Source organism: Rhynchophorus ferrugineus, unplaced genomic scaffold (genome assembly GCF_030347505.1).
Source record: "Rhynchophorus ferrugineus isolate W39M unplaced genomic scaffold, kcgeb_rfMv2 rfM9, whole genome shotgun sequence".
Classification (NCBI taxonomy): domain Eukaryota; kingdom Metazoa; phylum Arthropoda; class Insecta; order Coleoptera; family Curculionidae; genus Rhynchophorus; species Rhynchophorus ferrugineus.
Window position 1 is genome coordinate 29,051,632 of NW_027472588.1, and position 144,179 is coordinate 29,195,810.

At 32.4% G+C, this 144,179-nt stretch overlaps 6 protein-coding genes across 9 annotated transcripts in view; 2 read left to right on the forward strand and 4 right to left on the reverse strand.

The window, feature by feature from the left end:
* Positions 1-1,113: 1,113 nt before the first annotated feature.
* On the reverse strand, positions 1,114-42,076 carry LOC143202612 (alpha-tocopherol transfer protein). Of its 4 annotated transcripts, none has more exons than XM_076414261.1 (7): positions 42,022-42,076; positions 23,556-23,747; positions 23,039-23,290; positions 7,763-7,956; positions 1,554-1,664; positions 1,342-1,492; positions 1,114-1,284 (listed from the first exon to the last, which is right to left on the reverse strand). In XM_076414261.1, exons 2-7 carry the CDS (start codon positions 23,734-23,736, stop codon positions 1,217-1,219), a joined length of 957 nt encoding a protein of 318 aa, XP_076270376.1. In that variant the 5' UTR covers positions 23,737-23,747; positions 42,022-42,076; the 3' UTR covers positions 1,114-1,216. The 4 variants fall into 4 exon arrangements, with proteins under 4 accessions (XP_076270376.1, XP_076270375.1, XP_076270373.1 ...); XM_076414260.1 differs by lacking the exon at positions 42,022-42,076 and adding an exon at positions 40,011-40,115; XM_076414258.1 differs by lacking the exon at positions 42,022-42,076 and adding an exon at positions 29,707-29,838.
* Positions 42,077-52,296: 10,220 nt separating this feature from the next.
* On the reverse strand, positions 52,297-66,541 carry LOC143202613 (clavesin-1). Its single transcript, XM_076414263.1, has 6 exons — positions 66,401-66,541; positions 60,416-60,640; positions 54,441-54,597; positions 54,243-54,385; positions 52,698-52,859; positions 52,297-52,636 (listed from the first exon to the last, which is right to left on the reverse strand). The coding sequence occupies exons 2-6, from the start codon at positions 60,638-60,640 to the stop codon at positions 52,454-52,456; spliced, it is 870 nt and encodes a 289-aa protein (XP_076270378.1). The 5' UTR covers positions 66,401-66,541; the 3' UTR covers positions 52,297-52,453.
* Positions 66,542-75,618: 9,077 nt separating this feature from the next.
* Tmem18 (Transmembrane protein 18) lies at positions 75,619-78,605 on the forward strand. The gene is made up of 4 exons (XM_076414264.1): positions 75,619-75,801; positions 77,198-77,315; positions 77,421-77,569; positions 77,715-78,605. Exons 1-4 carry the CDS (start codon positions 75,739-75,741, stop codon positions 77,832-77,834), a joined length of 450 nt encoding a protein of 149 aa, XP_076270379.1. The 5' UTR covers positions 75,619-75,738; the 3' UTR covers positions 77,835-78,605.
* Positions 78,606-81,108: 2,503 nt separating this feature from the next.
* On the reverse strand, positions 81,109-84,659 carry LOC143203224 (kinesin-like protein KIF11). The gene is made up of 9 exons (XM_076415369.1): positions 84,497-84,659; positions 84,132-84,414; positions 83,913-84,073; positions 82,484-83,858; positions 82,136-82,396; positions 81,943-82,080; positions 81,589-81,891; positions 81,470-81,532; positions 81,109-81,407 (listed from the first exon to the last, which is right to left on the reverse strand). Exons 1-9 carry the CDS (start codon positions 84,565-84,567, stop codon positions 81,333-81,335), a joined length of 2,730 nt encoding a protein of 909 aa, XP_076271484.1. The 5' UTR covers positions 84,568-84,659; the 3' UTR covers positions 81,109-81,332.
* Positions 84,660-85,130: 471 nt separating this feature from the next.
* mEFTs (elongation factor Ts, mitochondrial) lies at positions 85,131-86,570 on the reverse strand. The gene is made up of 5 exons (XM_076414265.1): positions 86,480-86,570; positions 86,169-86,321; positions 85,858-86,109; positions 85,652-85,805; positions 85,131-85,597 (listed from the first exon to the last, which is right to left on the reverse strand). Exons 1-5 carry the CDS (start codon positions 86,480-86,482, stop codon positions 85,227-85,229), a joined length of 933 nt encoding a protein of 310 aa, XP_076270380.1. The 5' UTR covers positions 86,483-86,570; the 3' UTR covers positions 85,131-85,226.
* Dhc36C (Dynein heavy chain at 36C) overlaps positions 86,402-144,179 on the forward strand; it is a 70,341-nt gene continuing 12,563 nt past the window's right edge. The window contains exons 1-46 of the mRNA XM_076414266.1: positions 86,402-86,450; positions 86,631-86,888; positions 87,006-87,232; positions 90,284-90,585; positions 90,645-90,948; positions 93,237-93,425; positions 93,479-93,849; positions 95,229-95,450; positions 95,509-95,715; positions 97,494-97,909; positions 100,694-100,985; positions 101,043-101,423; positions 102,889-103,138; positions 103,194-103,380; positions 103,437-103,552; positions 105,973-106,114; positions 106,166-106,302; positions 108,071-108,263; positions 109,894-110,097; positions 110,372-110,517; positions 110,583-110,831; positions 114,205-114,365; positions 115,003-115,174; positions 115,833-116,015; positions 116,068-116,421; positions 117,829-118,026; positions 118,086-118,209; positions 120,247-120,422; positions 120,490-120,641; positions 123,298-123,445; positions 125,089-125,301; positions 125,362-125,534; positions 127,672-127,981; positions 129,490-129,735; positions 132,273-132,502; positions 135,152-135,362; positions 135,468-135,665; positions 135,733-135,958; positions 136,019-136,176; positions 136,234-136,417; positions 136,481-136,709; positions 138,586-138,739; positions 139,658-139,791; positions 142,643-142,834; positions 142,905-143,073; positions 143,163-143,348. Coding sequence (XP_076270381.1) covers positions 86,657-86,888; positions 87,006-87,232; positions 90,284-90,585; positions 90,645-90,948; positions 93,237-93,425; positions 93,479-93,849; positions 95,229-95,450; positions 95,509-95,715; positions 97,494-97,909; positions 100,694-100,985; positions 101,043-101,423; positions 102,889-103,138; positions 103,194-103,380; positions 103,437-103,552; positions 105,973-106,114; positions 106,166-106,302; positions 108,071-108,263; positions 109,894-110,097; positions 110,372-110,517; positions 110,583-110,831; positions 114,205-114,365; positions 115,003-115,174; positions 115,833-116,015; positions 116,068-116,421; positions 117,829-118,026; positions 118,086-118,209; positions 120,247-120,422; positions 120,490-120,641; positions 123,298-123,445; positions 125,089-125,301; positions 125,362-125,534; positions 127,672-127,981; positions 129,490-129,735; positions 132,273-132,502; positions 135,152-135,362; positions 135,468-135,665; positions 135,733-135,958; positions 136,019-136,176; positions 136,234-136,417; positions 136,481-136,709; positions 138,586-138,739; positions 139,658-139,791; positions 142,643-142,834; positions 142,905-143,073; positions 143,163-143,348 — 9,648 coding nt within the window. The 5' untranslated portion in view covers positions 86,402-86,450; positions 86,631-86,656. The remainder of the gene's footprint in view (positions 86,451-86,630; positions 86,889-87,005; positions 87,233-90,283; positions 90,586-90,644; positions 90,949-93,236; positions 93,426-93,478; positions 93,850-95,228; positions 95,451-95,508; positions 95,716-97,493; positions 97,910-100,693; positions 100,986-101,042; positions 101,424-102,888; positions 103,139-103,193; positions 103,381-103,436; positions 103,553-105,972; positions 106,115-106,165; positions 106,303-108,070; positions 108,264-109,893; positions 110,098-110,371; positions 110,518-110,582; positions 110,832-114,204; positions 114,366-115,002; positions 115,175-115,832; positions 116,016-116,067; positions 116,422-117,828; positions 118,027-118,085; positions 118,210-120,246; positions 120,423-120,489; positions 120,642-123,297; positions 123,446-125,088; positions 125,302-125,361; positions 125,535-127,671; positions 127,982-129,489; positions 129,736-132,272; positions 132,503-135,151; positions 135,363-135,467; positions 135,666-135,732; positions 135,959-136,018; positions 136,177-136,233; positions 136,418-136,480; positions 136,710-138,585; positions 138,740-139,657; positions 139,792-142,642; positions 142,835-142,904; positions 143,074-143,162; positions 143,349-144,179) is intronic.

A 144,179-nucleotide genomic window follows, 5' to 3' on the forward strand; every position in this document is an offset into this window, starting at 1 on the left:
GTAAAAGAGTAGTCAGTGGCTTGTCCGTACCATGGCAACTAAGGTCAGTGGAGTAATATGTGAAGCGTGTGGTGCAGTGGTTCAAGGTGGAATGAGATTTTACAGTAACTAGCTAATTACAAAAGGAGGAGAGGGAATTGACTTTAGTAGACTGGTTATCGTTGCTGATTAATATTAGGATGGAGCCATCTCATATTTTCTTCATTATAGATAGTTCATCCAGGCACAAAATCTTCAATCTGATTACAAACTTCAACCGCAGTAATATTCTGGAAGAACATTGTTATTTGGTGTTACGAAGTAGTGATTGTTGCCATAAGAGGGAGATATGATTAATATCGGGATTGGAAACGACTTGAATGATTGAGAGTTTAGCATTTAATTCTCATGAGCATCCCGATTTCAAATTCGTGATTCTAAACTGATGCTTTAAATTACTTAATTAATTATTGTAAATATATTTAAATTATTGCTAAATATCTGTTAAATTACAAAATTTGTAAAATATTGTTAACAACCACAAATTTTGCTATAATTTTGAAAGTACTTTGAGATGATTATCGAATATTCTCTCTTGCTAACAAATTGATGTTTATGGTCACGAAGCAACCTTGATTGTTACCAATCCCTACAATTAGTTAATGTAAATTCGCTTATGTAATTGTTTGTATATGCCAATATTCTTGGGACACGAAATATATTTTCTGGCCATTTCTGAATACGAGTCATAAATACTTATAACAGCGTAAATACCACTCTTACCTAACTACCATGAAAAGGATTCGCTGGAATGATTTGTTATAACTTACCGAATTTCTGCTTCAACGAAGCACGGAGAGAACGATTTTCTAAGAATATATTATTAGTTTGTAAAACAAAGCGTGTGTTGATTTATTAAAAATATTTTTTATATTATTTTCTGTCTATTTTCATCAAACTATCAACTATCGAAGATTAGTGTATTATAAGTTATAAGAGGCTTGATACAATACGACAAATAGCATAGAGTGTGGGTCTTTTTATACTTACAATTGTCAAATCGTTTTCTTTGGGTTGGCAACGAACTGCTGCACAAACGACATTCATTATTGGTATAAAAAATCACACAAAAAATAAAAAAATAAATTTTATTTGTTAATGTACACGTATTAAAATCATATCAGCACTCTTTGGCGAGTCTATATTTGCTTAACGAGTCTTTTAACAATTTTAACATCTATTTAGTTTCCGAATTATTCTCGACCTTCTCCTTTATTTCATCTAAGTAACCATAGGTGTTGTATTCTAAAAATTGATATTAAATTAATGTTGCAGAAACGTACAAGCTTTCAAATATATTACTTTTAAAATCGTCTTGATAATAAAATAGCATGTCAGAAAATATCGAGCCGGGGTATTTTGGAATATCAGCTACGCCACCCAGCGTTGGTGGTAAACTTTCAGGTCCTACTTTTTCGGCTAATCCTTTTAAATCACTACCATGGAAAATTAACTAGAATGTGATTAAATGCTATCAGCATCAAAATATTGTTTGTTTCAAGATTTGTACTCACCCGTTTTTTAATATATTCTCCTAGAAAAGGTTTGAATATTTTGTAAACCATATTAAATATCATAGGCTGATTTATCACGTGGATTCCTCTTAGTCTCACTGGAGCACATTCCTAAAATTCGATCATTCTACGTAAATTAATTCGATGGTTTGATTAGGCATAAACATTGATATTTAGATAAGAGGATTGAAGCTTTTACGTACAAGGGATAGTAGGAATTATCGATATTAGAAGAACATTCATGTTAACATCGAATCAACAGTATCGATGTACGATAAACATTGATAGAAGAACATCTATATTTATAAAACATCGATAACAAAGAAAACTGTCTATTAGAGTTGCGAAATGTGTTTATTGTTATCGAAATTGCAAAAGTTAATTTAAAAAATTAAAAATTAATTCAACATTCCCAGTATTTTTGGGATCACTCTGTAAAGAAATAACTTTGAATTTTGTTCTTTAATATGTTCCGTTGCTGATACAGGAATCGGCATTTGAAAAGAAGGTTTTCTGAAGCTATGAATGTCGCTGTGCAACAGAAATTCTTAAGAGCTATTTTCTTTAAATTAGTGAATACGTGTTTACGTGACCAGACAAAAGGACTGCATCTCATTTTTATTAGTGTTTAAAATTATTTCATCTTATTTTACAACAGTCCTTTTGAAATTAATTTATAGTATTTATAGTAAAAAACTAGTGCTAAAATAACGTAAGTGAAAAATGAAGTGCGTGAAATAAACAATGTATTTATTTTATTTTTTTATCCTCTGGAAGTAAATTAAATAAAATATTAAAAATTAAAAAATGGCAAACCATAGCGATTCAACCAAATCACCTGCACACTTTGATATAAGATTAGAACAAACAGCAATAACGCAAACTCCACCATCAGAATGGACTACAGTCATTAACAAAAAACGATTGAGAAGTCCAGAAGAAGAAATCGCGAGGAAACAAACAAGAATCAGTGACTATTGGTTGCAGAAACCGATAGAGACAAAAAACAGTTTTAGCAACCTGTCGGAAGAAATTGAAGAGAACATACAACCAAGCCCTGAAAAAGTTGTTCCGAAACCACCACCAATAACAGTCTATAAGGTAGGAATAATAAAAAATATCCATGACTTATTGAAAACCATTACTACGAACTACACAATTAAAACAGTGAGCTATGAAACAATTAAAATCCAATTGTTCGAAGCAGATCACTTTAAAGTTCTTATTAAAGAATTGGATGAAAGAAATACCCAATACCATACATTCAGGCCAAAATCCGAGAGAACATTTAAATTCGTATTAAAAGGATTACATCACGGGACGGACTTTAACACCATCAAGGTAGCACTAGCTGAAAAAGGCCACGAGGTCGTAAATATTCACAATATACGACATCACACGACAAAAAAACCTCTGCCTATGTTTTATATAGACATAAAACCTAATGGAAATAATAAGGCGGTGTATGAAATCACCAAATTGGAAAATAATATTATTAAATGCGAACCACCACATATAAAAAGAATTATACCACAATGCACAAGGTGTCAAGCGCACGGGCACACAAAGACTTACTGTCGCAAATCATATAGATGCGTAAAATGTGCAGGAGAACATAAGACAGGAGATTGTACTCGTAAAGTTCGCGATGAAAAAGTGAAATGTGTTAACTGTAACGGAAATCATCCAGCGAACTACAAGGGTTGCGCAGTTCACAAGCAACTACAGCAGAAACTCTATCCTGCCTTAAGGGAAAAAAGGTATCAACAAAAACAATCCACTACTACCAATCTACCACTACCCACCAGAACAAGTCAACCAGACATAACTTATGCCCAAATAGTTGAAAATGGTTCAGCACAAAAACGAGAGACAATATCTCAACCTACTGAAACTAGCAACATCTCAAGATTAGAAAATATGATGGCCAAACTAATGGATCAAATGAGTACGATGCTTGGTCTACTCACAACCGTCGTCAGCAAACTTGCCTAATGCCTGAAACCAATAGCTACAAAATCGCCGTCTGGAATGCCAATGGGCTTCAACAACACGCCAGGGAACTAAAAATGTTCGTAAATGAACAAAATATTGACGTTATGATGGTTTCCGAAACACACTTTACGGACAAGAATTATCTGAAAGTTCCTAAATATAAGCTTTATCATACAAATCACCCTGATGATAAAGCACATGGAGGTACAGCCATAATAATTCGAGATGATATAAAGCATTTCGAAAAAGAAAAATTCCGCAAAGACTACCTGCAAGCCACCAGTATAACCATAGACGAAGCCCATGGACCATTAACAATTTCTGCGATTTATTGCCCACCCAAACATAACAACAAGGCAGAACAATTTCAAGAATTCTTCAGTACGCTAGGTAATAGATTTATAGCAGGAGGAGATTATAATGCAAAACATTTAATGTGGGGTTCAAGAATAATAACCTCAAAAGGTAGAGAACTGCTCAAAGCCATAAGGAAAGATAACTTACAACATATCTCTACTGGTGAACCAACATATTGGCCTTCAGACAGAAATAAAAAACCAGATACAATAGATTTCTGTATTACAAAAAATATTGATCCAAAAAAGTGTCAGGCAGAATCATGTTTCGACCTGTCTTCTGATCATTCACCAATAATAGTAACAATTTCTTCAAAAATTACCATCAAAGATAAACCCCCTTCTCTGTGCAATAATAATAGAACTAACTGGCCCTCATTTAGAGAAAACTTAGACCAAAATATCTCTCTAAACTTACCGTTACAAACTGAAATGGATATAGAAATAGCAGCAATAAATCTTACAAAAAATATACAGGAGGCAGCATATTCCGCGACTCCCAACAGTGAAACATTTCCAAGAAAAAATACACATATATCATGTACAATACAGAAAAAGATAGCAGAAAAAAGAAAGTTACGACGAAATTGGCAACAGCAAAGGACTGAAGAGAATAAAAGAAAATTTAATAGGGCCATAAAAGAGCTGAGAGATCTAATCCAAATTGAACAAAACCAAGGCATTCAAGAATACCTAGAAAACTTGACATCAACTGAGGCTACAGACTATTCGTTGTGGAAAGCAACAAAAAAGCTTAGGAGATCCCAGCAGCATAACCCACCTATTAAAACAAGCGAAAATAATTGGGCGAGAAGCAATAAAGAGAAGGCCGACATTTTCTCAAAACACTTAAAAAATGTTTTTAAACCTTTCCAGTCTCAGCTACATAAAGATGACGAAAATAAAATTACTAGCTTTCTAGATTCGCCATTTCAAATGCATTTACCGCACGAGAAATTAACGGTCAAAAAAGTTAAACATACAATAATGAGAGAGATTAATATTAAAAAAGCTCCTGGTTATGACTTAATTACTGGCAAAATTTTAAAAGAACTATCTGAAAAGGCTATAAAACTATTAACATATATTTTTAATGCTATGCTACGAATTAATTACTTCCCTAGTATCTGGAAAGTAGCTAAAATATTAATGATACTTAAACCAGGAAAAATACCAGAAGATGTGACCTCCTACCGACCTATAAGTTTATTACCAATAATCTCGAAAGTTTTCGAGAAATTATACATAAAAAAACTAAACTATATAATAGAAAAAAGAAAAATTATTCCAGAACATCAGTTTGGCTTTCGCAATAAGCATGGGACTATAGAACAAGTGCATAGACTTGTAAACCAAATAAACGCTGACCTAAATGCCAAAAGATATTGTTCGGCTGCTTTCCTAGACATATCTCAGGCTTTTGACAAAGTATGGCATACGGGCTTGCAGGTTAAACTAAAGAAACTTCTCCCTCATCCGGACTATCAGCTACTAAAATCGTATCTCACTGACAGACATTTTATCGTAAATCAAGGCGATGAACATACCGAATTAAATCCCATATATTCAGAAGTTCCGCAAGGTAGTGTACTGGGTCCAGTACTGTATCTTCTGTATACGGCTGATCTGCCCACCACAAAAATAACTACTGTGGCAACATATGCAGACGATACAGCAATCTTAGCATCCCATGAAGATCCAGTCACAGCATCAATAAACCTACAAACCCACCTGGAGCAAATACAATTATGGTTGAAGACATGGCGCATTAAAGCCAATGAATCAAAATCCACGCATATAACGTTTACCCTGCGTAGAAAAACATGTCCACCAGTAAATATCAATCATTGTCAACTCCCCCAAGCAGAGCATGTTAAATATCTTGGTATGCATTTAGATCGACGCCTAACCTGGAAGAAGCACATACTCTCTAAACGGAAACAACTAGGACTAAAATTATATCAAATGTATTGGCTCATTGGGCGCAAATCCAAGTTATCATTAGATAACAAGGTATTGCTGTATGAGTCTATACTCAAGCCCATTTGGACATATGGAATTCAACTATGGGGTACCGCTAGCAAATCTAATATATCCATCATTCAACGGTTCCAAAATAAGGTGTTGCGTGCCATTGTTGATGCTCCGTACTATATTTCAAATAAAGTGATACAACGCGATATTCCTCTAGAACCTATAACGAGTGTAATCCAACGTGTTTGTGTGAAGTACTTCGAAAGAGTGTCAGTGCATCCCAATGTACTCGCTAATCAGCTAAATATGCGACGTGATAGTGAAGTGCGTAGACTAAAACGTTTAACACCACATGATCTGACTACTGGACATATGTAGAGTTTAGAATAAGCATTAGAATAAGTCTAATTAATTAAGATAATATTTTGTACAGAAGATTGCTTAATGAAGTGATTTTCTACATGCCATGTATATATAATATAAACAGAAGAAATACTTATTGCCAATAGGGCAGATTGTGGACTCACGAAGAGTAATAAAAAAAAAAAAAAAAAAAAAATTTTCTTTAAATTAAGGTGTGGATAAGTGGATTCTAGCACTTTCCATAAAAGTAGGTGCCCTAAAGTAAAGTGGTCTTCTTCCACTTGTGTTTTAGAATTCTCCGTCAATTGATCATTTTTACTTTTTTCATTCATCTACATCTGAAATCAATTTTTTCATACTCATATTGGCTCTGAAACAGCCTAATGCATCTTGGAAATGTATATTCTTGAGGATCCAAGATAGTGCCAACAGCAAGGTTAGCAACATTTGGCAAGCAAGCAACATTTTCTGCTTCTAACAATCGTTTCTCCATTTCTTTAATTGCTTTATTCTTTAAATTCTCTCCAATTGTCTGTTTTGGTTGGAAACCTACCACTTTTATAGTAAATAATCTGATAAGTGGTATAACTTCACTAGATGTTACATGTTTTTCACCAAGTCACGAGTTGTTATTTCTATTGGCCGTAAAATATTATGAACTCCAGGTAAATTAAGAATAATTCGATATGTCGATGATATATACAGAGTCAACATATCGATGTTTTCCAGCTAAACATACAATATTATAAATATATATCGCAACAGTAAGAGAAAACCGACAATAAAACTATCGAAATAAAAAAAATATTTTGTACATTGAACTATTTTTGATGATTTCTTGTATTAAGTATCAATCTTAGGAGGATCAAAGAATTAGCATGTTCTGGAAAACTCTGCGTGAAAAGAACGTGTTAAGCATAATTTATTATTTCCAAAAACGCATCTGTCTGAACAATGGCTTTTCCTTTGGATGGGATAATTTATTTCGACAACAAAACAAATACTATGAGATCATCACTGTTAAAAATTCACACTGACATCCAATTAGTGAGTCACACAATATATTATTTTGTCAATGGTTTACAATTACATACCATTTTCTTATTATATGTTTGCACATTCGAAAGTTTAGATAAAAATTGGGACCATCCTGGAACCCACTTAATTAAACAAAACAGTTAATCAAAGCCGATATATGGTTTTCACCATATAACTCGGACTAAAGTTCCTCATCTAGAAACCTCAGAAATTCTACAGTAATGAAATTATAATTCTAGTAGCAAAATAGCAATCATCAAAATATGTCATTTTTTATTATATCGTTAATTAGTGTTGAAACATAAAAATATCTTCTTCCACTACTTATTAATCATCGAGTTTATGACAAACATTATTAACATTTAAATAAGAGAGAATTGTTTTTTTTAATATGATGTTTTTAATAGGGCTGTAGTAAATATTAATTGTTGTTAATAACCAGTTACTTAACATTAGTCTTGTAATAAATAATGATAATCGTACCTGTATCCAATCTATAATAAGTTTAGCTAAGGATGGCGAGAACTGGCAGGCGTGCGATATCGACAATCCCTCTGTATTTAATATAACATTTACGCCTCCTACTTGTGTTTTAGGCTCCAACATTGCTATTTCTATTGCTACCATAATCGATCTGAACATGTCCTCCAATAATACCTCTTTGGGATTCCATTTTGCTAAAACAAAGTGATTTTAAGAAACTAAAATATCCAGATAGAATCGCTTAACAAAAAATAAAATTTGTGGTATTTTCGGTTGCCTACATTTGAATGTTCAATGTTTATAAAAAATATTGTTTGTAATTGTTACGTCTGACATAAATATTCAATGATTTGAACTGGTATATTTTGATATATACTGTGATATTTAATAGATAATAGATATTTAATATATACCATAATGAGTTGGGAAACATAATTTCGTTTTTCAAAGTGAATTTATTAATATAATTTTTTTATATATTTTTTCAAGTCTCCTTCTTGCGAACGAGGTTTTATCTGGACTGGACCTACAGTTTAACGTGGTCTTAACTCCGAACTACGGTCCTCGGCATTAAGCCTACCGAATGGCGAGTGACCAACTTAGAAATCATCCCAGAAGATATCCGGTTGTACACAACCTGGATACTGGGGTGACTGGGATCATTTTCCTTGTCGGATTTTACACTCTTGCCTAGGACAATCACAAATATTAAACAATCACAAATACAAATTTACAACCATGCCCCAGAAGGGTTCGAATCCGCAACTATCGCAACAATACGTGGACCATCCTATCGCCTTTACCACTGCGCCAACCAAGCCGGCTAATATAATTTTGAAGCACTAATCAATTATATACTTGCCGTTTTTATCGCTGATCTATTGCCATTTCTCTATTAAAACTATGCTTTCGTAACTTTAGAACTATAATTTTTTATTATATTTGCAACTAGCTTTTAAAAACATTTTTTAAACAATTAAAGAGATTTACATAAGCAAGAACAAGTGGAAGTGTTCTAATTTTTTTCAATGATTTAACCACATTTGAGCAACTCACGATGAACATTTATCATGTCTGCCTACCATCAAACGTTTACTATCTACCTTCTTTGAAGTCAATACGCGACTTGTAACGATTTGTGGAGCTTTTCTAAGCATCGATTACGACTTTTTCCCCTCACTGTTACTCGTATCCCGTATGATCCACTTATCATCGTTTACAGTTACTCGTTTCAGCTCGAATTCGTTTCGTTTTGGTGGTAGGTTCACCTATTTGCTTCAAAAGTCTTCCTCGTGATATAGTTCACACTGTAAAGTCATATGACTTGCGAATTAATGAATTCGTGAAATGAATTAATAAAATTAATGAAAGGAAAATTAACCAAAGTGCTGGCAACAGACTTGCTGGAATGACTTCGAAACTTGTTCGAAGACAATGTTCGGTCTGATACCTGTAAGCTTAAGGTCATTGAAATGCTACATCTAAAGCATATTCTGCATATTTCTCTCAGGAGGCACTTCAATCATAAGCGGATTTTAACCGACTTCAAAAAAAGAGAATGTTGTATGTTCGACTGTATATTTTTATTTATGTATGTTCACCGATTTTTCCGTCAATTATGGATCCATATTCAAAATTATTTTATTATTCGAAAGAGTGCACTTTCGAGGTGGTCCCGTGGAAATCAAGTCAGGATCTAATTATAGAATCCGGAGAAATCGAGGGAAACCCTCAAATTTCAAAGGCACGCACAAAGTTTTCACATATTTTATCTCAAATAATCAGATATTTGTGTATAATGTTACTGCTAAACTCACGTGACGGAAGACCAGAAGTCGTTCAATGTAAAAGCCGTCCAGTATGCTTTTTGAGCACTAACCATATCATATGGGAAGCCGTAGAAATATTGCAGGCAACTGACTACAATCAATGGTGTAGTGGTTAGAGCGTTCAGCTCACACCCGGATGTCGCGATTCCCGGCGGAGGCAACAACTTTTTGTTGTTCTAGTTTGGTCAGCACATTTGTTAAATCACCTAGGTTAGGTAGCGGACCACGGCCAGGTTCAGACATTGTTTCTTTATTCGTAGTTTTCCTCACACCTCAAGCACCTTTACTTGGCCTTCCCATTGTACTCAATAAAACAACGTAAATTATTGAGTAGATGTCCAACATTAAAAAGAGAAAAATAAAATATTTTGAACAAAAAAAGTGAACCGCCGTATCTTGCCTAAAAGAGCCTGATTATTTTTTACTTTTTAATCAGTTTCTTATTTATTTTTTCGTTCAATCTATATATATATATATATATATATATATATATATATATATATATATATATATATATCTTGATGGACTTTTATTTATTAACTTAGTCGAGGTTCACCAATATCTGATCCGGTTCATTTTACAAAGAAGATTAGTTAATAAAAAATAACTCGAGGTTTCTTATGGCTTCTCAATATTCTTTTTTTTTAAAGCATACTACATTTGTTGCGTGAACGCTAGCCTCTTGAAGTTATCCGAAATAACTTTTAGTTGCATACTATTAGATTTCAAACGTGTTTTATAGGTTTCAATTAATATTACTACTTATTAAACGACTTTAAAGTCAGCCACTAGTAAAAATCGAAATTACTTTTTCCCCAACCTTATGCTAAAATGCTGAAAAATTATACATAATTTCTTGTTACTTCTATAGTTCACTGTAACTATAATTAAAACATGTGAGTCGACTTAGCCATAGGAGCGTAAATACCACTGTTACATAAAAAACTATCGCAATTTAAAGAACTCGATTGCGTGATTTTAAAATATATTTCAACTTATACTTACCTCGACTAACCGTACAAAATCAAATATGTTAGAATAACATGTTAAATTATTACACAAAATGTATTTTTTACTTTACAATTCAAATTTAATTTTGTCGATTTGTCATTGTTTTTGCTAAAGATGGACCTTTGTTCGTCTTATTTATAAAATCCTATAAAGGATATAACTCGCATATGAAATAACTTATTTTATTATATTTTAAATTTATTAATTTTTGATGCTTGAAGAAATTTATCTTTTTAAAATGTCTACGCAAATCTCCCTAATGAGAATAAAAACAATAATAAATATGTGTGTTTAGAAGGTAAAAAATGGTCAATAATAAATGACACAGAAGGATAACCGCTTTTGAGATATTCCTAACATATGTAACAACTTTTCAAATTTTCTATTTATAACTACTAATATTTTTTTCTGCATATCATATATTATTTAATAAAACACCAAAACTACTTCCTGCCTACAACGTATTAATAAATATTGTTTTAAATAATAATTTTATTCAATGATGTTTTCATTTAAAACACTGGTAAAATAAAATAAAATGTCCATTTTAAATATTTACTGTTTATTATAAATTAGTATCTAATCAGGATTGGAAAACAATTTTGAATTGTTTCCAAAAGATGGCGTAACTTATACCCCAAAGCATTGAATTCTTATCTAACTACATTCATATTAAAACTAAACTAAACCAAACTACTATATCCTTGGGATATATTTATTACGGGTCTGATATATAAATAATATATTTTTCAAAACTTGAGGAGACATGAGAAAGAATTAAGGGCATATTCTAGTCTAGAAATCTGAAAAAATCGATTGCTTTTTTTCATATATTCAGAGCTTAATACTGTAAGAATATACTTATAACTGAATTTTTCAAAATTTTAATTATTTTCAGAGATATATTATTTTTAATTAAATAATGCTCTGTAATTGTTATTTAATACATAATCACAACACTAAATATTCTTTAAAATGGGAAATATAAATATGTGTATCATTGCTTAAATGCATCCACGTTAGACAAAAAGCAAAACACATTAGAACCAAAATAAAACAACTATACTGGTTAGTCGAAAGATACTCTCAACTTGATCTAAAATCAAAGACGTTGATCTATAAGACAATTTGGACCTATGGGGTACAAGTATGGGGTTGCACTAAAAATTCAAATCAACTAGTCATACAACACTGTCAAAACAAGGTTCTTCGATTGATTACCAATGCCTATCGCTATGTAACCAATGAAGAACTGCACGATGACCTGGAAATCAAATGGATTTGCGAAGTTATCCAAGATTTCGCCTTGAAACACGAAAGAAGATTACTAAATCATACTAACGTGGAAGCAATACAACTGCTGGACATCGCGCAGGATATCAGGAGATTGAAGCGAACAAAACCATACGAACTTATATAAAGTATATACATTTAGTGTAAACTATAGCTATAAGTTAATTAATAAATAATTATAATTTTATAATTGAGGAATACATACTGATGTATTTTCTCGCACTCGCCTTGCTTGTTAATTAATCCAAGTACATAGGAAAAGTAGTAATAAATTAATTGTAAATTAAGATTGTACTAAGCGTATCTAATTATGTTATAAAAGATGTTATAAAAAAAATCAATTCTTAAGTAATATAATTGGTTTTATAAAATTAATACTAATAAGAAACTTATATGATGTTATACACAAGATACAATTTTCTGTTTAATTTTATCTCAATATCTCTTTAGTGATTTTTCATATAAAGTTGACGGTTAATTCAAAAATTCAATTTCAAACAAGTTATATAGAAACACGGATGCCTACTTTAAGCCAATCCCAGTCCGCTTTGGTCGAATGTTCGTGTCGTCTGATTTAGACGCAAATAATGGATGACTATATATATATATATATATATATATATATATATATATATATATATATATATATATATATATATATATATATATATATATATATATATATATATATATATATATATATATATTAAACTTTAAGAGAAATCTAGAAAAAAATATATCTTGAAAATTAATTTTGCATCAGTTATAGAGAGCCCGTTAATCAGACCGATGGTGACACATTATTTCAAGGGCTTGTGTAAAGCTCAATGTAAAAAAACGATAATTGCTCCAATATTGAAAAAAGACCTAATCAAAATTTTAAAAACTACTGGTGAATAAATCTCACATCAATTGTTGGAAAAGTGATGAAAATTATATAAATATATATAATAATGATATAATTATATAATGATATTTCAAAGAATGCACGAAAAAGCAAGCGTAAAGTAGCATAAGCGGAAAATGTGTAACAGTTTAATTGAAAAGTCCCCGGTCTGACATATAGATGGCTCCACTATAATTAAATCTAATATAATTAATCTAAAATATGTTTTTTAGTTAGCCCTAACCCTCAAAAGATACGTGTATAAATTTGACAGCTGTCGGATCATTAGTGTGTGAATTATAACATTTTGAGCGAAGCAAATTTTGTTATTTAAAAAAATAGATAAAAAGGAATTTCGCGTGTTGATAAAATACTGTTTTTTGAAGGGAAAAATATAGTTGAAGCAAAAACTTAAGATATCAACTGAACGTGTACATCATATCATTCACGAATATTTGGGTATGAGAAAACTCTGTGCAAAGTGGGTGCCAAAATGCCATAAATTTTGAGTGAAGCAACTTTTGTTCTTGTGAAAAAAATAGATAAAAAGGAATTTCGCGTGGTGATAAAATGGTGCTTTTTGAAGGGAAAAAATATAGTTGAAGCAAAATCAACCAACAAGGATTAATATGCTAAGTTTAGACATGGTGAAATGAGCACCGAAGACGGTGAACACAGTGGACATCCAAAAGAGGTTGTTACGGACGAAAACATTTTTAAAAATCCACAAAATGATTTTGAATGACCATAAAATGAAATTGAATGCAGGTTTCAAGGTTATGGGGTCTTCTATTTTGGGATGCGCATGGAATAACATTCATTGGCTACCTTGAAAAAGGAAGAACCATCAACAGCGATTATTACATGGCGATATTGAACCCTTTTAAGGACGAAATCGCCGAAATACGTCCGCATTTGAAGAAAAAGAAAGTGCTGCTTCACTAAGACAATGCACCGTGTCACAAGTCAGTGAAAACGATGGCAAAAATTCATGAATTGGGCTTCGAATTGCTCCCCCATCCACCATGTTTTCTATATCTGGCCCCCAGCGATTATTTCCTATTCTGAGATCTCATAAGAATGCTCACTGGAAAGAAATATTCGTAAAGAGAATTATGTTGAATAAAAAAAACTATTTTTTGCCAAAAAAAATGTGTTTCAATTGACCTGTTATTAGATGTAAAGGCGTGCGACATAGAGGATCACTTGGAGCAGCTTTAGATACTTCCCTAAACATTATTAAAACTCTTTCAAATAAATGCAAGCGAATTTTTTATGGTATAGTTTGCATTGTAATACCAAATGATCTAAAAATTAAAATCTACAGCTGCGGAAGACGAAGAATATTGTAATAAAAAATAAAATGCGGCTTTTTGTTACAGTTTGACATTTGCTATCTTGACGTATTTAAAATGCCGTGCTTCCCAAGATCATATAAAACATTTAAAAATTGGATTGGAAAAGGTTTGATCGATGAAGAGTAATAAGGTATAAGTAAGTTAAAAATGTTTATCAGAAAGGTCAAGTTATTCCCAACCTGCTGTTGCTATTTATCTGTAGGACCATCAGGTTATCTCTCTCTATCAAATATCTCCTAAGCAAGAGTCTAATTCGATCCCTTGTGCTTTGCGCATTTAACGTGTCTTATAATCACATAAAGCGCTTTCAGATCTTCCAGAACAAACTCATCAGGAGCATTGTCAATGTTCTTTGGATCATCAGGAATTACCAGAATATTTAAGTATTTCGTCAGATTCACAGCGAAACTGACGTTGACGATTTTTCAGTCGATATTTTCAGGAAGCATGTCTCGGATCTCAGACACTTGAAACCACTGTAACTGTGAAAACACATGTGACATTTTTCGTCGAATAGGTCAATATTAAAAGACACTTAATTCAGTTAGTTTGACACTAATATGTCTTAGTGTCGCCACTATAACCAATGTTGAAATAATACACACTTCAATAATAAAATTGATAACCCATAGTCATAGTCATATACATTTGTTTAGGTCTAAATTTAAGGATATGAACGTGGACGACACGTAATTCCGACACTTGATATGTTCCATACCGCAAACCTCATGATAGACATCCTGCATGAACAGTTTGATGATATAATTATCTTTCGAACAGGTCACGTGAATTGGCCATCAGCGCCGGGCAATTTGACGCTAGTAGTATTTTCTTGTAAAATAGTCTTTGACTATGTCTCAAACCGCAATGGATTGATGCCTTTTCATACCTTAACATAAGCCAGTTCATCGATCAAATATATATTCGATTCATTGAGTATATAACCACTCAAATCGGTCAAAATAAGAATTTCGTTAATGCCGTATACAGAGTTTGTTTCAACTCATTACAACAGTACGTAGACCTGTCCCTAAAAGAGCATAGGAACCCTCCTATAATATTTTTTTTATGTTTACCTTTATAAAACCTACGATCAGTGGGACAAGCTCCTCCAGAAATTCCTCGAAACGCTACTGTACGTGCACCTTTATTCTGAATTATAAATTTACAATACCCATGAGACAAAGGACAATACAAAAACCCAACGACCAAGGTACTCAAATAACTTAACAAGAAACTAGTTTCGTCATTAGGCAGGAAAATAACGCTCTTGTTAAAGAACTGAAAAGTGTAAACACTTGCAGTGACAGTGAAAGCGTATTCGACTCCATTTGATTGCGACAATAATTATTAAATATATTTTAATGAAAATTACACCTAAACATAGACGAACATTAAAACTCCGTATATTAGATATCTGACCGGAAAATACAGTAATTTAGGAAGAATATGTAAGTAAATGAGGCACAAATTGCATAGTAATGTTACATGAAATGAGACTAACCATCATGAAATCAAATTATTGTTGAATATTAGAGAAAGAAAGTTATTACAATTTAATTGTTTAATTTATTGCTAACCGTACGTAACACTTTAAAATAAATAAATATCAGAAAGTCTAATTTAACTAAAAAATAATATAGGGTGGGGCAAAAGTCTCGCTGCCATGATTTTCAATAAATATTGTCACCATTTCTGATCGTTCTTGTGGCGTATATTTATCCATAATAAAGTTTGGACGTCTAGTCAACAAATTAGTTAAAGCTAAACAAAATGGTAGCGGGATTTTGCCCCACCCTTTATATAAATATATTTTCATAGATTTAAGGTATTTATATCAAATATCTCATTTTAGAGATTTTTTAATATAATTACCATTCTCAAGGCTTCTAATAATTTAGAAAATCACAAAATCACTTCCAACGCATTTGCTCATGGTTATGACTATTTGCTATTGGCTATTTTATAAATAATACAGATTATATAAGAATAATGTTGGCTATATAAGAAAGGGTTTAATGCATTACAGAGAAATGTATTATATTATATTTGATTATATAACATTTGTCTTCTGATTATAAACAAAAACGTTTTGAATTAAAATAATTGAAACGCCATTACAATATATCACCAATTGTTATGTTCATATCTTAATTCATTGAATAGGTAAAAAACAAAATTGTTGATTTCATTTGGTTTTTTTTTTCGTGTATATAACATATGATTATTCTTAATTGCTACAAAACTTATGCATGCAATTATTTGTTATTATACGTAAAACATATTGTTTTCATGATACCCTGTAATATTTGGATTATTTGTGATATTGACGTAAACTTAATTTACTTCTAGTTAATTATTAAGGCGAATCTTGTAAAAACATTATTTTGTGTGTTGTGCCATTATTATCTTGTAATAGTTTCACCTAAACCAATTATTACATATAAATAATGCGCGGTTGTTTTGTTATTGTGTATTGCAAAAAAAAATGATATTAAATACGCATTAGAACCATGAACTTATCATGGAAAAATGCAAATTATTGTCACAAAATTACATTCCATATTAAGCGAATGAATGCATTTTTTAAATTAATTATGCGTGGTAATATTAGGCAATCAAAATTTCGCAATATTTTGATGAATTTATGATAGATCTCAAAACATGTTTAAGTTAATGTTATCGGTGTTTAATTTTTAGTAAAAATATAAATTATATCCTAATTATTCAGAATATTCTCCATCAGAACTTTTCCTCACCAGGATTATGAATATAATCTCACAAAAAGGTTTTCAAGTTTGGAAACATTTCTGTTGGAACAAGGGGTAGTTGAAAGGGCCAATGTCTGAGCCATGCGAGGGTAGATTAAAACTTTCTATCTATTATTTCCGAAATAGCATTGAGTTGATCACCAACATAAGGTTGAACGTTTTCATAATGAAATATTCTGATCTGGTATTTTGCTAATGCCTCTTTCAATTTCGTCCTTCGTTTGTTTTACCAGCTCCTATTATAATACATCCTTCTAATCATAATACCATGGCCAGAAACCATGCAATACAAGAACAACTTTTCCTAACAGTGAAGCAACATTTCAAGCATGTACAGTTGATTAATTTTGAATTTAATCCTTCGACTAACATTCAAACATTTGAAGGATAATTGGATAAGTGTTTGATGGAAAAATGTTTAGCGTAAGCTCCTCTTACATTTCAGAGCTTCATCCAGTAGTGCTTCAAAATCTCCATCTTTTATATTTTCATGAAGAAGCCAAACATTATCTCGATTTCATACAAAATCAGCATAATTGGAGCATTCAAAATAATATTTCCAAATAATTTAAAATAGATCGTAATTCCCAGGAATTTCCAAAAGAATATGAGAGCTCTCGAGCGAAATGAATCAGTGGAACAAAATTTGGCATTTTTAATGGATGAAAATCGTATAAAATTGTCTATATATTGCTATGAGTCTTATTTGTCAAACGTATGAAATAAACAAAGTAATCGATAACAATTTATAACCAGTGGAACTATCTGCAAATATTCTCAAATATTAGATATTGTTAAGTATTGATCATTTGACGATCAAACAACATTTATAGAAAAAAATTCGTGTAATATAACATGTCAATTCAAAAGTCCCCGGCTTACCATAGTAAAACAAATTTTTTGGCAAAATTAGTTTTTTTTATTCAATTTAATTCCCTTCAAGAGTGATTATAGCGACCCTCCAACCTTTCAATGCCATTTTTGTAGTACGATTTGTCCTTTGCTTCAACATAGTTTTGCTCAGTTTCGATCACCTCTTCATTCGACGAAAAATTATTTCCGACGAGCATTCTTTTGAGATCTGGGAACAGGAAATAGTCGCTGGAGGCCAGATCTTGATAATATGGTGGATGAGGAAGAAATTCGAAGCCCAATTCATAGAGTTTTGCCATCGTTTTCACTGACTTGTGACACGGTTCATTGTCTTGGTGAAGCGGCACTTTCTTTTTCTTCAAATGTGGCTGTTTTTCGGTGATTTCGTCCTTCAAACGGTCTAATAACGCTATGTAATAGTCTTTTTTCAAGGTAGTCAATGAAATTTATTCCGTGCTTATAACAAAATACAGACGCCATCCATAACCTTGTCAGCCGACTGTTGCGCTTTCCCACGCTTTGGAGCGGGTTCATCGTGTGCGGTCCACTCGGATGACTGTCGACTGGACTTCGGAGTGAAATGATGGAGCCATGTTTCATCCATTATTAGATATCGACGCAAAAACTCAGGTTTATTACGCTTGATCATCTTCAAACACTGCTCCGAATCATCAACTGGTCGTTGTTTTTGGTTAAAAGCGAACTCGCGTGCGGCACCCACTTTGCTTTCTCATACCCAAATATTCATGAATGATATGATGTACACGTTCAGTTGAAAGCTTTAGAGTGTCTGCTATTTCATTCAATTTCAATTTACGGTCATTCAAAATAAATTTGTTGATTTCTTTAATGTTTTCGTCGATAACATCCTCTTTTGGGCGTCCACTGCGTTCATCGTCTTCGGGGCTCATTTCACCACGTTTAAACTTAGTATATCAATCGTTGATGGTTGATTTTCCTGGGACAGTGTCCGGAAACTCGGCACCAAGCTAATCTTTTGCTTCAACTGTATTTTTTCCTTTCAAAAAGCAATATTTTATCAACACGCGAAATTCCTTTTTATCCATTTTTTTCAGAATAACAACAGTTGCTTCACTCACAACGCTATAATTCACAAACTAATGATCCGACAGCTGTTAAATTTACACACGCAACTTGTGAAGGCTAGGGGTAACTAAAAACCATGTCTCGGACCGGGAACTTTTCAAATTACCTGTTATTTAACATTAATATATTCACCAATAAATATCGCTAATCTCAATATAATAACATACAATTTTTCAACTCCTCAGATGTTTAGTAGCCTCAAAAAAGAGTCTAGAGAAAATAATACCGAAAATTAACAGTAAAAATTGCCAATAAAAAGTAAACACGCACACACAGGTTATTCGAATAAGATCAAATATGGTCGAGAACTAGAAAATCAAACGAATCTTATCTGATGCTACTTGTCCATTTGAGTAGAGTATTGAAATAGAGACTCCCATGTTATAAGCAAAAATCTAATAAGCAATTTGGGAATATGATAAAGTCACGTGCTATATGACTCAAATTAAGATCAAAAGGTCTATCGGCTTCCAACTTTCCAAAACAAATTAATAATTCTGGTAAACAAATATGTGTACAGTATTTTTTCGAAACATAGCCTTGAGTATATAAAAAATCCTTAATTAATGTACAATATATCGAAAGTTATTAGCATATCTAGATCGTATGATATAAGCGATGCATGTAGATATAACAAAGAAGACATTCATAATTGCAATAAGTTTAATGCTATAATGATTCCATGAAGTTTCTTACGACGATGATTCAATGAGCATCAATATTTATATTGATAAGGTCTGCTGTTAACATAGTGTGCTTCCGTTTGGTGAATGTCATCGAGGCTGAATTGAGTTAAATATTAATTTACAGGTCAGTTAATTACAAAAACATCTGTAATATCTTTGGATGTACAAAAGGAATACCCAAAAGCAAATAAAAACAGAATGCGAACAGAATATCAATTGTTTATATTATGTCGATAGAATAACTAATTAATAATTCATATGATAAAATGGCGACGAAATATCGTGATAATTCGCAATGAACAGAAGCGAGATATTTCATCATTATATACCGGAAACCACTAAATAATTAACATAATAGGTTACTGTTAATTAATCTGACCCAAGGAAAGAAAAATTAGAAACGAATAGTACTATTATATGATGATTTTTCTTGAGCACAATAGTTGAAGAATACTCAAAGATGAAGAACAATTACTGGATAATATTATAGCGATTTAATGAATTCCTGAATGAGTAAATTAATTTTAGAAATATAGTAAATAAAATAAAATTCACTATACGAACACGATTTATTCAATCAAAAATATTTGTTGTCTTGTCTATAAACTTTATATATATAAACTGTATGAATGTATTACGGTCTATCCAATAAAGCAGTCAATGCACGTCATTGCCATGTTTGCCGCATTATAACCTCTAATTATTATCCTTAATATTTTGAAGTATTTTTTAGACATTTGACGACAGGGCCGACCTATACCAATACAAAATCGAAGTTAATAGACCGGCTCGGTTACATATTCCGACGAATCAGACAGCATTCTGTCTCTTTTTAACTAGGGAAAACGAGAAGAAAAGGCTCCTAGTTTAAAAGGAATTTTACATTTTTACAAACTCCACTTGGCAGTATATTCGATGTCATCTATGAGATACTTTAGCTGTTTTATTGGAAGAACTTATTTTTGGAGAAATTTAAAAATATTTACTGTACAAATTAGTTCTTTGCGTATTTAAAATAACCAAAAGAGTGTTTGTTTGTAAAGTGTTTATAGATAATTTACCATCAATCAATAATATTCATCTAACATGCTTTTGAGATTCGTGAAAAAATCTCCGTTTCTTACAGTGTTGGATATATCGGACTTTACGTTAATTAAGCAGCATTAATGCAATATTTAGTTTATTTAACCGGAAAATAAGTGAAGCTAAGGCTAACACTTGCACAAGTTGTTGCTTCAACTGATCATATAGCTAGCATGAATGATACAGAGGATAGACATAATATTAAGAACATCTGACATATACACAATATTTATTTATTAATAAGATGTTGAACCACCATTTTCTTTAAATAAACTGAAATTCTTCGCAGAATAGATTCATAGAGTGTGCAAATTGTTTCCACCCGAATATTGTTCCATTCTTGTACCAAGTCATCCCCTTGTACCAATCACCCCTTTGTTAATGTTGGAGATTGAAATCAATTCCTCACCGTCAGCTCTAGAAATCCCCATAACGGTACACGTTTGTTTTGTTTTCGTCACATTTCACCGATCGCTTGTTCTAACCATCACAAAACGAAGTGACTGAAAGTGATTGAAGACTGAAATATAACATCATATAAAATAAACTGAGTAATACATACGAGTCGCATTATTTACAAGAAAGCAATGTTGCTAACTTCATCATCGATAGACAAAAAAAATTGAAAATAAATAATTGAGTTTTTGGGATTTTGGGTGATTCTTACACATAAAAATCACTTGATATGCATTATTATCTGAAACAAAGAGATGTTCAGAATCCATTTTTCATTTAAGAGCACCTGACACAGCCAAAAGGAACATGATTTTACACCTGATGATAACTTGATCTGCTACGACTGTTATATGCCACCACTCCTCAAAGAAAAAAATATTCTGTTATGACAGTTATTATCAATATAAATATTAATATCAATTCTGAATATTCATGGTGTTCGATATTATGACCGGAATAAACGACACCAATATAATAAAAGAAATTTTTTTATTATATTTTATGTTTGACTAATAGAATTATTCTTCACGACTTCATGTCAGAACAATCGTCAAATAATATTTGGAAACGCTTAAGAAGGATATTTTATTGCCCCGCAGTATTATCCGAACATTGCTCTTTCAGACTACCAATTTTTTCGACCGGTTTATTATTTTCGCGTAGCTATACATTTGGTTTATAATTTATATCACGAATTTTTTTCGATATCAAAAGCAAAAGACTGTTCTAGCTAAGATCAACAAATATACTTTAAATATTTATACAAAAAAATTATCTTAAATAAATATTATATAGAACGTATTAGGTATTTCTGTTGGTGAAAAGATATCAATGTAAACACATACCAAACAAACTAACCTAATTTTAATTTCAATAATTTTAACATTTCTCTACACAAAATAACAACTTTCCATTTATTATTATTGAGCTATTGAGTGTATAAAGACGCTAATTATGGAATGCTTAAAATTTCTTTACCACATTCATTACTTTTGTTGTTTGATTTGCGAAAATTTGCTCTTGAAACCAATCAAACACTTTAAGAAACTCGATGGTGATGCTGATGATGTTATGTCATATCTCAACTGTTGATTTTGATTTTAGCATTTTAACAGTGATGATTTTGTCGTTAAGAACTAAAAAAAAGTCCTGGAGGACCAAAAATAGTTATAAGACAATGAATTGTAACACTTATTAATTTATTTTTTGTGGTGTATTTTGACTGGCGATGTAAAATTGCCCTTTTTTATTTTAAAGTTTCCTATTTACTAACGAGGGTTTATCTGGACTGGACCTACACCTGGACCTAGGTTTAACATGGGATGCGAACCACGGTCCTCGACACTAAGCCTACAGACTGGCGAGTAACCAACTTAGAAATCAGCCCAGAAAACATCCTGTCTTACCCAACCTGATTACTAGCGTGACTGGAATCATTTTCCTTGACGTATTTTGCACTGTTACCTCACAAACGTTAAATAATCACAAACATAAATTTACGACCACGCCCCAGCAGGATTCGAACCCGCTGCTCTCGCAACAGTAGGAGGACCATCCTGTTGCTTTTACCACTGCGCCAACCAAGCCGGCGTAAAATGGATCTACTGTATGGAATATTCATGCATGAAAATTTTGCTGCGCTTATAGTAGGGTCATCAAGGTTTATTGTATCACGAGTTGCTAAAACTGAATAAAACTGTTGGTTCTGATGGCTACCTATATGAATTGAATAAACTGAACGACGTACTGTTGCAAAAAGGGCATCAATAGAGAGTAATAAATAATAGAAAAAGTTGTAGAAAATCGAAATATTTTGATTAATATATAATTTATCAATCTATTCAATAATTTTTTTAATTGAAAAAGTCATGAGAATATATTCAAGCGCCTAATATAAATTAACAAAAATATATATTCACTTACTGCCTGCATTTATTATCATTATCCTTCCCCCTGTGATGCTCCTTGTAGGCAGGAACATGAAAACTTCACTATCAAATACATGTCGCACTCCTTGAGGTGTCACATTAAATCCACCATATCTCGGATATTTCACCTTAAATTTGTAGAATCTCTTCATCATTTTAAACGCTTGTTCTGCATTGAACTTAAATGGTCTCAGGAATTTACACAAAAACTTATCGTCATCAAGCGGTAGATTCAATCCCGTTTCAGCTAAATTAGAAAAAAAAATCATTAAATCAACGTCAGCTAATCGGGCAATGTCTGTTCAATAAAACATTTCTATTGTTTAATTAAACTTAATTTAGACTGTCGTCGTTATTTAATGAAATTTACATGTGCATTTAAAACAAATATTCTAAATAATGCCAATATCCAAATTAAATAAAAAAATACTGTTTTTTAATTATTTTATTAACAGTATATTTTAGAATAAATTTATTATCTATTTTCTGACGTAAAATTAAAACTTAATCACCTTGAATGAGATTTCTAAAATTAGCTAGACCTTCTTGGACACGTTCTGGAGTTTCCAACAATTCAACTCTAGCTCTTTCTTGAAAATCAGGTGGTAAATCTTCCAGTTCAAGCCTTAATTGATATTTTCCAATGGAGGCAAAGGGGGCACCATCGCTGTTTATTTCTACAGATGGAGGCATCTTAACAAAATCTGGAAAAAATGTTGACGTTGAGTTGTTTTTATTGAAAATATGTATAAAATATAAATAAATGAATAAAATCTATATGATATTATTATTTATTATGAGTAATGTAGTCGAAGTGAAATTGATCATACTGTTCTATAATCTACCATCGTTCTGATACAATATATGATCAAACTTTTCGAAACAAATGCTCGAACTTAATACCAAATGATAAGTCTACGTAAACTAGAAGAGGATGAAACCTTTATCAAAGGACGAGAGTCAATTTGTATTATTCTTTGTACGAACGTTGTGTTTTATGAAATGTGTGATTGAATAAAATAGAGAACATTAGATAAAATAGTGAACATTGAAGGTTTGGGGATGATGTAAACGAAATATTATATATTTGCATGTATTTTTATATGATCAGAATGAATGGGTTCGACGCAACGATGAAAAGGCTGAATTATTATGAGAACATTTAGCTAACGTATTCCGACCTAATGATGTACAATTTACAATAGATATAAATCGTGTTTATCAGCCCGATGTAGCTGTAAATCTGATTTCTCTAATGGAAGTTGCCACAAAAATTTACAACAACCTCAATCTTAAAAGGGCTCCTGGAATTGATGATATTACACCTGGATTATTAAAAGAGCTAAAACGAAGAGCAGTAATTATGTTGACATATATATTCAATGCCTGTTTGAGACTGAACAATGTTCTGGAATGTCTTAAGGTTGCTCAATATTCCTGGACGTCTCTATAAGTTCTTGACCGAATATGGCATTTGGGATTAATATAAAAAATTAGCAAATTGCTGCTGCGGAATTACTCTCTACTGCTTGAATCATGTTATTACGAAAGAATATTCTAGAGTCTCGCATGTAGAGGCATTCTCGCCACTTAAACCTATTTCGGCTGAAGTTCCACCATAATTGTATCGTTTGACAGATGACCGATTCCTCAAGCAGAATCATCCAAATACCTCAGAATATATCTCGACGGTAGGTTAAACTGGAAACATCATATTGCACAAAAAGCAAAGCAAATTAGACTCAAAATCATGCTGGTAATGGTACTGGTTAGTCGGAAGATGCCCTCAACTTAAACTAAAATCAAACAAATTGGTTTACAGTCAATCATAAAGCGAATTTGGACCTATGGGGTGCAAATATGAGGCTGCTTTATGACATCAAACTATTAGCAATTCAAAGTACCCAAAACAAGTACCTCGAACACGCAAGAAATCAGAAGATCAAAGCGAAGCAAACCACACGAAATTGTTTAGTGTAATCTTAACTTTATCTTAACTAGATTAGTATTATTTTAATTTGGGAACAACAGAACAGTAGTAATAAATTAATTTGTAAATTAAGATTGCACTAAATACATTCTTTACTTAGTTGTTTGATTTGAAAAAATCTGTCGTCGAAGGCCATCGGATACTTTCGAGAATTCGTAATACACGAAACACTTAGGAATATCCCAATTTTTGCTTTTGCTTTTAACGATTGGAAAATTGCGATTTTCATGTCACTGGCAAAGAAAGTTCTAGGCCAAAAAAGAATTGTCCTTATTGGACGAAAACCCAACAGAAACTCTCAAATAATTATTAGGAAGCTAAGCAGTTTCTAGACGTTTACATATGATGAGAAATATCGGACAAAGAAAGAAAATCTCTACCATACCAATTTCAAGGGCAAAAAATAGTTTTCTGCGGCGTATTGTGACTGACGATAAAAAATGTAACCCTAATAATAACTGTAAATCAACTAAGAGTCATCCCAATTGAAATTTTCACTCTCTCAAAAAAATCATTTTTCATCAATGATCTTAATATAATATACAGAATGCTTTCCTTTTCACGTACTACTTCATTAATCTATAACTACTCTAAATTGCTATTGAACTTGAATATGAAACATGGAACTTCCATTTCATGGAAAATCACTAACTTTAAATCTATAATACAGCACAATTTATAATCTAGAAAAATTTTGAAACTAAAAATAGTTACAACTCTTGTTCTTCAAAATGCTATTCCACCACCCCAGTACGTACGGTGGCATGGTTTTGTAAGCCAACTGTCACTCCTCAAGTATTTTTTTAACATTAATAACGCTCTTGTGCCGTAAAACATATTCTATAGCTAGTAAAAAATTGAATCAAGTGTGAATCATCATAATTAGTGAAAGTTCTACCGGTTAAAGAATTTTGCAATTTTCGACATAAACAGATGGCGTAAGACACGGATTGCTTGAAAGACGTTATATCATTTCCTAATGATTCTTCATGATAAAATCAATTCAAGTTCAAAAGTTATCCCCTGGTTCTTCGGAAACATATTTGTAATTCGGTAAAGAATAATAATTTCGATATTATTTTGTTCCTCATTATATTAATATATTTAGTTTAACATTACATAACATAACATCATTTTATCATTATTGGTATTTAATGTCTAAAAAATAAGTCGTTGTCAATACGCTTGAATTGGTTTATGATCGGTGGTGCGGTGATAACAACGACGTGATAATCTATTGTGAGTTAAAAGTCCCTTCAGGAAATGAAGCCATATACAATTTTGTAATTTTCGACGTTGAGAACCTTGATAGAAAATCACCCAAGTAAATCACACGATTATTTAGCATACCCTAATAACAAAACTTGGTGATTCTTGGCCAGAATGCTACCAAGTATAATTGCTATATATGGACAAGATGCCAGCCGACGCCAGTTTTATCAAGTGGCAATACACCCACAAAAAGTTTCTGTACGAGAATTCTAGGCTAGAGGCATTACTGATTCGTACCACTTAATAAGGCGACGTTAGTGAAACCATCACAAAATAACGTAAATTGGACACCAAAAGTGGACGATTTGACCTCACTAGGCCTTTTTGTAGTATTTTCTAAAGTTCCAAGTCAATGCCAATAAAGTACAATTGTTCGACGACCCAAAAGTCAATATAATTCAGTCGATCACTTAAATTTAAATAAAAAAAAAACCTTAATGTTACTGAAAATATTACGTAAAGGGCATTCATATATTAACTTAAATATGATATCAAACATAACTAACAATAAATATTAATTGCATTAGAGATTTAACAATGGACCATTTTGCGTTAGGGCATGTTAATTCATTATTAATTTTTTGCTAACGAAATAATTATAAATGTAGTTTAAATTGTAAATGTGAAATAAATTCGAGGGATTTACCTCGAAACAAGACAACGTATTATAATATATGACTGAAAAGCAAATATATATAAACAAGCTTCATTTATCAAAAAGATGTATAAGTACTAATCAAAAGTCGAAAGATTAATAGTTGAAACCAAACAGAACCCTGAACCACGGAACATAGTTTGCAATTGTAATTAATGAGTTTGAACCAATTATTGCCTTTTAAATCGGCCACATTTCCCATTACAATGTTATTAAGATTGAGGAGAGTTATTAAGATCCTATGTTTCTAACAGAAGAGTGAAACCCCACAAAATCATTTTCCTCTATCTAGTTTCACAATTTCAATAAAAGATGATTATGCCTAAACCGCAAAATTAGATAGTTAAAAAGTTCACAAAGATAGACAAGACGGTCATTCTGACATCCTCATCATGATAAAGAGATGTAAAAAGTGAAGAACAGAATAGAAATGAAAATAATACTTGACTAATATTTTGTTAGGTTATTAAAACTATCCAATGCTAGTTGAGAATTTTATTAGGATAGTTTTAAATAATAAGAAATAGTACAAAAATGTTAAAAACATTATTAATTTTTCTTAAATATAAGCAATAGTGATATCATTTACAACAAGCAAGAGCATCCATTTAGCTGAAAAAATTTAATGATATTACGGTGGAAAACACTGAAAGGTGATTACCTTGAAAAATGCAAACATTTAGAAACGTATATATAAGAGTACTAACATCGCCATGGCAAAGAATTAGATGGACTGATTCGGCATTTACCAGCTGTGCCGGAAAGTCATTAAAGATGTTATGTTATGATATAATGTTATGATTTAACATATATATGTGATTTTGTTCTATTGACATCAAGCTTCAAAGCTATACATGTTATATTTTGCGAAATTAACACCATCATAGATTTATACCTCTTTGAACATTTTTCGTGTCTGAAAACGTACATTTGCGGAACGCATTAGTTTTCTTATTTAATAAAAAAAAGTCAAAAGAGTGAAGCGTGGTTTCGAGTATTCGGAAAGTGGTGATTTAGATGTGCAAGACAAAAAAACGTTTTGGTAGACCGAAAAAGCTTGAAGATGCGAAAGTGCAAGAATTATTTAATGAAGACCCAACCCAAACTCAACAACAATTGGCAGAAGCGTTAAATGTGGCCCAAGAGGCGCCCAAAATAAGGAAAATCCAAAATATGGGAGGATGGGTGCCAGATCAGTTGAATGACAGGTAAATGGAAAATGGAAAAATCGTCTGTGAAATGCTGCTTCAAATGTATGATCGGAAGTCATTTCTGCCCGAAGACACGGTAAAGTGGTTTAACCGAACGATAAGGCGTCGTTTCATAAAGCAAAACACTTGGATGTTACATATTATCACATAAACCGTACTCTCCAAACCATGTCCTGTCGGATTATCAACTTTTAGCATCAATGGGACACGCGCTTGCAGAGGAGCAATTCACCAATTTCAAAGAAGTTAGAAAATAGCTCGATGAATGGTTTTGCTCAAAGAAGAAACATTTTTTTGGTATGGTATCCATAAAATTCCTGAAAGTTGGGAAAGATTTATAGAATCAAATAACCAATATTTTGAATAAATTAATTTTTCCATTTTCTTGAAAATTATATAGTCTTTTTAAAAAAAAACAGTAATGACTTTCCTGGTTTAAAATCACTGTAGAATAAAAAAAGCTTTAAAAATAATTAAAAAGATTTTATATGTTGTTTCATTACAATAGATAGAACTTGGATATATCAACATGACGCCAAATCAAGATAATAAGTTAAAGAGTGGTGTAAACCTAGGCCCTCCTACAAAAAAGTTAGTATTTAAAAATCGCCCAATAAGGTGTTACCATCAGTTTCTTGGTATGTTGTAACAACCTAAATATAACGCGAAAATAGTATGCTAGATATAAACAAATTCAGGGTGTCAACAGCGACGAAAATCAACAAAAACGAAGATCTAGTAACTCAGAGATGTTGATCTCGGATATGGTTTAAGGATCCTTTGGAGCAATCACTTGCTGACCATCATTAAGTAGGGACGTTCTCAAGCATTTTTCAAGTAACACTGTCCAGTTCTGTATTTATCACTTTATATTTATTTACAATATTTTACTGATTATAAATAATAATCACATCCTCACAGAATCGTAATACCCAAAATACAAGAGGAATCTTGTTCGTAGATTACCTCTAAATGGTACATTAATAAACTCACATTATTATTATAACTCTTTGAACCAAAGATGTATGACCAGAATAAAACATCCAGCTTATATTCCTTAATATTTATTTCTTCTTATAAGTATTTTTGGTTCTTTTTACGAAAAAAAAACAAACGTCTTTGATCAAACGAAGAGCTAATTCCACAATAGAATATTTTTCAGAGAATATGGAAAAAGCACTTCAGTGATGATACATTGGAGAATCTTTAGACTAAAGGCATTAGAAAAATTGAAACATAGTAGAAAACACTGATATTTATCATAACCAATAACAAAAGCAGACACATATTCTTATCTATCTAAATATAAAAAACAAATAAACAAGTACCTGAACAACTACAATGAAAATCCTTTAATGAAGAACTTGAGCGACGCCTTGAACTAGATAAGCAAACTCGAAAACTTTCAAGGGGTTTATCCCGAATATTTCATAAACATATTTCTCGTTACGAAACAAACACTTTTAAGGAACCGGTTTTCTTTCTTCGGATACTCTCGATTTTATTGAATACCTAGTGATATGAATGAAATATACCTTTTGAGCGATATCCCGTAAAAATAAATCGACCAAGAGTTGTACGTCGTCGACTACCCGCAACTGAAATTTCTTTCACAAACGCGGACAATGGCGTTCTTTATACTACTGGCTAATGGAGATTAATTGCCATTCGTATGTGGTGGGAAATGCAGACAATCGGTGGGTTTTTATTTATGAGTGAACGAACGTCGGTCAGTGTGACGCATTGATTAGGAAGCATTGGCAGTGTATTTATTTTCATATTTGTCTCATATAAGATAGCCGCTTGTTGTTTCCTAGTTAATGTTATTTTATTTATTATATATTTTAACTTATATTTACATTAGGTGTTTGCATGTTTTCTGATAATTTTTTCCCTCTAAAAAGACATTTACTGAAAAACATTGATACAATATATGTTTACACAGATGTGTTTACCGATTACTTCAAAACAAGCATCAAAAACAATAGAATTTTTTGATCTAATCTTATTTATATTATTAAAAGAATAGTTTTAATACGCTAAGAAACGATAATATAAAATTAGAAAAATTATTTTGGTTGCCGAGCCAGCCTGTTTTATAAACATGACAAAGTGAATGTATAATCAGAAATTACGAGAGGTAACAATTATAAGAAAATCAACTTTTATTTGAATACTATAACCACAAACAGTTTTAAAATAAAAATTGTCGAAGCTTATTTCAAGATTATTTACAGTCTTATTTATTTATTTATTTATTTGTATATTAGAGACCCATCGGGCCTCCGGAACTATTTAGGCTCTATTTAGTTCTTTCAGTTATCAGCTCTATCAGTTATCAGTTAAAGTATACAATATTATTACAAGTATGTTGCAAGATGACAAGCAATATACGTAAAAGCATACAAATCCGTGAATATATGAATGCTACAGTTGCATAACCCATGACAGATGCACACTATTATATTTCGAGTAATAGCCCGGTTACGGTTAGAAAATGAATCAGCTTGTCCACGTTCTCCAGCCTAAGACACTGGTACATCGTCTTTCCCAGATTGACCAACCATCTTTGTGAGTTGTATCTTCGGCATTCGATTAGTATGTGTTTGGTTGAGGGTGAGGAACCACGTTCGACGCAAAGTGGTGAACTTCTTCCCTTAATGAGAAACTGATGGGTTAGTTTGCAGTGACCAATACTGAGACGCGAGAATAAGCTTAAGTTGCGCCTGCTGATGTTAGTGGTGAAGGCCCTGATAATACTCTTTTTTCACTTCCCATAGCTTGTTGTTTTCTGTTAGATACCATTTGAGTTGGTCTAGATGTCCAGATTCTAGTAGAGTGGTACTTTATATCTCCACTCCAGAAGAGGAAATTTTCAATAGGTGATCGCTTCCCCTTCTTGGCTAAGTAATCCACTCTTTTATTTTGATTGATCCCAGAGTGATAAGGAAGCCACATTAAGGTGATAGTTTTGCCGATCCTTTCCAAATTAGTGGTCAGTTCACGGATAAGGACTCCTAAGAGGTGGATATGGTTGGAAGCAATTCAAGGAGCTCATTGAATCGGAGGCGATAACTAATCGTTTGTCTTGACCATCTTGTACTGAGATCAGAGCCCTATACATAACAAGCCTGAGCCTGAAGTGTCCTTCCGACATCACCGATATTAATGCTGCCCCTACATAGTCATCGCTCTTGGAACCGTCCGAGAATATGAAAAGCTGTTCAGGATATTTCTCAGTTTTATATTGAATTGGGTGCTGATACTGCCAGAGTCAGATCTATCCCTTGGTAGACTCTTCATGGAGAGATTGACAGTCGCCCTGAAGTCAATCTATCCTCGGAGGTGTATATCGGTGGAAAAGCCAGCGATAAGCGACTTGCAATCTATCGCAAGAGTCCCAGCAAGAGAGTGTGTTGCTCTCTAACGGGGTTGAATTTATAGCTTGATGGAAATATATTAAATATGTATATTTGCAGTCTTATTCATGTCAATACCTCTGCTTGTCTCTCTTCATCATATAGTGACCAAAATCGAATCTGACAGGCGGTAAAGATACTTCGGAGAGAAGAACCTGAAGTAGTTAATTTAACATGCAATTTTTTCATCCAACACAAACATCAATTCACTAGGACATATCTATGCATTATGTTATGGGCTTCTCTCATGTTAATAATTAAGATATTTAATAGATGTTCAACAGATATCTCTAATCAAAATATATGCAAGCATCTAATACATAATATTTTAAAATTTTTGCTATAATTTTTAGTGTTATTATAAGTTTACTTTTTGTGTCTATTTATCATTAAAGGTGAAAACAAAGGAAACGTCACAATGTCAACTGACTAAAAACATTCTTGCTATTCTAGCCCAACGGTTCGAATTCCTCTCGGGACATGATTATTTTAAATTTATACATGTGATATTGGAAATAATAAATTCATTACTTATTAATAATTATTCATTACGTTTCGGAAGCCCTGTTAAGCAGCATTCATTGCATTGCAAGTTAAGTATTAAAACTTATATGTTCCTGCGGAATTCAATTATGGCGATATTCCACAAAAAAACAATGTAAATATAATAAAACAAGCTTTCCAGAACAAAGTATCTAGATACTTTAGGACTAAGTACTTACACCGAGACCTTCAGACTGTCACTAAGGGAATCAAGAAATTCGCAAGAAGACATGAGGAGATAGTCCCATTTCTATTTTAATATCGAACTACTAGAATTCTTAGATAACATCAGAATAGGACACTGAATCAAATAATTTGATTTTGTCTAGGGTAATGTAGTGAAGTGCATTAGTTAAAAAACAGTAGTGTTTATACTTAGGGTTGATGAGAAATCATCAGGTAACGACTAGTAATAATGTAATAAATAATTTTTCAGAAAAGTAAATTTTATTTAAAAAAAACTCCCAACTATGAATTCTTGAAAGTCCGAATGAAGTGTCAATTTTCTATGTTGGACCATGGGGTAAATCCAGATACCATCCAGAAGCTATATAAGGTGTTTTGAATTTTAACGGATGATTCAATACAGGCTTTATTGAATAACATGTCCAAATAATCAAGCTTTTTGACAATATGAGTGTTCGTTGGCAATGTTGGCGTTATTGGTCCACAATTTACAGAAAACAAGAGTAGTGTTGCCAACACCGTCAACTATGAATGCCCCGAAAAGATGATAGACGATTCCTTTTGGTCAAAATTGAGCGATATGGTTATAAACGACATGGAGTTCCAGCAGAATGGCATCAATATCTTTTACAAAACTCTTTTCATTCCACTTCGACTCTTCTTGAAAAATCTTATATATAGTTCAAAAACATTGTACCATGCCCAACCATTAATTCGCAACTAATAAATAATTATTTGAAATTAAAATTTCATAAGATGACTATCTAGTCGAGCCTATTATTAACAGGTGGTTTATTCCATCGATTTTAACGAGTAAATTGGTATGTTTTAATGTGACCTTATTTATAACCAAACCTTTCACTCTTATTTTTGTCGATATATACACTTGATTTAGAGTATCAAACAATTTTGTTATTATATTAATATTTTAACATTTAGAAAATATAGAAGAACAAAGGCACTAGAAACAAATGGTTTTATTAAAAAAAAACATAAAGGTCATAAAGGAAGATAATATCAAGAATAATTATGTAAGACGTATAATTGTTTATTCGTTTAAAGGGGCCGAGACGATGAAAAGTAATAATCAATCTCGTCTACATACGATCAGTTATATTGCACAAACTCAAATATTGCGCTATAATATTGAGCGTCTATGGGCCGCTTTAAACTTGTATGAATCTTTCTTGACTTCGTTAAAACCAAGGAATCTGTATGTTGTTTTCTTATGTCTATTGATAATTACAATTGATATTATTGATAATTTCCATAATTACAGTATAAAACCTGTAGAAGAATTTTAAAAAAGGCTTATCAATCTAAATATGTTTAACTGTATCATTTTATTTTGGAGTTGTTTTAACGTTTATTGTTGGAAGATCTTACCATTATTACTTATTACTGCACAGTTATTCGGCAACATCTGATTAGAGAGTATAACTAGCTAGTTATAAACGAAATTAATGAAGTTTGCCTTAAACTTGCTAAAATAAAATTGTATCACTGGTAAGCTGAAAACGTTTTGTCCCATCTATTATGTGACGCAGAAATGTCTCCACGTAATATTTATTCATTTTTATATTACAAAGAAGAGGTTAAATCTGATGTTGATCTTTTCTTCTAAGAACCAACATTTTTAATGTCGGTGTGTTTCATGGACATTATATTTAGAATTTGCAAGAAACGTAAAGACATAGCAGTCCGCAGATGTTTTACTATTATCAATTATTCAGAATCAAATAAAATCAAATATAATAAAAATATTGGAAAAGTTTTGAATAGGTATTATATTTTAGAAATATTATTTTTGTTATACACTTAAATATAATCTTATAGTTATTAATTAGTTATTAGTTATTAATTAATTAATTAATATAACGTGCACACAATATTTAAAAAAAGAAAATAATCATAGCAATTAATCTATAAATAGTTAGTCCCGAACATGCTCAAACAGTGTTCAGAAAAACAAATTCAGATACGTAATTAACATTCAAATTAATATATGTAGCTCTAGAAACTTGGTGCATGGTAAAAACTGAGGCGTTCTGTAGCAAAAAATGCATTCCGCTTGAGTTAATTATCTATTAACATTTTTAAATAAAAATATTTAAAGAAATAAAACCAAAGAAATTCTACCTAATCTTATAATACTACAAATTATACAAACCAAAGAAATCCTACAATTTGCTGCTCTACAACTAGAGGAATCGATCTCTTTGATGCTCAAGTTTCAAAATGAAGAAGTTTCAAATAAATTTGTTAATATTTGCTGACTATTCTTTTAATTTTTCCCGAACGGTATTCTCTAGTATCGCCATATATGAGCACCTAACTGAAAATAGAGCTTAAAAATGTTATAAGCATTATTATTTCTTATATTTTCAATAGGCATGTACAAAATTTTCATATATTTTTTATCTAAAATAATCAGATAGTTGTGTATAATGTTATTGCTGTGCTGATATGACAGAAAATCGTTTAGTGAAAAAGACATTCAGTTTGCTTTTTAAGCACTCACTATATCATATAAGACCTCGTAAAAATATTGTAGACAACTATTTCTATGGTGTAATGAATAAAGCGTTTAGCTCCCAAACGGTGGTTGCGAGTTCGATTCTCGGTAGGGACAATAACTTTTTATTGTTGTTTAGTTAAAACATTTGTCAAATCTCCGAGCCCAAACAATACAAAAATAATAATATAATTTTGTGACATATAAAAAAAATTAAATTACCAACAAAACAAATCTAAATTGATATAAATGTTTAGGTTCGGCACCGACTTCAAAGTAGTCAATTGGTAGTAGTTAAAATAATATTGTAAATAGATAAATAGCTTTATGTAAGCATTAAGCTAAATTGTGTGTATATAGTAAAATATAAAATATGTATAGTAGATAGATAGGTTAAATAAGGCATTTGTTTATTTTTATATAGTTATTATAACGATTATTAGGTACACATTTTATATTAAAGTGCTCTATAAAACATTTGTCAAATCACCTAGCCCAAACAATACAAAAATAATAATATAATTTTGTGACATATAAAAAAATTAAATTAGCAACAAAACAAATCTAAATTGATATAACTGTTTAGGTTCGGCACCGACTTCAAAGTAGTCAATTGGTAGTAGTTAAAATAATATTGTAAATAGATAAATAGCTTTATGTAAGTATTAAGCTAAATTGTGTGTATATAGTAAAATATAAATTATGTGTAGTAGATAGATAGGTTAAATAAGGTTTTTGTTTATTTTTATATAGTTATTATAACGATTATTAGGTACACATTTTATATTAAAATGCTCTATAAAACATTTGTCAAATCACCTAGCCCAAACAATACAAAAATAATAATATAATTTTGTGACATATAAAAAAAATTAAATTAGCAACAAAACAAATCTAAATTGATATAACTGTTTAGGTTCGGCACCGACTTCAAAGTAGTCAATTGGTAGTAGTTAAAATAATATTGTAAATAGATAAATAGCTTTATGTAAGTATTAAGCTAAATTGTATGTATATAGTAAAATATAAATTATGTGTAGTAGATAGATAGGTTAAATAAGGTTTTTGTTTATTTTTATATAGTTATTATAACGATTATTAGGTACACATTTTATATTAAAATGCTCTATAAAACATTTGTCAAATCACCTAGCCCAAACAATACAAAAATAATAATATAATTTTGTGACATATAAAAAAAATTAAATTAGCAACAAAACAAATCTAAATTGATATAACTGTTTAGGTTCGGCACCGACTTCAAAGTAGTCAATTGGTAGTAGTTAAAATAATATTGTAAATAGATAAATAGCTTTATGTAAGTATTAAGCTAAATTGTGTGTATATAGTAAAATATAAATTATGTGTAGTAGATAGATAGGTTAAATAAGGTTTTTGTTTATTTTTATATAGTTATTATAACGATTATTAGGTACACATTTTATATTAAAATGCTCTATAAAACATTTGTCAAATCACCTAGCCCAAACAATACAAAAATAATAATATAATTTTGTGACATATAAAAAAAATTAAATTACCAACAAAACAAATCTAAATTGATATAAATGTTTAGGTTCGGCACCGACTTCAAAGTAGTCAATTGGTAGTAGTTAAAATAATATTGTAAATAGATAAATAGCTTTATGTAAGCATTAAGCTAAATTGTGTGTATATAGTAAAATATAAAATATGTATAGTAGATAGATAGGTTAAATAAGGCATTTGTTTATTTTTATATAGTTATTATAACGATTATTAGGTACACATTTTATATTAAAGTGCTCTATAAAACATTTGTCAAATCACCTAGCCCAAACAATACAAAAATAATAATATAATTTTGTGACATATAAAAAAAATTAAATTAGCAACAAAACAAATCTAAATTGATATAACTGTTTAGGTTCGGCACCGACTTCAAAGTAGTCAATTGGTAGTAGTTAAAATAATATTGTAAATAGATAAATAGCTTTAGGTAAGTATTAAGCTAAATTGTGTGTATATAGTAAAATATAAATTATGTGTAGTAGATAGATAGGTTAAATAAGGTTTTTGTTTATTTTTATATAGTTATTATAACGATTATTAGGTACACATTTTATATTAAAATGCTCTATAAAACATTTGTCAAATCACCTAGCCCAAACAATACAAAAATAATAATATAATTTTGTGACATATAAAAAAAATTAAATTAGCAACAAAACAAATCTAAATTGATATAACTGTTTAGGTTCGGCACCGACTTCAAAGTAGTCAATTGGTAGTAATTAAAATAATATTGTAAATAGATAAACAACTTTAGGTAAGTATTAAGCTAAATTGTGTGTATATAGTAAAATATAAATTATGTGTAGTAGATAGATAGGTTAAATAAGGTTTTTGTTTATTTTTATATAGTTATTATAACGATTATCAGGTACATATTTTATATTAAAAGGCTCTCTAAAAGCTCCTTATTTATTTTTCGAATTCAGTTCAAATTTTTTGTTCAAAATATTTTATATTTAATGTTATGTCCCAATTAATTGTTAACCATAACATGCCAAGCAATTTTAGTTTTCAAATATTAGAAGAAATGTCGACATTTTGAACAATATCTGTTCTATTTGATAGATCCGATCTGATAAATTGCCTATCCTAAATATCCAGATATTCCCAAATTATGAAAATCCTAATTCCTAAAAAATCAGTCTTATTTAGTACAGTATTAATATACTGCAATAATATGTTATATACTGTTTCTACAAATTAAATAAATTATCTTTACATTAAACATAAACAATATTACAAATTATATTGAAAGACTTTGCTCGGTACTCGGTTATGGGCATGTGTATGTCTATTAATAATTAACGTGACCACTTTGATACTAACTTGTATAACTCTAGTGTCAAAATTGTAATAGTACTATTTGCTGTTGTACTGAGGTCTTTGCGACCAAATGATCAAATAATATCTTGAAACTGCCTTAATTACTAATAAAAAGAAAAAATCCTTCTTATTGGAAATAATGTTTTTATATAATATATAGATCAATTTGAATTATAAAAGTGCATTTTTGACTCTAGAGTTGAAATTATTAATCTTTAAGTTCTTAATGAAAAGTCTTAATTTTGAATAAAAATATATATTCTTTATAGACCTTCATGTTATCAAAACTAGTCAGTCGATTAATTTAATTTACTTGTTATAGATGTAATGGAAATATATTGGTTTCAATTAATTAATATAACAAAATAAGTTATTGTAGGTTTGATAGAAAATAATTGAAAAAAAAGCAACTTCAAAGCTTTTTTGTATTAAATCAAAGTTGATTAGAGACGATTTTATTTTCTTTTAATGAAGTAAGTGTGATATATGTATAATATAATAATATAGAAATAGTTTGCCATATGATAATGCTGAATGATCGTTCTGTTGAGATAATTATTTAAAAAAACTTAAAATGAATTTCAATTAATATTTTTGCAATACTGTAAAAATATATTGGTTATATATTACAGAATATTTACTATATTTTGTTACAAATTATGGGATCAAGAATGAAATGAACTTAAGCTACTAAATTATGAATGCTTGAATGAATCGCTTTTTCAACAATAAGTTTGTTAGTACTAGTACTAAAGTACAGGATGTGTTCCAAATTCCAACCCTGGTTTATTAAATTAATTATTTTTATTTTACAAAAAAAAATAATTACAGTTTCTTCCCAATATGTTAACTGAAAACATAGATATCATTATGTCAAGTCATGTGAGTTGTTGAGTTGTTAAATTTCTTTGAAAGACCGATGTAGACCCAATGTTTTATAATTATTTTGTAATCAAAATGAATAGTTTCTGAAGTAGGATTAAAGATGGTTTACATTAAAATATTTTTGGGGCCTCATCATTACATTTATTTTTGAAGAATTGGACTCTTCATAGTTAGTTAGTAGTAGTACTATAATACAGGATGTGGTCCAAATGTAGACGTAATTTATTAAATTAATTATGTTTATTTTACAAAAAAAGTACTAATCATTAAATTTTTTCTAATTTTTTAACTGAAAATATAGATATCATCATGTCAAGTAGTTGCGAAGTAGTTGTCAGTCATGCGAGCTGATGAGTTGTTAAATTTCTTTGGAATATCGATTTACCTAATGTTTTATAATTATATTCTAATCAAAATGAATAGCTTCTAAAGTAGGGCCAAACATGGTATTCATTAAAATATTTTTGGGGCCCCATGATTACATTTATTTTTCAAGAATTTAATCAATTATATTTCACATGGCTTTCATATTTTTAGTAAAAATTGCTTGTTCATGTCACCTATTATTTACCAATTAAAAGGCTTTATTGAATAAGTATTATTAGAGATATGCGACGATAGCCATATATTAGGAGAAAAAGAAATTCCTTTTTTCCCTGACCTTATTCAGATCCATTAAAATAACTTTTCTTAACTAAGTAACATAGTCGAATTTGTGGACAAAGTTGTAATAACTTGTTTAATTAGTTTTTAACTCAATAAGATATGGCGCATAAATTCACTGAAAAATAATGTCGGCATTTCAAGTTAAGTGAAATAAAATATAGTATATTTGAAATTAAGCGTTCTCCTTATCGAACAAAATGTATGACCTCATAGATTTGTTAAAATACTACTTTATATAGTTTTAATAATAGAATTTTGTACGAATAAAGTTAAAAAATCTTCTTAAATAAAGTTTTATCTGACAATGATCGTATATTCAATGTAATACCATAACAGAATCTCTAAACTACAAAATGTGTAATCAAATATTTATATTGGCTTAAAATAATATAATACGAACATGTTTTATGCACTTTCCGCGAATTTTAAATAATAATATATTTACTAAGCAATATTAACCAAGAAAAATATTAACTCTCCAGGATATTTAAATATTTTCATACACTATTATGTATTCCAGGAAATACTTCACATTACGAACAAAACACAGAGATGTTTATAAATATGGTATCACGAGGAATCATTCGGTTCAATTACACATACTTATGAACAATAAAAGTTATTATCGACGTCATATTTAATCGATACATAAAATATTTTACAATAATATTTATAGCAAAATGAATCATTTATTGTCACACATAGATCTTTCTGATATTATATATTCATAACTGTGTCTACTAATTACCTTTGAAATTAAAAACATTCGATATATCACAATATATTGGTATAAAACTTCAGCATATAAACAAAAACAAAACTCATTGAAGGCGTAGCTATGACTGGATTTGGTGGGTATATGTGTATTGGCAGTGTTGCCAAGCAAGCCTCTAAAAATATTAAAATAGCGTACCATATAGTGTACCATGTTCGCGATGTATTGTAATAATGTATATCAAAATTTTTAAGAAGAATTTTAGTTATTAATATCAGTTCCATATAAAGCACTCCTAGTTCCTAGTTGATAAACTGATTCTCTTGAATACTAATAAAAAGTAGATATACGTCTAGATCTTTCTGATATTAATCATTTTTTTATTTTATTTTTCAAATGTATATGCTTTCGATCGGTAACATTTTTGACCATGCCACCTTTTTAATTTAATAATATCTCCATTTCATTCAAATTATTTAAAATTGAAATCTACAAAAGAAATAATTCTTACAAAATTTTAAAATATATATTATCCTTTCATTATCAGATCGTATCATTCATGGATAATTTAATAGATTTTGACACACTGTTGGGCTAAAAAGAATATTTGTAAACAGTATATAACTATTTAATTATTATACCTTTTATAAACATATCAGAAATAATAGTAAATATTGGCTTAAGTTAAAATTGAAGTAATTTTAAGAAAAATGTAGTGATCTGGCAACGATGTTTGGCAAGAAAATCAATCTTACTGTTCGTTTTGAAACACGGTCCTTGGTTAAGTTATCATATTTATTACGTTTATGCAGTTTTATGCATTTATTTATCTTTTTAATTAATAATATTTTAGAATAATATCGAATTAATACAACTTGGCTACTATTAATAAATAAAAATCAAGTTATAATGGTTTAAAATAGAAAGATGTGTGCAAGTCTCCAGAAGCTTTAATTTAAACTAATCAGAGTAATTAAAATTAGTCTGATATCTAATAGCAGTACATAACAATATACTAAATATATCTCTAAAACCTATAACCAGATCTTTAAATGTGCAATTTTAATTTGGTAGATATTATTTTATTTCTGTTAAAGTAAAAAAGCTCGTAACTATTGTGTTCATTAGTTCACTATTCAAGCGTTTTTATTTAATGTTATGTCTTAATTAATTGTTAATCATAAGATTTTATTTTTCAAAAGTTTGGAAAAATTACAAAATTTTGAACAGTATCTGTTCTAGACTGCATGTCATAAATATCCAGATATTCCTAAATTCTAAAAATCCTAATTCCTATAAAAATACTCTTAACAAATAAAAATCAAGTTATAATTGTTTAAAATAGAAAGATGTGTGCAAGTTTCCAGAAGATTTAATTAAAACTAATCAGAGTAATTAAAATTAGTCTGATATCTAATTACAGTACATAACAATATACTAAATATATCTCTAAAACCTATGACCAGACCTTTAAATGAGCAATTTTGATTTGGTAGATATTATTTTATTTCTCTTAAAGTAAAAAAGCTCGTAACTATTGTGTTCATTAGTTCACTATTCAAGCGTTTTTATTTAATGTTATGTCCTAATTAATTGTTAATCATAAGATTTTATTTTTCAAAAGTTTGGAAAAATTACAAAATTTTGAACAGTATCTGTTCTAGACTGCATGTCATAAATATCCAGATATTCCTAAATTCTAAAAATCCTAATTCCTATAAAAATACTCTTAACAAATAAAAATCAAGTTATAATTGTTTAAAATAGAAAGATGTATGCAATTTTCTAGAAGTTTTAATTAAAACTAATCAGAGTAATTAAAACTAGTCTGATATGTAATTGCAGTACATAACAATATACTAAATATATCTCTAAAACCTATGACCAGACCTATTTATAATACTTCAAATAAAAAATACATATGGCATCTCTATTAATTTGGATGATTATTCGAATCTATTAAAATGTATTTAAAGAAAAACTAAATGAAAGTACAAATGAACGTGTTTTTCTAAAGTTAAAAATTCAAATAATGGCACGTTACCTGTCTTATAAAAAATCGATGTATCACTCACGGATGAAGATTTAAAAAAGAGTACGATTGTCATTCATACCTAAGCAAATAATATTTTTTTCAATCAAAATGGGCCGTTCATTGTTGCTTCAATAAAATTAATTAGAAAGTCAAATTGTCTTTGACCTAAACTCTGAAACAATGCGATGACTATATTATTTCAACAGTTTTTGCCTATAATGAGCAAATAAAAAAGCACATAAAATATTGGTATATTTCCATTTGTATCTTATATTACGGGTATTTAGCGAGCAACTGGATATCCATAAAAATTAACACATATGATCACATGATATAAACACATGATCATCGAATAAATAGGGGTAATTAGTCGCGTGATATAATACCTTCCACCTAAAGAAACGACCAAAGGGATATGCGTGGTCGTTATTCCGTCTGGACAGCTTATATTTGTAGTAAAATTACTTTTGAGTATTACCTGTGTCTTCATTTGCCAGTTTGCATTTCATAATCTTCAGAATAGCGCTATTTTATCAAAGTTACCATGAGATACAGGATTATAGCTATCCTCCAACTTTTCGATGCCATTTTTGTAGTACGATTTATCCTTTGCTTCAAAATAGGCCTCAGTTTCGGCGATCACCTTGTCATTCGACGAAAATTTCTTTCCAGTGAGCATTCTTTTGAGATCTGAGAACAGGAAATAGTCACTGGGGGCCCGATCTGGAGAATACGGTGTATGAGGAAGCAATTCAAAGCCCAATTCAGTTCCGTGCTAGCTCTCGAAGAGAACGGTCGTGTCCGGTCCGCCGAACCTACCTGCGCTTCCGAGAATTACCCGAAACTTTCCCTAAGACGGTCGACCCGTTATCACGTTTCACCAGGGCCTACGTAAAAAAAAAGCGTCTGTAAGCGCCGAAAAGGCGTTTTTACAGACAAGGCAATGGCGTCATGTACGTCAGAGCCGACGTCGCCTCCTGAACATAATCCCAGTGTTCCAAATTCAAATGGACCATCTTCAGAAGACAGCCGAGAAGTGCTCATAATAGAATTAAGAAAACAGAACGAAGACCTGCGAAAGTAGATAGCTGACATTAAAACGTTCGCAAAAGCCCAAACAGACGCCTTGAACAAACAGACGGAAAAGCTGGAAAAGAGCGAAAAAGCTTCCGAAGAGCTCAAGGATGAAATAAAAACTCTCACAGCTACGATAACACAATTCATGAAGCATCAAAAAGATGACATGGAAGTAAAGATTCCCGCTGCCATAGAAATCCAGTCCCAGACACCAGCTAAACCGGCACAACACTTAGACCAAACTGAAGACTCAGACGACGGTTTCACCTTGGTGGGAAAAAGGAAAAGAGGGCCCGTCACTCCACCTCAGGAAAGCCAGCTGCCGAAGGCCGGCAACAAGGGAAAACAGGCTCCCAAATCACAACCCAATCCGGTAGCCAAGCCAGCCACTAAATCCACCCAATCGAAAGCCAAGGCTAACGTACAGCCTTCGATTACAAAATTTGCCACCAGACCAGTGCAAAACAAGCCGACCACCAAGACGGCCCCACAGCCAGTACCGAAACAAGTTACCACAAGACCAACCCAGCCTGCGCAGGTAAGTAGCCAGGCCACTAAACAAGTCTTAACCTCCACAGCCAACCGTTTCGGCGACTGTTTCTCAAAGTCCTCCAAAGGAAAAAATTCCGCCTATAGTGCTCCCTGACAAGAAGAGGTTCATGGAGCTCATTAGAATTACTAAGGCACAATCAATAGACATTATAACCCGAAACAAAAAGGAGGGCATTTTCTTATTCGTCGCCACAAGCGACAATTACCGTAAACTCACTACCCTGCTCGAGGAAAGGAATTACCCTTACCATTCCTTCTGTCATCCGGAGGAGAGAGCATTCCGGGTAATAATAAAAAACATCCCAGAATCACTCTGCATTGACGAAGTACGTGAACTTCTCTTTGATCAAGGCTTCCATCCCAAATTTGTGCAAAGATGGAAATTAAAATCCGGGATAGAACTACCAATTGTTCAGGTAGTTGTCCCTCGCGAAGAGCGACAGATCATATTAGATCATCACAGTGAAGGTCGAGGTCCAGAGGGGAAACGGCCAGCCAGTGCAGTGTTTCAACTGCCAGCTTTTCGGCCACTCCAGCTCATATTGCCGAGCCCCCCCCACGGTGCGTCAAATGTGCCGGGCATCACGACACTAGATCCTGTACCAAAATCCCAGAAGCACCTCCAAAGTGCAGCAACTGCGGTGAAATTCATACCGCAAACTTCAGCGGTTGCAGCTGCCGTCCTACTCCAAGAAAACCAAAAATTCCGACCGAAAACAGGCCTCCACAAGGTTCTGCATGGACCAAGGTTAACCAAGGTGGCAGGAAGCTAGCCCAAAAATTAGCCAGCGCTACCCAGCCTGCTCCAACTCAAACTCCTGCTCCAACCAGTACACCGGACCTTAACTCCACAATGCAGGCGTTTACTGACCCGCAGGCTTTCCTACAAGTGATCGCCCTGGCTCACCAACTTGCTCGTCTTTTTCCAAATGTCGCCGCCTAAGCGGCAACACTTACCTGTCCCTATAACTTTCAGCAGCCTTTAACTCTTCGAAATGGCTGTTCCGAGATCTCTTATACTGATGACATGGAATGCAAATAGCTTACGCGGAAAGCAAGCGGAATTGGAGGACGTCATGACATTCTATGACGTCGACATCGTGCTCATCCAGGAAACTTTCCTGAAACCTTCGCATCGTCTCTCTTTCGAACACTTTTTTGTCTACAGAAACGATAGAACTCCGGGTCGAGGCGGTGGAACCGCCATTCTCGTCAGAAAAGGAGTCAAACACGAGCTCCTTCCATCGTTATCAGTAAACAACTTCGAAACAACCTCCATTAAAATCGATATCCAAGAACGTCCCTTCGTGATTACATCCCTGTACAGGAAATCTTCTGCATTCAACTATGCCGAATACCGATCACTCGTCGAAGGAAAATTTCCGAAAATAATATGTGGCGACTTCAACGCCCACCACCCCACCTGGGGGTGTTTCAGAGCGAATCCCGCAGGTAACGCCATCGTAGCTCTAAGTGCAGATCTGGGCTACGGTCTTACCTTGCCAGATGAACCTACCCATCACCCTAGTACAGTCTCTCAAGGCACAGCAAGAATCCTTGATTTCTTTATTCTTCAAGACGTAAATCGCGATTCCGAAGTTCGAGTCCTTGACGAACTAGACTCTGATCATCGTCCGGTCCTTCTCAAACTCGGAAACTGCGCCACCACTCAAGTCCCACTAACAAGATTCAGGAAAAAAACCGACTGGAAAAACTACCAATCTCTTCTCCTGAAATCCGATCAATTCCGAAAATTAACACACCAGAACACCTCGAGGAAGCCGTACTCAAGCTAACTCGCGATATTCAGTCTGCTCACGAATCTTCCACAATCAAAATTTCATCACAACCCCAGCCGTGGAAAAACAACCTTCCCGCTTCTCTTAAACGTGAAATTCGCATCAAAAACGGTTTATGCAGATTAGCTCGATTCACCCTCGATGCTGCAGACAAAATGGGGGCGAGCAGAGCATGCAAGAGGGTAAGGGCGGCCGTCTCGACTTGGCGAGCAATGAAATGGAACTCATTTCTCGCGGACCAAAGGCTGGATGGTCCCCCTTCCTTCTGGCGTGTCTCCAAATGCCTCGTGGGGAAGACGCACAATGTCATCCCTCCCCTGAAGTCAGCGGTTACAGGAAATTTCGCAGTCACTGACCAAGAAAAAGTCGAGCTCCTTGCAGAGACCTATGAAGCTCAAATGAAATGCCTCCCACCCGCACAGAACACTAAAGCTAAAGGCATTGACACTGTCATCAACGAATCCAACTCCGTCAAAAGACCAGTAACCCCCGCCTTTCTTCTCAACCATTTTGTGTCTCCAAAGTCTCTACAGACTATGATCGGCAAACTTCAAACCAAAAAATCTCCAGGTTTCGATGGAATATCCATTACCCAGTTAAAAAAGCTCCCGCATAAGCAGCTCGCAGAACTGGCAAACATCATTAACTCCATCATGAGACTGCAACACTTCCCGGCGTCTTGGAAACACGCACATATAGCGGTTATACCCAAGAAAGGAGCAAAATCATCTCCATCTGATTACAGGCCTATCAGCCTTCTCAGCGCCATTTCGAAGCTTGCCGAGAGGGCAATACTCTACGCTCTCAACTCTTTCACAAAGGAAAACAACATCATTCTAGATGAACAATTCGGCTTTCGCGCTCACCACTCATCCGTCCATCAAGCTTCCCGTCTGGCTGCACACATCCATCATGCTCTTGACCAACGTAAAAAGCTTGGAGCAGTTCTTCTGGACCTAACCAAAGCCTTCGACAAGGTCTGGCATGATGGATTGTTCGCAAAGTGCGTGCGGCTAAGCCTCCCAGAAGACCTAACCGCTCTCATCAAGTCCTATCTCTCGGACAGATCTTTCCAGGTCAAGATCAGGGCGTCACTTTCCAGTCGTAAACAAATCGATGCTGGCGTACCTCAAGGTTCCCCGCTGGCCCCAGCCTTATTTAATATCTTTATTTCAGATATGCCGAGAAAAGAGCATATTGACGTCGCCTTTTACGCTGACGACACTGCTTTCTTCACGGCCGCCAGGTTCGAAGTTACAATTCATGAACGTTTACAGAAGCAGCTCGATTATGCGGTCAAGTGGTTCAAATTTTGGAGGTTGCAAATCAACCCCCTGAAAACCCAGGCCATCATTTTCCACAAGAAGCGTTACGCACTGCGCGTCTCGCAACTTAAGATCGACACCGCAATAATTCCATGGCTGGATAACGTCACGTACCTAGGTCTTCACTTCGACCGGCGGTTCGGTTGGCATTCCCAAATCCAGAAAGCAATCCAAAAAGGTTCGGGGATAGCAAACCTGCTATCTTCTCTGATCTGCCCTTCTAGCAGACTTCCCATCTCCATCAAATGCTTATTTTACAAGATGTTAATTCGGTCCGTACTCCTCTACGGATCTAATGTCTACTTCAAGTTTGTTACACCCAACCAGGTCAAACGGCTTCAAGTTTTCCAAAATAAGCTCCTCAGGAGAATATTAAACGCTCCATGGTTTGTCAGAAATAATCAAATTCATAGGGAAACTGACACTCCAGAAATCAAGCACTTCATATCTCAATTATTCCACAAACAACAACTCAGCTCAAGTTTTTCTGAAAACGCGCTTGTTCGCGAGCTGGTCGACATGCTGGGAGCTTAGCACCGCGTCACCGCTAAGCTCTCCCCCTTTTCCAGGCTGAAACGACCTCATCCGTCGCTACAGTCATAACTTTTGCCCCCATACAACAGTACCCAGTTGTGTGTTAACTCAGGTTCGTGAATCAATAGAATCGCCGGGCCCTCGTGTTCAATAACGGCTGCCCGATCAGTGGGTGCCATATCCCAAATTTAATGCAGTAGCAGTAGTGATCCACAGGGGTCAACTGTGAGGCGGTTTCGGTTTAGTGTATTGGTAAGCCCAGAGGCAGTCCCACATAACCCGGTCCAACTTGTCACTCCAGGGCAAGTCTCCGCGACCAGGTATGCGTCATGCATTCCACCGCCGGTTTTTAGGCCACAAAAAAAAAGCCCAATTCATGGATTATTGAGACGGTGCATTGTCTTGGTGAAACAGCACTTTCTTTTTTTTAATGCGGCCGTTTTCGGCGATTTCGTCCTTCAAACAGCCCAATGACGCTATGTAATAGTCACTGTTCATGGTCCTTTTTCAAGGTAGTCAATGACAATTATTCCATGCGCATCCTAAAATACAGACGTCATAACCTTGCCAGTCAACTGTAGCGTTCTCTCACGCTTTGGAGCAGGTTCATTGTGTACAGTCTACTCGGTTGACTGTCGATTGGACTTCGGAGTGAAATGATGGAGCCATGTTTCATCCACTGTCATATATCGATGCAAGAACTCCACTTTACACAGAGCTTTCTAATACCCAAATATTTGTGAATAACGTTCAGTTAATATCTTTAGAGTGTCTGCTATTTCATTCAATTTCAAATTATGGTCATTCAAAATCATTTTGTGGTTTTTTTTAATGTTTTCGTCGGTAACAACTTCTTTTGGGCGTCCACTGCGTTCACCGTCTTCGGTGCTCATTTCACCACATCTAAACTTAGCATGCAATACTTGATTGGTTGATTTTCCTGAGACAGTATCCGGAAACTCGATATCAAGCCAAGTTCTTGTTTCAACTGTATTTTTCCCTTCAAAAAGTAATATTTTATCAACAGGCGAAATTCCTCTTTATTCATTTTTTTGACAATAACAAAAATTGCTTCACTCAAATTGCTATAATTCACAAACTAATGATCCGAGAGCTGTCAAATTTATACACGCATCTTTTGAAGGTTAGTGCTAACTAAAAAACATATGGATTTAATTCTAGTAGCGCCATCTATGTGTCGGGGCGGGTACTTTTCAATTAGCCTGTTATTGACAGCTGACAAATGACTGCTACCCCAACGCCACCCATTAAGCGCAGGAGTTCAAGTACTTAGGTTATAGGAGAATAAAATGACATCTACGAAAGTGAAAGTATATTAATCTTCCAGAATTTCACTAGATATTTTGTTTGTATAGGTTTCTGTAAGTTTGAGATAGTATTATTGGTAAATTGCCAATCATTTTGAATTAATTCAGTTTATTAATTTATATTTAAGTATAAATTAATAAACTGAATAAATTATATATTAATATTTAAGTTTGCGAATCCCACGGTATGTCTTATCAACATTTATGGATTTTTCATGTTCGCAACAACAAAATTTGAATATTTAAATTTTAACATCGATAGTCATCCTATAAATAGGACAGGTAGTTTAACTCATTTCCATGTACTATTTTTCACGCATTTTTGATAACCTATTTTCACGCTCTACAAATTTAAAATTTAATCACCATTGAAGAAGCTATAATATTTTTTGTCAAAATTTAATACAACAATTGATCTTTACAAATCTTGAATATATTATGTAAAGATTATAGAAATGTAGTCTTATTTAGTCGCCAGAACAAATTAATAACTCTAACGATTTAAACAAACACATTTCTTCCATTGAAGGCAATCTACTAAGTCAACTTTCTTTTTAGATACCTGATCATTTTATTTGAGAAAATATGGACAAAAATGCGAATATAAACTCGCTAATATTTCAAAGTTATATCATATAGTGTTAAGAGATGTTCAATAATATAATATAGCGTTTTATGGTTTACCAAGTTACCTAAGTCAGTTATCAAGTTAAGGTTATCCAAGATTTTAAAAGCAAAAAATGGCATTCAATATGGTGTCACAATCTCCTTGACCAAACTGATGTTTACTAATGATAGGGCTATAATCGATGATACAGACGTTAAGGTTGATGCAGTTCGCAATTCAGAGTCATATGGCTGGAAAATTAATGAAGAAAAGACCAAAATATTGGACGGGATTCTGCTAGAGAAAGTACAGAAATTCAAGTATTTGGGATCAGTAATACAGTAGGAGAAAGTGGCATCTATCGCTGAGTAATAAGCCGAATAGACTGAGCTACAGAAGTATTTGCTTTTCTAAGATCTTGCATGTGGAGGAGAATGTTACAACCAAACCTAAAATCCGCATCGTACATCCGGTAACCACACATTCGAATGAAATAGAAATTAACCATTTATATTATCATAGTAACTTTGCAGATATTAAAATTAAATTAATTCGTATATCAATCTATTATGGCGAGTCGCACAAACAATCGAAACGTTAGTTTGGCTGAAATAGTCGGTTACTTTTTGACTGTCGATTAGTTCGACTCTTTTACGACTATCGACTGTTTCGATTGTTATCAGTCAATAGTTCCCTACGCTAGTAGAAACCTATTTGTACACCTAACATTTTAAAACATGAACGAAGTGTTTTAGGAGATAGTAAGTTAATATCGATTAGGCTTTAATGCTCTAATTAAAAGTTAATGCATCGTTGTTTTAATGTAGATTAACGTTTAGATTTTTTTTCAATTTTATTTAAAATACTATTAACAGCAATAACGATCGATTGAGAACCAATGTGTTGTTTTTGTTGTTGAATTTTATATTTATGGTATATTTATGTTATGTTAAAGAAAGTCTATTGTCCTGTTAATCAATTGAAAGTAATGCTTGTAGGCCTATAATTTATTTGAAACTAAGCATTAAATTAGAAAAGGCATAATATCCTTAAACGTAAATTAAAAACTTATTTTACGTTACTAGACACCTTGAAATATATCGTATAAAGTATGTTCTTGTCATATAATGTTATTTTAACATATTTTTAATGAATAGCTAGTTGTATTATAAAGAATTTTTAAATAATATAATATAACAACACTTTTATTATAATTATTTCTATTTTTATTTTATTTTATTTCTTTTATCATAATTTAGCAAATTGATACTTGAATTTAATTTTTTTCTATTTATTTGGCTTTCATTGGTGGCATTCCTCCATATTTTACACTTTTTCATGAAAAGAGATAGGAAAAAAGGGTCGATATTTTCATTTATTAAAACAAAGTGGTATGTTGGGTCCAATGTTGTACCTCTATAGAGATAATAGTAGTCTAGGTATCTTATGAAGATCACCGAATATTCTTAATAGAAATTCCCAAAAGGCCAATGGAGAAGAAATCTACGCCGAGATTAGAAAAAAAGTATTGGCAAAAAAAAAGAATTTCGGCTTATTCTTAAATAACCGAGTATACATAATTAATTTTGCATAAAACAAAAATCGAAAACCGAAATCCAATTATGAGATACTGCTAGCAATCGCAACTAATTAATTAAAATAAAGTAATAAAATAACCAAGTAAAGTAAAAAGTGTTGGCTATCACTTCCAATGCACCTTATGTCGAAGGAAGGTGAATGAACAACGACTGAACAACTGGTGAAGTACTTTAGTAGTTTGAAGTCAGTACCGAGCCAAAAGTAATACAAAAATAATAATAAAATGTTGCGACATAAACACAAAATTAAATTACGAACAAATCAAATTTAATTTGTTGCTCGGCACCTATCTCATAGTGATCAGTTCGTAATAGTTAAAATAATATTGTACATAGTTAAATAGGTTTAGGTAGGTATTAAGCTAAATTGTGTATATAAAGTAGGAGTTAAATAAGTTTTTCGTTATTTTTATTTAGTTATTACAACGATTATTATGTACATATTTTAAAACGTATTTATTTGTGTTAAATACCTAAGTTTGATTATTTTTTATTTTTTATTAGTTTTTGTTTCATTTTTTATTATTTGCTATCAAACACTTTTAGAAACTTATAGTGATTCCGGTCCGTCATATTTCAAGTATTAGATTTAATTTCAACGATTTAAAAATAGTGGTTCAATGCACCAAGAAACGTTTGGAGAGCTAAAAGAAGGGCGCAGACAATTAATTAAAAAACTTACTGCACAAAAACCAAGCTCAAGCTTATAAAAAACTTTCAGATAAGTTAACAGTTGATGAATCGAGTTTTCTGCGGTGTATTGTGACTAACAATGGAAAGAGGATTCACTGCAACAACTCTAAGCACCAAAAGTCAAGAATTAGTCCAGAAGAATCGACATTGTTGCAAAAAATTGAGTTATAACGAGTATCTGATACAAAGTTATGCTCTTGTATGATAAAGCTCGACTACACGTTGAACTGTGAAGGATATATTGCTGCAACTCAAATGGGCCACAAAGTTCTGCCACATACAACCTTCTGATTACCACTTACTCAGATCAATGCAGTGTAGCTTGTAGGGTACATGATTTTGAAATAGCAAAGAAGTGCAAAAATGAGGCACTGAATAGATGCTAGATGAATGATTGTTGCCAAATCAACATCGGTCTTTTTAGGAGATCATCATGTTACCCAAAAGATGGGAAAGAGTTGTAAAAAATGATCAGAACGAAACATCGGAAGCAACTCTAAAATCTAATGGTCTTGCTGTAACATTGATTCAGTTAAAATAAAAAATAATTTTGAATAACAGTAACATAATTGATCCAGAAGTTGTTATTCTACGTATCGTGAAATATATTATTTCGACTTTCAACACTTTTTGTCTCATTTTCCTATTCTAATTTAGTTGGTTAATTTTGACTGTAACATCTATAGTATTTGATATAACGAATTGATCATTATTATTGATCATTATCGGAAATATACGGTACAATAAGGATAATCACAAATAATTCAAAAGTATTACTAAAAAATGTATATTAAAAATATTTGAATTAACATTACACATACATTAAACATATAACAGGTACAATATTGAATTGCCATTTAGGAGAAAAACAAGGACTGCCATGCAAAGGACACCAATACAATTTGTCTAAATAAATGTCGATTTCAATCTATTTCTTCACCAGACCGAATGAATTCAACATTCTAATATGTTCCACGTGGCTCTCGATGCATGGATACCAATCATCACCGCTGTAGTCGATGGCGGGCAGTACGCCACCATAGTCTTTGGGCAGATGACTCGGCTCCATGAACTTATGCAGGGATGACATGTCTGAACCATGAAAATGGATCTAAAATTTAAAACAACCATTTATTAAACAGAAAATGCCCAGTTGATTACAATCGACTGACCCTATTCTTTAGTTTTTCACCAATAAATGGTTTGAATATCTGCCACACCATTTTGAAGATGAAAGGTTGCTTCACCATGTGAACTTCCTTCAGTCTTAAAGGCATAGCTTCTTGGATGAAACCCAACAGCTTCATACTGAATGCTGGCGTAAGAGCCCGAACCTGCGTAAATAAATTTAAACAATTCAATATATCCATTATTAACATTTATGAATAATATCAATTATTAAAAATAGCAAATCGTATAAAAATACGTCTTTAATTTTTAGTTTAAATTTAAAGATGATTAGACACTTATGAACACTTATGAATGAGTATAATAGTTTGATAATCAAAGTGTAGATAACAAAAAGTCAGAAGTAGGAAAATTATAAATATAATACAAAATTTTCTTATTTAAATTTTTCTTCAGCAATATTAAGTGGCATTATTTTAAGTTAAAAATAGAATTTATAATGGCTAACATATAAGCTTTTAATATGTTATTTGATATAAAAACACAAAAGTTTCTTAGAAGAAGATTAAATAAATCATTATACCCATAATTGTGACAAATGAACAACAAAATTATCGTGTATCTTTTTCATAGTAGAATAAGTTGAATAGGTACACCCATTATAGACATTCTGTCGAAAATATAGTGCCCACTAGAATATTAGTAGTTGAATGGCAGTGTGTTTATTTCATCGATGAAAATGAATATCGACTAAATAGCTACAAATCAGTTGGTAACGACCACCATAATACCCTTGCTATATATCTGTGGTATAGTAGAACGAAACAAGTTCACTTCAATATATGTGAATCATTAATTGTTAATAGAAGACTGTCGTAAATTGAATAGATAATTGGTTAGATATGATGAGAGCTCGTCAAAGCATTGGAGAAGGAAGGAAAATCCTTTAAATACATTTGTAAACTGATTATGGAAAGGTAAAAGCTAAAATATTTGACTATTCTAAAATTCGGACATTGATTAAGGGATATAAACTTTAGTTCTGAAAATACAAACTATGAAAAAAATTAGAACTGAAATCTTGACTGATTCTTAAAGTGTAGCTTGAAAAAATTTTCTGTTGGTGATAAAGAAGGCACCAATCTATAAAGAAATTGTACAAAAGATGTTGGCAATATTCAAAACATTGGGCTAAGCTTAAAACATTTAAGTTACATTTTCTCCACAATGATCTGGATAGATTGATTGGAAGATAACAAGGTTGATAGGACCGTCATATGGTGACAGATTACTGCTGGCCTTTAAAAAGCGATAACATGAAGATTTTTAATAATCAGGGTCAATGTTCAAAATGATTTATAGCTTAAATTGTTGACAAAAAGGTATTCGAAACCATCCATATGACGAGCTTGCCCATACAGACCAACTCCTGGCCCCTAGTCTTGTATTTACTGAAGAACTGATCTTAGAACATAATAATGCTATTCACTTTTGATCAATATATCAAATAATTTATTGTCTTATTGATTTAAAGTACTTAATTCACTTGGAAATAGATACATTTGAACCGTTTTTTCGCGTCAAAATACCTGTTTCATTCCTAATCCATCATAGTCCATAATAACTACGACGCCTTTAATTTGAGTTTCTTCTTCTAGGAGGGCTGCCTCGTGAATTAAATAAAACATTCTGAATATTTGGTCCGTTGTCACTTTTGAAGGATCCCAATTGCCTACAAAATATACAAAATAATTTTGTTGGCATTTTTTTAGAATAATTAAATATACCTCCGCATTTCACAATTAGCACTCTTCTTCCTTTGTGATCTCTGTCTTTAAGCACATTGACTATGTTATATTCTGTAAAGGCTTGTTTTTCGTCTATTGGTAGTAAGTTATCCAATAGATCCTTGTGTTTTTGTTTGAATGCTGCTATTTGCTTCATCTGAAAAGTAAAATGTTAAAATATACTACTATATTACATTAGTTTAAAATTATATTTGCTCAAGAAGGTATTTTTAGCTTGAAAAATTATATAGAAGCTGGTATAAATGTGTTGAAAATAATTCATAGCGTTTTATAAAATGTGGCGAATGTTATGGAGCATTTCATTGTTCCACTAAGCAAGCATTTTTATAATATCTCGTCTTAAAAATGGCGGTTTAAACAACTAAGATAACCCCTCAAATATAATAATGTAAAAATGGAAAAATTATTCGCTGAGCTGATCTTAAACACTTAGTCGACTTATCAACAGTAAGCAAATATCTAAATGCCCTGAAAATGATAAAGAAGAAGAAAAATAGGATTCCTCGCGAATTGAAATCCCGATAAATGAATCGGGCGATTTTGCTTATAGTCATTTTTAAATCATCAACTCGCAAAATGCTCTTTGGGCGTCTAGTTACATATTATAAATTTCTGAATCCAAACTGCTAGTTTTGGATTATATTATTTTTCACTTCATTCATTTTGAGTAATGTTTTCTAGCAGAGAAGTAAGTCTACAAAATTACACATTCAAATTACCAAACTTTATCATAATCACTTCCGCCATTTTAGGCTATACCTATAGTTTGGCTAGACTAGCAGTTAACTCAAGTCATCAGACGTCAAAACGTCGCAATGTTTCCGCATTTAACTTTGACTTTTAGTTTATTTAACTTTTGTATATTACAACATTTTAATACAAATAAAATAATGAAACAAAAATATTTAAAAAATCATTTATTTTAACATTGTAATTCACTGCTGTTTTGGATAAACTATAGACGATTATTCTAGCATTTCTCCAGTGATTAGATCGAATTCCTATTATTTTATTGTATTCAGATTTATTCTTACCTTCTTGCTTAATTCTTTTGAGATAACTGGTGTAATATTTTCAGATTTTAAGTTATAGTACTATTACTATAGCGTAATTCGTGTTTCCTTAGTTGTAAGTATTGAATAGGCTTAAAACGAAAGCCAAATTCTAATTAAATTCAATTTAAATTGAAGTTTATTTTATTTTCTGTCGATAAAACTAGATGGAAAATTAAAAATATGGCATCGAAACAGCAAAAAACTAGCAACTGTATGCAATATATGTACGTCATCAACATCCACATAAAGACGCACATCTAAAGTAATCATCCCTCAGTCAATGTTAAGGCCAAGAAAAGTGTATTAGTAGAGTATATATAACTGTTTATTGTTTACTATCACTGTTTAAATCTAGGTGTTAAAATCTTTAGAGAACAATAAGCGTTATTATAAATATTATCCATCTAATCACCTGTATAATTTATGGTCATCTCAAGAACAGTTACCATCGAGGTTTTAAATACAACAACATTGTCACAGTCAAACGAACGATAGACAGAAAAGTTGAAATATGAATTAATATCAAAGATTGAAGGATAAGAGAAATTACAGTTGCTGTAGAAAAGGTAAATTTTTCTCCCGTAATGTTCACGTTTAAAATATTTGACTTAATAAATGTAGGTGTTTCCAGACCAGAACCGCACTGCAGGGGGTAAACATTGTGATTCCCCATTAATAAATGATTTCTCAAGATATCGAATTGCAAATGTACGAAAATCAAAAGGTAAGGTAAGGTTTTGTTCATATTGGAGAAGTATTAAGTCAGATAGAGGTGGAGAATAAGTAAACAATGCTTCAAAAAATATTTAAGTAACACATGTGTATAAAAATGGAGTACATAGCGAGATATTCTCCTGAAAGAAATTTAAGGGAAAAGTAAACACATGCACCACGAAGGAAATACAAGAAAAAATGCGTTAACCTGACAACACTGAAGACAACCAAATACTAACGAAAGGATGATTTTATTGATTGATTAAATAGCTATCAGTTAGAGTTATTCAACACTAATGATTTAGTGTAATATAAAATGGTCTTCATAAAGTAATTTTATAACATGTTTAACAAAAATCTGATCAGATCAGATTCATATCAAAAGGAAATGTACCCAATTTGAACAAAAATCAAAGAATCTGCTGTATCTAGCAATTATAAAACCTATTTTGGACTTATAGTAGTAACCGACTAGTAATCCAATACTGCCAAAACAAAGTTTTTCGATTAATTACTAATGCCAATCGTAATGAAGAACTGCACAAATACGTCGAATTCAAATTGATCTAGGAAGTTATCCAATATTTAGCCTTGAAAATAAGTTCAATAAATCGCAGCAATGTGGAAGCAACTACATTATTTCGGGGAAATCAATAAACAAAAAATTCTATAGTTACTATCATAATGTCAAGCCATTACTCATACAGTATATATAATTAATTATCTCACAAACAACCAACATCTTTATCACTAGAATACAATAAACAATAAATACTTAAACAAAAATAAAAATACTTTGTAAAATATATACATAATTTGTACCCAACACTATTGCATCAACAGAATAAACCAGAAAATATCTGAATATTTTAAGTTTAATGATTTTAAGTTTTTTGATATTATTGGAATAAGTTTAAATCTTAAACTATCAAAATATTAATCTAACTAGAATTTTAGATCGTTGGGATACAAATTTAAAAAAATTTCAAATCATTTAATTAGAAAAAAAAACTTGCCAAGGAATTGAATAGTGATGACAATCGTAATTAAATACTACATCTAATGGGCAAGCAAGAACAATCGATTCTTTATTATGCACCGTATAGTCCTTATAATCCAAATATAAATAATTATTTATTTTATTTTATGCTATCTGTAATTTTAAATACAAACAATTATATTATCTTAAACGCTAATACAGAAGTTTTCATTACCAAGCTATTATATCACATGCAAATAACACAATAAAACAAAAGTCCACGAATAATAAATCTACTGATAACCAAATGTGATAAAAAATATTTTGAGAGGACTATAAAAACGTCAATTGCTTTCACAAGGTAGGAAATATATCACATTAAAATGTTATCTCTGATAATAGGAATTCGACAATGTGTTCAATAATACATTTAATCAAATTTTTTATTTAAAAGGCATTCTGTTAATACTATTACAAGTAATAATTGTATAGTGTCCGACATGACTTACATATGGGATTTCAATAATATATTATCATTAATATTTTTCTATATGGAAGATAATGTTATGATATAGATGCTTTGAAAATAATCTCGTATTAATACCTGTAAAAATTAATTCGCATTTCATTTGATAAAAATCGTTTTTCTTTCCAATGCGAGAAAAACTGAAATCATAATTACAGTGTGCATAAAAATTCTATTCAAGGTATATGCTGAGTTTAGACATGTTATAACACCCCATTATTTAGTAAATTTGCTCTCAGAAAAGAAACAGTCTTATATTTAATAACGAAAACAGCCTAAAGATACCAAGCATGTATGTACAAGTATATTTTTGTAAAAAAAATTGTTCGAAATAGGAGACACGCTTCCTCACATTTTGTCTAAAACAACAATTATAAACTAAAACAACAACTATGTTTTTTCTTGGTGTTCATCAACACCAAGAAAAAACATGTAGATGAAGGAGAAGCACAAGAGGAAGGAATGTATATTCAAACAAAACAACAAAAGGTATAATATTAGGTTTGTTAATAGTTCCTGACCGTTATTTGGATAAAAATTGTGTAGCCACCAACAGTCTAAATACTAACATTGCTGAACAAATAAGAGTAACTACTAAATATTTGAATCTAATAGTGATTATTTGTTCAATGGCTTCAAAATTTGATTATAGGAAAAATACCTCTTGATCATCTCACATAAGTTATTTTAGAAACAAACATCTCTTTTGGAATGTATTGTTTTATAAACATTTTTTATTGCATATAATTATCATAATTAATTATCTCAAACTATAGGATTGTATAATAATAAAATATTATATAAAATAATGTACATTATTAGTTAAATAGGAAATGAAATAAAATATTACCATATTTAAAATCATATTTGCTTAAGAAAATTTATTTTTATTTCTTAAACCATTTTTATTTTCTCACTAAATATATATTATTTCTTAAATATATTGGTTTTATTTTAAACTATACATTAAGATATTAAAATTAATTGCAGAGGAGAGAAATATTATTCCAGACCATCAATTTGGCTTCCGTAATAAACACGGAACAACAGATACAAATACATAAAGTAGTCAACCAAATTAACAAAAACTTAAACTATAAAAAATATTACTCCACTGCATTTCTCGATATTTCTCAGGCCTTCGACAAGGTGTGGCACACTGGACTTCACTAACACACTGGACTAAATTATTAAATTGAAAAAGCTTTTGCCCTATACGCACTTTCAATTGCTGAAATCGTACCTCTCAGACAGATATTTTATTGTCAAACAGGATGACGAATACACTGACCTACAGCCCATATATTCGGGTGTTCCGCAGGGCAGTGTTCTCGGCCCATTGTTATATCTTATGTATCCAGCTGACCTACGGACTTACAAAGCAAATGAGACAAAATCTACCCATATAACATTCACCCTTTGTAGAAGGACATGTCCCTCAGTAAAATTGAATAATCATGAACTCCCGCAAGCAGACAGCGTTAAATATCTGAGAATACATTTTGATCGACGTCTGATTTGGAAAAAACATATAGTGACAAAACGTAAACAGCCTGGGCTTAAACTAAACCAAATGTATTGGCTGATAGGGCGTAAATCTAAATTATCATTAGATAACAAGGTTTTGCTGTATAACTCAATACTTAAGCCCATCTGGACCTATGGTATTGAACTGTGGGGTACTACTAGTAAATCTAACATAAATATCCTCCAAAGGTTCCAGAATAAAGTATTGCGAATCATCGTCGATGCCCCATATTACCCATAATGAGTGTAATTCGAAGAGCTAGTGCGAAGTACTCTGAAAGACTACTAATTCATCCTAATACACTTGCCAAACAGTTAAATGTGCGCGATGACAGTGAAGTGCGTAGGCTCAAACGCAAACTACCATACGAACTGGTTAATAGACACATAGAGTGAAATTTAATAACTTCTAGAATAAGTTAGAATAATCATTAGAATAAGTTAGGATAGGACTTTAAAATAAGTTAGAATACTATCTAGAATAAGATTTAGATTATAAGTTGTACAGCAGATCATTTACTAAAGTGATCTTCTACATGTTAGGATGGTTATATATTATATAACGAAAATCAAACAATCATACTTATTGCTCATGGACAGACTGTTGACGTTCCAACAGATTAATAAAAAAAAATATATTGTTATTGTTGTTATAATTTGTAATATATTGATTTGCTGATACAATTTACAACAAACACGAAATTAAGAAAGTGAATTTAAATTTCATTATTTAATTTTGTCAAAAAATTAGTTAAAAAGTGTAAAATAAGATACACATTACCCTAAGCTTGATGACTTTTATTGAATTAAATTTAAGAATGATATATTTGATCAACAATATTATGTATGTATATATATATATATATATATATATATAGGTATATATATATATATATATATATATATATATATATATATATATATATATGATATAACTCGATGTAATCAATTGTTTTGTAATATGAGAAATTGCATAACAATAAAATGTTGAATAACATTGCATATAAAAATTTTTTAATTATATTAATATATGCAGTAAAAATAATATTCACAATAAGTACGAAATTAGAGTTTAAAATTAATAATTTTGTCTCTTATTTACCAATACCTGTTTTTACATTTTCAACAGTCAACAATAACTTATAGTACTTACCAGGGTATGAGCGCTTTTCGCATAGAATTTAACTGGTCTCAAGTACATGATTAGTACTTCATCCGTATTCTTAAAATAAATAGTATCATCATTTTCCAACAACTTCCTCAACTCCTCCAATGCTTCTTTAACGATTTCCGGTGTCTCTCGAAGCTCCTTGGCGGCCTGTGCCTTGGTAAGCTCATTGGGTGGTGAGAGATCCAAAGTAAAAGTTTGGACCTCCATCTGAAAAAATATTATTGCGTTAGGGTTGTTTACGGATAATTATCACATCTTTATAGACATATCGACCTTTAACATTCAATTAAGATAAATTTTCGCTATACCAAAATAATAAATAAGCGAGTTGTTTGTTATTTGTTCGATAAAACAGTGAATTAAATATTGTAACTCCGTTTATCGCGAATATAGACCAAAAGGTTAAGAGAAAACTATTCCATATATTCTATTAGGTTGGTGAAAGAGAGTTTTTATTTTAGATCGCTGAATAGATTAGAACATTTGGTACATTCAAAGTTATATTCTTGTTTCGTCTGTTATACTATAAAAATGACAAGAGATGCTTGTAATTGATTAATAAGTGGAACTTACATAAAACAAATAAAATAAAAGGAGATGTAATACAATCAGGGTATATAAAGAGAAAGTTAAAGAAATAAATAGGACTAGGTAAGTATGTTATATCCTATTAAAGATTCAGATTATTATTATTTTTATTATTACACGATGGTCATACATTAAAGTAAGTAGGATTAGCCTGAAAACTCTGGATTGAAATTCGATTCAAAATGATATATTCAGTAAAAAAGAACGGGGAAGAAAGAAAGAAATTTTCCTTAATTTGGGAAGACTTATTGGAAGCAAAACCCAATGACCAATTAAGCTGTTTATATCCAGTAGTTAATCTCTATTTACTTAAAACAACTTCATCGAATACAAATATTCTTCGGTACATTTAGATATTAAGTGATCAATAAAATTTGTTATTGATTTTAATTAATTGCATAACAGAAATTTAACGTATCTAACTAATATTAAATGAAGGTTGCGCTATTTTATATATACATAATTACAGTATATCAATATTATATCCTAAAGAGGAAACAATAAATATAATGTTTGCGTAGCAACGTGAGTGGAATATCTGACCTTAGTTAGTGTATTAGGTGTATTAGCAATATCTATTGGCAAAAATAAGCATCAACATAAAGAACTATTAAACAACATTACTAACCTAATATTATTGATATTTGGCTTTGGCATTTCTCTACATAAAATAACAGTTTTTCATGGAGTATTATTGTATGTACAAACGCTAATAACGCTTGAAATTGAATGATCTAAGAAAATCTGCTGCCGAAGCCCGTCAAACATTTATAGTGATGGTGCAGAGATTTTGATATCAGTGACAAACGAACAGACCAAATATTTCGAAATCAATGAACTGTAAGACTCATTATCCGAAAACCAAGCTCAAACTCTCAACAAATGGCTCAGAGAGTTTTTGTAAAATAGCGTATTGGCGTATTGTAATTGACGATGAAAAATGGATCTACAACGACAATCTTAAATGCAGAAAATCCAACCAAAATGAAATATTCATAGCCATAAAGTCGTGCTCTACTTCGTTACGAAAATTCTGCTCATCTCTTGATCTGAAGGACTATAACGGAATACTACTAGGAAAAAGTACGAGCAAATACTTAATCTTCTAATATTCTAATTCTAATAATAATGAGGACAAACCACCAATGAATGCCCCACATAAGCGTTTTTTTTATTAGTGGGTTTATGATTTTGTAATGTCTAATAAAAAATTGATTCTGATACAAAACTAATTATAATTAACATAAAAGCCAGACTAGGTTAAGATAAAAGGAATTAAGGTTTAATAAAAAAGCAATGATAAGAACTGAATATTTTTTGTTTCACTCGCCTAGTGTTTAAAAACCTGTGCATATATTTTATCGAACATGTATATACATATATATTCATTACGTCATTTGAAATTAATAAGATAGGAAAAGAAACCGACATCAACGGTTGAAAAATGAAATACTGAATCAGCTAAGCTTCAAGACCAAAAAAAAATTGAAATTCGACTAAGAATTGATAATGTAGAAGAATGAATAACTTATTCTAGATAAAATTAAAATGAAACAATAAAGGTGAAATAAAAAAAAACTTGGTACATCTCTAAAAATCAGTTACATAAAGTGAATAATCAAAGTTTTAAATACGCTGACGATTGACGAGTGAGGTTACTCAAAGGTCAACAGTATTGCTGTTATTTGTAACGTTGTGAAAATATAAAGTACTCACAAGGAGTTAAATATTAATGCGATTTTTAAAATAGAATTGCTATCATGTTTTAAAATGGGCTCACACAAAAGTGAGATATGTGCAAACCAATTTTGATTATACCAAGGTTATAGAAAATTAGTATTTTAAAATGGCTCATCGCTAATCATGTATTATAACATATAAAATATTAAAGAATTATTCTAAAAAGTTGAAATGAAAACTTTATAACGTCTTAAATCCATGACATACCTGACTAAAACCAGAAGTTTTAAGAAATTTCAACAAATAATACTGTAAATTCTGGTACGCTATTGTAAGTGAAACAATTTTTTAAAGGTTTTTGGGTCAATTAGTTATTGTGAGATATTTGAAGGTCACCATTTTGCCTGGGTTTTGTGGACCGGACCTACTGCTTAACGTGATGCCTTTCCAGAAGACATTTGGTCTTACTAACACGATTGAAATGGCTCTATTTCAGAATTATGCACTCTTGCCTAAGTACAGTCACAATTATAGATTGTTGTTGTGGTAAAACTATGCAACGGTGGGATTCGAACCACGATGCTATCCAAGCAGTAAGAATATCATCCTGTCACACAGAGGAACGGAATTTTTATTTGGTGATCGAAATAGCACCAGCTCATTTTGAAGTCACTATCAGGTCATTAAAATGAGTGATAATGCATGGTTGAACAACCAAATATATTGAAACAATCATTACTCGAAGGGTTTTCTAACAATAACTTCAGATAACTGAAGTATCTATTGTGCGAAGCATTCTTCTCTTGTCAGAACTTAAAATTTGAAATTGAGGTGAAGTAGCATTTCTAGCTCTTTAATAACATTTCATAATAGCATTTCCAACTTTAATTATTTTACGTAACTAAAGGTTTTGTGTATCTTATAGCGCAACTTTCTGTCCGTTCGTGTCTCTTTTTGTTGTCGAATTTTGTTCTTTAAGCTTGTCACTTCAAATTTCATTCAAGCTTGAATTTATTCTGTAATAAATCGGTGTTTCTGTATATTTATTAACATATATCTAATCAGTGTAGCCTACTTTTTAGTAAATACCAACATGTTTGTATTAGAGTTTGATAAAAGTTATAGAAATATGGCTATAAATCATAAAATCGAATCCACAGAGTGTCGTCTCGACTACTACCAGTTTAAATTATTTTTATTGAAATAAATAGCAAACCTACTTATTTGTTAAAATTACATAGTAACAAATACAATTATTTATCACTGTTCAAATCATTTGAAGCAAATAAAGTGAGCTTAGAAACGCAGCAGGATATGGCAATATATCTGGTTGATTCAATATATGTTATACCTGTTTTATGGTTTTTAGTTCCTTTAACCTAATTGATTTTTGGTGACAGAACTTACAGCCTAACGTAAGCTTTGAATCACGGGCTAGCCTGTGTCAATTTTAGTACTCGAGCAGGTGAGAACGATTATTAACACTATTTGATGTCCTGAACCTATATCTGCAATCCGTGTGTCAGGATTGGTTCTGATTTTCGAATTCCCACATATTGCCAGCTAACGACGTTGCATTACACATCAACTAGAACTTGTTTTGTAACTGTGATTATCTTTTGGAACGCGTAAAAATGCAGACACAACGTTGGAAAGTCGATTCATGTTGTTTTTGTTAAGTTTGTGGATGTTATATGCTCGGTAAACGTGGAAGAATGACAAATACACTAAAATATACGTATCTACTGTACTAGGTTACTACAGTGCTGCTACAGTGTAGGTTTTGCTGTAGTAAACACTGACAAGACATGGGTACTGTTTTCATTTTCTGTATCAACTTTATGAAGACAACAAAAAAGTCATGTAGGTGATTGCTACTTTTCCTCTATAAATGTCGTCCATATATATGCACAAAATAGCATAGTATAAATATACTGAGTGGTACATTGCCAATTTGTTCAGGTACAATTACCAAGTTATTTCCAAAAGTGTCATAAACAAAAATCAAAGAAGGAATCTTTGTCCGACCTGATATTCTACAGCAGTATGGGTAACATTTCAAAGTGTGGTTCACAATACTCTCGGTAACCACAAATCATCTGATTACAAGCACGTAATCGACAATTTTTTGCAATATTACCACAAAATTTTGATTCAAACAATATTTGATTTTTTCCTGCAAAACCTGCGACGACGCGAGGAAAAATCGAAAGACGATAACAAGGGTATTGGGGCGAAGACATGATAAGCGACTACTGTTAGTCCTTAGTGTGTGAAATAGATCCCAAGCAGTAACAAATGGGCTGAAGTGCCGGGCCTAACACATAGATAGCGCTAGTTTTATTTCATTCACATTCTACTATATAAGTTTGTAAGTTGTACTCACGGTGACACTACATTTGCTATTTTCAAAGCAATGGATCAAAAACAATTTCGTGTTTTAATTTTACACTGATTCTTGATGGAAAAAATACCGTTCAAGCGAAGCAATGACCAGAAAAATATTATAAGGACTCCTTTCCATCAGAAACAACAATAAAACGTTGGTTTGCTGACTTCAAACCTGGTCGTGGAGACATGGTGATGATGACGTAGTGAACGTCCAAATGAGGTGGTAACACCAGAAAATATCAAAAAATACTACAAAACCGTTTTGAATGATCGAAAACGGAAGTTGTGTGAGTTATCTAACACCGTAAAAATATTAAAAGAACTTGTTGGTTTTATATTGCATGAGCATTTGTCTATGAGAAAGCTCTGTTCAAAATAGGTGCCTCGTTTGCTCATTGTTAAACAAAAGCAAGAACCTGTTTATGATTCTGAGCAGTATTTGACCATGTTTAAAGGTAACAACCCGGAATTTTTACGTCGATATATGACAACAGATGAAACATGAATCCATTACTTTACTCCGGAATCAATATAATCACCATCTGAGTGAACATTAACTGATGAATCTCATCCAAAGTGCCCGAAAGCACAACAATTGGCTGGAAAGATTATGGCCTTGGTATTTTGACTATCTCGAGAAGCGAAATACCATCAACAGTTAATATTATAAAGCTTTATTGGAGCGTTTGAAGGCCGAAATTGGAAAGAAACGACCGCATATGGCAAAGAAAAAATATTGTTCCATCAAGACAACGCACCGGGTCACAAGTCAATCAAAACGATGGCAAACCTACACGAAATGCTCCAACATCCACATGATTGAGTGGGTCTTGATGGAGATTACGTTGATAAATAAAGGCAATTTTGAACAAAAATAAAAACACAGTTCACTTCTAATTAATGGTCAAGAATAGTCAAATATTGAATTTGTTGAATATTTCGAAAATTATAACCAATTTTAAAAAACGGGCTGCTGATTTGGATTCAGCTTCCGAATTTATCTTTTAAACAGCTTTTGGGTTGCTCAGGTTCAATATACAGGCTCAGGTCCAGGGTTTATACTTGTTTTATTAATATATACGATTATTAATCATATGGATTAATAACTAGACGACAGTAATTATGTCATAGGCGTGTTATATAAATCAATCAACTTAATATAAATCAATATACTGTTTTATATTATAGAATAATTAACAAAAAACTTGATATATAATATATTGTAATAATTATTATTAAAAAAACTTTAAAATACTAAAAGTTTAATAATATTTCCTAACCCAATAAAAATTGTGTTCTCTTTCCTACCTTTTAACAATATCGCACTGCACCAATATACAAAATAAAAACACGGAAACACAACGACGTTGTATAGAACAGGGAGAATCAGTAATTGAACCGAATGTGGTCGAAACATCAAACTATAAAACCTTTTTTTATCTTATCCAGCTCAAGTTGATTCAAAGTTCATCATAATTGATCGAGAATAAAGAAATATTGTGTTTGTAGATAAAACCCGGCATAATCGAGGAATGACACATTGGTGCAGAGACCAGAGATAAACTCAAAGGTCAGCGCTACTTGAATTCGTTGATAACGAGATCAGAAAACCGAATTGTCAGGTAACGCTTGGTAAAATTACTGTGCATTATCACGTCCAAGCCCATGAATGTTATCTATTTCAAGAAACATATATATTTACTTGTTTAATGTTTATTTTAAAACAAAGTAGCATATTTTATTAGGTTTAATTATTAGATATCTCCATAACAAGACGCATAACATCAAATTATTAAGTACTTACACACATTTTGATATCTTTTCATTTAAAAAAACATTTATTGAAATATATTTATATATATATATATATATATATATATATATATATATATTAAAGTCTCCTTTTACCAACTATGGGTCTATCTGGACTGAACCTGCAGTTTAACGTGGGCAGAACCACAGTCCTCAGCATTAAGCCTACCGACTGGCGAGTGACCAACTTTAGAAATCATCCCAGAAGACATCCGGTCTTACCCAGCCTGGTTAGTGGTGTGACTGGAATAATTTTCCTTGTCGGATTTTACACTCTTGCCTAGGACAATCACAATGTTTTAACAATCACAAACATAAATTTACGACCATGACCCAGCAGGATTCGAACCCGCAGCTATCGCAACAGTAGGAGGACCATCCTGTCGTCTTTACCACCGGGCCACCAAGCTGGCTACACAATTTTTGTAGCGCTTGGTCTTATTATCATGCAAGCGAATGACTGCGTCTATTACTCACTATCACTGATCATTTTTTCTACAATATATCATTCAATTTGTCGGTAGGCATCTACAGTAACACTTTCATTCGATTTTAGAAGCTTGTAATGTAGTACTCCTTGATGATCCCACCATATACACAACAAGACTTCATGGCCATTCATTTTTTATTAATTACTTTTATTATTTAATTTTTTATTAATTTTTTATTTATTAATTTTTTATTAATTTAATTAATTTTTTATTTATTAATTAATTTTTTATTAAATTATTACTACTGTTCTGTTGCATTTACATTAATAGACAAGAAAAGCGAGTACAGGATTAATACATCAGTATATATTTCCAAAATTAAAATAAAACTAAACTACTTAAGTTAAAGTTAAGAATACATTTTCGCATTCGCTTCAATCTTCTGATTTCCTGCGTGTTGTTGAGTAGCTGTACTGCTTCCACGTTGCTGTTTATCAACCTTATTTCATATTTTAAGGCAAAAAATAAGGCCAATTCATAAATCCATTTGATATTGAGGTAATCGTGTAGCTCTTCGTTGGTTACGTAGCGATAAGCATTGGTAAGTAATCGTAGAACTTACTTACGAATTGGTTTGAGGTTTTAGTGTAACCCCATATTTGCACCCCATAGGTCCAAATAGACTTTATGATTGTCTAATAAACCAATATCTTTAATGTTAGGTCAAGTTGGGAGTAGGAAATTAATACATACGTACAATATGTATTTCCCAAATTAACATTACACTAAAGTACTTAAGCTGAAGTTCAGAATGCACTATACAAGTTCGTCTGTTGTTAAAATGCTAATTGTCGTGAATTTTCAGGTGGGAAAGTTGTGAAAATGTAGCGGACTATTTGAAGGGGAAATACAAAAAGTACCATATTTTTTAAGAAGAGACAAAAGAGACCTGTGATCATGAAGCGCATCTGATAGCCAAGTGGCTAATTGGGGCCATGAAGTCAATTAAAGGCGGCTTGAGATGAATGTTGTATACCAAAATTACCTCGAATTGGAAGGTGACCATAGAAATTGATTAAAATTGAAAATAACTTTTCTGGTCAAAAAGGAGAATGAAGGAGGCTAGCATACTTGGCGGAGTTTTGATAAGACAGTCTACCTGGAGTAAAGCCCACGGTAATCTAAGTACGAGAAATTGGTCCAGGGTTTTTTAACTATTGTTTTGGCCAAGATGAAACTAACCGATAAGGCGAAATCTCTCTCTCGATACTGGAATCAAATGTCGTTGATAGTGGGCCTAGTTGACTGGCTAGTCTTTTTCCTTCTTGATTTAACCAGTCGGATATCTGGAGAGGTGGTGCAGGGATTTGTTGAAGCTTCACACCGTGACTCTTTGGTGGTGGTCGTGTTTCACTCTCTATAAACTTATCTACTAACTCTCTATGTTGGCGGGGTGTTTCTTTCTGTAGTTGGAACACTTGGTTGGCGTTTTTCTGTTCTTTTTACAGAATAGGTGGTTACCGGGGTATTTCATACACTTTTATGGGGCTCGGCAGTTCCTGGAAGAGTGTCCGTACGCCAGTTGTACGTACTTGAGGCATTGTGCCGGCTACCGAGTGCCTCTTTGGGATTCAAATGTTACTTTCTGGTTCAGCATATATTGCATTTTAAATATGTGGTACTCGTTTCTAGGTACAATCATAACCTGGCTAAGTGAAATGGTGGCTCCGGTTCTTGTGTGCCATTCGGTTGGCATTCCCAAATCCAGAAAGCAATCCAAAAAGGTTCGGGGATAGCAAACCTGCTATCTTCTCTGATCTGCTCTTCTAGCAGACTTCCCATCTCCATCAAATGCTTATTTTACAAGATGTTAATTCGGTCCGTACTCCTCTACGGATCTAATGTCTACTTCAAGTTTGTTACACCCAACCAGGTCAAACGGCTTCAAGTTTTCCAAAATAAGCTCCTCAGGAGAATATTAAACGCTCCATGGTTTGTCAGAAATAATCAAATTCATAGGGAAACTGACACTCCAGAAATCAAGCACTTCATATCTCAATCATTCCACAAACAACAACTCAGCTCAAGTTCTTCTGAAAACGCGCTTGTTCGCGAGCTGGTCGACATGCTGGGAGCTTAGCACCGCGTCACCGCTAAACTCTCCCCCTTTTCCAGGCTGAAACGACCTCATCCGTCGCTACAGTCATAATTTTTGCCCCCATACAACAGTACCCAGTTGTGTGTTAACTCAGGTTCGCGAATCAATAGAATCGCCGGGCCCTCGTGCCCAATAACGGCTGCCCGATCAGCGGGTGCCATATCCCCAAATTTAATACAGTAGCAGTAGTGGTCCACAGGGGTCAACTGTGAGGCGGTTTCGGTTTAGTGTATTGGTAAGCCCAGAGGCAGTCCCACATAACCCGGTCCAACTTGTCACTCCAGGGCAAGTCTCCGCGACCAGGTATGCGTCATGCATTCCACCGCCTGGTTTTTAGGCCAGAACAAAAAAAAATCTTTTTTCCTGGAATGCTTCTCTAACTTGGTCACCCGTTATCAATTCCGGTAGACTTCTGATGACGCTCTTGAGTTGCCTCTCCTGTAAGGTTATGAAGGAGTGAAAAGGATACTTCATCTCCGACTTTATTTCTTAAGTGAGAGTGGCATTGATATCAAAGATTATCGTGTGCAAAGCTACTAAAAATGCCAGAAACATGAGTGGGAAATACATCGGCTTACAAACACGGATTAAAGATATAAATAGGTACTCAGAATTCATTCCCTATCTTGCACATTCATTAAATTTGGTTGCTAAGTACGCGGCAAAGTGCTGTACAAAAGCATTAATTTCCTCCGATTTCGTTGAAAATCTCTGTAAGTCTTTTTACACTTCTACCTATCGATGGCGTCGTTTTACAAACGCGCTTAAAGATACTACTTCAAGAATTCCTATTTTGAAAAGGTTATCGCACACTAGGTGGTCAGACCGAGCTGATGCTACGAATGCACTTTGACATTTGCAATAACGTGGCTCAAGTTAGAAACGGGAATAAAGAAAATTACGTAAAACGAAATCCTAGAATGCTTGCAAATGGCTAGTGCATCTCTGGTTTCGTCTGATCAAGATCTCAATAAGGCATACGCCTTAATAAGCAATAAGCCCTTTATGAACCATTATATGGCTACGTCCAAGTAATGCGATCTACATTTTAAGATATTGAGGCAAGAGCCGACGAGGGACGACGAGAGCGAGAGATATGACCGGCTGTGAAGAATATCAGCAACAGACTTCAAGAGCCATTTCAGCGGCTCTACTACTCTCAACGACTTGGTTACAAATCAAACATCGGGACAACGTTTTGAAATCTAGTTGTTTATTGTCATTATTGATAACTTATTGTCTGCTTTAACTAAACGTATGAAAGCATATTATAAAATTACTAATATTTTTGGAGTATTTCGACAGCTAACACTCTTATAACAGAAGTGATTTTGGAAAAAACTTCAATTATTGTTGGTGCTTACGCAGATGTTTTGAAGAACAGACTAGGCGACGAATTGGTGCAGTTCGCTGAGATGCTGAAAACAGATGTGGCTACTGTTATTGACTGCGAGAAACCCGAGACATTGTAACTGTATAAATGTATTTATAAAATTTTATTAAATATTTCTTTAGACTGGTATTTCCCAGTCGTAGAAATTGCCTTGCACATTTAATTGTCTCTCATGATCGACAACAGTAGAGAATGTTCAGTTTCACTATTAGAACGTATTAACGTTATATAAAAATGAGCTAAAGAACATGATGGGCCACAATGGGCAGTTTTGTTTTATTTAATACCCTAAACTTGAGAACCTAAAGCAAACCAAGGGCATCTTGACAGAATTTGCTACAGGCCTCGCGCTAGCTTAATCCGGCACTGGTTCGGCACAGTCAAAAAAAATGTGAAAACGAGGATTTGAAGGCATAACTTCGACGAAACCATGAATGGGGATCGCTATCGACCATAACTGACGCGTTACGACGTCGGTAAAGCCGAGTGCTACTTGAAAACGGCCAGAATACCTACAGGTACACAACAATGTTATTCTTCAGCAGGACAATACTCGACCAAATGCTACCCCACTAGCCGTATGCTTCAGATCTTGCTCCTTCTCATTACTTGTTCCGACATATGGGTCGTGATCAGTCTGAGCAGCTATGAATTGACTCCTTATAAGGATAACAAAAAAGGGTTCTTTCGAGATGAAAGCGACTATCGATAGACAATAATTCATTAACATTATAATGAAATAATATACATGGTAAAGATACTTCACAATAAAGCTTTAAATTAAATAAAAATGCTTTTAAACCTTTATAGGCTTAGAAATCAATTAAAGGAAATAATTATCACAGAAAAATTAAAGAAATTGTAGTTGAAAAAGGAAAACTACTGAAAACTAATAATAAAATAGATCACCATCAGAATAAAAATATTTTAAACAATAACACACAAAGGTAGCAAAGGAAAATATAATATATAAAAATATAATGTAAAAAAACCCGAAGCAATTTCTTGTCGTTTAAAACAAACCTTCAATTATATATGTACTTAAATTTCAAACATTCATCAATTAAATAAATACCCGACATATCGATAATTTCTTTCGACATTTATAGTAAAACCATATACGCTGTATATTTCTGTTTTTTATTTTCCAACAAAATTTAACGAAAATTACATTGTGGAATCTACTTTCAAAACGGAATAACTTCAAACTCTGTAGATGTATGACGCTACCTTTATATTTTCTATGTTCCAAGAACTGTTTCTTTTTAAACAGGCTACGGTATGGCTTAATGGTTTAAATATTATAATATATATAGGACTACAAAATCATCAACTAGGAAATATTAGTATGTCCATTAAACCACTTCAAGTTCTCTCTAGTTGTTTATCTGATCTTCAAAAAAAGATTTTTTCAATATTTTAAACTAAAATTGAGGCTGTTCTACAAATTCAAGGATATGATACATTTATATGCAGCGATAACTCAACTACATACTTATTAGTTATAAACAATAACTTAAACTATGATTAGAACTATATTAAATCAGATCACTAGGTCATGATAGTTTTTTGTTATTTGCTTTTCTATTAACTAATGTGTTTGTTCTATAAGTGCTTTAGAGCAATTCCTGATAAACATGTATTTTGTAGTGATCTTTTATTAACAATATAAGATATTTAATATAAAACTAATTGTAATAATTATCTAATATAACTATTGTTTATTATTATAACTGTATTTCAATCAAAACCTTGTCTATAAACTTCTGCTTTGTATTGGTCATATTTGAAGATGTATTAATTTTTTTTAAACTACTACGGCTGACCTACAAATTGTCTTTATAATAACTTAAATCTAGGTATATTCCCTTCTGTCCTATCTTAGTATCTGGTGTAATAATGTTTATGTATTAACACTGCTGTTTTTCTATTAAATGTAACTCACTACAGTACTCTACACAAGACTAAATGGTCTAATTCTGATTATCCAAGAGTATTATTGACATTAACATGAGAATGGAGTCTGTCAAGGATGTCTCCTTGCAGTTCTCTTAATTTCCTGGATGACTGTCGGTATCTAAAGGTCTCGGTGTAAGGAATCAGTCCTATAGTAGCTGGGTGCACCTACAATACTTCTCAGGACTTTTCTGGAAAACTTCGATCGTAGTTATGTTAGTTTTCGCGGAACATCCGCACAATTAAATTCCGTTTGATCATATAAGTTTCGACACTTGCTTACATAATAGCAGTTTCTTCCAATTAAACAATAATGTTCCTATATCCTAACTCCAGTTCTTCTTTTTTACATGTTTACACCAAGATTCATTACGAGATACCTAGCGTTGTTCCTATATGGAATTATATTATTATTTATTATTATTGGTGCTTGTGCGGTCTAATTATACGTGAACGGCATATGCGTAGATTTCCTTTCGTTAATTTTTATTTTTCAAGTTATGTATATGTTACTTACCTGTTGTACTTTTCGTATGGCTTCTTCGCTACTCCCTTGGACAGCAAGCAGTGTCATCAGCAAATGTAGCCATCGTAATATTTTCCATTTGTGGGATATTATACGTGTAGAGTAAGTAAAGAATTAGCCCCAATACACTTACTTATGGTACACCTATTTTAGCTTATTTTATTATAGAGTAGGCTTCCTTTTATTGTACTCTAAAGGTTCTTGTTGTAATGTAAGATTTCAATAGTTCAGTGTACTATTTCGATAACATTTTCTGTAGCTTATGAACAAGGCTGTTCATTTTCAGGTTTTAATTTCTTTTGGCGATTTTCCAGGTTTTGGGGGTATGATAAGTAGGTCTGTTAAAAGTGGACTGTGCAGACATGATTGTTTTAATCTGCTACCTTTTCATTTTTTAGATTTCTCAAATCGTTATTTATGGATTTGTTGTTAAATCTGTAATATTTCCCTTTTCAATCCTTTGATTATATTGTTTAAAGTATTTTTATTTACAGGCGTTCTATTTTGTTGCCATTTTTCGTAGTTTTCGTTTTTTTCCGCTACCATTTCCTTGTTTTCTTTCGGATAATTAATTCCTTTAACTCTACTCTTAATTTCTGAAGTATTACTCCAAGTAGCCCTTTGGACATGTACAACGAGTATTCCTAATGCAAAATGTAATTGTTCTGCTGTTTTAAGGGGTTCAGCTGAATTCCATTGATCAATTTTTCAGCAAATCCTTTTCAATCTGTTCTCTTATTTGCTAAAGTTGGATTTTGTTCTTTTCCTATTATATTTTCACCCGGTATCAGAATCACTGGCCTATGATCTGAACTTTGATCAAAGTTTTCTTCGGCTTTCATACAGTTGAATTATATGTTTCTATAGTTCATTCTAAATCAAATTTGTGACGTCAAAACGTCGCAATGTTACCGCTTCAACTATGGATTTTAGTTCAGTTGGGCTTTGATACACAACAAAATTCTAATCTAAATAAAATAATTGAATAAAAATGTTATAAAATATAATTTATTTCAACATTATAGTACATCTAAAAACTACAGTTAATTATACAGCCACAATAGTTTATTTGTTAGAGTTATAACCTCTTGCTATCACTATTGCTTTCAAACATTTTGCATACGCCTGACAACTGGACGACAAGCACATTTGTTTACGTGTTCAAACTAATCAGACAGCATTGTGTCTCCTTTTAACTAGAATAAAGTGAGAAGGAAAATATTGTCTGATTCTAAGACGAATTTAAAAATTGCGGCAAGCAATACATTAAACATCTTGATGACGTATGTACAAAAAAACCTTGAATAGACTATAGATACATTTTACGGGAGCCGGAACAAATAGCAGTCGAACGGAGTAAGCTCCGGACAATAGGATAAATGCATCGTACTCTCTCAAATTTTGTCGAGTCGCTAAATATGTTTATAGTACAGAGATGGAAAACAACGTTATACCGTTTTGATCAGTTCGTGTGTTTTTTTAATTGGTTGCTTCAATCCCATTGGTTGTTAACAGTAAACAGTCGAACTAATGGCAACTAAATGATTTGAGCAGCTCATGCTGATCAAGTGATGTCATAAAATTAAATAAATGGATCTACCTTGACATTTTTTAGAAAATCATCAACATTTTCAACAATTTCCAGAATAAAATTCTATCACTATCATTTATTATCGCCATAAATTCCATACATTTCTATAAATCTACGCTGCATTTCCCCTTGTTCAAAGAAGAGAAGAAAGTATAACGAAAATATCATATCATAGTATTCCTTCATTCGATAAGTACACAAAAAATACTTTAAGAACATCTATTGGAAAAAACTAAAACTTTTATCTATATAAAAAAATTTGCTCTTGCTCTAGGTAAGCAACCAGTAAAACAATTTAATTTGTGCTCACATAAAGCATATTTTCCTTTGCAATATCATAGTAATAAATACAAGATACATGACTTTTAATGACAATGAAGTAATTATAATCAAAGAAGTGGAATATGTAACGTTTACTTAAATTTAATGTTGTTAAATTTTATATCAGGATAGAAATTTGACCCAAATACCTTCGAATAAAAAATAATTGAGTGTTCATTAAGTACAATTGAAATATTTTAACTCAAATATAGAATATAACTAAACCAAATATTACAGCATCAGTAACTAATTTTAATGTAATTATGTATAATTATGCAACTTACAAAATACTGTGTTCTGTAATAATGATTGCATATATACAGAATATATTTGTAATGTGGCCTGTCAAAAGATTATAATCACTTTTAAGTAAAACATAACAAATGTGTTAAAATTTACTTTAGATTTTTGTATTTTGTTTTCTGTTTAGTTTTTGAACAAAAACATCTTAGTGTAAAATGAGCGATCCTGATTTTATCGATTTCACTAAATTTGAGGGATTTCTGTCGTTCCTGGCTAGTGTAAGTACAATTAAAATGTATTTCGTTTTAGTTTTTTGCAATCCCAGTATTGTATTTCAAAAATCAGTAAACCGGTTTGTTTCGAACATATTTTAAAATGCTAAAATAAAACGCCGAGCCGTTGGAAAAGTTTGCAAAAATAGTTGTTTGTAGCTCATAAACAAATCAAAATAGTCATATTATAAACCAAGTTATAAAAAAAACATTAAAATTAATTCAATATTAGAGCTGTTTAGTAAATGATTTTTGACCTTATAAAATTATACATTCGTTATGGTAATAACTGATTTAATCAAAAAATTAAAAAGTGTAAAGTTTAATTATCCTTTTGTTAGTACTGAAAAATAAATTTTCATATTATTTGTTAAGTATAAGCTTATTTTATTATTTTCTTAACTCGGTGGACCTTGTTTACAGATGCAGTAATAAATCAGCAATACAGTTCTAAAAATAAATATTCTGTTTTCGTCGGAAAATCTATATTGACTAGTTTATTAAATTTTCTTGAATTCAACTAACTTATTGGTGAAAATCTATTATAAAGAATATATAATAAACATATTTATATTTGACAGCTTTGTTATCATGTTCCCATGTTTAGATAGAAACAATGATACGATTTTTTTTATTTTCTATTGGTGTGGGGTGATTAAGACCAATAATCTGAAGATCATTTATATTTGTATATATATTTAATCCTTTACGACGTTGATATGACATGTAAAAATATATAAAAATATATGTTAAATTGATAAATAGTTGTTGAACTGATAGATATCAAAGATGTTCTTGTTACTAATTTTTCACTGTGTCCTTACATTTTTCTTTGCTTATAAAATGAATAACATGACTTTAATAAATACAAAACTGTCAAAGTTAATTAACATTTACCATATTGTCTCAAGGTAATTTTTAGTTTTTTTAAGGTAATGTAGTACATGGCCTTTCAAAGCCTTAAACTTAAAATAACTTAATTTATTGATATTACTATTTATTAATAAAATGAATTATCTTAGCATTATACTATTATATGTAAGAGATATACAATAATTAGTGAGTGATTAGAAATAAAATAATAGCAACAAACAGGGCCTTTTGAAGGGAAGATTGATAGAGCAAAACCAATATGTTGAATTAAGTAAAAAACGATTTATTGGAGATAAGAAAGGAAAAATACAAAATAAAGTAAAAGATCAAAGATCATGGAATGATTTTGAGCTGTGTGAGAGCAGAATAATCCAGTCCAAAGTGTTTAGAAAGGCAGTACTCTTTCGTGTCATATTAAGCTCATTATTTATTCATTTATTATATATTAAATGAATTGAAAAAAATCTTTAAAAATATTTATAATACTGATGAATTCTAATTAAAAAGTAACTAAAAATATTTTTTTCAGATCGATTGGAAGGACCCTTGGTTGATTGCCCTTTTTATTTTCCATTTTTCCATTTTTATGATGGCAATTTTGACTAGAAATTATGGCAATTTCCAAGCAGTTTTATTTTTCATTCTCTGTAAGTAGACACGCTTTGTTTTAATGCAACTAGTTCTGATTTATTATGTGTATGTTTTGTAACATTACTAATATTTAGTTTTTATATAATTGTTTATATCCACAGTATTGCTGGTGTATTTTTCTGAAAACATAAATGAGTTGGCCTCTACAAATTGGAAGATATTTTCTAGACAACAATACTTTGATAGTAATGGTCTCTTTATATCAGTGGTTTTTTCTATGCCAATATTGATCAACTGTATGCTGATGGTGGTATGTATTGGCTATTATTTATGTAATTTAAAAAATATAGCAAAAAGGTTTAGTTCTCTTTTATTGTTCAAATCATTTTAAAGGAAATATCTGAACACTAAATGCACACTGAACATTTTTTAATTAGACTTATTCTTTTTCACAGGGAAGTTGGTTGTATCAATCTACTCAACTAATGACAACTTTAAAAACAGCCCAACTGAAAGAGCGACTTAGAAAAGAAAAAAGACTGAAAGAAACTCAAGAAAAAACGAAAAATGACTAAAACTTTGAAATTTAGAAGCATTTAGAGTGATAACAAAAGACTTAAGTTACCATAATACATTTAAGGCCATTACTACTTTATAGTAAAGTGTGATACATATATCGATGCTTAAGGGACTTCTTGAAACGAATCTTGGGATTTTAGGAGATCATTTTCTTTCTGTACATATATAAGAAGTTAATAGGAATAAGGTTTTTATGATGTTAAAACTTTTTTAGGTAAATCAATTTGTGGGTCCATATTTATTTCATATTTTAAAAATTGTTTTGTATTTTTAAGATTTAATAGGTTTCTTTCAAGGTCTAATGTGGATTTAATGTCTGTAGTTTAAGTCCTATTTTATATAAAAAAAAATAAATGTTGTGCTAGAACATCTGTAAATTTACTTTTATTTTTCAAAAAAATATTCATAAAAGAACTTTGGGCTTAATTTAGAAATTATTTAAAAATATGGACCAACTTCATAGTCATATGTTAAACTTTAATATAATTAGAGCCTATTAAAATAATAATTAAAAAATGTGATTTGTAAAGGTCAGTCACAATGGTTACTTGAATTATGCTGGGTAAAGAATGAGGAAAAAGTGTCTTAACATTTGTTGAAATATTTTTAATATACAGCCTATGTGTAAAATTATAATATCCATGTTTGGTAACTAGTCAAAACAGATTTGGTAAGTCTAGTCAATATATTTTTATTTTAAATTAGCGTATTTTGTAAATATAAATCTAATAAAGACATTAAATAAACTGAAAATATTTTATTCAAAATAGTATTTTAATTATAGCCCCTGCAACTTGTAATTAGATTGTTAACAGAATTGTTAAAGTCACATTTAAGTTAATTTAAATTACACAAAACTAAATTAAATAGAAATAATATTAAGCAATAAATAATTAACTTTTATTTACAACTTTGATGAAAAATCTAGGTGTAAAAATTCGTTATTAAGGCTAATGACTTTACTGTAAGTCTACTTATTACTTGCTAACCAAGTAATAAATGGGAGTTCTCTTTCTCGAATTACAAGTGATGATAAAAAGTGGATTTGGTATACTAACTGGAAACAAAAATCTTGTGTTATTCTCAAGATTATCGACACTAAAACTCGCCAAAAAAAACTACAGTTAAGTATGTCGAAATTAACAAAGAGAGGCGTATTGCAAGCTGTTAAAACCACATGAAAACATCGTCGCCGAGGTCTAGCTATAATTTTGCATTACCATGCTCGATCACATATTGTTAAGTGATTTGAATGATACATTATTCTTGCCTGTAGATCTAGTACACAACTAAAGTACTCACCAGATATACCATCGTTTAATTATCATTTGTTTAGAACAAGATGCAAGACATGGCGTGGCTAATACTACTAATGGTTTGTGGAAAATAAAATTAAGTGATTAACCGAATGATCTCAAAGTTATTAAGGAGATTCCGGAAATATCGGTGTTAAAAATGAGTCGGGTTACGATCTAATGAATATAGTAGCATATAAATAGCTGCCGAAGAACGTACTAACGCTTGCACGCCTTTATTCTATGTTATATCTATTTAACGTTATACTGCGTCTTACCTAGACAAATGAACCAGATTCTCAAACTCGATATATGTGATTTTTACTTCAGGGTAGGATACAGTGACGAATACACAGAATTAATATATATCCCTTTGGGTATGCTACACCCAGATAATATCTTTGGGTTAATATTGTACCTGTATTATACCAATAATATTCCTTAATATAAAGGAGCTACAGGCAATAACATTAAGACAGGTACAAATAAATTACCTCCACCATTTCCGATTAAATCAAAAAAAGGCCATAATATCTACACACAAATATAAAGTATAAATTTCACTATAGAAAGACAGATTTCAGTAATAAATACCTTCAAAATATTTTCTGATATGGACTCCCCATACCTGGGCATTATAGTGGATGCCAAGAAGAGAAAGTAATGCTTAAAAGAATCGAGTAAATGTTGTATTTGTACGGTTTAACAAAATGCGGCGATTGCTTGAAGAACAATCCTAACTATCTCTAAACAACAAAAGTCCTTTAGAGTATTATCAGCACTTCTTGGTACATAACACAAGAGGATATTCACAAAATCTAAAGATACTTACAGTCAGAACCTCGAAGTGTTAACTTTGAAGCGTGTAAAGCTACATCATGTCTGAAAAAGTGCCGAGTTTTAAAATATGGTAATGTATCGCCATGATATAAATCCATCAAACGCTATTTAAGCTTGGTATTGTGACCTTACGATATGAACTAATTAAAACAAAATTACTATATTGTGGAAACTAGTAATATATGTTCCATGCCCTGTCATGTTCATGATTGTTTTAGGGTCGGCATTTGGTTCTGAGATGAAATACGTCAGTTTATCTCGAAATTTTTTAGAAATTCGATCAATTTTTTTCAACGATTGACCGGTCATTCCAATGTTTATCTATGCAGATCGACATTCATAGCAAATATTTCTTCTAAATGTAAATTCTTTTTTTATAGATCTAGGAGGCCACTCGCGGCAAGAGCTTGTTATAAGATTTTAAACCACTGTGTTGAACTCTACGGCTCTAAAATTTTCTTCAGGTCGTCACATCTTCATGGGTGAAACGACTTCAAGTATTTTAGAACAGGTTCCTTGGGCGAATCTTGAATTTTTCCCGGTTCATTAGCAAATCCCAAAAGCATCCCAAAAACACTCGCATTCCAATAGTACCGACATTTATTTCACTGACAATTAATCTGCTTTAATCAACTTTTCACTGACAATTAATCTGCAGGCACTCACAAAATGTTTCCTTCACTAACATCTATTGAGCTGCTCGTTCTTTTTATCGTAAGCATAATTAATGCCCCAGTTGGCGATTTTAGTAGGTAAGAGCCCTACATATCTTAATAACCCTCGTTTTAGATTTAATTTGTAAATGTTTTATGGCAATAAAATATTTTATTTTTTAACGTATTTTCTATTACTTTTTCCTACTTCTCTGATAACGTTTAGAGGCTATTCAAGAGTTGGCTAGTTTTTATAAATGTATGTTGCACTGTTAGATTATTTAGTAACAATAAATATTATTTGACAATAACAAAACAAATTGAAAGAACTTTATATAAAGTATATAAACTTTTAAGTTTCCTAAAAATGACAACTACCGTAAAAATTTCAGTTCAAACCCAAAGTTCATTCAAGGGTCTAGTAAGAGAAAAAGGCAGATACACCAAGTAGTGATATTACCACTTGTAATAAATGAAAAACATTTAATAAATACGTATTTATTGAACCATATATTCGAATTTTGTTCGACTGAATAGGATCCGTGAAGAACAACGACATTTTCGAAAACATATATTTTGGTCCAATGCAATTGCACACTATAAAAGCTATTATTTCAAATATATATAAAACATTAATATAAAATTACACGATAAATACAAATGTATGTTAGAGGGGATACACACTTAGAATCTTAAATTATAATAGTTAATTATGTGATTTGTTGCTGCAGTTCAATGATTCACTATGCCGGCTATGATCTTCAATTGAATTAATTGAATCCTGCAAAGTTAGCGAGTTAAGTAAGTATAATACGGTTTTTAAATGTTACTTCAATAACTTACATCCTCTAATGGTAATATGGAGTCAGTCGAAATGTTTAGGTGAAATGATTCATTCTCAACATTCTGCAAAGAAAACACCATTTAGAAACCATAATTAACAACAGAGCAATGAGACTTACTTTTGAGAATTCCTCTTTAAATCGTTTTACTAGAACGTCCCTGGGTAAAGTACCTTCGCCTACCCTTTTTGGCAAATTGAGGGCGTTTTGTTTGGGAGTGTCACCACCCCTCTTGACTGGGATAATATTCGTCATTATGTCCTGATTTATAATATTATCCATATTTTTCAATAAAGTTTCTGAAGTAGTTAAGTGAGTGTCTATTTGCTCCATTAATATATTAGAATCCCTTATTGCTTCTTCTACTTTCGTAGTGACGTCCATACTATGAGATTGTATAACATCTAAGTTATTTTTTTCAACCTAAAATAACCATTATAAGTTTGGAACAATTTTGTCTCAGTTTTAATATACCTTAACGATATGTTCTTTAATTTCTTGACAACTTGATATCAATTCAGATTCAAACTTAAGGCATCCGTCTCTATGCGAATCTAACGAAATTCGATTTTCTTTTAACTTATCAGATATAACATTCGTTGTTCTTTGTATCTGAAATATTCCGATTTGTAACTAATATATGCTTGACATGGACAAGTTGACTTACCTCACTTATACCTTGTTCAATATCAGCACGTTGCTCATCTAAGCAGTTATCGGTTTCTTTTAATACATTGGAATTGTCTACGGCGTTTATAATGAAATCGAGTTCCTGTATTCGGTTTTTTGTTATGTCTGTGAACCTTTCCAGATCTTGTAATACTTTTTCTTCATTTTGCCTTTGTTCTTTTAACCTTTTGTAGATATTAGATAATAGATCAGAAGCCGTTCTCACTTGAGAAGCATATGTATGATTATACGTTTTAAACTGGAAAAAATGGCTTTAAAAAATATTTTCTATCAGTATGTATATTAAAGATAAAATTATCATGACTAGTAATTAAATTTAATTTACCTTCGTTGAAACACTTTTACATGTCTCAGATTGAACATCCACAAAGCCTAGCATTGCATCAATTTTCTTTTGAGACTCCTCAACAGATGTATTAATACCACTAACTTTCTCAGTGATGAAATCAGTGTTTTTCGTGAATATGTTATCAATACTGGTCATGGTGTCACTTTCAAAATTTAGTTTTAAAGCTTGTACCGCATCACTTTGAGCAATTTTAATTGAATCAAGGTTTAATTTCAAGTTACTTAATGAACTAGTTGTGATATTTCTCAAAGCCTCTTCCTCATTTAATGAAGCTGCTATATTTTGACTTAAAGTATTTCCTTTTTCTTTAATTATCTTCTCATTTGTGTAATTATTATAATACTGATTTTCCAACTTTTTTTGTAAAATATCTTGATTACTAGATAATTTTTTAGTTGTTTCAAATAGCTCTTTAGCCTTCATAGATGTTTCAGTTGCTGTGTGAGCATAGTATTCTGAAACATATTGCTCTTGTTTTAAATTAACATTCATTTTACTTAGCATTGTTTTGGCCTTATCAATTATTTTATCTTTAGTTTTACAAACATTCATTACTTGGTCAAATTCCTTGATCTTCTTTTCACGAATAATTTCTAAATCTGAAACCTTTTTCTTCATCTCTTCTATGACTTCATTTTTTAAAGTTAATGTGTAATTAGTAGCCTGGATATCTGTATTCAACTGCTCCCAATTTTCTTTATCAATATAGACTCCAGTTCCTGTTCTTGCTGCTTCGAGATCTCTCTTTAATTTTTCAATTTCATGTCCCATATCCTTAATCATTTGAGTTTTGGTAACTTTCTCATTTACAGTAGGTGTATTTCTTATATCTCTTGCTCTACAAGCATATTCTAAGGTGCTTTGAGTTTCTTCGTAGGAGCTTGAAGAAGGTGATACTGTTGCTATAATACAAGTCTTTGTATTACCTCCTAAGCTGTCTTGTAAAATTCTTGTCAATTTAGAATCCCTATATGGCACATGTTTATTATTTTTTTCCGCTAAGATTTGTATTACTCTACCCAAAGTAAGAAGAGACCTATTAATATTTGCCAGCTCCTGAGCTCTTTTGTCTTTGGCACCCGATTTTGCAATGTTTTCACTACCGGCCAAGTCAACCAGATTTACTTTTCCTGTTTTTAAAACATCTTCTCCTGTTAATGTTACTTCCCTTATATGTACAGTTATAGTAAATACAGTATGAGATCTAGAACTGTGGTTATTCATCAAAGTTGAGGCAGTTTGTCTTTTATGAGTACCTTTTTGCAATAAACCATATATATCTTGACTACTGAACACTGTGATTTCATTTAGTCCTTGAATATACACTGATCCTTTTGAATCATTGAAAAGGCTAAAATAAAAACATTTAGCAAACATATTAAAATAAAATAAAATTACTACTTACTTTAGTGGAGATGGCCGTTCTTCCTCGCTGAGTAAATCTCTAACTTCCTCATTATATAACTCAAGAAAGGAAACACGTACATTAAAATCTACAGCATCCATTAAACCAATTTCATCAAAAATATTAGCTGCTGCCCTGGGAATGCAGCCAGCCAGTTCATCCTGGACACAAATTTTCATAAATTTGATGTTCATGCATATGACAAAATATACAACTTACATTTTTCCAATGTACATTCGAACTTAATGTGGGATCACCACCTGTCATTGTATGTGTCTTCCCTGTTCCTGTTTGTCCATAAGCAAAAACTGTACAATTGTATCCTTCAAGGACATCAGTAATCATTGGGGCTACTACATATGAATATACATCCATCTGGGAACTATCTGGTTGAAACACTCTATCAAAATGATATTTCTTTTCTTTTGTCTGTATTTCTTTTAAAGATACACATGACACTACTGCTCTAACTTTCTTCTCTATTTCATCTTTGCTTAAAGGCCTACAATAACATAATAAAATATATAATTTATATCAAACATTTAATTATAAATTATAAATTAATAACTAAAAATACTATTTACCTAACACGAACCACCACTTTTATATTTTGTGTGGGTGATATTCTTTTCTTCGATTGCCCAGTTAGCGACATCTTTTTCGTAAAAAAATATTTATTCAACAATTTTTTTAACTTCTATGTCTCTACTACAAATATAACTGAATTCCGTTAATTCGAATAAAACTAGTGCGCATGCTCACAAACTTCAACTGTCATAAAAAAATAAAAATATAATATCTTTGAAAATATTAATCCATTTCTAATAAGATTTTTCTATGGTACTTATGTTTATGTTTCCATATACTTATGCAAGATAATAAAAAATATTAACATCTCATAATGGTTTTTAATGATCAAAAATAATTTTAATAAAAATATTTTTTTTTTAACTCGGCCAGTATGCTACTGCCATCTATGAGACTACAGAAATACTTTAGGATAGAAGATTTACATAGAAAAAAAAGATATCTAACATAAAGTAATTTGTATCTTCAAAACAGAAATATTGTAATTATATGAAAATTTCATAACATAGTATATAAAAGAGGGACGTTATTTTGAATAAATAGCAAATAATTTATGTCATAAATTATATTATATATTATTGTAATTTTAACTGATCAAAAGTTTGGGTGTCAGATTTAAAAATACTGAAATTTATAATATACGAATAAATATATTAACATATTTAACAACAGATATTGATTATTACTGAATATAAAAAAAGTCCACTATTTATATTTTAAAAATGTTTACTGACAAGTTTCCACTAATTCCAAAGGTTGGTCACCAACAGTGTTGTGTATTTCTCCACATTCAAATCTTTGGAAATCAATAACTTCAACTTTATTTTCCTCTAAAACATCTTTAATCTTCAGACTATCATCTAACAAATATTCTTGATGAATTAAAGACAATTCTTCTTCTTTATTTTCTGAAGGTTCATCGGTGATTTTTCCTATTTGTTTAGGGGCCATACCAACTATATGCTGACATAAACCTTTACCAATTTCTTGTAAATTCTCTTCTGAATGTGAATTATCTAGAGATTTGAGTGCTACTAGTCCACCAAGTCTTCCTAAATGCACATTGCCTTTAGTATTTCCAGAAGGATGAGCATATCCTTTAAAAATTCTTAGACAATATAGGAAATTACATAAAACAATATATTACCTACCTTCTAGATAAATCCCATTATTAACTTTTAAACAAACTGCTCTTTTTAGAGTAGCATTTTCACCAACATTTCCAATCATTAAAGCCAATTTATCTGCTAATGTTGTACCATCTTCAGTTTTTAAAGATTTTAATTGATTTCCATCTAACCCAATCTGCAATTATAACAATTAATTCAGATATTTACTTAATCTGATGTAATTGTACCTTCATAATATTTTTAGTAGACTTTGGATTATTTCTGGCATAATGCATACAGACTTCAGTTGCTTCTTGAACCATCTCTTGGAACTCCTTATTTCTAGCGACAAAGTCTGTTTCGCAATTTACCTCAACTATTACACCATTATTATTATCAAATGTTACACCAATTAAGCCTTGTGTTGTTTGGCGACCTTCTAGTTTGGTTGCTTTAGACCAACCCAAAGCTTGAGCTTGTTCCCTTAACCAACCCTCAGCCTAGACATTGACAAAACAGTATAAAACTTTGGTAACTACTATCACAACAAAACTCCTACTTTAGTTAGATCATTATTGTGTATCTCCAGTGCTTTTTTACAGTTGGCAAAGGTATATCCTGTTTTCTTTCGTAATGAAGCTAGAGCTGTTTTTTCCACTGCCATTGTAGTAGCTGTTGTATGGAAATATCTGGAGAGATTACGTACTATAATCTAAAAAAAATAAATAAACTAATTAAAAGTTAAATCAATGTTGCATGGTTGTTATGGAAAACAAATTATTTATAAACGGACAGAAATCATAGCAGAATAGAAGATAGAAATTAAAAAACTGCATGAGTAGTAAGTAGTGTCTTTTTATATCTACAAACCATTTTTGTTTTTATTAGTAATTGTTAACAGATCTACACGCAAAACGGTTCGGCAAAATGTTATTACTTAACCTTACTTTGTGACGTTACGTCAATTTTATCGTTGTTAGGCAGGTTTAGCATATTAGGAATATATGAAAACATATTTCAGGTAAAATAGCAAGCTGGTAAAATAGCATGTCGGGTAAAGATGTTGAACGAGATCGGTTGTTAAAGAAAATAGCGGAAAAAAGGGCTAAACTGGAAGCACGATCTGATCTCAATATAAAAATACCTAGACTTCAATTACCTTCCGATTATAATTTTCAGGATAGGTCGATTTTCTCATTACCACCTGAAATATTAAAACCGATTTTAGCATCGGCCCATCCAAAATATCGGAAGAAACTTGCAGCTGAAAAGAAAAAAGGTAATTTGTCCAAAATACACGGAAAAATAACAATGCCTAATAGAGAGCTTTAGCACAAACGTTTCATATCCAAATAAAATATAATCTTGATACAAAATTTGATTCTTGATTTTGCAGCCGCTGAGCAAAAAAATAAACTGAAGTCATATACGGTATTGAGAAAGCAACGTGAAGAATTCAGACAGAAATTAGTTAGTTTAATAACTAATCCAGATAATGAGGTGGTGGACAATGATGACATACCTTCTGCTCAGGAGAAGGAAATGCTTAGATATTATTATTATGTTAAGCACGGGGTAGATACCGTACACGTAGCACCTTTAGACGAGAAAGTTTTAAATAGAGTACGTATTATTACTGTCATTTTAATGGTTTAATTAATTTTAACTTAGTCTGTTCTTACATCAAGCGCTATTCTTACATCAAGCGACAAAATTGTTATATATTTAATAATATAATCAAATATATCGTTTCTCAAATCAACCAATCAATCAAAATCAGCACTTTGTGATAACTAGTGTAAGTAGTGGTAAAAATGATTATGCGATTTACATATTGTATTTCATGCCATAGATAGACAATTATATATAGTCTATTTAAAATAACGATGAACTATCCTATTGCAATTTATAAATTAGTTCCAAATTAGACAATATTTTCCTTCTCATTTATTTCTAGTTAAAAAAAATATATCAATGCTATCTGGTATGACCTAAACAGCCTACAGAAGTGGGTTACTTGTTAAATGTCTGCAAAATTCTTTAAAGTATTAATGATAATAATTATAGGTTATAAACTGATAGAAGTTGTTTTGGTCGATAGAAGTCGCTTTGCTTGTTGTGATAAAATTTAAATCGCTGCTTAATATTTGTGATTAACAAAAATACTGTTACCAAATATAATTTATTTTAACATTATTGTTCTTCAAATGCATATATTATCGACGGACTTGAAACTACAATTAATTATACAGTTACAATAGTTTGTAAGTTGGGGTTGTGTTTTATTTTATGTACATTAAACTCTATCACACCACCTATGAGGTAGAGTTCTAGGTGGTTTTTTTATGTAGTAGTATTCCTTGGAGAACAACAATTTTATGTCCTAGTAATTCCTGTTTCCAGCAGGAAGAACAATATATCTGCCATGAATTATAAATAAACGTTATGACTCATAAAATCTAATCAACTGCTATTCCAACCTTTACATTTTTCAATCTATTTTTGTTGTCTTAACACTATTTTTTATTATCATCTTGCCATGAGTGACCGTTGGGTATATTGGTCCAATTCTGAAATATCAATGTCTCATCTAAATACACATATTGAAATAATAGTCTTCCTTGATTTTATTAACAGGTCAATTGAAAAGTCCCCGGCCTACCACAGTAAAACATATTTTTTGGCAAAATTAGTTTTTATTCAATTTTTTATTCAACATAATTCCCTTCAAGGGTGATAAACTGATTATAGCGACCTTCCAACTTCTCGATACCATTTTTGTAGTACTTTTGTTCCCAGCGAGCATTCTTTTGAGATTTGAGAACAGGAAATAGTCATTGGGGGCCAGATGTGGAGAATACGGTGGATGAGGAAGCAATTCAAAGCCCAATTCATGGATTTTTGCCATCGTTTTCACTGACTTATCACACGGTGCATATCTTGGTGAAGCAGCACTTTCATTTTCTTCAAATGCGGCCGTTTTTCGGCGATTTCGTCATTCAAATGGTCCAATAACGCTATGTAATAGTCGATGTTGATGGTGCTTCCTTCTTGAAGGTAGTCAATGAAAATTATTCCATGCGTATCCCAAAATACGTTTTCCCACGCTTTGGAGCGGGTTCATCGTGTGCAGTCCACTCGGATGACTGTCGATTGGACTTCGGAGTGAAATGATGGAGACATGTTTCATCCATTGTCGACGCAAAACTCAGGTTTATTAGGCTTGATTATCTTTAAACACTGCTCCGAATCATCAAATCGTCGTTGTTTTGGTCAAAAGTGAGCTCGCGTGGCACCCACTTTGCACAGAGCTTTTTCACATCCAAATATTCGTGAATGATATGATGTACACGTTCAGTTGATATCTTTAGAGTGTCTGCAATTTACGGTCATTCAAAATCATTGTGTGGATGGTTTCATCGGTAAAAACCTCTTTTAGGCATCCATTGCGTTCATCGTCTTCGGTGCTCATTTCACCATGTCTAAACTTAGTATACCAATCCTTGACGGTGATTTTCTTGGGACAGTGTCCCGAAACTCGGCGTCAAGCTAAGTTTTTGCTTCATCTGTATTTTTTCCCTTCGAAAGCAATATTTTATCAACATACGAAATTCCTTTTTATCCATTTTTTAACAATAACAAAAGTTGCTTCACTCAAAATACTCTAAATCACAAACTAATGATCCGACATCTGTCAAATTTATACATGCATCTTTTGAGGGTTAGGGCTAACTGGATTTAAATCTAGTAGCGCCATCTATGTGTTAGGCCGGGGTCAATTTTCAATTGACCTGTTATATGTTCTTAAACATTGGATTCTTGTAAATGTTTTTTAATAATGCTTCGTTTTAATTCTTTAAAATTCTGCTAAATTCTGCAAGTTCCATTAGACCTCTTGGTGGGTTATGTTTACATCATTGAAATTCTATATTACCTAACAGTGTATGATACTTTTCAGAACAACAGTTTCCTCTGAATTAATTGTAGTAGATTAGGTTTATATCGAAAAAACTACTCACTGCCTTTATACATTTCATATATCTGATTTCGGATAGAGTTAACATTAAGCTGATCTTGATTCGTCTCCTGCTTCATATGAGGACGGTTTCTTTTCGGTGAATCCAAGAGTATATAATCCAAGAATAAAATGAGGAAAATATTGTTTGATTTAAAACGAATTTACAAGTTGCAGCAGGCAATACATTAAACATCTTGATTCCGTGAGTTCCCTGTGGTTTTGAATAGACTATAGATTGAAATCAGAATTAAAATGAATGAAAACAACTCTTTTTAAATTAGCAGGGTTTGTAAATCTTATCTGCACAGCTGGTTTAAGCCTACCTGCTCTTCTTGGCTTGTTTCTTCGCGAGGTCTTTGATCTTGGGCCCATTTGTGGAGTTTTCATAAATACATTTGCTATATCTTTTGTTGAATGTTTTGTATATTTAAATAACTGTTGCCTTTTTTATGTAGAACGTGAAGCCATTGAAGCAATATTTCCCTCTTGCTCTTGATCATTTTTGTTATTATTTGGTCATTATCAAAACTATGGCGTTGTACTGTGGGCTCCCCATCAAGAAATAAAATTTTTGGAATAATCGTTTTATTACAGATGGTTTACCACGAACATTTTAATTAATGCTGTGTATTTAAATAATTTTTAATGATTTATAGGTGTTATCATTAGTGCCTCGGAAGCTAAGAGTATGGGAGGATACTCTGGCTAAAACCGTCGATGATGTTAAGGAAGATTTTATGATGGCGAATAAAAAAGCCATTATCGATTTCGTTCTGCAAGATTCCGCCTTTACCGCAGCCACCAAAGAACATGACATACCCTTTATACAAGAGAGAAAGGCTATCGGCAATAGTTACAAGCCGTGTTTCGATTATGCGAAAGCCAAAATGGAGAAGAATCTGCACGTTATTAATCCGTGCTTGGCCATTTTGCTTGACCTTTGGTACACCAAGTTTAGGTGAAGCATCTTATAATATTAATGGTTTTATTATAATTAAACAAGCGATGAATTTTAAGGAAACTTCGACTTATCGATATCGGCGAGTTGATGAGTCATCAGGGTGCGTTCGATCTCCAGGAATTCAAGTACGTGGTACAAAGAAGTATAGATCGTTGCAGAGGCGTCCTTATAGACCAGTATTATTATGCGGTGACGGATGTATTTCTGCAAGGGGCTAAAAAGAACAAGCTTCCCGACCCTTCGAAACCGAAACGTATGAAATCGTTTTATAACGCCGTGGCTACCATCATGACCAATCATCTTCAGACATTGTGCTTAAAGTCGCTTTATGACTACATTCAGTATATAATGGATATTAAGGTTAGTAACTTTCATAGTTTATTTAGTTTTTAATAATATTTGGTATTAAGTGTTTGTATGTAATTTGATCAGCTATATCTGTTGTGAATATGCGAAATGTCATTGTAAACAACTGTAGAACAACCTAACCTAACTGTTATATTCGATGGTTTTGACTAGCGTTGGTAACTATCGACCGAAAATAGTCGAAACAGTCGTTAGAATAGAGTAATAGAGAGTCAACTCAATAGGAATCTCTGGCGAAAAGTTTTGCTTTGTCCAACACCCAGATGGGGTTAAGTCGGCTATTCAAGTAATTTGATTGGCCAATTTAAATCTACGTTATAGGCATCTGTAAAAAACATCTCGTTGTGAAGACATTTGATTGGTTCTTGGAAAAAATGGATTTGATTGGACGATAAAGTTTGCCACGCAGGTGCGGCACGTGAGAGCCCTGATGTCACGTTTAGTTGATCGATAAAAATTAAATAAAAATCAATTTAATTTCTGAAATCAATTTATGAATTCAACGAATGAAATATAATCTGTAAAAATAAATATATCTATAAATTATAAATAGTATATATATAAAATCATAAACAAAGAACTTTATAACAAATCAAACTTACTTCTTCAGTCCTTTCCCTTTTCTATATTTGTTTAGTGCCATCATTTTAATCTATTTGAGATCTATTATGGGTTTACCCAAAAGTATATAGCACACCTTATTATTAGTAATATTCTATCTGGAAAATTATTCTGTAGTGTATAATTAAATGGTTTTAATTTTACAATTTTTAAAGATATTTTCAAACATTTTCAAATATTTATTTATATAGCTATATTATTGACGTGGCAATATCTCGGGATAAAATAAGAAAATTAAGTAAAGGCCAATGAGATGAAAAAAAAATTAACATACTAGCCAAGGATGTATATTCCTGAATCCATGAGCTAGATCCAAATTTAACTATCTTAGTTAAGTAGTCTTAAGCCAATATATTTATTTGGATAAGTACACTTTTTTTTCCTTTAACGAAATGAACTCTTTAAGATTTTTTCCTGCTTGGACGATACATTTTACACCAAAATTCTTCGTGTATCGAATGACGAATTATCTTAATTAAGGTTGATCCTCTCTTAATAGGCATTCAGGAGCTATTATTTTATTGGAGCTGCAACTACTGACCCAAGAAGAAAAATATATAGCCGTGTGCATAGCTTCTCTCGGAAGCCGATTCATTTCTAAAATTAAAAAAACAAATATTTGACATTTATATATATGAATAAACTTTCCGCAACTTACAATAAAATATGGTGTAACTATAATAAATTTCTTTGATACTTAGTCCAATCGGTTTGGGATTTTTCACATTATCAACAATGTTATAATGACAGCCAAATAATTCTTCGAACGAAAACGATTATGCATTTCTTTCCTATCTGTGCATTCGGGTATATAACACTTCCTAGATCGATAATTCATTTTACTTTTTGTACTACCGACTTATATATACTAATGAACTAATAATTTAATCTCTAAACGCACTATTCTGTGTCAAGATCACGGCTAGGACGATAGAGCCAGAACGTTAAAAATCAGTCGAATGAAACTAGTAGAACCAAACATTGTAACTAAGAGTACACGACTGAAACAGTCGATAGTAAATAATAATAAAATAATTCGGACCGAATATAGCGACTGAACCGAATAAACCGAACAGTCGACTGAAGCAGTCACAGGTAAAAGGTGACACAAAAATAGTGACTAAGGCAGTCGATAGTAAAAAGTAGACAATTACTAAACAGTGCATAGTCGTTTTCAGTCGATAGTTCCCAACGCTGACCTGGCATTTTTAATCAGAATAATCAAAAATATTAAGCAACGATTTGAAATTTATCAAAATAAAGTGCCAAAACAGCGCTTGACGGTTTATTATCACTGTTTTTTAAGAATTTTGCAGACATTTGACAATCGAACGACTTTTGCATGCTGATTCGGTGACATGTTCGAACTTATCAGACAGCTTGTATCTCTTTTTAACTGGATTAAAATAAGACTTCAACTTTATGGGAGATGAAACACGAGAAGTTAGTTTTCTATCATGAGAATATTTGTACTTGCATTGAATATTTGGGAAATAGCTGTTGAGGTCTGGTTCCTGGACGGAATTTTGAATGAAAAATAGTTATAGGAGTTTGATGGAGAATATTTTAAATAATGTGTTTTAGGATATTTCTTTTGTTTCTATCATAATGAACAGTTTAGTGATAGTGTTTCAATAATAGTATGATTTTTTGTATTGCAGTATTCGAATAAAGGATTCCAAATAAAGCTGGTTCAACGTGTCAACATATTATGCTTTGAACCACCGTTTAAGAACTTTAAGGATGTCCTCATTAGTAAGATTGATGCCATCGTCGATGCAGTAATGGATATTCCACGATTGGAAACGAAACTGTATTTAGACTGGGCCGAACAGGATCAGTTCTTGAAGGTATGCGAATTTATTATCTGTTTAAAATTTTGCAGCATCTGCAATATTTCTAGCCGACTATTCCCGAGGAAACCATCACCAAATACAAAATTCAAATCAGGGACCTGTTGGAGAATCAGAGAATCGGACCGGAACTGAGAGTACAGGATTTCGACGAGTACATGCCGCTGATTAACGGGGAGGCCGAAGAGGAAATAAGGAAATTCCTCTCGGAAGATCACAAACTGGAGGACTACGCCAAACAAATTTTGAGGTTCAAAGCGATCATGGACAAGGTTCCTTTGAGTTCGCAGCACGTCGTCACCATGGAAATGTACGAGATGAACCGCGGCGATTTGATCAAAGCGCTCGAAATGCAAGCGGAGAGCTTCAGGGATATGTTGATACAGCGCTGCGTTAAGACCTATCAATATATGTGCAAAACGTAAGGAATATCAGCTAGGGAATGTGTAGAATGTAAAAACGAAATCTTTTAATTTTGTTAGATAAAGAAACTAGACTAGCTAATTCCCTCTTTATCTGCTACTTCTTCGATGTGCGGTCTGATTATACGTGAACTACATATGCTCAGATGTACTTTCGTTAATTTTTATTATCCAGGTTTGGATCCAATTATTTATGTTCTCATTTACCTGTTGTAATTTTCGTGGAGCTCCTTTGCTATTGTCTGCGACAGCAAGAATCTTCCCATTCCCAGTCTCCATATAACAGGTCAGTCAGGTTTTTTTTATTTAACATAATTCCCTTCAAGGGTGATACACTAATTATAGCGACCCTCCAACTTTTCGATATCATTTTTGTAGTACGATTTGTCCTTTGCTTCAAAATTGGTCTCAGTTTTGGCGATCACCCATTCGACGAAAATTTCTTCCCAGCGAGCATTCTTTTGAGATTGTTCTGTGAACAGGAAATTGTCGTTGGGGGCCAGATCTGGATACGGCGGATGAGGAAGCGATTCGAAGCCCAATTCGTGGATTTTTGCCATCGTTTTCACTGACTGGTGACACGGTGCATTGACTCGTTCTTTTTCTGCAAATGCGGCAGTTTTTCGGCGATTTCGTCCTTCAAATGCTAATAACGCTATGTTATAGTCGCTGTTGATGGTCCTTCCTTTTTCAAAGTAGATAATGAAACTTATTCCATGCGCATACCAAAATACAGACGTCATAACCTTGCCAGCCGACTGTTGCGTTTCCCACGCTTTGGAGCGGGTTCATCGTGTGCAGTCCACTCGGATCACTGTCGATTGGACTTCGGAGTGAAATGATGGAGCCATGTTTTATCCATTGTCACATATCGACGCAAAAACTCGGGTTTATTACACTTGATCATCTTCAAACACTGCTCCGAATCATCAAATCGTCGTTGTTTTTTGGTCAAAAGTGAGCTCGCGCGTCTATTATGCCGTAACAATGTAGCGAGATCAATTTGATATTTAAAAATGTAATCGAATTCTTCATTGTATATTTAATGTCATTTCCAGAACAAAAAGGAGCTAATAAATTATCTAGCACTCATCCATAAACACAATACCACTTTCGATGAACCTGCATTACATTTTTGTCTTCTTAGATGTAGAATAGCAAAATATATCTAAAATTACCAAGAATCTCATTTTTAAATCTCACTAATATTTGACTAATATATAGACGAATGAAGTTACTCTCAATGGTTATGATTAACTTTTCAAATGTGCTACAGTATGGCTTCATTAAACAAGAATTTCGACTTAAATCCTTCTATTAGGAAAATATAAATTCCTTCTTTGCTAACCTTATTTTATTTATAGTTCTACTTTTTTAGTTTAGGTGAGGAATATCAAGGTATCTCCGATAGAGCTTTAAACATCCCCACTGACACCGAACAATTAATGAACCTAATCAAGTTTGTCAATGATGTGGAGTCAGTTATATTGTACCAGATGGAGGATAGGTTGAGGGAAGTCATGGATTATATATTATTCCTTTCGGACCACGCTATCTTCACACCGGTTGAAATGAAGCAAAATAATATAACATTCCACTGGTAATTATTAAAAAATGACCTAAGCAAAGTTTATTTTAATGCGTTACTAATTTCATAGGTATCTACACATGCCGAAGGTTATAGAAGAGCACAGACAGATGGTTGACTCTAAGATGGAAGAGTTTCAAGCTTTGCTCACCACGAAAATCCAGAAATTTGTCGAAGATCTCGATCTATACGCCAAAATGGTCGACGAACTTCAGTATAATGGTAACGTGGAAGAACTACCACGTTATCATAAGAAAGCTACAAAGTTGGATGAAAGGTACGCCCGTTATTTTTCAATGAAATACACTGTTGTAAGTTTATACACGCACGTTATTTAGATTAATTATCATCAATCCATAGAGAGTGTTTATTTTTTAAACGCCGGTTTAATTTTTTTGGTGCCGCAGGACTTTGATTATGCTTCATTAAATCTCGCCACAGTTGGCGATCGGCTGCAGCTGTTTGGCTTCGGACAATGTTAGTCTCCTATTTTTCAGATCATTTTCGAAGACATTAGTTGTTAATAATTCCGTATTTTCTTTATTAAGATTCAAGCCAAGCGGTGTTGCAGTGCGAACGTTCATGATATAGAAGTATGCTAGAAGACTCAACATCTGTACCAGAGAACATAGCTCTATCATCATCGAACATCAGATTGTTCAAAGCATTTGTAGCATCATATTGAAAGTCATGTCTGTGTTAAAATACTTTTCGCATAACATTCTTGGCGAACACCGGCTCAGATCTCAAATAAATTTGACAGATCACTTCGCACTCGGACACATTCTGAAGAATTTTGATAATTTTTAGAACATGTTCAGCTGTCAGAGCTAAACACCAAGCATAAACACTTTTTCGACAATTGATAAAATACTTCGATAATTTTTACAATGTTAACTATCTCCGTTTTTTCACTACAGGAACAATTATCACTTTCTTCCATGCTGACTGTAGTCTTTCAACCACCTCGACCGACGGTTCGGTTGGCATTGCCAAATTCAGAAAACAATCCAGAAAAATTCGGGAATAACAAACCTGCTATCTTCTGCCCTTCTAGCAGACTTCCCATCTCCATCAAATATTTATTTTACAAGATGTTAATTCGGTCCGTACTTCTCTACGGATCTAATATATTATATTATTACCATAATCATATATTTCAATTTTGTTACACCCAATCAGGTGAAACGGCTTCAAGTTTTCCAAAATAAGCTCCTCAGCAGAATCTTAACACACAAACTGACACTCCAGAAATGAAGCACTTCATGTCTTAATCATTTCACAAACAACAACTCAGCTCAAGTTCTTCTGAAAACGCTTCTTGTTCGGGAATTGGTCGACATGCTGGAACCTCTCCCTTTTCCAGGCTGAAACGACCTCATCCGTCGCTGCAGTCATAACTTTTGCCTTCATACGACAGTATCCAGTCGTTTGTTAACTCAAGTTTGCGAATCAATAGTTCACTATCCGTTATTTCGTCGGGTGCCCAATAACGGCTGCCCGATTAGCGGGTGCCATATTCATAAATTTAATGCGGTAGCAGTAGCGACCCACGGAGGTGAACTGTGAGGCGGTTTCGGTTTAGTGGATTGGTTAGCCCAGAGGCAGTCCCACATAACCCGGTCCAACTTGTCACTTCAGGGCAAGTTTCCGCGACCAGGTAGTCTTTCAAATCTCCAAAGATGTGTGGGTAGCACTTGAAATGTGAAACAATGCTTATCACTATCAATATCATTATCAATGTTTATATCTGTCAATATTACCAGTTGGTGGACTCCTGCGGTCTTACCATACTTTAATTATTTTATTGCCATTCGCAATTTATCCACTGTTCTGGATTGTGATTTGCTGGCAGTCTTGTTAGACCCTGTAGTGGGTCCTGATTGTAGAGCTGCATGAAGAACTCTCTCCGTCGCTCGAGACGCTTATCCTGCAAAAGTTCCATCTGCTTATTTTAATATTGGTGCTGTTTAATTTACTTCTACCGCTCAGTTTCCTTCTACCAATTAAGTGTTTGGTTTTTGCCCAACATCTCACATCCCTCTCATTATTTAGATTGATAACTGCCATGGAGCGCATCGATCGCTTCAACGAAGAAGAACAAGCTTTCGGTTTTGAGTTGTCTCAATACCCTCTCCGAAAACAGATCCACGAGAAGCTAGCTCCTTACAAGAAGCTGTACGACAACGCAACTGATTTCCTCAACAAGCACGAGCTGTGGATGAAATCGCGTGTGGGATCTTATGATCCAGAACAGATTGACGCGGACGTGGGTACTTATTATAGAAATATTTATAAGTTGGAGAAAGTGTTTGCGGACAAACCTGCCACCTTAAACCTGGCGACTACGGTCAGAGAAAAGGTGGAAGAATTCAAGGAACAAATGCCGATTATCCAAACACTGGGTAATCCGGGAATGAAAGAACGGCACTGGGAGAAAGTGTCCGAAATTGTTGGATTCCCCATTAAAGGTAAGTGGTTATCTACCCTTCCGATCTTTCAAAAATGATTACCCTTAGTGGTTCAACAATTTGCTGAGTGGGCAATTATGATTACTATTATATAAATTCAGGTCTGACAGATCTTGTCCTGTTTAAATATATTAAATCTGAATATCTCAATTTTTCAAAAATATATTGTAATTATTTGGATCGTTTTTATGGAAATACAAAAAAAAATTGTACCTGTCACTGGATTTCTTTTTAAAATGTTTAAATGATATCTAACGTTTCCTTTCTAAAACATCAATAAATATGTTACAGTATTGCAAGAACGACGATTGTCTTAGGTTACCTGAACAGCGTTATCTCTACATTTTCTACATATATCTCGACGCTCAAATCAGTCGTTAGACATAACATTTGCAACTTCATTAACAGTTGGTATTGTGCTTCCTACGTGTTCTCCATATGGTACTTTGTCTGGTTTAATATTAACGTAGTTGTCGTTTTGCAATCTATTGGTAATGATGTTGAAAAACTGGACTAATTGGTTATGATTTTTCAAAAACTTCCCAAAAGTCACCTCAATTTCTTTCCTCCATTTTTCTCATCACCCATTAATTAGATTTGCTAAAATTTTGGATGGTTCAGGTGGCTTGCTAAATCATGGAAGTAAAATTAACAGGAATAAAGACGAAATTTTACTAATATAACTAAACACAATGAAATAAAACTGATATTCATAATATCCCAAAATAGTGCCATATTTTTGCAATATTATTTTTGTTATTCAATATATTGCTGTAAACTAACACACACTGTATAATATAATACACAGTATATCCCAAGAAAGGGCTAAGCCTGCAAATATGTACGAGTCGGGATTAATACATTGGCGAATTAAGTTCAGTTTAGCTCAATCTGCTGAAAAAAAACAAGTTTTAATATTACAAAATAATATATCATCATAATAAATTTTCTATATATAGCAACTACCATTATTACGGCGGTTACCACGAAAATGTTACTTTGACCACCAATAAGCTAGTTAAAATCAAAAATGTTTAAAAAATGGAACTTTATCGCAGTCACCTCCCGGGTCTAATTGTGATTTTCTCAGATTCCATATGGTCAAATAGGTTTAACTATTGATTTGTACATGAATATCTTGTTATCTATGAAGTCAATATCTTCGGCTTAAGGGAGTTGACAATTATTGATATTCACTGTTCGACATGTTCATTTAGGCAGAATAAAAGTTGCATGTGTAGATTTTGATTCATTTGCTTGATTCGCCATGTTTTCAGCTAGAACTGTATTTTATTTAGATATGTTTGAATATTCTTTGGTGGTGTTGTGTTAACATTCTGCTCTTGTATCGTCTTCACATGTTTCCACAATAGTGGTTCTTTTGGTCTTCAGATCAGCTCTATATAGTATCGGATGTGGTAATCTGACTTGCGGAACTCCTGCATATATTTGATGTATTCACTGTGTTCTACGTATTGTTCTATGGTAAAATATCTATTTATGAGATAAGACTTTTGCAATTGAAAGTGAGGATAAGGGAAAATATTGAACCTGCAACACAATATGTCCAGGAATGAAGCCGAATAAAATCTTCCGGCATTTAAGTCTCGATTTATTTTAATGATCAGTCTATGAAGTCGATCTTTGGTTCTATGCTTATTAGAAAATCCAAATTGATATTCTAGAATGTTAATTCTCTTTACTTTTATATTATTAAACCTCTTTATCTATAATTTCTTAAAAACTTTGGACATTATTGTTAATAAACTTATAAGCCGGTAGTTAATAAACATATTCTGTCGTCTCCCAGGTTTTTGGAATTATGTTTATTTTAGCTACCTTCGAAGTGCTAGGGAAATAAATTATTCGTAATATTGCGTTGAATATGAGTGTTATTAATTTTACACTCTTCTTTGACAAATTTTCGCGGATATTAGATCATATTCTAGAGCTTTTTTGCAAGAAATCTCTCGCATTATTATTTGTTTAACTTCTCTGATTGTAATTTTCTCATGGGGTAAGTTCATTTGAAATCAGGAGTTTAGGAAGTTTGTAATTTTATTTTCTACATATTTAAATAGCGTAGATTAGGGAATAGGTTTAATATAGCTCAGACGGGAAGGGTTTTAATCCAATTTTAAGCTGATTAGAGGAGATATCAGCATTTTCTTTTGCTTTAACAATAATTGTTTCTAGCCCAATTATTGTCATTTATATTAGTAGGTGGGTAACAAATAATCTGTAGCCTTAGTTGGTATTATATTCCCCAAGTTTTTTTAAATTCCTTTTTTTTTGTTCGTTTTGGATCAACCCTTTCAGCTCTTTTATCGTTTTTTTTTTGTTCTTAATTGATGCCAATTCTTCTATAGCTTCTTTTCCGCAATTTTTTGGTGAATGGTAAACAATATAAAGTTTTTCTTTTAGATGTATCACTATTAGGAGTAGCGAACCATATAGCCATAGATTCCATAGATTTTCTATCATGTTTATTACTGCGTTTCTATATTACATTTCACTTTTAAAGGTAAATTTAGAGAAATTATTCCCTCTAGGTTTTGTCTAACTAGTGAAAGGGGCTTATATTTGGTGATTGTTTTTGGAAATATTGTTATTATTACTGGCGAATGATCAGACGACAGATATGCCCAACACCTTTTTGTATCAATATTTTTTTATAACACAAACATCTATAGTATCGGGTTGTTGTACATTGTATATTTTATTTAACCAAATCTCCATTCTTTGATGTTATTCGATAGTATTTGATTTAATATTTGTTTATAGTTGACGACGAACTCACCTTGGAGAAAATAATCGACTACGGCCTAAATGATTACATCGACAAATTCGAAGCCATTTCCGAAGCCGCTACCAAGGAAAACAACCTCGAAAAGAACTTGAACAAGATGATATCCGAATGGGTAGACATGGAGTTCATCGTTCTCCTTTACCGAGATACCGGAACTTACATCTTGTCTGCTGTAGACGATATCCAGGTGCAGTTGGACGATCATATTGTCAAGACTCAAACGATGAAAAATTCACCGTACATCAAACCTTTCCAAAAGGAAATTCTGTAAAATCCATACGAGTAATATGAGTTTCAATATCAATTAACCAATTTATGTTGCAGAGATTGGGAATCTAAACTACAGCTCCTGCAGGAGATTATGGACGAGTGGCTTAAAGTCCAATCCACCTGGATGTATCTGGAACCGATTTTCTCGTCGCCGGATATCCAGCAACAAATGCCGGAGGAAGGACGAAGGTTCAGTGCCGTTGACAAGATTTGGCGAGATCTCATGAAGACCGTTTACTCCGATCCAAAAGTTTTATCCGTGGTGGAAATAGATAAGATGGCCGAAAGACTGAAGAAGTGCAACAACTTATTGGAAATGATACAGCGTGGACTGAATGATTATTTGGAAAAGAAGAGGTTGTTCTTCCCAAGGTTCTTCTTCTTATCCAATGACGAGTTGCTGGAGATTTTGTCAGAAACCAAGGATCCCACAAGGTATAGTTTTCAAGTTTTATACCAACACAATTTATTACGAGTACGAATTGAAAATCGCGATTATATTAGGAACTTTAAAGCTTCACTGCATAGAAATTATTACATATTTATTTGGACCCACCGTTATCTACAATATTGGCCCATGTTTAGACTTACATCCGGTTTCTGCATCGATAATATGTGTTTTCTTTGGAGGCGATGCAATAATCGACACAATTTATTAATATTCTCAAAAGAACGAAGTAGTTGGGAGCCCATACAAAAAGATTGGTAAAATAAGGGTTCGAAAGAAGCCGATTTCAGTCTTGATTGTAATTCTTCCTCTCTTTCGCACACCTTAAAAAAGCTAAAGCTCCTGCATCTTGGCCGACTCAACATATCTAGGTTTGTATTCATATGATGGTTTATTGAGTATTTAAAGAATGGGCAAGTATTTCACAAATACTCTCCTCACCATATATTCATATTCTCGCTCTATGCGCTTCAGCTGCAGATTTTTGTAATTACAATAAAAAAAAGGCTACTTCCCACTAGTGGCGCTTATCGGGCTTAAAATTTGTCATGTTTACTCGTTTGGTTGTATATGTATTCAGTGTTTTGAAAATTCTTGTTTTTCCTGTGAATGCGCCTTTGATAAAACTGTGGTTTTCAACTTGTAAAGTAAACATCATATTTAATTTTTATATATTTTTAATTGTTTTTTAACTGTACCGTTTATTTCGGTAATAAAACAAAAACATTACTTTTTGTCGCCTTTCATTCAATTCGATTTTCTATATCTTGGTACCCATTAATTTCAAAGTTTTTTAACACTCACTTACTGCGAATGAAGTAGTACAATGATTTACCTTGGATATTTGAGGATTGGAAGAATACCGTATGGTTTGATGAATTATCGTTTGCTATATTTTCTACAAATGGCAGGATTTATGCATGAAGAGGTCCAAAAGAAGCCTACAATCCGGACTGACTACTTCCTACAGTCAACCAAAGGGTAGGTTTAGTTATGATTTGGGCGGTAATATCCTAGGATTCAGCTGGGACTCTCATTCATATCACTGGTCGCATTACTGCAAATTGTCTCTATATCCTCAGTGATAAAGTTTTCATTATTACTAGCATATTGCTGTTAAATATTACCATTTTATAAGATGGTAATGGTAATAATGGTAATTCTCACAGCCAACAAGTTTCATTCTTGGTTTGAGGGTTACCAGAACATCAAATATCTTGCCTGGCCAGCACAATCGCCAGACCTCAACATAAATTAACCCTTCTAGGGAGTTGCAGCTGAGAGTGCGAAGTAGATTTTTATTTCTAAAATCATTGAAGCAATGAGCGGATGTTTTGGTATAAAAATTGAATGAGGTAGCGTACCAATAGAAACTCTTCAGACACACCTTAATATATATTTAATATTGTTCATATTATTTTGTCTATGTAAATAAATTTAATTTACTTGCAGAGTACAACCTCATCTGAAGAAATGTTTCGAGGGCATAGCCAAACTAACATTTACCGAGGACCTGGATGTCACAGAGATGAAATCGAGTGAGGGTGAAGTGGTACCTCTTCCAGACATAATTCAGACGGCACTAGCAAGAGGGCAAGTCGAAAAATGGCTGGTAGAGCTTGAAGCTGATATGAAAAAGGCCGTTCACTTGAGGGTGGCGAAAGCAATCGAAGACTATACGAAACGTCCCAGGGAGAGCTGGGTGATTCAATTTGGATTTACCTTTATACATTCACATATTATTGATATATTTGCAGGTACTAAAATGGCCAGGTCAATGTATATTATCGGTAGGCTCCACGTTCTGGACCACTGAAGTCACCAAGGCTATTGGTGATGGAATTGCGTCGATGAAGTCATATATGACCAAATGCAATGTTCAAATAGCGAATATTGTCGACTTGGTGCGTGGCAAACTCAATACTCAGAACAGAATAACATTAGGTGAGAATATAGTTCAACAAAGATCTTTAGTAAATCATTTATGGTTGTTTTTACAGGAGCATTGGTGGTCTTGGATGTCCATCAACGTGACGTGTTGTCGGGAATTATCAATTTGGAAGTTAAAAATATTCATGACTTCAATTGGTTATGCCAGTTAAGATATTATTGGGAGGTAATTCATTTTACATAATGCTAATAATGGTATGATGCACTTTATTCCAATGAACGTAACGTAAGTTAAGACCAGAAGTGTTGTGTGAAGTTTGTAATTGCAACCAAACACAAGTAATAAGATCGGGAACTGATGTCTGCTGTGCAAGTTTGCAATAAATGAGTAAATTACAAAGTTGTTATTTGGTAACATGTAACATTTAATTTTATTAATGAGGTAGATAATTTATTTTTAACAATAATATTTATAATTTTGAATTTCAGTTTTAATTTAATTCAGTACTAATTGGTGCACAATATTTTTTGTTAACCTGTTATTAGCTAACACAGATTCGGTGGTTTTCCCATATGTCAGTATGCAATATATTGGGGTTGCCTATGGGAAAACATGAATTTTCCAAACCAAAACCACAAACTGACATTGTTTGACCTTGAGACTTATCTATAGACATGCCAGAAGCTAAACGAATGGGAAACTGTAGTCTTCTGAAGGATATCGTAGACTCTGATGGTATCATTGGAATACGAGGCAACAGGACCACTTTTCCTATAAACTTTCCTATCAAAACGGTTGCTTCTAAAATATTTCCGGTGACCCTTGTTATTACGAAACGTGTACATAATCGATGTTGATTCAAATTATGCAAAAGAATAATAAGTAAACCAATCTTCAACCGAAGATTGTGTGGTGGCATTCCGGGTATATTTAGAGATTTTAAAAATTCAATTGAAAAACTTGCATATTCATTTTCATCAATAACAGTATCAATTGATTTAAAATACATCAGATCTGGAAGTTAATTGTGTCGACATCATAATTTTTAGCTATCAAAATAGCCCGATTTCTGAGCCGAGATATCCGAGAAAATACCTTCAATTAATTAATTTTTTGCATGAACAACAGTGCAGAAGTCGATTGATTGCTAAAATTGCAATTCTTTATTACAGTTGATAGAATTTTTAATTGTTAGGAAGCGATAATATATTAGAACTAAAATTATAGAGTGGGCCATATATTGCGAATATTTTTCACTAAATCTCGACACAGTTGACCATGAGACACATGAGGAATTGGTCTTAAGCATCGTATTTGAAGAATTTTAAATTTATAGATGTGAGATTGTAAGTCTTCAACTTTCGGAAAGAGGCAGATTTTAGTCTTGATTGTAATATTTCATCTCCTCCACATGTATATATCGTTGGCATTTATAATAGCAGGCGACGTGTCAGTTTTCAATACTTTGGTCTTTATTAATTTTCAAGTTATATGGCTTTGAAGTACGAACTATATCATGAAGAATGCTAGATGCCTCAACATCTGTATCAGCGAATATAATACTATCATAAGCTAAAATCAGATCGCACAAGAAGTTTGTGGCATTATATTAAATGTCATACCTGACAAATAAGATTTTGAACTCGTACACAGCCAATGAAATAACTTTGCAGCTTGAAGAAATTTCAGGACATTCCCAAACCTTAAAAGAAGGTGGGTGGTCGCATTGCCGCTGCGGTCAGAATTAGAAAACTAGAAAAACTAGGCACGATACTCATATAAGCATATAATTGCTAAAAGGGAGTGAATCTACAAGAAAATAGAATCAAATATATATGTTATAAACAGTTATATAATATATTTTGTTCTGTTTTTCTGTGTTTTTTTGTAAAAAGAAATTTCCAGAAAACTTCATCATTGATTTAATAGTAATCGTAATCTTTACTTTGACAGGGTATGTTTAATAAGAAAAATAATGCCTTACGCAATTACTTAGGGGCAGAAAATGGCTGAGAAAGATACATTAAGACTAGCGTTGGGAACTATCGACTGAAAACAGTCGAAACAGTCGATAATCGCAAAACAGTCGAAACAGTCGATCTTCAAAAATCTAGCTACTACTATTTTCAGTCAAACACACGATTCGACTGTTTTTTTTTTAATTCGTGATGTCAGAAGAAGAGGCACAAATCCTTTCCTCTATAAAGTGTGAGAGAGAAAAGGAAATATTTTTTAACAAAAATCGAGAGACCAATTCGAAATATTACTGCAAAAAATGCTATAATATTAATATACAATATATTTTTATTTACAAGCAAACTACCAAAAAAATCATAAAACTACATATATTATATATAAATACATTTTTGTCAAGGTCGTCAAAAGTACACGACTGAAATAGTCGATAGTAAATAGTAATAAAATCAGTTGTATCGAAATTAGCGACTGAAAGTAGTTGACTGAAATAGTCACTAGTAAAAAGCACTAAAATCGGTCGAACCAAAAATAGACACTGAAAAAGTCGATAGTATAAAGTAGTCAATTACTAAACAGTCGATAGTCAATTTCAGTCCATAGTTCCCAACACTAATTAAGACCCATATTCTATGATCATTATAATAAGTTAAAGGCGCCTTCTTTTTTAGTCAAATAACATGATTACCGCCATGATTAACTCAACTCTACGATATGGCTACGAGTATTTGGGCAATACTGGAAGGCTGGTTGTTACACCTTTGACTGACAGATGCTATAGGACGTTATTTGGTGCTTTACATCTACATTTGGGTAAATAATTGGTAAAAAATTAACATTTTTAATAAGAATTTTCAATCAAAGGAGGTGCGCCAGAGGGACCAGCCGGTACTGGAAAAACAGAGACAACCAAGGATTTAGCCAAGGCTGTCGCGAAACAATGTGTGGTTTTCAATTGTTCAGATGGTTTGGATTATTTGGCTCTTGGAAAATTCTTCAAGGTAACCTCTTAATATCTCATAGCATTTCTTAGAATTGAGTTAATTTTTTAATTAATCTGTTGCTGGATTATCTGACCATTTATGATAATACGAGGATTGTTCAATACACTTTTAGCAACACAATTTTCTAAATTCTGGATTGGTAGTCAATAGCAGTAGAAGGACGATCATCCTCCTGCTGCGATATTCACGAATCCCGTCGGTACATGGTTGTAAATTTATGTTATGATTGTCTATAGGAAATAATGTAAAATCAGACAAGCAGAATTATCGCAACAACGCTGGTTAATAGGTTAGACAAGACCAGATGCCTCCTGGTAAAGCCTTTTCGTTGGTTCAGAAATCAATATGTTCTGCATCTAAGAATCTAATCTAAGATGTTAACGTGATTAAAATATATAAACGAGTACATACATGCGATATCTTAGAGGACTGTTAAAGCTTCAGCTATACCTACTATATGGTTTCATTTTTACTGTCGATTTACGAGAAAAGTTATATTTATGTAGAAAAATGAAAGAGTTTATATGATCTGTTGAAATAATGATGAAAATAATAGATATTAAACTATTAGTAATTTATAAGAGGTTTAACATTGACAAAGCTGAATGAATCGAGGAGATGACTGCATATTTGATTATTTTTTACAATTTACTGCTGTTATAATTATTAATTAAATTCACAATATGGTATAGAATGTGTCAAGGTGTCGTAAGACAGTGTTTTTAATTAATTTTGAAAAATGTATGTGAAAAATATTTTGGTAAGATGGTCTCAGAGTTTGTTTCTAGTGTTGCCGAACCATAGGATTTTGATTGATACTGAAACTATTTTGGCCTTTTTTCTTCTCAGTTCTGATGAGTGTCTGCGTCAGTATATAATTATGAATTAATCAAGAATACCTCTAATACACTACACCACAGCAAACGGTTTTTTAGGCAAATAAAGCTTTAAGGAAAGTGGATAGAAGACCGTAGTATTTTAGGATGCATACAAAATAATTTAAATCGATTACTTATAGAGAAGAAAATTACTGGAAGAAAGCAGAAAATGGTGGAAAAAACCAGGGAGTACTAGTTCGAATTATTGTAACATCTATCAAATATTCACAGGATTTGGTATCTAAGGATATATTGTTGAATTCACTTTAAAGCGTGCATATTAGACGAAGAAGATATCGAATAAACAGTCTGAAGGACCTTCCAAACTATAATTTATTATATGACTTGACAAAGCTGAATAACCTTTGGAAAAGTGTATAGTGTTAAAACATTTTATGTTATGTTAAAAAAGCAGACAAAATATACTCAAAATAATTACTTTTTCTACATTTTCTAAGGACTTATCTCATAAAATTCAAATATATCTTAAAATAAGTAATTATTTACTCTCAAGCAAACAGCAGGAGCAACAAATAAAACAAATTAACGACAAGCTAAAATTAGATTGGAATTAGTCTGAAGATAAATGAAAACAAACATGTTTTTATCGATTTAATTAGACTACCATTCTTTTGAACCAAACGACAATACCGTACAGAAAACATTAAAAGGAAATACCAAATACAAAAGGCCGTTGGACCAAATACAAAAGGCCGTTGGGTTGAAATTACAATTGACCACTTGAAATATTTACCTATCAAACTTGTAATAATATTTAGGTATTCAAGAATACTCATTAGGGCGATTGTTTATATTTAAACAGAAAACAAGAAGAATTGTCAAAGGATAATAATTGATAAAACCAATCTAGTTTTGTTTGATGATAGGGTTTAGCTTCATGTGGTGCCTGGTCCTGTTTTGACGAGTTTAATCGAATCGACTTGGAAGTGCTCTCTGTTGTCGCTCAACAGATCCTGACCATCCAGCGAGGAATCAATGCAGGAAACGAAAAATTATTCTTTGAAGGCACGGAACTGAAGCTGGATCCCACTTGCGCTGTGTTCATTACAATGAATCCAGGTAAATTATCATGTAGCAAATTAATTACCTTTTAAAATATATTAATTAGTATATGTCTGGCTAGTCTGCATCATAATTGGCTTCGAGACCTATGTTCATGCCTTTATTTAGACCATTTTCGGCTCTTATTTCATTTTAAATGCTAGATTCGTGTTTCCTCGACGTACTATATGTCTACGTATGTCTTTCATAAGTCCTTGAAAATTGTACGAACCCTCATAGAAGATCGTCTGCAGTGCCGCACACCACACAAGAAATAAAGAGATCTCTAAAAATAATTGTATCTGTTTAGTTTAGCTAAAAATAATTTACCAAAAACCCATATAATACCTATATAAATGCGAAATGCGAGAATACTAATAAAGCGGACCAGTGGAATAACCTACCAACACCAATTTGAGGTTTATCATAAACCAATAGTTGAGGAAATTAACAATCCTTCATATTCGGATATGGTGGTGGTCGACAAAACAGTGAATATTACTGGAAAATCTCAATTGACAAAGTTATTGCGCAAATTTATGAAGGCTATGATTTAAGCTTTAATTTGCAAAATAATTCAAGGATTTAAATAATATACCAGACATTCCTGGCCTTTTAAAAATTCCTTCAACGAATAGAAGCGTTAAATAATTTAAAATATTATTAATTAATAGATCCTCTATGGCTCACATCAGAAGATTGAAGCGAACCAAACCATACGGACTTGTACAGTGTATGAGTGTTAGTCCTAACTTTACCTTAGGTAGTAGTAATTTAATGTTAAATTGGGAAATACATACTCTTGAGTCTTGATTGTGTACTGATGCAAGTACAACAGAATAATAGTAATTAATTAATGTCTAAATTAGGATTGTACTAAGCATATCGAATGTAAAACGTAATTAAAAAAAAAACAATTAAGGTTATGCGCGAAAATATAAACTCTGTCACTTCCAATTCTCCAATAATACAGTTTATAATTCAGCCGTGACTATTTATCGCACACTAAATTATCCTATATTTAATTTTTAACTGACTTTTTGATGTAGACTTTCCTTTTCTTTAATTGTATCATGCCAAATAAAATGAATTATAAGTGAAGCATCATATGATTTACATGAAAATAAATGCAAATACCATCATGAGAACATCAGGAACTGCAAGTTGTCACTTAATACTAAAACAAACTTAAATGTTTCTCGCAAATTGAATAATTGAAGATCATGCATTCTATCTCCGTAACTTGTGAATTAGTTTATATTGGCTAATTGATAAAAATGCCTATTTTGAGATTCAAGTGGTGACATAAACTAGATTGTTACATATTACATGATAACCGTATTCTTTTAGAAAGATGGGAACTATTAGTGAAAATTAATCTACAATATTTTGAACAAAAATAGGTTGCTAGCTTTTCTCAGTAAATGCCCAATATAATTAGAACAGCTTCATCTAATTTGTACTCTCACTATTTACATAGATGACATCTTTCTTTTTTAAAGTATTATTAGTAGAGTTAAAGGCTTTAGTATATACTCATATCTCATATATTTCAGGGTATAATATTTCATTTTGAGATAACGCTAAATTATGTAACTGTCTCTCCTGACGATAAACATTGTTAGTAACATTGTTATTTATTTTACAGGCTATGCCGGAAGATCTGAGCTTCCTGACAATCTAAAAGCTTTGTTCCGCTCTGTTGCTATGATGGTACCCGATTATGCTCTGATATCCGAGACTGAGCTATACGCAGCTGGGTTCTTGACGGCTAGACCTCTTGCCATCAAAATTGTTGCCACCTATAGGTTATGCTCTGAACAGTTATCTTCTCAGTGCCATTATGATTATGGTAAGTGCATTTATACTCCAATACCGTATTAGTCGCGCTATATAACATTCTTCTGATCTTCTATTCTTCCATCTTCCTTCTGAAAAAACAGTAAAATCTGTTTGAACTGCTTTCAGAACATCACCAGGTTTTATATAGCTTACGCATAGCTTTTCTGGTTTCATTTTAATACCCATCCCTACTTATTGAAAATATCTATAGAGATCCAGAACGCATAAAGCAACAAATGATACTAACAACCAGTTCGCTAATAATTTCCGTCTTGTCGCTTAAGGTATGAGAGCTGTTAAATCGGTGTTACGTGCAGCTGGTACCTTAAAACTCCGATACCCCGACGAGAAAGAAGAAATACTTGTTTTACGATCGATTAAGGACGTCAATCTCGCAAAGTTTCTTCATCAGGATGTTCCGTTGTTTCAAGTAAGCGTCACTATAAAGATAATTGACACTTCTTAACATATATATAATTCTCGAATATGTTGTAGGGTATAACAGCGGATCTGTTTCCCGGAGTGGTACTACCAGAACCTGACTATATCGCCTTGAACAAGGCAGTGAATGATGTTTGTCAAGTGAGGAACGTTCAGAATGTGCCGGCATTTTTGGAAAAAGTCCAGCAGCTTTATGAGATGATTGTAGTACGACATGGTCTTATGATTGTGGGTTTGCCTTTTTCAGGGAAAACGACTTGTTACCGAGTTCTGGCTGATGCTCTTGGATTGGTAGAAGAACGAGTGAGTAGATAACATTGTTATTTAATGATTAGGATTTCATTATATTGATTTATATTAATATATTTAATTTATGATTAAAATGTCTAGAATATTAGAATTTAAAAATTTGAACATTGAATGAAAGATTGAACTGTTTATCGTAATAATATAATAATATTTAAACATAAATATCGGATTCTTTATATGTGTGTTAATGCAAAACTTGAAATATAGTCAATGAACTGATTAGAATTTTGTGAATAATTCTATTCTAAGCATTTTGCGAGGCTTAATAAAAAATAATCTGAAAGGACAAAAGGAGTATACTTTTGTAATTAATTTTTGATTTAAGATAAATTCAATCAAAAATCACAAGGCGATTTAGTGACTTAGAAGATCAACGTATGTTTCCAAACCTTCGGAAAGTGTTCATTGCACCCTTATCTCTATACTGTTGAAATTAAATATCGTAAATCAGAATCCATTTGTAGAACAGGAATAAAATAAATATCAATAGCGATTTTAATTTGTTCGGCATTAACTGTTATTGCTTGAACATTTTTTTTACAAAGACCTTTGGACTCTGTGAAGAAAGGCAAGTCATGACGTTGATTCACTGTATGCAGAATATATAGCGTTGAGCGTTCTGCTGATTTTTACCATGGAGTCTTTTAAAAATGACAAGTAGGTTTTCCTAGTGTTTTATTTCATTTCGTTTTTTTTTCGGGCATGGTCTTTGTGCTCTTCTTATTTGTCTATCGAAGTAACTATTCTGAAGTAATGTTTCCTCTACTTCATAACTTAACGGAACTACAATCAGTTCTTTACTAACCTTATCAGAAAGGTTCAGAGGAAAAAAAAACAAGGAAATAAATAGAGAAGTAGGAGAAAACATGTGAATTGTGTGGAAGGTTGTGTTAAATATATGGGGGATGGTAAGGAATTGTTCATCATGATCTGCTATATCTTGCTGTTGGAGACAATTCCGAAGCAGCCCTAGGAAAAGTACTGATTTAACAGGCGAATGACAGTATAAATAATTGGACCCAAAATTGGAAAATGAAAATTAAGGAAATTAAGTTTTTGCATGTGCGGAATGCCTAATGCAATAATATCATTTCATATAATACCAACGCTATGTATCTCGGCATAATTTGTCTATAGCAATATTTTGCTGGAAGGTACATGTAAAAAAGAAAAGGAAAGAACTAGAATTAAAATATAGAAAATGTATTGGTTAATTGGAAGAAAATTATAAATGCGAGGAGACGTGATGACAGGCTCCATTCTCATGTCAATCTCGGAGAATACAACTCTTGGATAATACCAGAATATGATACAGAATCCAAAGAATCAAACCATTTGATCTTGTGTAGTGTAGTGTAGTGAGGTGCAATTAATAGAAAAACTGCAGTGTTAATGCATAAACATTATTACACAAGAGACTAAAATAAGACCGATGGGTCCTCTTAGATATATACCTAGATTTATTTTATTGTAAAGACAAATTGTAGGTTAGTCTGCAACGACTAGTAAAGTAATTTAAATAAATAAAAATATAATCTGCTCGAAACTGAGCAAGCCACTTTTTTATTCGATTGTTTGCTTTCTATCAATTTGATTAAAACAGGTGATTAAAAATGGTAATAATTGAACAAAAGGAAAAGTGTTGCATTAGATGGGAAATGTATCTATTGGTATAATTCCATTTTTTTTTGATGGTCCATTTTATAGTCAGGGCTTTATCTTGTTTTACTGCGATTTGTTTAAGGATATGTAAAATTATCCTATTGAAGTGAAGCTGTATTCAGAAGCAGATTATGAAAATCATTGAGCTTAGTTTTTTATACAGAAATTCTACTGTTTTACCAAAAAAAAAAAAACGACAAAGGTTCCTCGATCAAAAGTATACAAATATTAAAGATTAGTCGAAATTTATTTCCATAATTTTACATTAATAAACCTAACCAAAAAGGAATTAACTTTTTTCTACAACCTGTTATATATTATATTTATATTATTTGGTTTATAAGTATAGTTTTCTTGAAATGTGTTTCCTTCAGACCAAGAAAAATTACATAGGAACAGCTTATTTCATTACAAAACGTGACATCCATTTTCCAGACGGGACGTATCCGTTATGTACGTCGCATTCTTCATTGTTTTGAGAAACAGTTAATTTTACTTTATATATACGTAACATATTATGTTGATATTTGTGGTTGTGGTATATTTCTTAATTTCATATTTCATTGTATTGTAATGCCTAGTACAAATTTTCTGAAAATATGTCTAGCAAATATGTATGTATATTTTTTCGCCAGATTGTATAATTTAATTCCCAAAAGATATTATATTCCTGGCTACCGATTGAAAATAATAGGAAAAGTCGATAGTCGAAAAACAGTCGAACTAGTCGGTAATAAAAAAACTAGCAATTGAAAATAGTAATTACTATTTCTTTCAAAGGCACACTTCGACTGTTTATTTATTCAGCGATAACAGACTGAGATGTACGAATTATTTCCTGTACTAATTTTGAGATAGGAAAGGACGGAGATAACAGATAAGTTAATTTTAAATTGTCAATGTGTAAAAAGTGATAGAACAATGATTCCAACTTTAACTTTCTCATCAACTTTCTTTGGGAAATTGATAATTGTTGTAATTTATTACCTTCAAAATAACAGTTTAATTTTGAGTGATGTAAAATTATTGTTATATTTTATATATTTGACTTGATTGTAAAGAGGAATAATGTAATGATCACTAAATTATTTTCGTATTCTCTTAATCAATTTTCACTTATTAAATCACTTATTTAACCATTGCGCCTTTTTTAAATACAATAATAATCTTATTTATTATTAACAAGGAATATTTAACTGATAGGAATATAAAGCTTGAATGAAAGAAGTTTTAACATTCAAAATGCTTGAACAAACATCGAGAGACTTAGAAAATCGAAAAAGTCAATCAAAAATTACCCATTAGTTGCCAAGTTAACATACATGCTGTCAAAATTATTTTTCTATTTATCAATCAGAATGTAGTTCTGGTTGATAAATAGAATTAGATAGATTGATATATAAATAATTAGAACGAATGTTTAAAATTTAAGTTGAGCTTTCCATGCTTCTAGTAGTTTAACTAGTATAACTAATTATAGTAGAGTAACTAAATAATATTAAATGGAAAACTGTTATTTCATGTAGATAAATATCAAAACCATCTAATTTAACAGTTAGGTTATTTAACACTTGTTCATATGTATATTTAACATATCCACCAATCCACTGATCAAAATACATGCAACCACTTAATAATTATGAAATTATAATTAATATTATATAAATACATACAAACTTACTATATATAATTACTTTGTTTCAAGGGCGAAATGGATGAACATCGCGCCATTTATACAGTTATGAATCCAAAATCGATTACTATGGGACAGTTATATGGACAATTTGATCCGACATCTCATGAATGGTCTGATGGAGTTCTAGCTGTAAGCTTTCGACAATTTGCGATGTCGACCAGTGAAGATAGGTAAATTAAACACTATTTAATACTTTATTTGGATGAATGCTACTATCATTGAAATAATCAATGAGTTTTGATGATATTAATTATCACTCTCGACGTATTATTTCGGCTGCTTTTAGAAGCATATGATAATTAATTAAATTAAATAAGTTGTGGGTGGTTTCAAAGGCATCCAGTGTTGTAAAATACATTTGCAAGCACTTAAGGAAAACATTTGTTATAGAAGTTAATTGCTATAAAGTGATTTTGCAAATTAAGAAAATTGGATCAGATCTTATAAAATCTATGAAAACCTTAGATGGAAGGCCCACTCTTATAAAATCTATGAAAACCTTAGATGGAAGGCCCACTCCACCTTCTGATTATTGTTTGTTTCAATCTATGGCGCATGGTCTGCATAACCAGCACTTCATCTCATATGAGTATACCAGAAATTGACTGGATTTTTGGATAATCTTAAAAGATGCCCCTTTATGGAGGAAGACATAGTATTGGTGCGTTGATAGATAGATGGGGAAAATTCGTGTCTAGCGATGGACAATATTTTAACTATATGAAAAAGCTTCAGTCTAATACAATAAAGGGCCAATTTTTACTCATAATATATATAAATAAATCACTTAAGTTTCATACTTTTCAGGAAATGGTTGATCTTTGATGGGCCTGTTGATGCTGTGTGGATTGAAAATATGAACACTGTCCTGGACGACAACAAGAAGTTATGCCTGATGTCTGGAGAGATAATCCAGCTATCGAACAGTACCAATTTGATATTTGAGCCCATGGACCTTGATGTTGCTTCTCCAGCTACAGTTAGTATATGCATTAAATATTTAATAAAATACATTTAGGGCTTATGCTACCTTGGAGTCTTGAAAAATTAAAATGTTTTTGATGTTATTCCTATTATTTTTGTATATTATACCACTCGATGGGTTTAAATGAAAATGTTATTACAACTGAATCAAAATTGAATGAATGTTTTAGCCAGGTTCGAGCGACTCATGACGCTTCTCAGTATTTCAACCAAGGTTATTTTTATATATTGTTGTCGTACGTGATCCATTTTTAATTGCCAATAATCATTAATTTAGAAAGGAGCTGGATTTCCTTTTATTTTACAGCGAAAGGAGCTGGATTTCCTTTTATTTTACAGCGACTCACAAGTTGGGATCCTATCTATTAATATTCACTGTTTTAATACCCAGTCTTTTGTAACTGGTTATGGTATATCTTATTTTATATTTTTGAGAATGTATACTGAATTTATACAACAAAAATGTCAAATGTCATCAAGAAATTTATATTACATTTAAAATGTTTCGTTCCCTTCAGAGTATCCCAAAAATAACTACAAGAGTTAACTACTTTTTTGTCGTTGATATTTTGCATCAGATTAGTCAATAAAAAATAGGAAAAGATCACATTATTGCGGGAAAAGGTACTAAAACTCCTTAAATTTATTTGTAGGTTTCTAGATGCGGCATGATTTACATGGAACCAAAATCAATTGGCTGGAAACCATTGTTGTCATCTTGGTTAAACACGCTTCCTCCGTTTATAAACAATGATTTCTACAAGTCCATGATCTTCAACCTATTCGTAAGATTCTGTAAACCATTGCTGTGGTTGATTAGAAAAGGCGGAGTTAGGGTACGTTATTTTATATCTCGAAATTCTCGCCAATAATTAACACGGATTTCAGGAGATAGCAACTACATCAGACCACAACTTGGTTAAAGCCGCGATGAACCTCTTCGACTGTTTCATGGACGATTTTTACGATGACAAGTATCGGGAGCAAGTGTCCGATTTGGATGTTCGAGCTCAAATCGAAGGTTCCTTCTTCTTTTCTTGCATATGGTCACTGGGAGCGACTCTGGACAACAACAGCAGGGATAAGTTCAGTTTGTTGTTCCGCGGGTTGTTGGAGAGGGAGTTTCCGCAGAAACTGATCGATCTTTTGGGAATACCGTTCGAAATAAGTAAACCTGAAAAGCCGTATATCTTTACGTTACCAGTAGGAGAAACTGTGTTTGATTACAGATTCATCAAAGAGGTAAGTCTTAATATTATTATTTGGTGTTGGGTTTATATGCTTTAAAAAAGATTATTTCATTGAATTTTTTAAAAGATTTTAAAGAGCAAATACATTGTGCATGTTTCGTGAAGTTTTACCTAACTTTTTTAAGTGCTGCTGAAAGTTCAAGTCATATTTTTAACTCATAAAATTTTCTAAGATTTTCTAAAAATTAGTTTTATCCATTTAAATTATCTGATAGTACAAATCGCCCTTTGCCTTTTAACTAATTGCCCTATTGCAGAAATGATAAAACACGTTTATAATAGTTTTTAAGTTGAAGCACATAAATATGGCCATGAAGAATCTGACGTCTCTATGAGAAGTGACGTCTTATTAAAAGATTATAAAACCAAAAGGAAAAGTTTCAGTGGTGACATATTTTGTATGAATATCATATTGTTGTTTCACGAAAGAGGCGGCATTTAATTTTGTTGATAAGTTGTAATAATACTATAAAGTAAAAGATAAAACAAATTAAGAAAATTTGTTAATGAAAATTAACGCCACTTCATGGACCACATTATCAAATTTGTGTTTGGTTATAAATTAATTAAGATTAATAAAGTTTTTCTAATATAAGCGTCTCCTGGTGTTACAATCTTTTAACTAATATTACGCCTAAAACTTAGATTAACAAATAATTTTACTTTAGTACTAAAAGTGTGATATTTTACCTTTTTATGTTTTCAATTTACCAGTTATTTTCAACTTTAAATTTTTATCATCAGCTCAATTATATTAACAAATATATTTCGGTGTTATTTTAACTATAGGAAGGGACTTTTTCAGTCATGGCTTATTATGATTGTAGATGTGATTATTTCATGTATTATCTCGTCTCTATTCAGTGATATTAATTTTGTTCCTTGAGTTCCTCCTAATTCTTTCGCCATTCTCATATGCTTTTATAGTAATAATTAATTCGCGCTCGGATCACACAAATAAACAAGAGAAATATAAATTTGAAACGAATAATCGATCATAGGTTATATGTTGATTATATGATTATATATAAAGATGTAAAAAGAGGAAACAAGAGAGATGATACAAAGCTAAGTAGTAACGACAACAAGACACTGAATGTACCATTATTCAAATGGAAAGCTAGGAAAAAAGGTTAAAGGCGAGGGGGACCTGAACAAGCTTGGGACGAAGACAACCGAGTACAAAATATGAGAAACCTCGGCAGAAGCAAAAAAGAATATTTAAATAAGCATCAAATACAAAACACGTATATCACTTAGTATTATTCCAATAATGTATATTGAAGGCATCAAATATCATTTGTCAAACATTTTCGCTGTTACGTTTTCATATTCTTTTTTGAGAGTCGAAAGATTCTACCGAGATGGCATAGATAGATTAAAAAGTGGACATTTTTAGGGTAAAGGTAAATGGAAACTTTGGTCGGATGAACTGATGAATGCACCGCCTATACCCAGAGATATTCCTGTCAATCAGATCATTGTTTCCACTGTGGAAACAGTGAGAAGCATCGCAGTTATGCAATTGTTGATACAACACCAAAAAGCAATGATGATCATCGGCCCAACAGGGACTGGAAAATCGGTTTATGTAACTGTAAGAGAACATATTGTATATTTAGTTATATATAACATTAACGATTTACTTGTTTTAAGGATTTTCTTTTAAAGAAGAACGATACATCCACATACATACCATTGTTTATTAATTTCTCTGCTCAAACTACAGCCAATCAAACTCAAAGTATCGTAATGTCTAAACTCGACAAACGCAGAAAAGGTAATTTTCACTTTTATTGTTTTTATTGTGCACTGGTTTTGGACTAAATTATTTCCCTTTACTGGTGACCTACTAGCTCAATCATTGATTTCTGTTAATAATCTGTTTCTTGTCGGATGCACCATTTATATTAGTAGTGCAATCATTTATGGATATTAATTCAACTAAGTTATGTCGAAATCAATCTCGAAATAATGCAGGTATTTGGGATTTTCAATATTCAGTAGAATCAGATAGAGTAAATTCGGATTTTTATAATAAAAAATATGTATTAACTTTTTACTCCTTGATCACCCTCAAAGTACTTACTTACAATTAAATGTGATGTAGTCGTGAATTTTTTCCCCACTATTTAAGCTCATTGGGAACTCCTCAACTTTGATATCGATCAATACCTTTTTTGCAGATAGTTTGACTATCATCATATCACCAAAGTGCTTCCCTTTTAGATTATTCTTCATTCTTCAAAACACTAGGAAGTTTGTTTTTTTATTTTATGAAGAAAACTGCTTTTGAAACTCATGATATTCTTGTACAAATTTATGGAAAACATAGAATCACTAGACTCTAGACACTACAAGACTAGAACACTAGAAACAATTTTCAGAGTTTTGTTGTCAAATAATCAAATATATTAATTTTGATGTAAAAAAAGCAGATAACCTTTGAAATACCTTCGAAATATATGAAGAAGAAGAGTTGGAATTGTTACTTGATGAAGATATAGCCTCCGGCAATTGATTGGCGATTGGTTGCCGATTAGAATGATCTCGTTTTAATATTTTATCCCACAAGTAAAGTGTTACAATCATTGGTCGCCACTATATCTACGCCAAGTACAAGAATTTTGAAGGAAGGATATTCGATGAATTTGAATGTGGAAAACGCTTTTTAGGAGGCAGAAAAATAAGTCGTTTTTGAATAGCGTTATGAAATGTGATAAAAAGTTGAATATTATTTTTGCATAGATTGCATAGACTCTCTGGTCTAAAAATTGAATAGTTTTTTTGAGTATTAAAATTTATCTGAACGATGGGGAAATTTTATAGTTTTCGATGGATAAAACAAATAATAATGGATTAGGAAAAATGTTCGTTTTTTTCATGTTTATCAAAACAAACTTATTCATGTAAATTTCAAGCACTTTTCGGTCGATTGTATTTTTGCCAGTTTTCTGGTAAAACCATAATGCTGCCACTGGAATTTCTGAGAGATCTGGTCGAAATACTGAAGCAATTTATTTTTACAAGCCTTCTTGGGAGCCAGCTTTTCGTTATTATGAGGGTTTGCAGATGCAGAGAGACCAATCGCCATTATGATGCATCAAAACTAAATATATGTGTTGTAGTGACGGAAAGCAATGGCCTTTCCCATTCTTTAATCCGGGATGTTTATTTAATCACCCATTAGTTGCTGAAAAGAAAAAGTCGTATTAATGGTTTGATTTAACAATTGGTTAGCTAGGATGAAGTTCATCTTGTTGATAAGTCTGCACTATATTTATTCTCTCCTCGGGAAAAGCAAAATATGCCCAAAATGATCTTCTACAATATCCAATTGTAAAATGCAATGAATTCTAACTAAATAAAAGAATGCTTATATATCACTGAGTAAGTGCTACTAAAAATAGTTTACTTTAAAGGCATTTATTAGGCTTGCGCTGCATTCATTCCCTTTTTTGAAGCAAAAAGCAAAATATAACCAAAATCTACGAAGTTCAATTGTAGAATACAATGATTTCTGACTAAGTAAAAGGATGCTCAATCATTGCTATTTTTGAATAAGTGCAATTAAAACTAGTTTACTTTAAAGCCATCTATTAGGGAAAAACAAAATTATTTATTACCCAACCTTACATAAATAATTAAAATTTTACTTTTACTGGCTCTTTTATACAAAATTATATATACATTCATCAAATAACCGACAAAATTATGTTATATATCACATTAAGAGTGTTAATAAAATAAAGAACTTTATATCTATAATGGATCAAAATCCGTACAGACCTTATATAATGGATTGGATTTTCTTTAGGGGTTTTCGGTCCTCCGGTAACAAAGAAATGCGTCATTTTCGTCGACGACGTGAACATGCCGCTGAAAGAAGTGTACGGCGCCCAGCCGCCTATTGAACTCATCCGACAATGGTTCGATCACGAGATGTGGTACGATCTGAAAGAGATTGTGCCGATGAAGCTGATCGATATACAAGTAAGGCGATTTATGTCGGATTACGGGGGCGCGACAGGTTAAATAACGTACCGTTATGTTTTCGTAGTTTATGGCGGCGATGTGTCCCCCTGGGGGCGGCGGTAACACGGTAACGCAGAGATTTATTCGCCATTTCAACCATCTCTGCATCGACGAGTTCCAGGAAAGCATACTCATCAATATTTTCAGTAGAATAATGCTGTGGCATTTGGATACGCGGTAAGTTATAATGTTACAATGTGTTTTGTTTCACCACGATACGATACGATAGATATATACGTTATAATATGTAAAAGGGTTTAGAAAACAAAAGCTATTAATTTACTTGAAAATATTATTTTATTTAATGGAACAATTAGATTAAAATATGTCCCAGATATTTGGAAGATGGCGGAAATTATAATGATCCCAAAACCTGGAAAGTTACCAAATAAAATAAAAGCCATTCACTGCTGCCAGTAATATCTAAAGGTTTTTGAAAAACTCCTGTTGAAAAGAATAAAACCGATCACAGAGAGAAAAAAAAATAATACCAACACACCAGTGTGGGTTTATTAACAAGCATTTAACAATTGACCAGGTCCACAGAATAACAGATTGAAAAGGTTTACGAAAGTGAAAAAGTATGCTCAGCTATATTCTTAGATGTAGCACAAGCCTTCGATAAGGTTTGGCATGAAGGCCTTGTTCATAAACTACAGAAAATGTTACCAAAACAACAAACCGAACTATTAAAATCGTACATTACAGAATGATTAGAGTCAAACAAGAAGAAGCTTACTCCACAATTAAAGAAGCTAAAGCATGTGTACGATAAGAAAGTGTGTACTGGGGCCAATGTTTTGTCTACTCTACATTTGTGATATACCATAAATGGAGAATATTACAATTGCTACATTTGCTGATGATACTGCGATTATAGTTGTTGGAGACAATAATGAAAAAGCCTCAAGGAAATTACAACAGGTAAGTGACAATATAAATAATTGGACAGAAGCTTCGAAAATAAAAATTAACGAAAGTAAATCTGTGCAACTGGAGTTCGTCTAAAATTCATCAGGCTGTACAAGCACCAATAACATTAAATAATACTATCATTCCATATAGCAACAACGCTAAATATCTCGGAATGAATCTCGATGCCAAACTTCGCTGGAAGGAACATATAAAGAGAAAAAGAAAAGAACTGGAATTGAGATATAGGAAGATGTACTGGCTAATTGGAAGAAAATCACAATTGTCAGTACATAATCAATTGCTACAATATAAGCAAATATTGACACCTATATGGACATACGGAGTTCAATTATGGGGATGTTATGAAAAGAGTAACATAAATAAAATACAAATTTTTTAGAACAAAGTCCTGAGAGGTATTGTGGGTGCACCCAAATATTATAGGACTGATTATCGACATCGAGACCTTCAGATACCGACAGTCGATCAAGAAATCAAGAGAATTGTAAAGGGGGCATGAGGAAATACTCCATTCTCATGAGAATATTAAAGTATTGCAGCTTTTGGATACCACCAGAATAGGACACAGGCTCAAAAGAATCAAGCCATCATGTATAGTGTTGTGTAGTTAGGTGCATATAATATAAAAAATACAGCAGTGATATGTATAAACATTATTTCACCAGAGACTGAGATAGGGCCGATAGTCCCTCCTAGTTATATACCTATATTAAAGTTATCATAAAGACAAATTGTTGGTTAATCCGAAACGACTAGTAACAATGTAATAATTAAATAATAATTAAAATAATGGAAAGAAGATGCGATTTGTTGAATGTCGATACATAGCGACACTAATGGTTTAGTAGAAACAGACTAACCCATATCACTCGTTCACCATTCAGGTAGTCAAAAGGCAGATGGTCGGATTGATTGTACCTTCGATCGCCAGTTAGCCTTTGAAGATCATTGAAATGGCACTGTTTCTACCCAAATTTCCATGGTACCCCTTTACGGACTAGTTTTTCAAATGGTGACTCCATATTCTGTCGTATGATCGTATCGTATCGTATCGTATGATATACATCAGAATAGAGAAAACATACCAAAAAGTAATACTTTAAAGAACAGCAACAAAAAATTAAAACATGATATATTTCAAAATTGCTGCTGTGCTCTTATGGTAAAATCGAGGAGTTAAAAAGACAGCTTAGGCATCATTAACAATATAATAAAACAAGAATGATAATCTCTTGTTTATAAAATCAAGCTCAACTTGTTGAAAAAGTTATTTCTGTTAAGGAGCCTTAAGCCAAAATATTAATTACAAGTAACTTGACCAATATACATTTGTTTTAAGTAAATGAACCCCTTCAAAATAATTAAGTTTTAAATTGATGGCACTTTCATGAACTCAACAAAAACTGTTCATGTAGTATAATTACATTTACTTTCAATGTAGTTTTAGCATTGCCTCATTTGGAAACATTTTGGATTTAGAGTGTGGGTAATTACCCACATAATGTTTATAATTTCTTCTGTTATATTGCTGTAAATAATAATATATATGAACGCAAATGCTTTATTTGAATAATTGTATACGTACCAGGTAAAAGCAATGCTAAGTCACACAAATCCTTAATCTTGGGGTGTTTCTTCCAAGGAAAACTACGTCCGGTTTTTATTTCCACACAAACACTGGATGCACAACCCTTTTGAGAATGAAGGTACATTAAAATCGAATAATAGTGATCACATTTTAGACACAAAATTAATCATAAGTTAATTGAATACGTGAAAAATGTATTAACCAACACATTAATATTAATATTTAATCTAAAACACATTAAAATTATGTAGAGTCTAACAAAATATATTGTGGTTTATTTCCATTAATGTTTCAATTTTTTTATTGTAGGGGCTTCTCGAAGGATTTTGATCCTTGCATAGAGGAAATTGTTTTGGCTACATTGGATATTTACAAAATGGCTAGAACCAACTTATTACCTACCCCAGCCAAGTCTCATTATTTATTTAATCTTCGAGATTTCTCCAGAGTTATACAGGCAAGTGATTGTAACAAGCAATTATTTAGATTATTTAGATGTACATACTGCTTCGGTTTAATGATAATTTTCTACTATTTTAATATAATCAGTTAAAACGAATAATACTAATACATCAATGATACCAAAGATAAACAAGCAACTTTTAATGTTCCTTAAATTTTGAAATTAGCTTTAATAAAATTTTAAAATAGCTTAATATCAATATATCATTAATATCACCATGTAACGAGGAAGCCTTATGAGGTTGGTTACTTTTTCACATTGTAACTACAAATAATTTTAAATAGAATTTATTCAACGGTGATTGGTGTCGAACGCAAGAGCTTTATATTACTTCAGATTGACTAGGAATTAGGCAAAAATCACTTCATGCTATTGAAAGCCCTAGAAAACAAGGTTGGTACTTTATGATGTAAGACAGAGAAGCTTTAAAAAAAAGAGTTTTCATTTTGACTCCAGCAACTGACTTAAAGGAAAACAAGAAAGGGTTCAGTATTGTGTCACAAAAGATTTTAAATTGCTCTAAAGGTATTATTTATTCCAACCGCCGTATCGACCGGATATTGTCACTTCTTTTTACCGATTTTTCTACAAATGTAGCATTTAATATTTCGTAGATTACTAACTTACCTATTAAAATTAAGCATTGACTACTAGTAATATCTTGAAAGACGAGACATTTTTCGTAGCACAAGCAAGGGACTCATATATAAATTCCATCCAATGCCACGGACACAATATACTGAACTCTTAACTCCGATATCTTAGCCTGTATGTTTAGAGTTAAACAGGAACCTTACTTATCAATAAATGAAATAAAATAAGGTATACCGCAAGGCAGTATTGTGGGCTCTGTTACTTACTACTCTACACATATAAGCAACATATTTACCATCAATAGAAAATGTTACAATGGCTACATATGCTTATAAGCCTGTGATACTTGCTATTGAAAGTAATAATGAAGAAGTAGTCAAAAAACTGCAACAAGCAAGTAATAATATGAATAAGTAAATCAAACATAGGGAATAAAAGTCAACCAGAGTAAATCAGTCTATATTGAAATCAACTACAATCAAGCTGTTTATATATCAATAAATATGAATATCACCATTATCACATACAGTAACAATGCTAAGAACCTCGAGATAAATCGTCACGCAAAACTTCTCTAAAGGACCATATCAAAATCAAAAGAACTAGAACTTGAATAAAAAAATTGTTGATTAATTATAAGAAAATTTAAATTATCCTTATAACATATTAGTTGCTGTAGAAGATAATATTAAAACAATATATGAACTTCGAATTCATTTATGGGGATATTCCGCCAGAGGTAATATTAATACGTATTTTAGAATAAAGTTCCAGAGGTAATATTAATACGTATTTTAGAATAAAGTTCTGAGAGGTACTGTGGAGATGCTATGGAAATAATATTTTTCAAAATGAAATTCGGAAATTATTATAGAGGACACTAAACAATATGTCGATGTACATACATTTTGTTATAAAATAACCGAATTTTAGTTCATACACACAGGTGGAGTGAACCAATAATACTTTCAATACCATACAGTTACTTTGTTAGAGTTTATATCAAGCTTTATGTAGTAATTTATTATTTAACATTTTGTCAGGGTGTTCTACTCTCTGTTCCTGAAGCTATGGAGGATTTAATGGCGATTAAACGACTATGGGTACATGAAGTCCTTCGCGTTTACTATGACAGACTGGTAGATGAAAACGATCGTACGTGGATAGTTGAGGCTTTGAGAACTGTTTGTAAAGATAAATTAGAGGAAGACATGAACGATATGTTCAAAAGGCTAGCTTTACCTGGAAAGCCTGTGGTAAGCTTTAGGTTTTTGTTTAGGTTTAGGTAAAATAAATTGCATAATTACGTTATGTAGATAGAAGAAACAGAGTTACGTAAACTGATATATTGTGACTTCGCGAATCCTAAAGCTGATCAACGGCATTACATCGAAGTGCAAGATTTGGAATATCTCAGATCGGTAGCAGAAGGTTATTTAAATGAATTTAATAATATGACCAAGAAACCAATGAATTTGGTATTATTCAGGTATGTAGGACTAAGAAATGTTTGCTTTCGCTTTGCGTAAATTGTGTTTTATTATTGTGTGTGTTTATTGTGATCGTAAAAAAAACTTGCTTAATATGATTTTCTTAGAACTGACGAAACGGCCGATAAAGAGTATTATGTGAGTGCTAAGCTTAAGCTATTAAGTGAGTGTAGCCTTACGCTATTATAGGCCAATAACTCTTAGTTTTTGTAATTGCTGTAATGTACTTTTTTTTGCAATATTGGTTTTTGCTATATTTCCATTAAAATTGAAAACATATTTTACAATACATACATTTTCTATATACTGAAAAAATCCATGGAGCATAAATGATATCTAGCGGAAATTATTTTAAAATGGACAAAGTTACTTTTGAAAAATAAATATTTTGTTTGTCTCTTACTTCAATATGGTAGTATGGGATATATAAAACGTGTTAACATTAACGCAGATAAATTAGATACACTTCAATTTTGTTGTTAAGGAAAAAGAACAATGTGGTAAATAAATTACAATTTATTTCTCTTTCACTTTTCTCTGTGTAAATTAATGCGTAAAGGCGAGTTTATTTATTTAAACGAATAATGTAACATATATAAAAATAAGTAAGACAGAAATAGTATAAAATCAACGTACTGTGAAGAAATTATGAAATGACTTGAAATGACTTGCTAAATCGTATGTCTAGTTTGGCTAATGCCGATTCCGTCCTTTGACCTAATTGCTGTTTATACAAACGACTAACAAAGCTCTACCATTCTCTTTGATGTGAGCTTGTTTCCTGAAATTGCGATTCCATTCTGACTGTTTCTATATTCTATTATTCTATATTCTATTCTGTTTGATATTTTACTTGATAATAGACTATTCTGTTTCTGTTCTTAATTATTGTTGTTGACTTATTCTTAACTGACGCTTGTATCTATTCTGACTGTTCTGATATTAATTCATTCTTTTTCTGCTTTGACTCCTTCTTTCATCTTAGTTTTCGACACTGATCTGTTCCGACTCATTCTGTCCGGCATACTCTTCTTAATTCTGATGTTATTTGGCTAGTTCTGATTCTCATTCTTCACTGTGAATGTACCGTGATCTTATCGGTGAAGCTCCTTCCTCGGGTTCTTGGTGATGGCTGAGAAGTCAAGTTAAAGAAGTACTTTTCCGATTCCCGATTCGTTCAGAGTTTCGTGGAGGGAAATAATGTTTTGACTAGGGGCTTCTTACGCGGAAGGAACACATGGGTTACCGATTCTTAAAAATGTTCAGAGACTCCATGATCTCGTACCTTTTTGAAATATATGTCTTTAGTCACAATAAATGGTCTTCTACCAAATCTAACACCTTTCATGCTTCTTCTAGACCCGATACCTCCACCCCTATTATCCGGAGCACTCTACAACGAGCATATGTGTATGGGTATGCTTTTTACCACTCACGTATTTTCTGTTATGCTTGATGCCTTTCATACCTCGCCCTAACTTCACCGTACATTCGATTCAATATCATATACTATATTATCTCAAGTCATAATTCTTTTCCCATTTTATAAATATTACAAAAAACAGCTAAATAGTCTAATAATTTAGACCCCTAAACTATATAAAAGAAAACATTTTTTTCTAAACTTAAAATTAAACAACATTCTCAAAAATATATAAATAGAAATATAATGGCGTCGCAATAAATTTAATTAACAGAAAAATTGACAAATCTTAACTTTTAATTAGGAGAAACACAAATCAATAAATTATACAATAGGCAAGTGCGTTAGTTAAAGACATGGCGAAAAATACGAAATTCTCTATAAAAAATACTCCTCATTATGAATAATGATGAACAATTATTAAAGAGCAGTGGTTATGCAATCACGAGCTTTATAGTATATTTTAATTTTTTAAATATTTTCACCAGCAGAATCAGTAAACTTGTTACATGTCGGAGTATATACCAGTCTTAAGTTCTGCTGTGTTGAAAAATAAATATATGACTTTAAAACATCCGAACTGCATTGTTGTTGTCAAATTTTCCTATTTGTTTTTGCTTGTGTTACTTTTCCAATATTTCCTTATATATTTGAGGAACCCCGTACTAATATATTATCCTAGACATATTTTTTTAATGTAAATCTTTTGGTAGATTTGCCATTGAACACCTCTCAAAAATATGTCGTATTCTCAAGCAACCACGGAGTCATGGACTATGTGTTGGTGTGGGTGGTTCAGGTCGTCAATCGCTCACCAGATTGGCGTCCCATATCTCGGAATATGAGCTGTTTCAAGTAGAAATTACCAGGATGTATGGCATGAACGAATGGCGGGAAGACGTTAAGGTCATATTACGAAAGGCCAGCTCTACTGATCAACATGGGGTCTTTCTGTTCTCCGACACACAGATCAAAGAGGAGGGCTTTCTGGAAGATGTCAGCAATCTGATGAATTCTGGCGAGGTAAGTACTTAATCAGGCTTAATACATCTGAAATATCGTATACATAATTATAAAACATTTGTAACTCTGAAATATTAAGTTAATTTTTTATTTCTATTTTTACATCTTTTTCAGTATAAATTAAAATTATATTTAAAATGTAAATAGTTTCACGGCATTTTTTGGTTTTTTAAAGAATAGGGGGCAAGCTATCAAAAAGCCGAAAACTGGACATGTTTCATAATAGTAGAGTTTATGATTGACATTTTCTTATTTAATTGCCAATACAAATTCCAAGAAGAAAAATTTTTTATTACCTCTTAAATGTGTAATTATTGATAAATGACTGATTGGTTTACCATCTCCTGAAGAAATGTCGTTGTCAAAAGAAAGGACCTTTTGGAGTTGATCAGTTTTTAGGACTGTTCGGTTTTTGTTTTACATGTTCACTCGATCTTCCACACTTTCTTTTTTTTAACCTTCCATATTTTATTTTTGTTTATTCCCCTTTTAAACAAATGATCTTTCACTTTATCCAATTTTTTTACTTTTTGAGGTCACTTTATTGTTATATTTTTTATCAGTTTCTCATTGCATGCCCTAACTACATTGCAGCCTTTGTTGTCTTATATTTCGCATTATATTTATCTATTCCCTTCTCAATATCCTTTTTGTTAGTATATCTTAAATTTATTTTGCTACTCTCATTGCCCCTAAACCCGATATTATTGTTATTGTGTTTCATATTATTGTTTTCTAATAATACCTTATTTATTGTATTATGAGGGGGTTTATTTGTTTTTAAAATGTATCTTTTATGTCACTGTTTCCACTTATACCATAGATATAAAAACTAATATATATTAAAATTAACTAACTTTTAGAAATTTTGCATTCAAATTCTTCCTCTTCCTTTTGTGTTTATATTTCTAGCTCTCATTATTATCGTTTTCTCCTTTGCCGGTTCTTGGTACTGGTTTTTGTCTTTCTGTTATTTATTGGCATCATATTTTTTCTGGATGTACTAACTCTCCAATAACAGGTTTTGCTGTACTTCTATTTACTGTCTTTATTGTACGTGCTATGCATATATTGATATTAATGATCAAAGACTACACCAAAGTATATATTTTGCGACGATTCCAAAGATAAAAGGTAATAGATAGATTCTTTCAAACTTAGTGTGTAGATGTTAAAGTGGACATTCCCATAAATAAAGTTCTGTGTATTTAATGGCACATCAAAGGCGTGTTTTATTACTAACTTTTGAAACGGTTGGTTGTAGCGGCGGAATGCTCGACAACGCTGGACGCTGGATGATATGCGCAAATTTGTTGATTATTCTACGACATTGCTCTGTTGCAGTTTTATTTCGCGATGGTATTCGTAGGTTACCTGAGAGATGGCGTAATAATGGATAATATTTTCTAGATTAAAATCACTGTGTCTTTACATGAAATAAGTTTGGAAAAATTAAGTCAGACACCTGATAAAATATTTCCCATTAATTTAAATTGTTTGTGGTTTAGGTGCCGAATTTATTTACCGCTGAAGAGAAAATCGAGATCTGCGAGAAGATGCGTCAGCTAGACCGACAGCGCGATAAATCGATGCAGACCGACGGTAGCCCGGCCGCTCTATTCAACTTTTTCGTGCAGATTGTCCGGGAGCAGCTGCACGTGGTCTTAACTATGAGCCCCATCGGGGACAGCTTTAGGAACAGGATCAGGAAGTTCCCGGCGTTGGTAAACTGTTGCACCATCGATTGGTTTCAGGTGAGAAGCTTAGAGTTAGTTAAGGTTGCGTAAGTATTTCAAAACAGCGTTATGGACTTACAGGCATTGGGTCCTGTAAAATTATATAAATTAGTGAAATTTTGTGAAACATGTCTGATTTTAGACTTTTTATAAACTCGTTATATCCCTTATTTATATTTGTCATGGGATAAGGATATATTGTTATATGTTATGAGGCCATGTTTATAAATAAGTTTTGAAATGTTCGGTAGTTTGAAGTTTTGTACAGATAAATTGTTACAATATACTCAAAATATAATCGTTCGAGTAGATCCAATCTTTGGTTCTTTGTAATAAATGAAGTACTGTTCGGATAGAGTAGTACTGTCATTGAGCAGAAAATGTGGTGGTTTGAAAGAGCAATATTTAATAAATAGGTTGAGTGGTATAGGACTCTCCAATTACACAATTTAATATAGAATGTTCGTAGATTTTGAAAAATCTGAAATCAAGCGTCCTTATGTTATAAGATTATTTAATCGTCCCTACTTCTATGACAAATAGTTGCCCTGTAGCAAATAGTAGAATGCTTGGCTTGTACGTGTTAATTTTAGATTATGTGCAGCAATATTACGTGCTTCTGAAAACATTCATCGTGATAATGTTATCTGCAATCTGATGAATTCAATGTAAAGCCTTGACAGGTGTGGAATTTTACATTACTTAACTAGTAACATTTTCTGTTGAACATGAGCTTGTACATCAATTATATTACATTTTCTTGAAGCCGGTTTTATTTATTTAAGCCAAATAATTTTGGATGTTTACAATGTTTGACAAAAACACAGAAATAACCTTTTGTTTAAAGGCTGACTGTTTTCATTTAATATGATAATAAATATATGATTTAGTTGGTTTTTATTTTATTGCTTAATTCTTAAAAATATTTAGAAATAGAGTTGTGGCTAAACGTGATATGTATATGATAAATATGAATATCTACCAATTTTTCTTCTGACAAATATATCTTTTCTTGTCCTTTACTTAATATTTGGTAAGATTAGGCTTGATAATAGTATATATTTTATTTTTTAAGTGATACAGTGGGACAACTCTTAAGAATAAATAATATATAATCATGACTAAAATAAAATTAAATAAAATGATATCATAAACTCTTAACAGAAGTATACTAGAATGAGGGATATATGAACTAAAGTAGAAATATGAAAAAATCTCATTATATACGTTGTGAAAACAATGGAAATTATAAGCAATTGGGGTCATATATAACGAGGAGTGAAATTGTTGTAGTAAAAGAATAGGAGATACAGCTAAATATGGGCATAGAGGAAGCCTGCAAAAAATAGAAAAATCAGAAAATTGTTAAAACTATATTTAATAAAAGCAAGGGGTCAAGGAAATTGGGTCGAACTAGAAAGAGATAAATAAAGAACGAAGAGAATATATCTATTAATAAATAGAAGATAATAAAGAGAAAGAACTCCAGAACGCAGATAATGAGATCGAAATAAGAAAGAAAAACATAAAGGCAAAAGAAGAAAAGTTACCAGGTACACTATTACCAAAAAAATAGAAAGACGACACACCGAATATAAAAAAACTAGAACAGCATTACTAGTAAAATTTTTAGCAGGCTTAGTTGGCGTAGTAGTCAAGGCGACGGGACTGTCCTGCTGTTTAGTAGTACTGTAGTCGCGGGTTGGAATCCTCCTTGGGCATGGTCGTAAATGAACGTTTGTGATTGTTTATAATTGTAACTGTTCCAAGACGAGAGTGCAAAATCCGACAAGGAAAATAACTAGGTAGCCAGTGACCAAGTTGGAGACCGGATGTCTTCTAAGATGATTGCTAAGTTGGTCACTCGCCAGCGGATAGGTTTAATACCGAGGGCCGTGGTTGGGAGCCCAATTTAAGCAGTGGGTCAAATCTGGATAAACCTTAGTTGGTAAAAAGGAGACTTTCAAATATAACAAAAAAAAGGATTAAAAAACTGCTCAAGCTGGGGAACAGAAAATTGATGAATATCTCCAAATGCGAAATAAGGGTTCCATCTGGATGAATATGATGAAACAAATATACAAAATGGGAACTGGATACATCTACAATATTCTACACGATATACTACTTACGCTCTATCAATTGTTGTCTAATAAGGTTCTGGACATTTAAATGTAATGAGCATTTCTGGACACGAAAATGAAAGAACTAATTTATAGTTATTTTTTGGCATTCAATTAGCCCAGAATTATTACAATGATTATCTGAGTTTGCTGTTGCTAATTTAATACTGATATTTTCGTTATGTTTTTGTGAAATATGAAATATTGAAATGGCATCAAACTTTAAATTTTATTCTTTACAAGTGGGTGATATTTTGGGACATAGTAGTATATAGTGTTTTAAATGACACCACCTACTGGGATCCTTTGAAATTAGCTAGCATCCAAAAAATATATTTAAACAATTTTAATCTATATGATATACAGCTGAAAACGTTTTCGATGTTATCGGGTATCTCCCACTTGTAAATTAACCATGACACGTAATTTCAGAGCTGGCCCGATGATGCTCTCCTGGCGGTGGCGAAGAAATTCCTCGGAGAAATCGAACTGACCGATCACGAGCGTGAAGTGTGCATCGACATGTGCCAAATATTCCACGTATCGACCCAGAATCTATCCGAAGAATATTTTATCAGACTGAAACGACACTACTACGTCACTCCGACCTCCTACTTGGAAATGATTAATACCTTCAAAACTTTTCTATTGAACAAACGAAAGTAAGTAAAGCCTATCGCCCTTTTATATCGTACTTGAAGCATAACTTCATTGGTAATTAATCGATAGAGCGTTATCTGTCCGATTAAGTTTGCTGCTATTAAATTAGGTCCAAATAGAAATGAATATATTAGCCATAATAAGAAGATTTATTTAAAGCTAAATTGTATAAATGTATTATTAAAGGTATCGCTATTAATAATAGGCTAGATGACAATAGAAAGAGATAACAATAGAGAGAGACAATAGAGAAATTATAAAAATACATTTATTTTAAAATTGAAAGTGGGATTGCTAAGATTTTACCAGAAGCACCGTTAAGAAGCACTACGAAACATTGACGTCACTTACCGTTCCCCAACCATCATATCTGTATTCAAACGTTTAAACTTTTTAGCGGGTTCCGATTATATTTGGATGTTATATCTCACAGTCAAAAAATTGAATTGTAATTTGTTAAGGAAAATCATCTAAATTGTCTCACAATCGATTCGTCAATGATGACTGTACTGTGTGACTGTATCTGGAATAATAATTTTAATTACTAGAAGAAAGTATTAGATCTAGAGTACTAGAACTCTTACTAATACTAGACAAACACAATATATTTCGGACATACTCACGACGAAATGTGATGAAGCACTAAAGAACATTAAGCAAACATACTATCGCCGGCTTGGTGGCGCAGTGGTAAAGGCGATGGGACGGTCCTCCTACTGCTGCGATAGCCGCGGGTTCTAATCCTGCTGGGGCATGGTCGTAAATTTATGTTTGTGTTTGTTTAAAATTTGTGAATGTCCTAGGCAAGAGTGTAAAATCCGACAAAGAAAATGATCCCAGTCACGCCAGTAAACAGGCTGGGTAAGACCGGATGTCTTCTGGGATGATTTATAAAGTTGGTCACTCGGCACTGAGTAGGCTTAATACTGAGGTCCGTGGTTCGGAAACCATGTTAAACTTTAGGCCCAATCCAGATAAACCCATAGTTGGTAAAAGGAGACTTTAAAATATAAAAAAATACTATCAGTAACACCTGGCAAGAAAATTAATAAAGACAGGTAATAACTCCAAAAAAGTATCCAATAATAGCACAATCACCACTTGAGAACTGGAGAATAGTATTATTGAAAACAAGTAAGATATATTTGCTAAGATAAATCCAAATTGTATCGATGGAAAATTTACTGAAAAATTTTATGATGATAATTTAAGGATACAATTGCAAATGAATTTGACAGTGCTACTGAAATATTCATTTTACATAGTTGATAGTAACTATAACATAAAAAAGGTTTAAATTATGTACATTTAATAATGGATGTTTGATTTTCTTAAACTTTTGGCAGCTCTATACATTGTGAAAGATGTATCCGGCATTGTATTAAATTAATTACCTTGTTATATTTGGGTAAATAAACTACGCAAATGCTAACTTTGAAGTTCATTTCAATAATAATAGTCTTACGATATTATAAGCATGTACAGCTACTTTAGTGCTTTATAAAATCTCTGTTTAGACATGCTATAACATATTTTTTTATTAGGTTTTCCTATGCATTATTAAACTAGATCTCTATACAGTTTCTTTTATTTTACTTGACGTCGGTGAGAATATTTGGGATCATACATTGTCTGTACATAACTATTGTTCGAAATGTTTGAAACTTCTGTTTCCCATAACCCAAATAACAAGCTGTAAAAACTTAATTAAATCAGATTGTTCAATCAAATATGTCACTTACCCCTAACTATTTGTTGTACAAAAAAACAGATATTTGATATTGAATCTTTGTAATATAATCATCATGGGATATGATCGACACTTGTTGAAGGCTTGAATTTAGTTAATATTTTTCTTTGTATTTTGAGAATATATAGTCGTTGAGTAGCGAACAGTAGTGAATGTTAAATGAGTTTAGTTAGGAGCCTATTCTCTTGTGTCTAGTTGGCATTCGAATCTTGTTGAAATATATACTGACTTTATACACATTTGCAGGATTAAACTAGTCACATTATGTTAAATATAATTTTCTATATTATTTGGTAACTGAAAAAAGAATAGTTTAGTAATTCATATACACAATAAAAAAACAAATGATGCCTAACTTCAAATAATATCAAGAATTAATGTTATTTATATCGATATTACCTTAATTACACTTTAGGCACAATTAAGGGCACTTAAAATATCTAGTCTGATCTCACTGCTGTGAATCAATTAACAGTGTTCAAAATATACAGGCTGGTTCCTGCCATGTAAGATTTAGTCACATTTTCGGGCCTTGGAACGAAATTACGGAACCTGTTTGGACTTTTTACCAATGTATAATTACATTAGGGCCTTCACTCTATTGATACACATTAGAATGCCTAATTATAGCACAACATTATTAAATTAGTGTATAAATTAGACCTGTACCCATGCAAAACCGTCCAGTGCGACCAAGACAGCTATATCACGTGCAGATTTGGATTGTTTTAGCGCGCATTTAAAATTACACTTTTTCAAACATTTATTTTTCTTTCAAGTCTAATTTTTTTGCTGAGATAATTTTATTTTGGGTAAAGTACATACACAGAATTGCGAAAGAGTTTTTCAAAAATAGTCAACTAGCCTATTATTAGTCTATATTTGTATTCCATTCCATTAGACAATTGCTTCTGGCTAAAGGAAGATACGAAATTGGTTTGGAGAAATTAGAAAATGCTGGAGCCGAAGTGGCTGTGATGCAGAAAGCTCTAGAAGCATTGCAGCCCCAACTCGTGGTAGCTCAATCGAAAGTCGAAGAAACCATGAAAGTTGTGGAGGCAGAATCGGCTGAAGCAGCAGAAGTCGAGAAAATTGTTATGGTTGATGAAGAGGTGATGTTTTATTTATTATGATTATCTATTAAGACATCGTCATTGTTATGTAAATTATAAATTATTTAATATGCTAGGCTAATTATAAATTATTTAATATATTAGGCTGCTAATGAGCAAGCTAAAGCAGCACAAGCTATCAAAGATGAGTGCGAGGCTAATATGGCAGAAGCCATGCCTATTTTAAATGCAGCTCTGGCTGCTCTAAATACCCTTACACCGGCAGACATTACAATCGTAAAGACTATGAAAAATCCGCCTAAGGGTGTTAAATTGGTCATGGAAGCAGTCTGTATCTTAAAAGTAAATATATAATAATGACCCTTTCAATAAAAATAGATAATATGTCATTGTTTCATTACGTTTGAAGGATATAAAACCCGATAAAGTACCAGCTCCTAGCGGTATTGGAACTGTAGAGGACTACTGGGGACCTTCAAAGAAAGTTCTCGGCGATATGAAGTTTCTGGAAGGACTAATTAATTTCGATAAGGACAATATACCACCGAGAATAATGGCCAAATTGAAGGATCAAATTTTGAACGACGAAAATTTTGATCCGGATAAAGTCAAAACAGCTTCATCGGCAGCTGAAGGTTGAGAGAATCCGAATATTTTCTGGCAAATTGATCTTTTATAGCTTCGATTTGTTTTAGGAATCTGCAAATGGGTTATAGCAATATCCAAGTATGACAAGGTAGCAAAAGTGGTTGCCCCAAAGAAAGCCGCATTGGCGGTAGCTGAGGAGCAGTTCAACACGGCGATGGCTTCATTGGAGATTAAAAGAGCTCAGTTAAGAGAAGCTAGGGAAAAAGTATAGGATTGATAATATTTATTGATCGGAATTTTACGAATATTTTACTATTTTTAGGTCGCAAAACTTGAAGAACGATTAGCTCAGGAGAAGAAGAAATTTCAAACTCTAACCGATGAAGTAAATCTGTGCACACTGAAACTTCAGAGGGCTGAGGAATTGATCGGTGGGTTAGGTGGTGAGAAGGATAGGTGGAAGAATACCGCTGAAGCCTTGGGAGAACGATATAATATGCTAGTTGGTTCGTATAATGTCTTATATTTGAACTAATCTAGTATATATGTCGTTTAATTTATATCTACAGGTGATATTTTGGTATCAGCTGGTATTGTTGCTTACCTTGGAGCTTTTACTATGCAGTTTAGGGCAAGTCAGATAGAGTCATGGGTGTCCCAATTAATCAATTATGGTATAGTAACAACGAAAGATTTCCAGTTGACACAAATATTGGGTGAACCTGTTGTCATTCGCCAATGGAATATATATGGTCTACCTACGGATAATTTCAGTATTGAGAACGGCATTATTATATCGTAAGTTATATTGTCTATTTTATGCAATTGCTGAATGCTTTGCAAGTAATTTAAAATACTTCATTTTTATATAAGAATATAACTAGGGATCTATTGTACTAATTCATTTTTATTTATATGCCTTATAAGCCTTTAAAGGTTGACCTGCGTAAAAGAATATCGTATAGTGGCTAGATAATAGTGGCTAGCGTATAGCGTTTTACATAATTTTCCGAGGATATGAATATTTAAAACAAAATAAAATATTTTTAGCAAAAAAATTGAACCGACAATAGAATATAAATAAGAAACTCACTAAAAAGTAAAAAGTAATCAAACTTAGATTTTTAACACAAAAAAAGTTTAAAAAATTTAAGTATACAAAAATAAACAAAAACTTTATTTAACCTATTTACTAGACGTATTTTATATACTACTATATACACACAATTTAGCTTAATAGCTACATTACCTTTCAACCTAAACAGATTGTGTAGTCACTCAGGCGATTCACTAAAAGTGAGTTTTATGAGTAACTTGTAACAAGAAATGTCAAGTGGCAGTAAAAAGTTTTAGGAATGTTTGGTTACGGAAAAAGTAATTATAATGGTTTACGTCTATTGGTAGTACCGCATTTGTATGCTTCATGAAGTAGCAGTTAACATGAAGAAATCTAGAAGCCATTGATTCAGTGGAGCTGGATTATCTCTTTGTGTTGTTATATCTTTTGATACCCAACGATATACGAACATAAGAATGATACTGATATTCAGGCAGTATGTGAAACAATTATTGGATGTTAAAATAAAATATGTCCACCACCTCTACAAAATACATTACTAGATATAAGACGAATACAACTATCGCTTTGGGCATCTTTAAAAGCTGAACATGTTCTCTGTCTATCTGCTATTGTTACTATGTTCGCCAATACAGATGTGGAGGCTTCGATTATGGACTACAGACCTGAGAATAAATAAAGAATAGACCAAAATATTGATAACTGCCTGTTTAACTGCTATAACGGCATCTAGAGCAGTTTCTAGAGTTTTTGGATTCAGCAATAAGCCGGATCAGCCAAGCTGCCAGAGTTTCCTCTCCTGTAAGATATTGTGTGTACGTTAAATGTGCGTGTTTTCGAAACTTGGATGTCGTTATAATCCTACATCAATATTTTCGAGATTGCTTTAAAATGAAATTTTTCGATTAAGATACGATAGTGCATAGTTGGGGAACAACTTGGGACTAGCAAATTGCAAGGATTTGCATAATTTCTCATATACTATGTTGTCGAAATCGACTCTTTGAATGAAAGATGCAACTAAGATCTCCAAAATTGATATGGATTAAAATCATAAAAAGCAATCTGAGAAATAAAAGCTTAGAAGTATATAATGCCAGAACGGTTGAGGTCAATCATTAACACTTAATATGTCGGCGATATAGGAACGGTATATTAGTTGAGAAAAACATACTCTCCACGAGAGGCGTCTATGAATTGATAATGAGGTAATATTTGTAAACAAGTGTCTAGTATAGGATGGGGCAAAAGTTCCGTTACCATGTTGATTGCGCGCTACTTTGGTTGTGTCACGTTTAGCTTAGTTGAGCTTTAACCATTGTATTGTGTAGATATCCAAATGTGTGTGTTATTTTCTTAATAATATTATTATTTTGAACTCTACAATTACTGACAATGGTATTACCATTAATTATAATACGAGATTTCATTTCTATAATTTCTCTGTAGCATCGCGTTTGCATTGTTGTTAGATGTATAATTGCTTTAACATACCGTTAAAAAGACTTGTTGGAAGGAATGGTAGAAGACAATGTATAAAATATTTAATTTAGCCTAATTAATTTTATACGTATATAAAATATATGCTTTGTTTAGAAATGCCCGAAGATATGCGTTGATGATAGATCCGCAGGGTCAGGCTAATAAATGGATCAAAAACATGGAACGTTCAAATAATTTGGCTATTATACGACTCAATCAACTGGATTATGTTCGTATATTGGAAAATGCTATACAGTTCGGACAACCGGTAAATATAACTTTTTTTATTCATTTTGATGAAAAAATTGCTTATTGTTAATACTCTTTAATAATTAGTTACTATTCTAATTAATAAAGTAAATTCTAATTTGCTTGAACTAAACCGCTTGAAAGTTCTAAGTTAATAGCATATAATAAAAATGAATAGAAGGCACTAAAGATTATTCTGGAGTTAGAATTTGGCAACAACAACAATTCATAATATATAAATATTGAATAAATGAATTGTGCGTAAATTAATGTAATCGCTATATTAACGTAGAATAAATAAAACGTAACATAAATAACTATATTAAAATATTATAAAGAAATATTATTGTTATTATAGATTACAATATAGTAAAATATTAAAACAAAATTATAAAGAATATCAAGCCTAAATCAATGTAATCGCTACATTGACGTTGAATAAATAAAAAGTAACATAAATAACTATTAAAATATTATAAAGAAATATTATTATTATTATAGATTACAATATAGTAAAATATTAAAACAAAATTATAAAGAATATCAAACCTAAATCAATGTAATCGCTACATTGACGTTGAATAAATAAAAAGTAACATAAATAACTATTAAAATATTATAAAGTAATATTATTATTATTATAGATTACAATCTAGTAAAATATTAAAACAAAATTATAAAGAATATCAAGCCTAAATCAATGTAATCGCTACATTGACGTTGAATAAATAAAAAGTAACATAAATAACTATATTAAAATATTATAAAGAAATATTATTTTTATTTCAGATTACAATATAGTAAAATATTAAAACAAAATTATAAAGAATATCAACAAGTCCTAAAATAAAAAGTAACATAGTACATTTAAAAATTAATTTTTCATACTTTGAAAATATGGTCAATATATATAATTAACTGTTCTCATTTATTCTAGGTTCTGCTGGAAAATGTTGGACAGGAATTAGATCCTATATTAGAACCAGTGCTAGCCCAACAAGTATTCAAGCAAGGTGGTGCTTTATGCTTGAAATTAGGAGATTCTGTTGTTGAATATAGCAGCGAGTTTAAGTATGTTTTTTTTTGTACTACTCTAAACACATTCTATAATTATTAAGTAAAGGTGATTAATAATTTGAGAATCATACCCTAAAATACTGTGACTCCCAAAAAACTAAAATGTTTTAAATTACTCGATACACGATATTTCTCTCATGTTTTTTTGTATCAGAAAACATTGAATTAGCAATGTGGAAGTGATACCCTAGGAATTTCATTAAACCTTAGTTGTTTACCTTAAGGAAAACATTTTACAAATGTAGTGTACAATTGAATTTCTTGTTTTCTGAAGATTAATTCATATTTCCATGAGTTGCATATTCGATTTTTTCTGGCCTAAAAACCAGGCGGTGGAATGCATGACGCATACCTGGTCGCGGAGACTTGCCCTGGAGTGACAAGTTGGACCGGGTTATGTGGAACTGCTTCTGGGCTTACCAATACACTAAACCGAAACCGCCTCACACTTGACCCCTGTGGATCACTACTGCTACTGCATTAAATTTGGGATATGGCACCCGCTGATCGGGCAGCCGTTATTGGGCACGAGGGCCCGGCGATTCTATTGATTCGCGAACCTGAGTTAACACACAACTGGGTACTGTTGTATGGGGGCAAAAGTTATGACTGTAGCGACGGATGAGGTCGTTTCAGCCTGGAAAAGGGGGAGAGCTTAGCGGTGACGCGGTGCTAAGCTCCCAGCATGTCGACCAGCTCGCGAACAAGCGCGTTTTCAGAAGAACTTGAGCTGAGTTGTTGTTTGTGGAATGATTGAGTTATGAAGTGCTTGATTTCTGGAGTGTCAGTTTCCCTATGAATTTGATTATTTCTGACAAACCATGGAGCGTTTAATATTCTCCCGAGGAGCTTATTTTGGAAAACTTGAAGCCGTTTGACCTGGTTGGGTGTAACAAACTTGAAGTAGACATTAGATCCGTAGAGGAGTACGGACCGAATTAACATCTTGTAAAATAAGCATTTGATGGAGATGGGAAGTCTGCTAGAAGGGCAGATCAGAGAAGATAGCAGGTTTGCTATCCCCGAACCTTTTTGGATTGCTTTCTGGATTTGGGAATGCCAACCGAACCGCCGGTCGAAGTGAAGACCTAGGTACGTGACGTTATCCAGCCATGGAATTATTGCGGTGTCGATCTTAAGTTGCGAGACGCGCAGTGCGTAACGCTTCTTGTGGAAAATGATGGCCTGGGTTTTCAGGGGGTTGATTTGCAACCTCCAAAATTTGAACCACTTGACCGCATGATCGAGCTGCTTCTGTAAACGTTCATGAATTGTAACTTCGAACCTGGCGGCCGTGAAGAAAGCAGTGTCGTCAGCGTAAAAGGTGACGTCAATATGCTCGTTTCTCGGCATATCTGAAATAAAGAGATTAAATAAGGCTGGAGCCAGCGGGGAACCTTGAGGTACACCAGCATCGATTTGTTTACGACTGGAAAGTGACGCCCTGATCTTGACCTGGAAAGATCTGTCCGAGAGATAGGACTTGATGAGAGCGGTTAGGTCTTCTGGGAGGCCTAGCCGCACGCACTTTGCGAACAGTCCGTCGTGCCAGACCTTGTCGAAGGCTTTGGTTAGGTCCAGAAGAACTGCTCCAAGTTTTTACGTTGGTCAAGAGCATGATGGATGTGTGCAGCCAGACGTGAAGCTTGATGGACGGATGAGAGGTGAGCGCGAAAGCCGAATTGTTCATCTGGAATGATGTTGTTTTCCTTTGTGAAAGAGTTGAGAGCGTAGAGTATTGCCCTCTCGGCAAGCTTCGAAATGGAGCTGAGAAGGCTGATAGGCCTGTAATCAGATGGAGATGATTTTGCTCCTTTCTTGGGTATAACCGCTATATGTGCGTGTTTCCAAGACGCCGGGAAGTGTTGCAGTCTCATGATGGAGTTAATGATGTTTGCCAGTTCTGCGAGCTGCTTATGCGGGAGCTTTTTTAACTGGGTAATCGATATTCCATCGAAACCTGGAGATTTTTTGGTTTGAAGTTTGCCGATCATAGTCTGTAGAGACTTTGGAGACACAAAATGGTTGAGAAGAAAGGCGGGGGTTACTGGTCTTTTGACGGAGTTGGATTCGTTGATGACAGTGTCAATGTCTTTAGCTTTAGTGTTCTGTGCGGGTGGGAGGCATTTCATTTGAGCTTCGTAGGTCTCTGCAAGGAGCTCGACTTTTTCTTGGTCAGTGACTGCGAAATTTCCTGTAACCGCTGACTTCAGGGGAGGGATGACATTGTGCGTCTTCCCCACGAGGCATTTGGAGACACGCCAGAAGGAAGGGGGGCCATCCAGCCTTTGGTCCGCGAGAAATGAGTTCCATTTCATTGCTTGCCAAGTCGAGACGGCCGCCCTTACCCTCTTGCATGCTCTGTTCGCCTCCCTTTTGTCTGCAGCATCAAGGGTGAATCGAGCTAATCTGCATAAACCGTTTTTGATGCGAATTTCACGTTTAAGAGAAGCGGGAAGGTTGTTTTTCCACGGCTGGGGTTGTGATGAAATTTTGACTGTGGAAGATTCGTGAGCAGACTGAATATCGCGAGTTAGCTTGAGTACGGCTTCCTCGAGGTGCGCTTCTTCGTGCGTGAGACAATGTTTTAGGCCCATGTGTGAGCATTTTTATTGTCGTGGCATAGAATTAGACATCTTCGATTTTCTCCGAATTTGAAAATATAATGAGATATCTGGTAAACAAATATAATAAGCATATCATTCAGAATTGATTCATCGACGTTACTTTAAAGGTACTATCGGCATTTGATTGATAATGTTGACGCGCAACCATTTCATTTTTTGTACAATATTTTTATAACGTTTCTTGATCTCTTACGAGACCCACTGCGAATATTTTCCAGGTTATATATAACAACAAAATTGCGTAACCCACACTATCTACCCGAAGTTGCTGTAAAAGTAACCTTAGTCAATTTTATGATCACGAAAGCTGGTCTAGAAGATCAGTTGTTGGGTATTGTGGTAGCAAAAGAACGACCCGACTTAGAGGCAGAAAAGAACGCTCTTATACTGCAAGGAGCCGAGAATAAAAGGTATGTGTTAATGAAGGTGTTTATGGAATTTTGATATGTATGTTATTGTTCCCATTGCACTCAACAATAGGTCCCTGAAAGAAATTGAAGATAAAATTTTAGAAGTTTTGAGTACATCGCAAGGAAACATATTAGAAGATGAAACTGCGGTTCAAATATTGAGTTCTTCTAAACAATTGTCGAACGAAATTGCAGCAAAACAAGCGGTTGCTGAAGTGACAGAAAAACAAATTGATAAGGTAAGTTTTTATGTAATAATATTTACATAATTATAACCTATATGTTTGACGACTATATTTCTGATTTTGTATGTTAATTTTATATTTAGGCTAGGCTAGAGTATACACCCATAGCTGTGTATTCCACCATTTTGTTCTTCACCATAGCCGACCTGGCAAATATTGATCCCATGTACCAATATTCTCTGGTTTGGTTCGTTAATTTGTTCAAAACTACAATCGACAATACTGACAAAGTAGAAGATGTGACCATGCGACTTGAAGATTTAAGAAAAGTAAGTAAAAACCTTAAATATAGAAATTCAGTCCTGGCCATAAATGGAGAACCTTTAAGTAAAGGGGCTTTTATTAGTTTCGTTTATAAATTAATCACAAATGTTGAACAACATTTTTTACTTCATTCTAGGTGATAATGTGATGATGTACAATTTAAGCCTGTTTTTACCCAACTAAGTTCTTCACGCAATTTACAATGGTTCCATTTGCATTGAGCTGGCTTTTGCCAAGGATATGTCACTCCACTGCTTTCATCATAGTGGTTAATGTAATTGTACGATAATTCTCTTAAGTATTCGATTATTCTTTTTGACCATTCTTGTTCTCTGATACAGATGTTGAAACTTCATTATAGTTCGCATTTTAGAGTTATGGCGTAAGAATTAATAAAGAAAAAACCAAAATATTGACGTCTAATGTATTGTAAATTTTAAGTATCCATTTAGAGCAACTAGAAGAATTACTGATATACGTAAAGCAGTAGAAGAACCTTGTATCTACAATTGATAAGATAACTAATAAGAAAACTCAGATCAGTATACTGCAGAAGTTGAGATACTTTAGTTTCTCTAAAATGAAAGAAGTGAGATATTTCTAAAGTTTATTTTACCAATAATTCTGTACGACTTCGAGATTTGGATTCTGTTATAGTATGACACCTTCAAGTTCTTTCAATAGCGATGGATTCGATAACGATATGACAATAAATGCAAAGTTAAGGAACAAATGCAGAGATTCAGATTGCAATAGTTTTGATGCGCCTGTAGCATGAAATATGAACGAATCGTTACGTATTTTTGAGGTTTCATTTGGGATCAATGAGCAGGTCC

Coding starts and splice junctions, on each gene's coding strand:
- mEFTs (XM_076414265.1), bottom strand. Junction 85,806..85,857: donor CTACTAAAAATATTATGAAG/GTACAATTACAT, acceptor TTATAATTGCAG/ATTGGGTTAGATGGAAATCA. Junction 85,598..85,651: donor TAATGGGATTTATCTAGAAG/GTAGGTAATATA, acceptor GAATTTTTAAAG/GATATGCTCATCCTTCTGGA.
- LOC143202612 (XM_076414261.1), bottom strand. CDS start 23,736: ATGCCTCCATCTGTAGAAATAAACAGCGATGGTGCCCCCTTTGCCTCC. Junction 1,665..7,762: donor TTATTATAGATTGGATACAG/GTACGATTATCA, acceptor ATCGAATTTTAG/GAATGTGCTCCAGTGAGACT. Junction 1,285..1,341: donor TTATCAAGACGATTTTAAAA/GTAATATATTTG, acceptor ATCAATTTTTAG/AATACAACACCTATGGTTAC.
- LOC143203224 (XM_076415369.1), bottom strand. CDS start 84,567: ATGTCGCTAACTGGGCAATCGAAGAAAAGAATATCACCCACACAAAAT. Junction 84,074..84,131: donor CGAATGTACATTGGAAAAAT/GTAAGTTGTATA, acceptor ATTTGTGTCCAG/GATGAACTGGCTGGCTGCAT. Junction 82,081..82,135: donor TTGAACAAGGTATAAGTGAG/GTAAGTCAACTT, acceptor GGAATATTTCAG/ATACAAAGAACAACGAATGT.
- Tmem18 (XM_076414264.1), top strand. CDS start 75,739: ATGAGCGATCCTGATTTTATCGATTTCACTAAATTTGAGGGATTTCTG. Junction 77,316..77,420: donor AGTTTTATTTTTCATTCTCT/GTAAGTAGACAC, acceptor TTATATCCACAG/TATTGCTGGTGTATTTTTCT. Junction 77,570..77,714: donor TCAACTGTATGCTGATGGTG/GTATGTATTGGC, acceptor TCTTTTTCACAG/GGAAGTTGGTTGTATCAATC.
- LOC143202613 (XM_076414263.1), bottom strand. CDS start 60,640: ATGGAGGTCCAAACTTTTACTTTGGATCTCTCACCACCCAATGAGCTT. Junction 54,598..60,415: donor CGAAAAGCGCTCATACCCTG/GTAAGTACTATA, acceptor TTTACTTTTCAG/ATGAAGCAAATAGCAGCATT. Junction 52,860..54,242: donor ATGGATTAGGAATGAAACAG/GTATTTTGACGC, acceptor TTATTTACGCAG/GTTCGGGCTCTTACGCCAGC.